Genomic DNA, 144179 nt, shown 5'->3' with positions numbered 1-144179 from the left:
TTATATTGGATTGGATTGGATTAAGCCAATATCTAGTCCATTGATATAAGATAAGAATATATGTGTCACTGGTCCAAAGTAGAAATGTATAATGACAAGAAAATCCTTCCCATAAATGACAAAATTAAAAGATCCTTCTATCAAATTTAAGTTTTGAAAAATACCAATGCCCAAATATATAGATTCTACAAATTCCAATTATCACATCTAGATCCCCATTTTCAACAGTAGCCTGTCTTCAAACAAGAATAAGGTTGAAACTCAGAAGACCAATTTGTTTTCATAAAAACTAAAATTGTATTTTTGGTTCAAACAGAAAAAAAAACAGTATTTTATTAATAATAATTGATCATTAAACTTAGCTTCCCACTATTTCTTTCTTCCTTTATTTTTCTTGTAAAAATTGATCTCTACTCCTTTTATAGACTTTTTGGACTTTCTACATTTTCTCCAAACATGATCATCCTATTTATGGACCCAAATAGCATAAAGGCATTTTGATCTTGCAAAACTCTAAAATGGTAATATCAGTGTATTTTTGGATTTATGAAAATTTCCAAAAATAATATGATGGCATTCTATTAACCCTTATGGTAATATATAATGAAAGGATGTTTATATTAAGCAAACATAAGTAATAGGAATCATCTTATTATCCTCACATTAAATAGATTTCTCAGCTACTTTTTAAGTGGCTTCTCACAAAATGGAATTAACCTGTGATCCTGATCAATGCCATTAACCTCTTGTGATCCCCAACTGCTCTCCACCGCCACCGCCCACCACCACTTTTAATCTTTCATTCCTCTCCACCAGGAAGTCAGGAACCCTCCCCGTTTTAGTTTAAAACTTTTTCAGGGCTCCAGTACAAAGTGTGTGGTTAAGTTTGGAACTTGGGTTCTAAACTTTCTAAGACTAAGACATCAACCACACCAAGTTGTCTCTGATGACAACAAGATTGCAAATATAGTACCACATATCAACATACCATGTCAAAACAACAAAATTCAAATCAAAGGAAAGTGCTCCAAATCTTACAGAATCTGGTTCGGGGGAAGATATGAGAAGCCCCAGACAAGGATTTGTTTTATAGTCATCCAACTCTTAAAGTCTTAACAACAAATCCTAATAAACACAAGTGATCATGTTATATGTTTTAATGCAGGGAAAAGATCTTCTGTATTGGCTCTTGCCTGTCTTCCACTTCATATGAGATGATGAAAGCTAACCTGGTTTATGGAGCTCTGCTACCCTATTTGCACAAGCTCGGCCAAAAACAACAATATCAAGTAGTGAATTTGCACCAAGACGATTGGCACCAGAACTGATGCACATGCTGCTTCTCCAGCAGCCATTAATCCAGGAACTACTGCATCTGTGTCATTACCTTTGGGGTCTGTGAAGAAACCCGCGAGATGGCACCAGAACTGATGCACATGCTGCTTCTCCAAACTAATTGCTCCATCATCCTGGGATTATATTCAATTAATTGATCGAATAAAAAATTTGATCAGCTTAGCCAAGGATCATGTTCCATACTTGTTTATCGCAGAAAGGTAGGGTTTGAGAACGACAAGGATGCTGGTACCTGCTGAGTCCTTCAATCCAGCCAGGAAAGGGCTCTCTACAAGTGCTCTCAATGATGCTTGGAAGGATGATGACTACTGGTACTTCTCCCCTCATGCTATTTATTGTCAGCATCAAACCCATAGCCTTGGTGAAGACACAAGTGTTTTGCCATCCATTAAGGAGAAATGGAATTTATCAGCACCTTACCTCTTTAAACCCATTTGTTTCATCTTTCTCTTCAGTACTGTATAATCTTGGCAAGCCTTCTTACTACAATCAGAAGCCAACTTTGTTTCAGCTCCAACGTCCAACAGAGGAAAGGAAGTTGAAAGGGTCTCAGCTAGAACCAATCTCTGCTTTTTCTATGCTGTCTCCCACACAAAAGGGCTTATCCAATATTCTTCCCTCTCTACAAGTGCTCTCAATGATGCTTGGAAGGATGATGACTACGGGTACTTCTCCCCTCATGCTATTTATTGTCAGCATCAAACCCATAGCCTTGGTGAAGACATAAGTGTTTTGCCATCCATTAAGGAGAAATGGAATTTATCAGCACCTTACCTCTTTAAACCCATTTGTTTCATCTTTCTCTTCAGTACTGTATAATCTTGGCAAGCCTTCTTACTACAATCAGAAGCCAATTTTGTTTCAGCTCCAACGTCCAACAGAGGAAAGGAAGTTGAAAGGGTCTCAGCTAGAACCAATCTCTCCTTTTGCTATGCTGTCTCCCACACAAAAGGGCTTCTCCAATATTCTTCCCTCTCTCTCGCTGTTAACATAATCTGTTCCAGAAGAAACACCAATCTGATTGTTTCCAACTGACTTCACAGAATGTGGTTTGAGCTTGTTTAAACATTAATTAATTACTTACCAGTTGACACATGCAGAAAGAGCTTAAGGTTATTGCATCTCTTTGCCAAGGCCATAAGTTGACAGGGTCCTTGTGTGTTTGTGTCCATAGCAACATCATACCTGAATATTTTGTTTTTAAATTATGAACCCATTTGAGGACTGAATTAGATAACTAAATATTGATTTATGAATGCCATAAAAAAAAAGACAAGCCAATTATATATATTAAAAGAAGACGAACCTTTCATCAAAGGTTGTATTAGCAGCTGAGTTCAATATTACATCGACTTCTTGTGCAATGTCTTCAGCTAACTTTGCTTTTATTCGAATTAGATTCACAGACGTTTCCCACAACAGGAACTAATTTGCTCAACATGAAAGCTTCATACGATTTTCCACGGGCTTGTTGATGGCACTTGAAAAGTTGTGTTCTTAAGATCTAAACATGTTTAATGAAGTAAAGAAAAATTTGAGACACCACGATAATTAATAATACTAGAACTGAACTTAAAATATAGAATCCTTCAATAAACATACTTCTGCCTTCAATCTGTTCATTGCAGATTCCTTGTTGATTACATCTGGAGACATCATCAAATTTCTAACTGGAGACTTCAGATTAAGCAAAGCTCGGTCAAATGGTCTATTCTGGGAAGCTGTTTGGCCCCATTTTCTAGCAAGGGGCTGGCATTCTGAGCAGCATAAGTCTTTCAAGAGAAACAGATGAGGATAGCTCTGAGGAGCCAACAGATGAGCCAGATTCTGCTGACGTGTTGTCAAATGATCAAGCAAATACCAACACTTCCATCGCAATGAAGGTTATCTTTGACAAGGGAGTGCACTCTGATTTGTCAGATTGTGTGCTTAGTGTTTTGGTGCAGGAGAAGCTAATGAATAACCCAGTTCCTATGAATTTTCCAGAGAACAATCACAAGGATCTGTCTGTCCATATGTCTAATAACAAACATCAGAGGAAGAACCAATTTAGCCGGAGAGTGAAACCTGGCCACTCAAACTATTTAGCTCCTGTCACAAAACGGCGGAGAGATTAACTGCTTGTAGTCGCAGTTTGAACAATTTCTCTGTAGCTCCAGGACAGGAGGAGCCCCATTGCCAGTCAGACTCACCTGATGGAAGTGAAAACATGGTTTCTCAAATGGGTATGTCTCTGGATAAGGCATCATCTACTAGCTCTTCTGCTAAAGACAATCCGGACAAGTGCTGCAACGGCATCTGCAAAGGCATTCCTGGTCAGAACTTTTTCGGCACAGAACTACCTCATGAGAAACCAAAACCCCGGACATTGATTGAGCTGAACCTACCCCATGTCCCACCGGATTTTGGAATTGATGAGCCCTTTTTCATGGAGGTGACAGACAGCCAGGATGACCCAAGTCAAGGGGGTCATCCATTCCATCTCAAAGACGGCACAGAACTACCAGCAACAGTATCAGCAGCAATTCCCTCCTCTGCAACAAAATCAGCAACCGGTTCCACCCTGGCACCCAGAGGTACAGAATCAATCTCGTCGGCAGAACACTCGCTCTCCCCGTCGAGGCGTGACCTCCCAAGTTCCACTTCCTTTAGGAGTCAGGTCTCGTCCCGCGGCAGGAGGGACAGACAAGTCACCCTGCCCGCTTCCCAGGGCAACATGGCGAACAGGTCAGGAGATATTCAGCCCGCCAGAGCCATTTTACCCCGGCCCTCGCATCATGAAGGTTCGCTTGCAGGGAACCGGTTCGGGGTTCTGGCCGCAGACTCAAGGCGAGGCCCTTCCATCCAAGGCAGTCAGCCACAGCAACCAGAGCCACTCCGCGCCAGAACGGTACCCGAACACAGAGAGGTCAGCAGCACCAATGCGGAGCCGATCAAGAAGCAGCAACGAAGGTGTCGCAAGGCACGACGAACTACAGTTCTTAGCCAGCTCGCCGGGCCCATCCAGCCAGAGCAGGTAAAAGGTAAAGAGGAGGCGAGCTCAGTAGCCACAAAGACCGCTCCTCTCCTCTCCGGATCATCCCCTCTGTCCTCCGAGCTCCTGGCGACCCCGATGCCGAAGGACTTCAAAATGCCTCCGCTAGACAAATACGATGGATCTTTTGATCCAAACAATCATGTGGACTCCTTCCTGTCCCAGATGCACCTAGCTGGGGCTGACGAGTCCTGCATGTGCGTGGCCTTCTCGACAACGTTCAAAGGAGTAGCTCACACATGGTACAGGAACCTCGCGCCAGGGACAATCAAAACCTGGACGCACATATTAAGTAATCAAACTTGAGTTATCTGCCCACATATTAAGTAATATTACTCACAAAAAACACTTGCATTACCAAACGGTCTTCGGGCTGTTGTGGTCTTCCAACAGTTATATGAATAATCACCCTAACCAAACGGTCTTCGAACTGCACAGATCTTAATGCAAAAACTCACTTCTGTTAGAGCTTCCATAAGATCTTTCAAAAAAGTCTTACCAAACGGCTCATAAAATTGGTGGAATGGAACTTCTGATCCAAGGGGCTGGAAGAATAAATTATGGTTTCTTCCATTTTATTCACCTCACAGATCAAAAGGATCGTCCCACCAATCCACCATGACCAAGAGAGTTAAAACAAAACAATAAATTGAATATGACTACCTATGTTAATTAATTTAATCATCCGACGAGCAGATGGTTTTGTTTGGGCCAGCAACAAAATTCTTATTGGATTCAGTTAAAACACGAAATGAAGCAAGGGATTTTCAGTTGTCAGACCTTGATTTATTCATAAGACAAATCTCAAATGCTTTCAAATTACATAGAAAACAACCGATTCTTATTAAATTGGAGAACGAGTTGCACCCTGCAGAGAGAGAGAGAGAATTTGCCGTAGACACAAATCCACTGTGCTTTTTAGTATCGACGGTTCCACGTCCTGGAAGCTGAAATGAAACACGTCTCATAATATTAGACTTGTATTCCATAAACATCGAACCAATCAGTTAAGTTGGTTAAATTTACAGTTAGAACACAAGAAGCTTACCTTCCTTCGTTAGAGTCCAGTCCTTATCATATCCAAGTGCCCAGAAGAAGTACCCACCGAGGCGGCGTGCTCGGGCGAACTCCACTTTGTATCTAATGGACGTGGCATTATCGTAGCCAAGCCAATTGGTTCCTGCATAGGAGTAAGTGGACACTGTCTTTTTATCAAACACCTCTGTTGCATTATTGGCCGCATTAAATTCCACAATCTGAAAGTACAGTAACACCCCATTATCGCCAGGACCCACGCCGACTGCTGGCGCTCCAATGCCGTGTACATTCGGGTCCTTCAGCTTCCATGTGCGACCATACAAGGGTAGACCCATGACCAGCTTCCTCGGCGGGACGCCCGCTCGGATCCACGACTGAATGCCGTAACTCGTGCTGATGTTGCTTGTCGAGTCATAGAGCAGCGCCTGCGCACCCGTGGCCGACGGCTCCCATGAGCCATGGTAATCGTAGCACATGGGGCTCACAAAGTCAACGTACCGACGTATCGCATTCACCGGGTAAGCCCGCTTTACGTCAGACAAGAAAAAGCTAGAAGCGAAGTGCACAGCGGCGGAGATAAGTAGGCGCGGCCGAAGGGAAGCACGTGCTTCCTTCTCGAAGGCAGTACGCCACTCGCGGAAGAGAACGGCGAGGTTCGACATGTCCTGGTCGTCTTCCGGAAATTCCCAGTCGAGATCAATGCCGTCGAAGCCATACTTGCGAGCAACCTGGATGGTGGAGGCGATGAAGGTGGCACGGTTAGAGGCGTTGGTAGCCATGTTGGAGAAGGTAGTCGGGCTGGCATTTCCTCCTCCGAGGGAGAGAAGGGCCTTTGAAGGTGGCTTCTTTCTGTGAACGGTGGACGTGAAGTTTCTCATCCATTGAGCGTCTGTCGACATGATGGTTAGCTTATAAGTTGTCGCATTTACTCCGACGAAGGCATAGAAGAGGTGAGTGAAGTATGCAGTTGGGATGGTAGATGGAGGGTCGGTATCTGCCCGCCATGAAGGCCAGTACCCACCCTTGATTACTGGAGGAGCAGAGGTCGCACCTGCAATGAAACAGGAGAGGACGGTGACCAGAAAGAAGTAAAACAAGATTCTGGGCAGCCATGTTTAGCAGTTTGGGAAGCAAGGAGGAGAAGCTTGGACGACTTAAGCTTGTCTTGTCTGATTATATAATGAGCGTGACGTTGACTTGGGTGATTAGTGCTTGATTAATTGTCTTTATCTTGGTGTAGCTTCGTTTGTAAACTTTGACAGAGTCATTTTTGCTGTGTGCTCAAAATTCACGGTTCAGATCAATAAATGATCGGCCCCATGAAGTTTCTGATAAAATATTATTTGTGCTGAGGGTCGATCAGTGATGCGGTACCATCCGGGCACTCTTATCTGGCTGCTAACTGTCTCCTTACTGGCAACGGACGGCACCTGAGAAGACGAAGGTGAAGGATTCCCAGGGGATTTGCCCAGCGGGAATACTCCGAAGCTTAAGTTAAACGCTGGGGAGGAAGAAAAAGAGTGTAAAAGGCTAACAGTGTAGGTCGCGCTAGATCACTATGTCTCAAGATTAGCTCGTGAGCAAGTAAGATAATTCAAGTTCAGATGAAAATCCAAGAGTCCTCTCCCCTTTGATTAAAGGGGTTGTATAGGGGCATTCTTGTCAAATCGGGCGTAACCGCCACTGGGCTCCTGTCACAGCCATTATTTGCCAGGGCTGCGTAGGTGATCGTTACAACATACTACTCGCTTGGATGAGTGACACGTCCCGAAGGGACAGGCACGCCACCATCTGTCGAGAGACGTGGGTGCAGACTGTCAAATGGGCAGGGACTACGCCGTCAGTCGAGAGACGTGGTGCAGTCTGACAGGTACGGTCTTGTCATATAGAAGCTTCTTGAGAGAGTCGTGTTGCCTAGTCGTAAGCTACTTTGTAGCGAGCTACCCTGTTGCATAGCAAGCTATCTTTGTCGCGAGCTACTTTGAAGCGAGCTCCTAGCGATACTTCGAGGTGGCCCTGATCGAGATTGTCTTTGGGGCAGTTCTTCTGCCTAAGTGTTGGAGCGAGCTGGTTACCCTAGCTCGCGAGCTGAAATAGTCTTGGAGTATTCCCTTCTCAATAGCTCGGGGGACCTGGAGCTCGCGTTGTAGCGAGCTCCCCCTACAATGGGCTATGACGTAGCGAGCTGTTCTACAGGCTCGTTACTTAGTTGCAGTCAGGCTGTGGTGCTGAGTTGTTGCTCGTGCTGAGTCAGGTCCACGTGTCATCGTCTCAATGGGTCGGGTCAAATCATCCTCCATCAATTGCCCCCCACTCCTCGGGCTAAGAGTGCTACCTTAGCGTGAGGAGTTCATGAAGTGTGACGGGTTGATTTGATCGAATTTCAAACTTGATTGACTGCTCATATTGAATGTATGCGCGGGAATCAGGGGATTTCTGACTTTTCGAATACCGAAAAACGTGCTGAAGTGCCTCTTAACACCGGATGTCGTGCAGCCGCCATTACCTCAATCATGGGAGACATGTAGCCAGTTACATTTCGGTTTCAGAAGGCGTGCGGTCAGCTTGACTGCGAACCATCAGATCTGCCTCAATCTGAGTCGTTGATTCGGAGGCATAGTGACTATAAATAGGAGGGCCCCCTAGGCCTCATTTTCTTTCATGCTATCTTACTGTCTTCGGATTCTGAGGCGACGCATCCATCAAGTCTACCCGAGCTCTTCCGTTCACACCGTTTCATTTTTTCTCGGTGAGTCTTAATCATTCTGTCAATCATGTCTAGATATTCGTACCATGTTTATTCCCGGGGCGGTAATCAGGACGACGACGCCCCCTCGAGCTCAGGGGGAGCTTGGGAGTAGGTTTCGGAGGCTCGGGAGACCTCCAGTGATGTGGCCTCTACTTCTCGGGGGAGGGAGCCCGACACCTTCGGCCCCTCCTCCATGACGATGGAGAGACTCATGTCTCTAATCCATTACTTTCACCTTCCCGGGGACCTCCTCTACAGTATCCCCACTGGTAACTTTCCCTGGGAACATGGTTCCAACGATATAGTGATTTTCCAGGAACAGCTCGAGGCTGGCCTGCGTCTTCCCCTGCACCCCCTAATAGTGGAGGTGTTAAACCATTTCAACGTCACCATCGACCAGCTCCATCCCAACGCCATCCAGAACATGGTTGGGATCATTTCTTTGTGCTATGAGTATTGTCTTCCCCTTGACCTTGATATTTTCGCTTCTATTCTCTGCATCAAGAATGCCACTCCCGGAGCTCCTCCAGAAAGGCGTTTTTAGTACCTCTCTCCCCGCCGCGGCTATAAGCTCCTGTACGAGCTACCGAACAAGATTCCTACCTGGAAGTGAGACTATTTTGTGGTCCGTAACCCCGAGGGGTGGCCCTTCCCAACTTCTTGGAGGGGCGCCATCCAGGACCCCGGGGCCGAGTTGGACCCTGAAATTCGGAAAACGATGCTATCCTGAGCATCGGTAAGCTTCCTCTGTTCGGACTACTTGACCGTTGAGAAGCTTGCACAGGCTGGCCTGAGTCCGGGTAGTTTGCCTTTGTAGGTTGCGTAGTGCCTTGTAAAAATATCATGTGTATAAATATGCTTTGTTTTTTTTCACTGGACTAATACCTTGTGGTTTTTTGGCAGCCATCATGTCTAGTGTTGACGCGCGCCGCCTTCTCTCGAGCAACCAAAAGCACAAGGTGAAGAGGTCGCATCCTGACCGGACTCCCACCTCTGGGGGCCCTGAGTTCCGAGTCTGTTGAGCCAGACTTTACTTCTCTACCGCCTGAAGTTCCGCTGCCTCCATCTGAAGGAGGTGCTAGCGGAGGTAGCCTCGAGGAGGGCGAGCTCCCGCAGCAAGGGGTGGTTCCCCCTGGTCATTCCCGTAGATTTCCCTACCCGCGGCTCCCGGTAGGGAACTGGGAGGGTGTTAATGATTACATTGTGGCCAAGCAGAAGATCCAAAGGGCGATCTGCAACGAGGAGATCACTAAGTGGGGGGAGATGGAGCCCGGGGAGCTCGCCGCGCTTGCCGCCTCTCACTGTATGGTGGTAAGTGGTCCTTCCCCTCTTCTCGTTTTTTGCTTCCTTTTGTTGTCTTCTGACCTTAGTCTCTTATTAGCAGGTTAACTCCGCCATCCACGCCATGGCCCTCCAGACGATCATCCACTCCGGCGACGCTCGCAATCAGAGGGTCATCGTTCAAAAGCTCCAGGGCGAGCTTGACCGGACCCGGGGTGAGCTCCTTCACACTCGCAAGGGGAGTGAGGCCCAGGAGCTGCTCGTCTGTGACCAGGAGGCGCAGATCGCCAGGCTTTCCGAGGAGAGCGCGCGGTACAGGGAGGAGTCGTCGAGGGTGGCAGCGGAGAGGGAGCTCCTTCGCCAACAGGTTCGGGACTTAGAGTCCACACTTCTAGACCGAACTCGGAACTTCGACACCATGGTGAAGGCCGAGCGGGAGAAGGCAGTCTGGGACTTCAATGACTCCCAGGAGTATCACAACCTCCAAGTGGAGTATGGCTCAAGCTTGTACCGCTCCGGAATCAAGCTCTGCCTCTGGTTGGTCCGGAAGAAATTCCCTGGGCTCAACCTTGACAGCATCACAATGAAGGGCCAGGCTCTTGAGACGGCGGACCAGGCAGAGAAGGAAGAGCCTGACTCCCCGGAGGATGAGGACGAGGTGGACCCCTGAGGCTGGCGGCTCTGCTTTTCTGTTCTTCTGATTACTGGTGGCTCTCGGGTGCCAAAACCTAGTCTTGAAAAGATCTTCTTGGGCGGCTGTACCCTTTTTTTATCTTTTGTTGAACTTTCTCGAGCTGTTTGGCTCGGGTTTTTTTTTTATGGCATGGCAATCAAATTTCTCTTTTCTTCTAAGTATGGTGTGCTCTTTTTATTTTTATATTTATTTATTTATTTTTTTTTTGCTAAAGCGATCTCATCACTCGAGCTATTAGAGCTACATACCCAAAGTAGGATTTTTCGGTAGTCGTTATCTCGAGCTATCCCTTAGTGTTTGGGGGCACCTTTATAGCATACCGCGAAGCGATTACTATGTATGCCCGAACTGTATGCTTGTAGGTTGTTCCTTGGTCCAATCGATGTGTTGAGGCGAGCTATGCTTCGTAGGGTTCAGACCCGAACTGGTTACGCCTCTGATATTTCATACTTTGCCTTCACCACTGAAGTGACTGTCTTTCTTGATGCCAAGGTCTTAGTTACCTCGGTGTTTTAGCCCTTAGGCTGAGGGGGTGACTTGTACTTCGGTTGGCCTTATTACCTAGCTAATATCAAGTTTACCATTATCAAGTGCCTCCTAAGGATCTTGTAACTATTGTCCCAAACCTTGAAGCAGCTGGAGTTGATCTTCAACTCTATCATGACTACTTGAAAAGGATATTGGCGAATATGTTGATATAAGTAGCGATTCATTCAGTTTGATTGTGTGAATATTAGTGCTCTCTTTTAATTCTTTTCTTGCTTCTGCAGGTTCATGACACATCGAACCATTGCTTGAGTTTGCAGTCATGGAATTGTGGTCTCTGTTGGGATTTTCATGTCTCAAAAAAATATTATTTCTGTGTAAATTAAATGGTATTCACTTTTGATAAATGCTTCAATGCCTGTATGTGTATCTTCAGGTTGTGTTTGAGTTCGTATTTCCTCCTCACACAGCACACACGTTGCAGAGTCAATGCACGGGTGCAAATGGGTACGAGCGACCATCCTTAATTTGAGGAGGAAATTCAGATAAATTCGTTGTGTTTGAACTAGACTCTCTCTCTGTCTCTCTCTCTGTTTAGGGTATATTTTTTTCCTTTTAATTCCTCCCTTAGACATAACAGTTAAAACAATATTTGATAGGAGATGGAGTTGTTAATTAATTAGTACTTTTTGAAAACAAATTAAGGAAAGGTTTTAGTATAAAGCATAAGCCTCAAGGGAGGTTTAATTAGTTTTTTCAAAAGTACTTCCTTTATTGATATTTCATTAAACCAGCAAATTAAAATGACAGCAATAACAACTAACTGAAAAGTGAAGGAACACAAACAGACTAAAGACCAAATACTAAAGCACACAGGGCAGGAGACACAGTAGCAAACTAGAGATCTAAAACACTACAACTTAAGGTGGACTGTTAAATCTGGTAGCCCTGTCTTTATTTAAAATATAAAGATCAATGATCGATCCATAGCAATCACAGCATCAATCCACGTATTGAGCAATCGCATGCAGTTTAATCATTTCCACATTACTGAGGCTGCAAAAGCAAATTAAAGCAACATTAAACAATTAATAATATAATCACTACTGCTGCATGTAAGTAATTACTAGGATTTGAGCAAGTAGTCATCTAATTTAATTTGTCTCTACTTTAATTTCTGATGCATATTAAAGTAAAGAAATGAAGAATTTGGACCGGTGGGACTTATAATACGTACCAACTCCCGAAAGGATCCACTCGTCGTCATCAGTGACGTTCCAGGCGAAAAATCCACGTAGTCCCTCCCTACTAGCATATTTAACCTTGGTTTTAATTGCCTTTACATCATCATAGCAAATCCAAGTTGATCCAGAATGACAGTAATTAGTCCCCATGTCTGCTTTGTATAATATTGCTGCTTCGTTTTTCTGAATGAAGGCATCGATTTCTTTGTAAGACATTTTACCGTCAGCGGTAAAGGGGCCAATTGCTGGTGCACCCAGACCATTTTTTGCAGGGTCAGCGAGCTTAAATGCGAAGCCATAGAAATTCAAACCCATAACTATCTTATCACGAGCCAACCCGGCCCTAATCCAGGATTGGATGCAGGAACTCGTGCAGAGTCGGCCATGCCGCTCGTATAGAGGGGCATGAGAACTAGTAACCTGAAACGAATACGGCATGTAATAGTCATAAGCCTTAACGTTGACCCAGTCCAGATTCTCCTTCATTGAATCAACTGGATAAGTTATTCTTGCACGGCCTGCAAGACGTTCTGGGGAGTGATAAACAGATGCCGTTAAGAGCAATTCCGCCGGTTGGCTAACGGAAGTTGCCTTGGCTTTCACGTTAGCTCTCCACTCCTTCAAAAGTAGACCCAGGTTAGTCATATCATCAGTTTCGGTATCGAGGAAATTCCAGTCAAGGTTGAGCCCATCGAATGAATGTTTTAGAGCAATTTCTATGGAAGAATCAATGAATTTCTTCCGAGAAGTGGCATCACTTGCCATGGAAGAAAAATAGTCAGCTGGGGTGTTTTCTCCACCAATGGAGAGAAGGGTTTTAATACTCGGGTTGCTTCGTTGCAGTGTGGTCTTGAAGGTGGACAAAGAGATTTGGTCTTGGGGAGGGATTGTAACCTGGTTCTGAGGGTCTAAGTCTACGAATGCATAGAAGAAATGTGTAAAGAAAGATGCGTCAATGTCAGACACTGGGATTCCACTGTCTGGGAGCCAGTAGCCGGCCTTAACCACTGCCATGGAATGAAGCTGAAGGAGGAGAACGAACACAAAAGAGGTCCCCTTTTTTTTTTGGAAGCCTGGAAAGGATAGTTTATCTGGATAGAATGCCTTTCAGAATGAGCATATTTATAGACAAAAAAGTCAATTCCATTCCTTAGGCCTGTTAATTAATGTTCCTTACTTCCTTAATTACCAAATGGAAAAGATATAAGACCGTAGGGGCATTCATTAATAATTGTTATGTTGTATTTTAATTCAAACTTCCATTAAGTCACATGCAAGTGTAGGATTAATTGGCAAAATAACGTTATTGAGAGGTTGTTGGCATTCATTAACCATTGTTATGTTGTATTTTACGTTTTGTGGTTGTTGGCAAAATTTAATTAATGCATGTTATTGAGAGGTTTCCATAATCGAATGGATTAATTAGGTATTAATTTATAAGATGTAAGATGTGTTATAAAAATCCTGATAACTACCTCAGATTTGTCCCCATTAGGGAGATTTTTCCTTTTCTTTTTTTTCTTTATTTTAAAAATTGAATAATTTATTTTCAGTAACTACCTCAGATTTATCCTCATTTGGATTATTAATTTTAAAAGTTTAATAACCTATTTTCAATAATAACGTCAGGCTAACATTTGGATTATTAATTTTAATGTTTGGACCGGTCCAATTAGGCATCTTACAGAATCGATGCCGTATTATTACAAAAGCAGGATAAATTACAGATGAATATCCTATACTTTAGGTCCATTTCCATCAACTCACATTACAGATTATTGTCAAGTTACTGAAATTCCCATATATTTTTTTAAATTGTTTAAATCATAAATTTTAAAAAGACCAAAATAACCATGATTAAAAGTTGGGTTCTATTCGATTTGGGCAATCGTGGGGAGAAGAAACTATTGCTGCCGCGGTTAGAAGAAATTGTTGCCGCTGCCTGAGAAGAAACTGTTGTCGCCGTGGGGAGAAGAAACCATTGCCCCCACCTGAGAAGAAACCATCCCCCTTCTCACTAGCCCTTTTACCCATTTCGACATTCCCATGAATACTACAAGCCCCAAGTAAGCTCTGCAATGCAGATAACCATGGCTTTGTTGACACCTGACACACAAACTCCTCTACCTCATCAAGCCGCCCTGTCTTGCCCAACATATCCACAACACATGAATAATGTTTAAGGGATATATTGATGAGGCCGGATTTGGACCTCCAATGATATTGTGACACATGGCACCCCGGAACAAGTAGGTGACACCCGAAACCACTTAGGCAACATCTTGCGTTAGCCAAGTTGATGGTGTCCCACTTGGCGGCCTGGCCCAGGCGCGAACTGGCGGCCTGGCACAGGCGCTGACCTAGCGACCTGCGAGACGTGCTCGCCGACAAATTCAGCATGCATTTGTCTCCCAAGTTCCAATATTTTTTCATGGCCACAAGTTGAAATGGGTAGGTTTGGGAGGGTTTCATAAATTCTAGATCTTACCCACATCCCTAAACCTTCCAACCTGTATCTGTCCCAAAACTTGTAGCGGGTTGGATTTTTAAGAATCCAAACCCTCTATTTGGGAGGGTTTCATAAATTCTAGATCTTACCCACATCCCTAAACCTTCCAACCTGTATCTGCCCCAAAACTTGTAGCGGGTTGGATTTTTAAGAATCCAAACCCTCTATACAGATATATAAATGCAAAATCCTCCCTGAACCTAACATCCCCGCATTCAAGAGTGGGGCAGGTTGGATTTAGAACCCACATCTAATTTCCAATTATTCCTTGTTATATATAAGCAATAAATAAGTCAAATAACATAAATAAACAGTAAAATTTCCAATTATTTGATTAAGACATGAAAAAAATACCTAAATTATCAATTATCCTTACATAAAATTCAAATTATTATTAAAACCAATATCTAATACATAAAGTTCATATTGCTTTCCAACAATATGTGGGTGGAAAGCATTGGATTTAGCCTAATACCATACCTTATATACTGATACCTGTACAGGTTGTAGAATCCCAAAACTCGCCTCCTCCCCAAAATCTATATCTGTCTTTCAAGCAAAAGAAAAAAAAAAAAACACCCTATCAAGGCAGGTATATGGAAATCCATTTTTAGGGTAAACATTACCATCCTAGCTCTTCTACTATTTCCTCTTTTTTTTTTTAAGTAAATCTCGTAAACAATATACTAGCTACAACTAGGGGTGATTATTTCAGTCCAGTCCAGCCCAGCCCAGAAAATTTGGTTTTGGGCCTAGGTTTTTTGTTAAGGCCCAGCCCGCATCAGGCCCACAAAATTTAGGGTTGGGTTTGGGCTTAATTATTTAGGCCCGGCCTGAATATTTATAAATAATATATATATATATATATATATATATATATCGTTATGTATATATGTTATTTAAACATATTTGATAATTGATGTTTTATATATTAAATAGAGATTTGTAGGAAATTAAAGATTTTAATCCTACAGCCTTAGATCTTACCAAATTCTAATCTAGTATTTAATGGAATATAGAAATTACTAAACCTTAATCTTCTCGGTTGTCTCTCTCTCTCTCTCACCAATTTTACAAAACCATCGCCAATTCGGGCGGAAGTGATGAACCTTATCGGTTGGCAGCGTTATCTTCCAACTAACGCGGAAACGGGTCCTATCATGACGAAGATCCCGGAACTGATCCGCGAAACCCGCGAGGACTCGACTATATAAAGGCTCCACCCCTGGAGGTTCAAGGTACGCGTGATTATTCTGCTCTCAAGCTTTCTACACTCTAAAGCTTTCTAAGCTCGCAACAGTCTACTGACTTTAGCATCGGAGCAACCTCGCCGGGCTAGCAACCCCGGGTTCTCTGATCCTTTTGCAAATCAACTTTGTTCGTCGTCCACCTGGAAGCCAGATTACTTCCAATAGGGAGCAGGTAGATCGCGCTACATCATTTGGCGCCGTCCGTGGGAATCGCTGCAAAAAAGCCTTTTTCCACCATTAATCACAGAATCAAATCCATGGAATCATCCAGCAACACTGGACAAAACAAACAAAGTGAACGTCTCCGTGGGGCAGCCTCAGTTCCCGCCTGTCTGCATCGGTCAGTTCGCCATACCGCTTACTGCGGCTGGGGTCCCAACGCTGACCATGCCTCAAGCGACTACACAGGTGAATGCGCCACTCCCCCCAGTAGTAGGCGCGACCTTCGCTGAAACGTCTGTGGTTCCCCCTGGAGTCGGGCAAGCCCAGCTTGACGACCTGGTACACTATGTTTGGGCCATTCAGGTCCAAATGCAATAGGTCCAGCAGTATCAACACTATCAACAACAAGTCCTCCATCATTTCTACCAGCAATAGTAACAGCAGCAATTCCCTCCTCTGCAACAAAATCAGCAACCAGTTCCACCCCGGCACCTAGAGGTACAGAATCAATCTAGTCGGCAGAACACTCGCTCTCCTCGTTGAGGTGAGACCTCCCAAGTTCCACTTCTTCTTAGGAGTCAGGTTTCGTCCCGCGGCAGGAGGGACAGACAAGTCACCCCGCCCGCTTCACAGGGCAACATGGCAAACAGGTCAGAAGATACTCAGCCCGCCAAAGCCATTTTACCCCGGCCCTCGCATCATGAAGGTTCGCTTGTAGGGAACCGGTTCCGGGTTCTAGCTGCAGACTCAAGGCTAGGCCATTCCATCCAAGGAAGTCAGCCACAGCAACCAGAGCCACTCCGCGCCAGAACGGTACCCGAACACATAGAGGTCAGTAGCACCAATGCAGAGCCGATCAATAAGCAGCAACGAAGGCGTCGCAAGGCTCGCCGAACTACAATTCTTAGCCAGCTCGCCGGGCCCAGCCAACCAGAGAAGGTAAAAGGTAAAGAGGAGGCGAGCTCAGTAGCCACAAAGACCGCTCCTCTCCTCTCCGGGTCATCCCCTCTGTCCTCCGAGCTCCTAGCGACCCCGATGCCGAAGGACTTCAAAATGCCTCCGTTGGACAAATACGATGGGTCTTTTGATCCAAACGATCATGTGGACTCCTTCCAGTCCCAAAAGCACCTAGCTGGGGCTGACGAGTCCTCCATGTGCGTGGCCTTCTCCACAACATTCAAAGGAGTAGCAAACACATGGTACAGGAACCTCGCACGAGGGACAATCAAATGCTGGACGCATTTCGTAGAGATGCTCCTTTTATCTATTGCTTTTATCGATTGGGGCGACCTTTTTGTCAATAAATAATTTATAATCTATTTTTATTTTATATTTAATTTGTTTTTTATTCACTTTTATCTTTTATCTATAAAAAACATAAAAAATTATAAATTGAGGCGAAAAAGTTTTTTTTTTTTTTTTTGTGAAAATAGTGGGGCAAGGCACCTTTGTCTTTGTCTCCTTCGGGGTGAATAGATTTCTAAAATTTACCCAAAATCAAAAATAGAATCATCCCAATTGGATATCGAATCACAATGTTATGGCCTCTAAAAATTTACATATATATTTAACATACAACCTATGACCTGGGCACCGGATTTAATAAGTCAACGGATCAACCAAAGGATTAGAGGTTTTTTTACCAAGCAACAGTTTTTTATTAAATTCCAGGTTTTAGGAGAATTGTACTTGGAATAATGGCCAGTGATTAAACCACCTCAAAGTTTACGATAACCATTACAAGAAAAACGGTCAAAGTCTACGATCATAGGACCGTCAGCTTAGGCCTTTAGACCACTGCCTTAGACATAAGGCAGCAGTCAAGCGTCTGCCCTCTTATCAGCTGCCACCCTAGATTAGGACCGACAGCTTAGATGCAAAAGACCGCCGCCTCAGATGGTCAGTTGAAGACGGTTTAAATTGCTCTGAAGCAGAAGTCACACCAAGCCACCAGCTTAGCATTAATCAGGCAGCGATTTTGACCGTCGGCTTAGATACTAAAAGACCGCTGCCTTAGATTTCTGTCAAACTCCCTCGTATTCTAAGGTGGCGGTCTGAACTGCCGGCTTAGGTGTTAAATGACCGCCACCTTTTAGGTGTTATTTGTGGCTAAATCGGCAGTTTCATGACCGTTGGCATAGATGTTTTTTATTTCATATTTATTTATACCAAGTTAATTCTAACATTTTTTGGTCATGTTGATTGCTTAGCCAGCGGACATGACCGCCGACATATAACTATTTTTTTTCTAAAAAAATTCATATACCCGCTTAATTGCAGCATTTTTGTGATACCTGAATTGTTTATTGATTTAGCATTTTCATACCTGTTTAATACAAAAAAAAAAAAAAAACATTTGATAAAAATCATTTTAAAATGAAATCTATTAATTCAAAGATTATATATTAAAGTATCCAAAAGACATTGTTGAAAATACAATATCCAATTGAAATATAAATAGTACAAGAACTTAAAAAAAATAATCAAATTCTATAATAATGCAGCATATCTTCCAATGCAAATCCACTTAACATATTAGTTGAACCTGCAAATCAAAACATATAAATATTAGAATTATATTCAAGTATTTTAACTATAAAGATAGAATAGTAACTAAAATTTACATGGGCCAACGCCCCTCAACGCGAAGCGAAGAAAAATTCTTATGGCGATCAAAGATGCCTCCTACGTGAAGTGGCCACCTCGGTTGAGGGGAGATCCCGCCACCAGAAACAGAAATGTATATTGTCATTTTCATAAAGACCATGGTCATAGCACCCAAAGTTGTAAATTTTTCCGCGATGAGATTAAAGAGCTCATCCGTCGCGGATATCTAAAAAATTTCATACAGAAAGGGGATAGAGATCAGGCTAATTGCCAAACAAACCAGTAGGGGGAGCAAAGAAAAAATGCTCCCGAATCCACCATCAGGTAGAGTGAACAGCCACAAAGGCAGTTAGTTACCAGAAGAAAGACCAATCCGCAAAGTAATCAACAAGATTATTGGCAGATCCATCATCGCGGAGTGCACCTCAATAGAGGGTAAAGCCTCACTTACAAATGGAGCCTTAGTTACAAAGATAAAAAAAAAAGGCTGGTAGATGCATTTACTATTATTTGTTTTGTTATATTTTAATTCAAAATTCGAATCAGTCAGAAGTCACATGCAAGTGTTTGGAACCGATATTGTCTTTAAAAAACAGCGCCATGTCAGCAATATCTCTTTGTTTTTTTCTTTTGCTAGCATCAACATGCTAATTGTTGTTGGAATTTTGAACTTGAAGGAGAAAACTCCATCTATGTCATGATTCCATTGCCTATTGAGGTTTATGTATACGCTTCGGCCAATAAACACGTTTTGTCCTTGATTATCGGCAAAACTTAAATTAATGCATGTTATTGAGAAGTTTCCATCATCCAGATGATTAATTAGGTATAATAACTTCGAAGATGTTCCTGATAACTACTCTAGATTTGTCCCCATTCGTGTAAGACTTTCTTTTTTTTTTTTTTTTAATTTTGTATGTTGTATACTTTATTGATTACATCTAACCATGATTTGTCTCTTAGTTTCTTTATGGAAAATTCATGATACCGAAAAGTAATTGTAAGGTTTCAATTTGTTCAAAGAAAAAGAAATAAATAATAACTAATTTTAAATTATCGTTTAAAGTTATTTAATATCAAAATAAGATCGAAACAAAAGATACCTATGCTTGTTAATAGTTATCATGGTGGAGAGATGCTCCTTTTATCTATTGCTTTTATCGATTGGGGTGATCCTTTTATCAATAAATAATGTATAATTTATTTTTATTTTATATTTAGTTTTTAGATGGCCGGTCGAAGACGGTTTTAATTGCTCTGAAGCAGAAGTCACACCAAGCCGCCAGCTTAGCACTAATCAGGCAGCGGTTTTCACCGCCGGCTTAGATACTAAAAGACTGTTGTCTTAGATTTCTGTCAAACTCCCTCGTATTCTTAGGTGACGGTCTGAACTGCCGGCTTAGGTGTTAAATGACCGCCACCTTTTAGGTGTTATTTGTGGCTAAACCGGCAGTTTCATGACCGCTGGCATAAATCTTTTTTATTTCATTTTTATTTATACCAGGTTAATTCTAACATTTTTTGGTGACGTTGATTGCTAAGCCAGCAGGCATGACTGCCAACATATACCTATTTTTTTTTTTTTAAAGATTCATATACCCACTCAATAGCAGCATTTTTGTGATACTTGAATTGTTTATTGACTTAGCATTTTCATACCTGTTTAATACAAAAAAGCCATTTGATAAAAATCATTTTAAAATGAAATCTATTAATTCAAACACTATATATTGAATTATCCAAAAGACATTGTTCAAAATACAATATCCAATTGAAATATAAATAGTACAAAAACTTAAAAAAAAATAATCAAATTCCATAATGATGCAGCATATCTTTCAATGCAAATCCACTTAACATATTAGTTGAACCTGCAAATCAAAACACATAAATATTAGAATTATATTCAAGTATTTTAACTTAAAGATAGGAGTAGTAACTAAAACTTACATGGGCTGAATTTTAAGCAATTAATTGAAATATCAATAGTAGTTCAAAATATTCTATAGCATCCATAAAGACACACTACAAGAAAAATGACAAAACTGTCGCAAAAGGTCATCAAAACTGCTGCTATAGTCTTTACCGGCAGTCGGCAAAGTGCCGCTAAAAGAACTGTCGCTAGACATTCTAGTGGCAGATTTTGCGGCTGCCGGTATAAATACTAAGCTGCTGCTAAAGGTTGTTTTTAATGGCAGTCACGACTGCCACTAATGCTCATCCGACTGCTGCTAAAGGTTGTTTTTACATCCGATTACCGCTAAAGATTGTTTTTAGCGGCAATTGGCAGTTGCAACTACCGCTAAAAACCAAGTTCGACTGCGGCTATATATTTGCAGCGTGCTTTTTAGGTGTAGCCAGGCGACAGTCGCGGCTGCCGCTAAAAGTATACTTTTTTTTTTTCAAATAACCTATTTTATATTTAATTTTCTTTAAATTACCTATTTTCTATATATTCATTTAAACTGAAATAAAATATAAAAGATGAAAAAACATCAATTATAAAAAAATTTAAAAAACCATTCTCCATTCAAACTATTTGAATCACAAATACATTTTAATTTCAATTTAATAATTTCTTGGTTTGTACAAGAATTTGGTAGGGTCTGAACCAAAGACTTTGTGACTGCTACACATTCCACTCTTTGGATTTTGGCTGCCCGGATTTGATCTGCAAGTGAAACTTCCCTTTGCATTTTCTCTCTTGTTATAAACTCAAGATCCATATATTCTTATGAGGGACAGAAAGTTTAATGTACTCCTGGCTGCTTAATGGCATCTTCCTGAATTTCTTCATGTCATCATTGTACTGCATTATGTCATAATTTGAGATCCCATAGGAATTGTAGCCTGTTATGCCCAGGTCTGATGCCTTCATCCATATCGGTGTGTTTTCCTGAGAGTAACAAAATTGAATTATTAGCTCAGTGAGCAGTAAAAAAATTGTAGTCACAAAAAGATCCATGAGATAAGCCCACCACGATGAGGTGAAATCTTCCCATCTAAAACCAGAAAATTCGCCATGTTATTCAAAGATGCTAAATATTCTTACAGTTCACATCTTATTGGATTGGACCAATCTAGTCCAAAATATTTATTAGATTGTGATGGTGTGTGATCTTGTCTATCTTATCTGTCGGTTATTTCGCTTCTAACGAGATCGGAGGTGCTTGAGACAAGGAAGAAAATGGAGATTTCCGGGGGGGAACCCAGTTGGAACACTCTGAAACTCAAGATAGTGTTCTTCAGAAGGCAAGGGAAATGAGGAATTCTAAGACAAGAAAACGTAAGAATCACATATACCCTCTTTTTTGTGGGATGGGGGCCTTTTATAATTACCATGTACACTCACTTCCATGCCTCTGCCAGTTCAGGCATCATTACCTCTACAAGATCGGGTCACTCCCTCTGCCAGATCGAGTCACTCCCTTTGCCAGATCGGGTCACTTCCTCTGTCAGTTGCCAGTTCGGGTGTCATAACCTCCACAACCAGTTGTCAGTTCGGGTGTCATAACCTCCACTGTCAATTGCCAGGGCCGCCTCTGTCCGTCTGTAATGGCAATGGCAGGTGGCTGTTGGATGGCGGTTGTCATGTGTCGGTCCCCTAATCAGTCAGGTGCGCCACCTTCGGGTACGGTCTCCTGGGCGTTTGGTATGGTCTGTCCAGTCAGGCGACTTGGAGCCGAAGTAGTGCGCGAGGTGGTCTTGAGTTCAGATAGAAGTATGGCCCAAACTGTCCCTGGGCGGACAGTTCGGGTTTTTTGCCTTTGGTGCTTGTAAGGCTCAGGACCTCGAAGGGAGAGCTCAGGACTCTTTAGTTTGGAGCTCAGGTTGCAGGTTCCTTTGAGGGAGCTTGGCTCTTTAGTTCGGATCTCGGGTTGTGGGCCTGCTTCCGTGCCAAGCTGGCATTTCTTCCAGGTCACCCTCGGTTGCTTCCACGTGTCGCATGGCCAAGGGGTCGGGTCAAACCTTCCTCCATCAATTGCCCCCCACTCCCCGCGCTCGGGGTCTTGACCCGGCATGGAGAGTTCACGGGATGACAGGTGGATTTGCCTCGGGACACTTTGGCCCTGATCAGGAACTTTTCTGGTCTGGTCTGCTTGTGTTCTTGGCTCAACCAGGGGTTAGTCCCAGGCTACATGTGGCTCACACGCGCCAACGATTTTCAAATTTTTAAATTTTTGAATGTGTACGCCAAACAATTTCAAATTTTCGAACGTGCGCACCAAAGTGTCTTTTCGTTAGGGAGTGCACAGCTGACTTTGCGGGGAGCCGTTGGATGGTTTCGATCTTGGCTATTGATGCGCGGGTACAGTGGCTTTAAATAGTGGGGGGACCCCCAGTCACTTTCCTCTATTATCCTTTAGTGTTTGTTCCTTGAGCTCGCATCCAAGCCAGATGGATCGTGTCACTCGTCCGTAGTTCGGGCATTCGTTCGTAGCTCGGTAGCTTTTCCTAGTGAGTCCTCGGCCTTCTTAGTTTTTGATGTCTAGTTTTAGTAGCACGGATAGCCCTCTGGGGGGGGTCAGACGCTGGTTCTACGAGCCGAGCTGTTGCCCCCGATAGCCTTAGTGAGTCTGAGGCGGGGCCCAAGGTAGAGCTCGAGGAAGAGCTCGAGTTGGAGCCCGTAGGCCGAGTCACCTTGAGTAGTTTCGCATCCACCTCTCGTCGAGGTCGGGTGCCAGACAAGTTCGCACCCTCTACTATGACGTCCGAAAATCTTTGGTCCCTCATCGTCCAATACAACCTGCCTGGGGAGTATACTTACTTTTTACCCTCGGGCGACTTTCCTTGGGAGCACGGTCCGGATGAGATCGTGATATTCCGGGAGCAGCTTGTTGCCAGGCTGCGCCTTCCCTTCCATCCCCTAATCGTCGAGGTTATGAATCACTTCGGCGTCACTATAGGTCAGCTTCACCTGAACTCTATCGGCAACCTTGTTGGGACTATCTTCCTTTGCTGTGAGCACTGCCTTCCTTTGGACCTAGAGATTTTTTCCACTATTCTCATGCTTAAGAAACAAGCGGGTCCCCTGCCCGGGCGTAGGAGGGCATACTATTTGTCATCTCGCCCGAGCTTCAAGCTCTTACACGATCTCCCAAACAAGGTCCCGGCATGGAAGCGGGACTACTTCGTGTTTCAAAGTGCTACGGGGTGGCCATTTTTTACTGTGGGGTTTGGCCGCTCCTAATCCCGGTGTTGTTTTAGATGAAGACATAGTGAAGGGCCTCCGAGACTGGGCCCAGTTTGGGCTAAAATGTAAAGCCTATATGACAGAGGATAAACTCATTCCGGCCGGTCTGAGTTCGGGTAGGTTTCTTGCTCAGATAAAGATACTTGTTTCTACTTTTATTCCCGTCTTCTGACGCCGAGCTCCTTTTTGTAGGTGTTATGGAGGCAGACAAGACTCGAGGTGCGAACTTGTTTGCTGGCATGAAACAGAAGAAGCGAGCCGCTAAGCGAGTTCGTGCCAATCCTTCCTGGGTGGCAGAACCCGAGGTACCGAGGACGGATCCTCTTGGGGAACCCGAGGTGCCCCTTTCAGTTCAGGAGGCGACAGGGGCTCCCTATGTTGGGGCTCCCTATGCTGACTTTGCCTATACCCGGGCTGTGCCTTCGGGCTCGGGGAGCCATGGTGGGATTGGGAGCGTGTTGACGTTGGGCTACGCTCTTCGAAAAAGCAAGGCCGCCACTTGTCCTGAGGAGGTTACGTAGTGGGCCAATCTTCCTACCAATCAGATAGGTTCTCGATTTGCAACTCACGCCATGGTGGTAAGTCGGAGAGCGTTTTTCTTTTTTTTTTGGGCCGAGCTGATTTGTCCTCGTTCTGGTAGGTGAACTCCTCTATCCACGCCTTAGTGATTCAAGCGAAGAGACACTTGAGACGGGTAGAAGCTGTCGAGGTGGCTTCTCGTGCTGCGTGGGCTTAGCTATCAAGGTCTCAAAGGGACAAAGAGGCCTTAGGAATGGTGGTGAGACATATGGCCAATCTGAAGTTGAACCTGGAGCACCAAGTCATGTACCTTCAGAAAGACATTAGGGAGAAGACGCAGATCTTTTCTCAAGTCGTTGAGGCAAAGGCGAAAGCCGCTGATGATTATATCGCCTCACCACACTTTGACGACATGATTATGGGCTCGTACAGATGGGGTTTCAAGTTGAGCCGATGGATGATAAGGAACACGTACCCCGACCTCAATATCAGCGCCATAACCACCTCGCACATCACTAAGGAGATGGCTGCCGCAGCTGATGACGAGGCAGATTCCGAAGACAAAGCGGGTCCTTCGGGTGTTGTCAAAGTCCCTTCTGAAGACGAGGAAGATTGACCTCTAGGCTTGTGAGCTCGTTTGTGTTTTTTATTTTTTTAAACATTGTAAAGAAAACATTTATCAATGAAGTATTTTTTTCTGTTCAAATGTGTTGTGCAAATTTTCTCCATTTGCCGAAGTGACTATACCCGAGCTGCTAGACTTGTGCCCTGAGGCGAGTTAACATAATAAGGTTGTGCCTAATCTGTTCTCCGCCTCGGGATCCATACTTGTGCAGATTGCTTTCGTTGATGAGGTGCCGAGGTCATCTTTTGCTCGGTACTGCCCCTTTTGGTGCCAAGGTCCTTGTTATCTCGACATTCAGGGACTTAGGGTGCCGAGGTTTTTGCTAGCTCGGTAGCAGCTCATGGCTTGTTTAGTTTGATAACTTATAAGTAAAACCATCTTAAGTTGACGATGTTCCATGCCCGGGGTATCTGCTTACCTTCCAGGGTCTCGAGCTTGTACGCTCCCCTAAGTACTCTCTTCACTCGGTAGGGTCCTTCCCAGTTTGGCCCGAGTTTGCCAACACCGGGTTCAGGTACCATGATTTTGCGGAGGACCAGGTCTCCAATGCAATAGTCTCATTTCTTAACTCTAGCATTGTAGTACCGAGCTACCCTTTACTGGTATGTTGCGGTTCTGATGTATGCGAGGTCCCTCACCTCGTCAAGTAGGTCGAGGTTGGTACGTAGCTCATCGTTATTAGTATTGTTGCTGTATGCTTCCAACTGAAGTGAGGAGATCTCGATTTCAACTGGGATGACTACCTCCCTGCCGTAGGTGAGGTTGAAGGGAGTTTCTCCAATGGTGGTCTTCTCTATAGTTTGGTAGGCCCATAGGACACTGGGTAGCTCATCAGCCCATAGTTCTTTAGCTCAGTCTAGCCTGGCTTTTTGTCCATGGAGGATAGCTCTATTTGTGACTTCTGCCTGACCATTTGCTTGTGGGTGCACAACCGATGTGAAGTTTTGCTGGATCCCCATGCCTTGGCACCACTCTTGGAATTTGATGTCTTCGAACTGCTTGTCGTTGTCGGAGATTAGCACCCAAGGTAGTCCGAAGCAGCACACTATGTTCTTCCAGAAGAAGTTTTGGACATTTCGAGTTGTGATGGTTACGAGAGTTTCAGCTTCAACCCACTTGGTGAAGTAGTCTACCGCCACAATAGGAACTTCCTACCTCCTATTGCTGGTGGGAATGGTCCGAGCAGGTCGATACCCCATTATGCGAAGGGCCATGGGCTGGTGAGGTACTTGAGGTCAGCGGCGGGCTGATGGTGGATATTGGCGTGCTTTTGGCACTTCTCGCATTTCCTGATTAACCTGATGGCGTCTGCTTTCATTGTTGGCCAATAGTACCCCTGTCGTAGTGCCTTCTGAGTGACAACCCTACCCCCCAAGTGTCCGCCACATAGGCCTTCATGAATGATGCGGAGTACGAGCTCAGCTTCGGGAGGTCGCAAGTAGTGCAGGTAGGGGAACGTGTAGGATCTTCGGTATAGTCGTCCGTCTATCATGACGTACTTGGCTGCCTGATGCTCTACCCTCCTGGCGGCGTTGCGTTCTTCGGGGAGGGTTCCATATAGTAGGAAGTTCGTGAGTGGATCAATCCAGTTCTCATGGTGTTGTCACTGGTGCTGGCTAGCCGGGACAGGGCATCGGCCTCAGAGTTCTACACCGGCTCTGCTGCCTTGCTGGTTTGAGGAGCCATCTACATGAAGGATCCCGGGCTCTTCATCCTAGTTCGCGCTTGGCCTAACCAAGAGAGATACCGAACTAGGTGCAACCTCACGAGGCTCGAACTCAGCCGGCCCGGGACCATCGAGCTCGCTCAAACTGAGAGCCTCGTGCTCAACCGGGCTGAGGACCTCGGAGATGAACATGCATTCTGCAACAAAATCCGCCAAGGCTTGAGCTTTGATGGTGGTTCGGGGCTTGTTTTGGAGATCGTATTCACTGAGTTCGATGGCTCACTTCGTCAATCGTCCAAAGACCTCGGGTCTGAGTAGTACTTGCCTCAAGGGTTTGTTGGTGAGGACGATGATGGTATGAGCTTGGAAATACAGGCGGAGTTTGCGGGCCGCAGTGTGTCACTCCTCTCTTGGCTGCCGCGAGCTGCACCGCGGGGTCCAGTCGTGGTATCTACAAGCATGCGTCATTGAACCGCTTTATGTTGCCCCAGATGGACTCTTCTTCTCTCTGGACTACTCTGAAAATGCTCTCCTCGGTTCTGGAGAACCGCTTGCTGGTAACGAAGTGTGCAGTGAGGACTTGCACGAACTGGGTCTAGCTTCTTATTGACCCGGGGGCCAGGTTCCTGTACCAAGTGCGGGTCAACCCCCTGAAGGTGGTAGTGAAGGCCATGTACATGCAGGATTCGCTGGCCCTTGCCAGGTGCATTTGGGACTGGAAAGCATCGACGTGGTCGTTGGGGTAGAAGGACCCATCATACTTGTCTAGAGAGAGGAGTTTGAAATCTCTGGGCATGGGGACTGCAAAGAGTTCTGATGAGAGGGGGGAAGGGATTGAGAGAATAGGGGCATCTTTTACCTCATCCGAGCTTGTCTCTCCTTTACCTTGGAGCTCAGCAGGATGTGGGTGGAAGTTCGGCGAGTTCGTTGGCATCTTCGTTGCTGCTTAGAGGGCCTGGCATTGGTGCTGCTGGCTTCGATAGTACCGAGCTCGACGGGCCCGCACTGTTGGTAGTCCGCTGACTTAAGCAGAAGATCTAACTTGGAGTGCCGAGGTGTTGACTTCGCTGGCGAGGTTCCCGATCCGTCGGTGAGCTGCGAGGCGGGGGTGACTAGTCTTTCCCTCCTGCCCGGGGATGAGGCCTGACTCTTGGAGGGGTTCTAATGTTGGAAGACTTCTCCTCGGTGAAGGCATCCACCATAAGGGGGAGGGCTTGGCCGGCTTCGGAGCAGGGTGCCGAGGTGGAAGCTGTGGTTGGTTCAGAGGCAGTTGGGGGAACTGCTGTTGATAGTAATACTGAGAGATGTGGTGCAACACTTGATACTGATGGAGCTGATGCTGCTGGAACTGCTACATTTGAGCTTGCATTGCCCACACGCACTGCATAAAGTTATCAAACTGGCTTTGGCTAGTCGCCAGGGGGACAGCAGTTGGTTCGGTGAAGGTTGTCTCAATAGGGAGAGGAAGGGGAACATTCATAGGTGCCACCATGTTTGGTGCGTTGAGGCTAGGGATTCCGTCTGTCGACAGGGTAACAGTGAACTATCCTATGCACACAGTGGCGGGGTGGGGGTGTTCCCCTACAGCATTCAAGTCAGCATTGTGCTTGTTGTTGCTGAGAGAAGCCATGGAAGCTAGGGTTTCTTTGAGAGAGAGGAGAGAGTTAAAGGTTAGGGGAGGCTTTTTGAAACTTTCTCACAGACGGCGCCAAATGATGGTGCGCGATCCAGTCTATCTTAGCTGTCGGTTACCTCGCTTCTGACGAGATCGGAGGTGCCTGAGACAAGGAAGAAAATGGAGATTTTCGGGGGGGGAGCCCGGTTGGAACACTCCGAAGCTCAAGTTAGTATTCTTCAGAAGGCATGGGAAATGAGGAATTCTAAGACCAGAAAATGCAAGAATCACATATACCCTCTTCTTTGTGGGATGGGGGCCTTTTATAATTACCCTGTACACTCACTTCCATGCCTCTGCTAGTTCGGGCATCATTACCTCTGCAAGATCGGGTCACTCCCTCTACCAGACCGGGTCACTTCCTCTACCAGTTGCCAGTTCGGGTGTCATAACCTCCACTTCCAATTGTCAGTTCGGGTGTCATAACCTCCACTGCCAATTGTCAGTTCGGGTGTCATAACCTCCACTGCTAGTTGTCAGTTCGGGTGTCATAACCTCCACTATCAGTTGCCTGGGTCGCCTCTGTCCGTCTGGGATGGCGGTGGTAGGTGTCCGTTGGATGGCGGCTATCATGTGTTGGTCCCCTAATCAGTCAGGTGCACCGCCTCCAGGTATGGTCTCCTGGGTGTTAGGTACGGTCTGTTTAGACAGGCGACATGGAGCCGAAGTGGTGCACGAAGTGGTCTTGAGTACGGATAGAAGTATGGCCCGAACTGTCCCTGGGCATACAGTTCAGGTTTTTTGCCTTTGGTGTTTGTAAAGCTCAGGACCTCGAAGGGTGAGCTCGGGACTCTTTAGTTCAGAGCTCAGGTTGCAGGTTCCTTTGAGGGAGCTCGGTTCTTTAGTTTGGAGCTCGGGTTGTGGGCCTGCTACCATGCCGAGCTGGCGTTTCTGCCAGGTCATCCTCGGTTGCTTCCGCGTGTCCCTTGGCCAAGGGGTCGGGTCAAATCTTCCTCCATCAGATTGAATTAGACCTGCTCCATCCATTACAAAATTATATTGGATTGGGTTGGATTAAGCCAATATCTAGTCCATTGATATAAGATAAGAATATATGTGTCACTGGTCCAAAGTAGAAATGTATAATGACAAGAAAATCCTTCCCATAAATGACAAAATTAAAAGATCCTTCTATCAAATTTAAGTTTTGAAAAACACCAATGCCCAAATATATAGATTCTACAAATTCTAATTATCACATCAAGATCCCCATTTTCAACTGTAGCCTCTCTTCAAACAAGAATAAGGTTGAAACTTAGAAGACCAATTTGCTTTCATAAAAAATAAAATTGTATTTTTGGTTCAAACAAAAAAAGACAGTATTTTTTTAATAATAATTGATCATTAAACTTAGCTTCCCACTATTTCTTTCTTTATTTTTCTTGTAAAAATTGATCTCTACTCCTTTTATAGATTATTTGAACTTTCTACATTTTCTCCAAACATGATTATCCTATTTATGGACCCAAATAGCATAAAGGCATTTTGATCTTGCAAAACTCTAAATTGGTAATATTAGTGTATTTTTGGATTTATGAGAATTTCCAAAAATAATATGATGGCATTCTATTAACCCTTATGATAATATATAATGAAAGGATGTTTGTATTAAGCAAACATAAGTAATAGGAATCATCTTATTATCCTCACATTAAATAGATTTCTCAGCTGCTTTTTAAGTGGCTTCTCACAAAATGCAATTAACTTGTGATCCTGATCAATGCCATTAACCTCTTGTGATCCCCAACTACTCTCCATCGCCACCGCCCACCACCACTTTTAATCTTTTATTCCTCTCCACCAAGAAGTCAGGAACCCTCCCCATTTTAGTTTAAAACTTCTTCAGGGCTCCTGTACAAAGTGTGTGGTTAAGTTTGGAACTTGGGTTCTAAACATTCTAAGACTAAGACATCAACCACACCAAGTTGTCTTTGATGACAACAAGATTGCAAATATAGTACCACATTGAAGGGATAGGAAATCCATCACATGGACGCCCAAGATTGCGGAATAAAGAGGGGTGAATTTCAAAAATTTTTCTTTCCCTTCAACTGGGACTCGGATTTCCTATTTAGAAAATCATATTTTCAATGATCATTCTTGAACAATAAACTGACCCAGATCTGAACCAAAGGGAGGAGAGAGAGATAATATTTGATACAGAGAAACAATATCTCTCAATGGAGGTGTTCACACCCAAGGTAGAAACCAAAATCTGCTCCCACTGAAGATGGCGCAGTGCAAGGTGGAGCAGAATCAGTAATGTCCTTCGTAAGAACTTGATTCTTTCTAAGAATCACCTGGACAGCTTATGAATACAACTCCTACCAATCTTTTCTCCAAAAGATTGGAATCAAGATCCAATCTTGATTTCTCCCAAGGAATGGAGATCGAACTGCAATAGGCGGTGGCTGCAGGAAGGAGGCGGTTAGAGAGTATTTGCATGGTGCAGAATTCTCTCTTATGTGATCTCAGCTCTGAAGACAAGACTTGAGTCTGTTGGATGTTGTGTCTAAAGGTTGCCGCCCCCTCTTCCTTTTAAAGACTTAAATGGATAAGCTCCTAATCCCATTAGGAGTTGCTAATCCAAACCATATCTGGATTAGAAGTCCCTTTAAGATAAGGGATAATCCTTATCTTATCTACAGATTAGATCAACCAGCTCCTAATCTAATTAGGAAGTTTTCAAATCCAAATCTCATTTAGATCTTGGACTCTCTGAGTGGATAGGGTGTGGGCTCAATCCTATCAGCTGATCTTATCTCAAAATTTGCCCCTTAAAGACTAATCAAATTAGCCCAGTTCGAAATGGGCTTAAGGCCCATTTAGGGTTATGTATTCATTTAGCCTTCCAAACTGCTGCCTAGTTGGATTTCCTTGTATGGCGTGGGACCCAAACATTGATCTACACATCAGCCGCATGGGTTCAGCCCAGCCTTTGTTACAAGGCCTAGCCGAATACACTGTTATGGACAGTGCACCCTCTGAAACCCATCAGATGGGCTCTATGGGCCCAACACTTACCCTAAGTGGTCCCTGGGCCAAGCCACCTTGTAACACCCAAAGATTGTGGGCAGATGCAAGATTAGCCCATCAGGTATTATCCTCAATGGTCTTACACTTAACCTCTCACCCCATAATGACCATACACTGCCCGACAAGAGAGGACCTCTCCCTCGGTTGCAAAGAACAGTGTTGCACTCTCTCAAATATGCATCCCGGGAATTAAAACCTTTTGCAAATCACTTCAAAACCATAATATATATACTTTTATATCTCATATAAAATATATTTTGCAAAACAAATCTCAACGATTGAAATCGGCTGCTGGTAGTCTTGGTTTCCATTAGTGAGAGTGCATCCCTGATCATTACCTTTGTCCGACAAAGGGGTTGATCCTGTCACTATGATCACCCACTCAGATGAATTTTCAGAATGTCCCAACATACCCAGGTTTTGACCCCCGTTAAGGATCTCACTGATTGGTACATCAAAGATAGCCTAATCCGACACCTAGTGTAGTATCATAATCGAGTCTAGGGGTCGGGTGTAACTTTCCAGTTTTGCCCATCAATCTCCAAGGTCCAGGGCAATACTGGAAATCTGGTCAAATTCAAATATTCAATTAATCCCACACTGTATGAGCCTAGGGTCTTACCTTGGTAGCGGAGACAAGCCACCCCAATCGTCTTGGTGGCACCACAGTGTCAGCCTTGTCAAGATAGGTCTCCCCAGACCGACCCACTGGCAATGAACATTCTAAACTAACACGAGTCTCATTAAGTGTCTAGTTTAAGGGTATTACATAGAAACATACCAAGAGAACATGAATCAAATATGCACTTTTATTCATTTACAATAAACTCATAAAGTACATCATTTTGATTGAAGCTAAGGGCATACAAAACTGTCTAACACACATATCAACATACCATGTCAAAGCAACAAAATTCAAATCAAAAGAAAGTGCTTCAAATCTTACAAAATCTGGTTCGGGGGAAGATATGAGAAGTCCCAGACAAGGATTTGTTTTATAGTCATCCAACTCTTAAAGTCTTGACAACAAATCCTAATAAACACAAGTGATAATGTTATATGTTGTAATGCAGGGAAAAGATCTTCTGTATTGGCTCTTGCTTGTCTTCAACTTCATATGAGATGGCCTCCCCTTTTTGGAATCACCGCTCACAGGCATCCAATTTGCACTTTCCGTGAGACAAAAGGGAGACCAAATGGGCTCTCCAATAACATTTGAAAGACCATTAAAACAAGGTGGAAATGATCAGAATGCATTAATTGCTTGTTCATTTTAGACAGCAAAATTTAAGGTCATAAATAAGTTAATAAAATGAAAGTAAAGACTTTAATGGAATACCTTCTTCTAGTGTTTCCTGAGTACGGAAAACAACAGCATTGTTTTGCATTATCCGTTGCATATTCAAACGGATTTTTGAAGTAGGCAATGAATCATTTGAGTTTCTTAGTTTATCCAGCCATGCAATGGTTTTTTTTCCCAGCATCATTTTCCAATGGCCTTTGTTTCTCCCTTGTGATGTTTTCAAGTAGATGACATTAATTTAGGATATAAGTCACAAGAAGAAAACTGTGTAGATGATGAAAGCTAACCTGGTTTATGATTGCATAGAGTTGCGCAGCCATGTCATAACTAAGTAGTTCTCCTAAACCCAATTGGTATACATTGGGTGCTCATTGGAAGGTTCTTTCACATCTCCCAATAAGTAGCTAAGTTTTCCCCTTCCCCCAATAGCCATCATGGCCGATTGGGCCCATTCCAAGTAATTGGATCCATCAAATCTCACAGTTATAATTTGAAACGTAGTCTCATACATATTACCAGAACTGCTGTTCCCAAAGACACCTTCCCCCTGATTTTTGAACTCCATTTTTGGTTAATAATCAGTAATTAAGAACTATTAGGGCTATTACAATGGAAAACAATACTTAAATAACTGATCATAGTCAGAAATCTGTATTAAATCAGTTCAGATCTGATCTGAAATCATCAAAATTGCCGCTATAGTCTTTACCGGTAGTCGGCAAACTGCCGCGAAAAGAAATGTCGCTAGACGTTCTAGCGGCAGTTTTTGCGGCTGCCGGTATAAATATTAAGCGGCTGCTAAAGGTTGCTTTTAGTGGCAGTCACGACTGCCACTAATGCTCATCCGACTGCCGCTAAAGGTTGTTTTTACATCCGATTACACTAAAGATTGCTTTTAGCGGCAGTTGGCAGTTGCAACTTCTGCTAAAAACCAAGTTCGACTTTCGCAATATATTCGCAGCGTGCTTTTTAGCGGCAGCCATGGCCTATTTTCTATATATATTCATTTAAACCGAAATAAAATACAAAAGATGAAAAAACATCAATTACAAGAAAATTTAAAAAACCATTCTCCATTCAAACTATTTGATAGGGTTTGAACCAAAGAGTTTGTGACTGCTACACATTCCACTCTTTCGCTTTTGGCAGCCCGGATTTGATCTGCAAGTGAAACTTTTCTTTGCATTTTCTCTCTTCTTATAAACTCAAGATCCATATATTCTTCTGAGGGACAGAAAGTCTAATGTACTCCTGGCTGCTTAATTGCATCTTCCTGAATTTCTTCATGTCCTCATTGTACTGCATTATGTCATAATTTGAGATCCCATAGGAATTGTAGCCTGCTACGCCTAGACCTTCATCCATATCGGCGTGTTTTCCTGGAGAGAATAACAAAATTTAATTATTAGCTCAGTGAGCATTAAAAAAATTGCGGTCACAAAAAGATCCATGAGATAAGCCCACCACGATGAGGTGAAATCCTCCCACCTAAAACCAGAAAATTCGCCATGTTATTCGAAGATGATAAATATGCTTACAGTTCACGTCTTATTGGATTGGACCAATCTGGTCCAAAATATTTATTAGATTGGATTGGACCTGGTCCATCCATAACAAAATTATATTGGATTGGGTTGGATTAAGCCAATATCTAGTCCATTGATATAAGATAAGAATATATGTGTCTCTGGTCCAAAGTAGAAATGTATAATGACAAGAAAATTCTTCTCATAAATGACAAAATTAAAAGATCCTTCTATCAAATTTAAGTTTCGAAAAATACCAATGCCCAAATATATAGATTCTACAAATTCCAATTATCACATCTAGATCCCCATTTTCAACTGTAGCCTCTCTTCAAACAAGAATAAGGTTGAAACTCAGAAGACCAATTTGTTTTCATAAAAAATAAAATTGTATTTTTGGTTCAAACAGAAAAAAAAAGTATTTTATTAATAATAATTGATCATTAAACTTAGCTTCCCACTATTTCTTTTTTCCTTTATTTTTCTTGTAAAAATTGATCTCTACTCCTTTTATAGACCATTTGGACTTTCTACATTTTCTCCAAACATGATCATCCTATTTATGGACCCAAATAGCATAAAGGCATTTTGATCTTGCAAAACTCTAAAATGGTAATATCAGTGTACTTTTGGATTTATGAAAATTTCCAAAAATAATATGATGGCATTCTATTAACCCTTATGGTAATATATAATGAAAGGATGTTTATATTAAGCAAACATAAGTAATAGGAATCATCTTATTATCCTCACATTAAATAGATTTCTCAGCTACTTTTTAAGTGGCTTCTCACAAAATAGAATTAACCTGTGATCCTGATCAATGCCATTAACCTCTTGTGATCCCCAACTGCTCTCCACCGCCACCGCCCACCACCACTTTTAATCTTTCATTCCTCTCCACCAGGAAGTCAGGAACCCTCCCCGTTTTAGTTTAAAACTTTTTCAGGGCTCCAGTACAAAGTGTGTGGTTAAGTTTGGAACTTGGGTTCTAAACTTTCTATGACTAAGACATCAACCACACCAAGTTGTCTCTGATGACAACAAGATTGCAAATATAGTACCACATATCAACATACCATGTCAAAACAACAAAATTCAAATCAAAGGAAAGTGCTCCAAATCTTACAGAATCTGGTTCGGGGGAAGATATGAGAAGCCCCAGACAAGGATTTGTTTTATAGTCATCCAACTCTTAAAGTCTTAACAACAAATCCTAATAAACACAAGTGATCATGTTATATGTTTTAATGCAGGGAAAAGATCTTCTGTATTGGCTCTTGCCTGTCTTCCACTTCATATGAGATGATGAAAGCTAACCTGGTTTATGGAGCTCTGCTACCCTATTTGCACAAGCTCGGCCGAAAACAACAATATCAAGTAGTGAATTTGCACCAAGACGATTGGCACCAGAACTGATGCACATGCTGCTTCTCCAGCAGCCATTAATCCAGGAACTACTGCATCTGTGTCATTACCTTTGGGGTCTGTGAAGAAACCCGCGAGATGGCACCAGAACTGATGCACATGCTGCTTCTCCAAACTAATGGCTCCATCATCCTGGGATTATATTCAATTAATTGATCGAATAAAATATTTTATCATCTTAGCCAAGGATCATGTTCCATACTTGTTTATCGCAGAAAGGTAGGGTTTGAGAACGACAAGGATGCTGGTATCTTCTGAGTCCTTCAATCCAGCCAGGAAAGGGCTCTCTACAAGTGCTCTCAATGATGCTTGGAAGGATGATGACTACTGGTACTTCTCCCCTCATGCTATTTATTGTCAGCATCTCACCCATAGCCTTGGTGAAGACATAAGTGTTTTGCCATCCATTAAGGAGAAATGGAATTTATCAGCACCTTACCTCTTTAAACCCATTTGTTTCATCTTTCTCTTTAGTACTGTATAATCTTGGCAAGCCTTCTTACTACAATCAGAACCCATTTGGATTCTAAGGCCACGCATCCATCAAGTCTACCCGAGCTCTTTCGTTCATACTGTTTCATTTTTTCTCAGTGAGTCTTAATCATTCTGTCAATCATGTCTAGGTATCCGTACCATGTTTATTCCCGGAGCGGTAACCAGGACGACGCCGCCCCCTCGAGCTCAGGGGGAGCTTGGGAGTAGGTTTCGGAGGCTCGGGAGACCTCCGGTGATGTGGCCTCTACTTCTCAGGGGAGGGAGCCCGACACCTTCGGCCCATCCTCCATGACAATGGAGAGACTCAGGTCTCTAATCCGTTACTTTCACCTTCCCGGGGACCTCCTCTACAGTATCCCCACTGGTAACTTTCCCTAGGAACATGGTTCCAACGATATAGTGATTTTACAAGAACAACTCGAGGCTGGCCTGCGTCTTCCCCTGCACCCCCTAATAGTGGAGGTGTTAAACCATTTCAACGTCACCATCGACCAACTCCATCCCAACGCCATCTAGAACATGGTTGGGATCATTTCTTTGTGCTATGAGTATTGTCTTCCCCTTGACCTTGATATTTTTGCTTCTATTCTCTGCATCAAGAATGCCACTCCTAGAGCTCCTCCAGAAAGGCGTTTTTACTACCTCTCTCCCCGCCGCGGCTATAAGCTCCTATATGAGCTACCGAACAAGATTCCTACCTGGAAGCAAGACTATTTTGTGGTCCATAACCCTGAGGGGTGTTCCTTCCCAACTTCTTGGAGGGGCGCCATCCAGGACCCCGGGGCCAAGTTGGACCCTGAAATTTTGAAAACGATGCTGTCCTGAGCATTGGTAAGTTTCCTCTGTTCGGACTACTTGACCGAGGAGAAGCTTGCACAGGCTGGCTTGAGTCCGGGTAGGTTGCCTTTTTAGGTCACGTAGTGCCTTGTAAAAATATCAAGTGTATACATATGCTTTGTTTTTTTTTTTTTACTGGACTAATACCTTGTGGTTTTTTGGCAGCCATCATGTCTAGTGTTGACGTGTGCCGCTTTCTCTCGAGCAACCAAAAGCGCAAGGTGAAGAGGTCGCGTCCTGACCGGACTCCCAACTTTAGGGGCCTTGTGTTCCGAGTCTGCTGAGCTAGACTTTACTTCTCTACCGCCTGAAGTTCCGCTGCCTCCATCTGAAGGAGATGCTGGCGGAGGTAGCCTCGAGGAGGGCGAGCTCCTGTTGCAAGGGGTGGTTCCCCTTGGTCATTCCCGTCTATTTCCCTACCCGCAGCTCCCAGTAGGGAACTGGGAGGGTGTTAATGATTACATTGTGGCCAGGCGGAAGAGCCAAAGGGCGATCTGCAATGAGGAGATTGCTAAGTGGGGGGAGATGGAGCCTGGGGAGCTTGCCGCGCTTGTCGCCTCTCACTGTATGGTGGTAAGTGGTCCTTCCCCTCTTCTCATTTTTTGCTTCCTTTTGTTGTCTTCTGACCTTAGTCTCTTATTGGCAGGTTAACTCCGCCATCCATGCCATGGCCCTCCAGACGAACATCCACTCCGGTGGCGCTTGCAATCAGAGGATCGTTGTTCAAAAGCTCCAAGGCGAGCTCGACCGGACCCGGGGTGAGCTCCTTCACATTCTCAAGGAGAGTGAGGCCTAGGAGTTGCTCGTCTGTGACCAGGTGGCGCAGATCACCAAGCTTTCCGAGGAGAGCGCGCACTATAGGGAGGAGTCGTCGAGGGTGGTAGCGGAGAGGGAGCTCCTTCACCAACAGGTTCGGGACTTGGAGTCCACACTTCTTGACCGAACTCGGAACTTCGACACCATGGTGGAGACCGAGTGGGAGAAGGCAGTTTGGGACTTCAAGGACTCCTAGGAGTATCACAACCTCCAAGTGGAGTATGGCTCAAGCTCGTACCGCTTCGGATTCAAGCTCTGCCGCTGGTTGGTCTGGAAGAAATTCTCTAGGCTCAACCTTGACAGCATCACAATGAAGGGCCAGGCTCTTGAGACGGCGGACCAGGGAGAGGAGGAAGAACCTAACTCCCTGGAGGACGAGGACAAGGTGGACCCCTGAGGCTGGCGGCTCTACTTTTCCGTTCTTCTAATTACTGGTGGCTCTCAGGTGCCAAAACCCAGTCTTGAAAAGATTTTCTTGGGCGGTTGTACCCTTTTTTATCTCTTGTTGAGCTTTCTTGAGCTATTTGGCTCGGTTTTTTTTTTATGGCATGGCAATCAAATTTCTCTTTTCTTCTAAGTATGGTGTGCTTTTTTATTTTTATTTTATTTATTTATTTTTTTTAAAGCGATCTCATCTCTCGAGCTATTAGAGCTACATACCCAAAGTAGGATTTTTCGATAGTCGTTATCTCGAGCTATCCCTTAATGTTTGTGGGAACCTTTATAGCATACAACGAAGTGATTACTATGTATGCCCAAACTGTATGCTTGTAGGTTGTTCCTTGGTCCAATCGATGTGTTAAGGCGAGCTGTGCTTCGTAGGGTTCAAACCCGAGCTGGTTACGCCTCTGATATTTCATACTTTGCCTTCACTGAAGTAACTGTCTTTATTGATGCCGAGGTCTTAGTTACCTCGGTGTTTCAGCCCTTAGGCTGAGGGGGTGATTTGTAGTCTGCCCTTGAAGTTTCCGATGCCATGGAGGCGAGTAGGTCTTATTGCACCGAGGTCGTATTAGCTCGACATTTTGGCCCTTAGGCTCTAGGAGTGACTCATGGTCTACTCAGTAGTTTGCTCATGTTGTAGATGCGACTGGGTCTTGTTGCGCCGGGCTCGTATTAACTCGGCATTCTGGCCCTTAGGCTTTGAGAGTGACTCGTGGTCTACTCAGTAGTTACTAATCTAGTATTTAATGGAATATAGAAATTACTAAACCGTAATCTTCTCGGTTGTTTCTCTCTCTCTCTCTCACCAATTTCACAAAACAATCGCCAATTCGGGCGGAAGTGATGAACCTTATCGGTTGGCAGTGTTATCTTCAAACTAAAGCAGAAACGGGTCCTATTATGACAAAGATCCCGGCTCGAGGTTCTGGCCGCAAACTCAAGGCTAGGCCATTCCATCCAAGGCAGTCAGCCACAACAACCAGAGCCACTCCACGCCGGAACAGTACCCGAACACACAGAGGTCAGCAGCACCAATGTGGAGCCGATCAAGAAGCAACAACAAAGGCGTCGCAAGGCACTCCGAACTACAATTCTTAGCCAACTCGTTGGGCCCAACCAGCCAGAGCAGGTAAAAGGTAAAGAGGAGGCGAGCTCAGTAGCCACAAAGACCACTCCTCTCCTCTCCGAGTCATCCCCTCTGTCCTCCGAACTCCTAGTGACCCCGATGCCAAAGGTCTTCCATAAGATCTTTCAAAAAAGACTTACCAAACTGCTCATAAAATTGGTGGAATGAAACTTCTGATCCAAGGGACTGGAAGAATAAATTATGGTTTCTTCCATTTTATTCACCTCACAGATCAAAAGGATCGTCCCACCAATCCACCATGACCAAGAAAGTTAAAACAAAACAATAAATTGAATATGACTACCTATGTTAATTAATTTAATCATCCGAAGAGCAGATGGTTTTGTTTGGGCATGCAACAAAATTCTTATTGGATCTCAGTTAAAACACGAAATGAAGCAAGGGATTTTCAGTTGTCAGACCTTGATTTATTCATAAGACAAATCTCAAGTGCTTTCAAATTACATAGAAAACAACCGATTCTTATTAAATTGGAGAACGAGTTGCACCCTGCAGAGGGAGAGAGAGAATTTGCCGTAGACACAAATCCACTGTGCTTTTTAGTATCGACGGTTCCACGTCGTGGAAGCTGAAATGAAACACGTCTCATAATATTAGACTTGTATTCCATAAACATCGAACCAATCAGTTAAGTTGGTTAAATTTACAGTTAGAACACAACAATCTTACCTTCCTTCGTTAGAGTCCAGTCCTTATCATATCCAAGTGCCCAGAAGAAGTACCCACCGAGGCGGCGTGCTCGGGCGAATTCCACTTTGTATCTAATGGACGTGGCATTATCGTAGCCAAGCCAATTGGTTCCTGCATAAGAGTAAGTGGACACTGTGTTTTTATCAAACACCTCTGTTGCGTTATTGGCCGCATTAAATTCCACAATCTGAAAGTACAGTAACACCCCATTATCGCCAGGACCCACGCCGACTGCTGGCGCTCCAATGCCGTGTACATTCGGGTCCTTCAGCTTCCATGTGCGACCATACAAGGGTAGACCCATGACCAGCTTCTTCGGCGGGACGCCCGCTCGGATCCACGACTGAATGCCGTAACTCGTGCTGATGTTGCTTGTCGAGTCATAGAGCAGCGCCTGCGCACCCGTGGCCGACGGCTCCCATGAGCCATGGTAATCGTAGCACATGGGGCTCACAAAGTCAACGTACCGACGTATCGCATTCACCGGGTAAGCCCGTTTTACGTCAGACAAGAAAAAGCTAGAAGCGAAGTACACAGCGGCGGAGATAAGTAGGCGCGGCCGGCGGGAAGCACGTGCTTCCTTCTCGAAGGCAGTACGCCACTCGCGGAAGAGAACGGCGAGGTTCGACATGTCCTGGTCGTCTTTCGGAAATTCCCAGTCGAGATCAATGCCGTCGAAGCCATACTTGCGAGCAACCTGGGTGGTGGAGGCGATGAAGGTGGCACGGTTAGAGGCGTTGGTAGCCATGTTGGAGAAGGTAGTCGGGCTGGCATTTCCTCCTCCGAGGGAGAGAAGAGCCTTTGAAGGCGGCTTCTTTCTGTGAACGGTGGACGTGAAGTTTCTCATCCATTGAGCGTCTGTCGACGTGATGGTTAGCTTATAAGTCGTCGCATTTACTCCGACGAAGGCATAGAAGAGGTGAGTGAAGTATGTAGTTGGGATGGTAAATGGAGGGTCGGTATCTGCCCGCCATGAAGGCCAGTACCCACCCTTGATTACTGGAGGAGCAGAGGTTGCACCTGCAATGAAACAGGAGAGGACGGTGACCAGAAAGAGTAAAACAAGATTCTGGGCAGCCATGTTTAGCAGTTTGGGAAGCAAGGAGGAGAAGCTTGGAGGACTTAAGCTTGCCTTGTCTGATCATATAATGAGCGTGAGGTTGACTTGGGTGATTAGTGCTTGATTAATTGTCTTTATCTTGGTGTAGCTTCGTTTGTAAACTTTGACAGAGTCATCTTTGCTGTGTGCTCAGAATTCACAGTTCAGATCAAATGATCGACCCCATGAAGTTTCTGATAAGATATTATTTGTGCTGAGGGCCAATGAACTTTGATCTAGAAAAATGGTGGGTTGTTTTAATTTTGACAAGTTATGATACTATAGGCTGCCATCACTGAAAAAATGATATTCAATGGTATTGGATATGAATCTGAACTCGCACTAACCATGCTGGTTATTGGGTTATTAAGGTCAAATCTCCATTAATGGCCCTATGTGAAACAAATAAAGAATGCATTTGTAATATCATTTATGCAATTTCTTTGAGCAAATTAATAGTTCAATATTAGCTGAAATAATATTACAACTAATTATTAACTTCTAGGGTTTGGTCAACAAAGGTGGCCTTCCACTTATAATATATATGGGCCAGGCTGCAAGTGGCACGGCCCGCTCAGTCATGCCATGCCGACCCGACCCGTGGACCTAAAACCCATGCTCAACATGACTCACATGATCATGTCGGGCCTAACATGGCCCGTGTATCATGTCATGCTAGGCTAATCCAAAATCAGACCAGGTCGTGCCAAGCCACGAACAGTACGGCCCAATTTACACCTCCAGTCGTATTTATTGGACCCGTCCTATTTATTGGATCCCTCTGTTTGGAGCTACTTCCAATCAAATTTGTTCTGCATAATTACAAAACTTAAAAATATGAATATCCTCTGGTCCTCCACATCTAGCGCAAAAGCCATCAATATTTAGATCATTCGTAGGAAGTAGGGATGCAAATGGACCAGATCGGATATAAATTAACGTATATCCGAATCTAATCTGACACGGTAAAGAGCCAATTCGATTTGATCAGAAGACCTGATCGGATTTCATAATTATGAATTCGAACACACAGCTTAAGTTTGAGGAATTAACAAAATCCGATATGTTTAGAAATAAATAACAAACATGGTGAACTGAACAAAAAAAATTACTTTTTGGACTAAATTGCCCTCTCTTGTTTTACTTTTCTTTATCTTCTCATTCTTCAATATTCTATTGCTCTTCTTGTGAACTTCGAACCAAGGAACCTTGCTGAGAAAAGTACTTCAGCAAGCGTTAATAAAAATAGGAGAGAAATCCCCATTATGAGAAACTCGATAAGGAACACATAGCTCAGTATATCTGAAGCTATATAGAGCTACAGATAATGAAGATCCCGGAATGCTACTTGAAGGTGTCGCCATGGCTGGACTGGTTGGTTGTATAGATTTGAGATAAAAGAGATGGTGTCGTACATGTTTTCTTAGTACTTTCTCCTCCTTGGTGCTTCTTCACTATTTGTATGGTCCACAAGAAAACGAGATCTCCTTGACACCGACGAAAGCTCAATGGATCACAGCAAACTTTGCGGGTTAGAGAGTAATGAATAGAATATTATACAACAGCTCATATTCAACACATGATTAAGCTTCGGTTGAAAGAGATGAAGAATCATTGCAAGGAACAACCATAAAGTCTTGGATCTGACGGACGAGACCCACGCATCCTTGTTGATGAATAGCTTGTTCAGTTTCCGGTCTACAGGACTCTGTTTAATGCTTCCACAGGGCCATCATCGGCGTTGAAAACTTTGAGAAGAAACTAGAAAGTGAGCAACAGTGCAAAGAGTGATTTGATGAGAGAGAGTGTGGGAGACAAGTAATGGATGTAGCTTTTAATCAGGGGCGATTTGGTTATAAGATGGATTTTTTCGTTCCCGGTTCCCGCTCACTGTTTTTACAATTTTTTTTTTTTCTAAATAAGCCTGGTTTTGTCAATTCATCAAATTTTATTATTTTTGTAAAAAAAAAACAAATATTTTTTCAACTATTTTCATCATATATATATATATATATTTATAAAAATATAATTAAAATAACAATTTTATAAAAATGCAATATAAATAATATATTTATAAATAAATAAAATATACGAAAAATTACAGACGGGCCCAAACAGAGCTATAACATTCAAAATGTCAACCTTGGGTGCAGGAATCTTTTGTGTTATAACTTACTCTGACTTAGCGTCTGTATCACCTTCTTCCCCACTTCCGTCTAACTGCATGTAAGTTAAGCGTCGACCTTGGGTCTGTTTAGCAATTGTAACATCCTTTTTTCAGCAGTAGGCTTTCCCCTAACCCTCCCCCACACCTATGCATACCTGCATTCGAACTTAAACTCCACTTCATCCTTATTCTTTCCCTCTACTACAAACCCCCTCCCCCATTTGACTTCTACTCAACATCGACCTACCCCATCTATTTGTCTTCTAGTTCAGTAAAAGATTCCCTACCTCTCTTAGTCTCCTTGTCTCCCCGTTCCGTTTCTTGAACTCAGGTCCCCACAGAGAACCCATTGAGGCGTGGATACAACCATCTTCTTCATGTGAGGATTAGCTTTTACTGGGGATGACATCAAAAGGTAAAGAAGTTGCCAGCATGCCAGTCATTGCACATGACACAGAGGACATAGAATCCTTCTTCGCACATGCAGTTAATGTAGGGGTGGATGAACAACCACCCAGCTTTGATCCTATCAAGGAGGCGGAGCAAGTTATCGGGTTGACATTAAAGTGATGCATCTTCCCGTGTCAACAAGTTAACGAAGAGACTCTGGGCAACTATGTTCGTTTATAGTGGAAAACATCAGGAGTAGTGACCGTTCGTTTCTTAGAAGGAGGTAGACTCGAGTTCTCGTTTATAAACTATAGTGACCATCTCATTGCACTAGAGGAGGGGTCCCTGGTTCTTTCATTCAAGCTGGATCCTCCTAGAAGAATGGAGTGACTCACAGACAGGAACAGTAGAAAAAGTTTGGACCTAGAGGGTCTGGCTACAAATCCACATGATTCCTAGAGGTACGGTTGAAGATGGTAGGGTTTGTTTTCTTGCTAGCACAACGGGCACCACCATCCCAAACCAAGTGAAAATCCCCATAGGCTGGCTACTGAGAGGCTTATACGTACGCAAAAAATTCATTATTGATCTACATAAACCTCTCCTCACAGGCCGCTTCATATTCTACAGCGACAAGCCAGTATGGCTTCGCTTTTGCTATGAACAACTCCCTAGAATTTGTGCTAACTGCGATCTAATAGGGCATATTTGGAGTAATTGTAAACGTTTGGGCCACTCCATATCAAACTACAAGAGTTTTCTTGAAGGTCATACTATAGATTATCCTGGAGAATGGAAGTTGTGATCTACTAGCAGTGGTTTTCGGCAGGTCATCATCGTCAATGCAACTGGATTTCGACGAAGGCCAGCAGTGAAAGAACACTAATCATTCTCAATAGACACTTGGCAAGTTAGAACTTGCTATTGCCTTGCATGATAGCCACCCCTGCAAACAAAGGATGCCGCATTCTATGCATGCATGCTCCATGCATGCACACCATCATCATGAGAATAACTTGACAAGTAAGCTACACGTGCAACAACAGCACACGATATGCCAGTATAGCGTGAAACCAGAAATTACCACCCACTATTTCACCAAAACCGGCGGTTTAGGAACCATTGATCTACTCATGGGGAAAAGGAGACGTGTCAGGACAATAAATTATCATTTGGATCTACCTACTCAATCTCTTTGGGCGGTTCGTTATGGCCAAGTTTCAGACTTTCTTACCGGATAGATTCTACCTCCTGAGATGCTATTAGCTAGGGCTATGCATTCGGTTTGTTCGATTAAAAACCGAACCGAACAAACCAAATTTTATAAAAACAATATACTATATTCTAAAACCGAACTTCACCTAAACCGATCAAACCGAACCGAATTTTTTTCGGTTATTTCGATTGATTCAGTTAGAACCGAATTTTTGCCATTACTTGATTATTTCTTCCTAGATTGTACATTTGTACTCTATTGAATCACAAACAATCGAGTCTGGAAAATGGTCGAATCGAATAGAAAGTTTTGAGGCAAGCCATACTCTTCTAAGTTCTAACAATGAAATAACCATCGTCAATTGCAGGGATTTATAGCAAGAAAAAATGGAAGAAATTGGGTCCCAATAAGGTGGGAAGATGAAATAGCCTCAAGGGTTCTAATTGTTTAGTGTTTATTTTCTTAATGAAGAATAAAAGGTGAGAAGTTCCCTGACCTTGTCTTCACGCTCTGAACCGGTCACCGTCGTCGCCTTGCCAGAGTATCATTTGCCGTTGCCGTTGGTGAGTGACTGAGTGGTGCAGCTGGTGCTAGACTGAAGAGATTAAGAGAAGACGAAGAGAAACTCAGAAATGAAGAGAAGAGAGAAGACTGAACCTTGAAGAAGTGAAGAGTAGAAGACAAAGAGAAAAGAAGAAAGAAAGTGATGACTGAGAGTAGATTGAACAGTGGGCAGAGAGAAGCACAAAGGGCAAAGCCGCATAGGGAACTGGGAAGGTCGAAGGAAGACTGGAGAAATGACACATGAGGCATCACATGTCGAGCTTGAGGGTTTTGACGTTTTGTGTTTTGGCCTAATGGCCTATAAAATTACTAATTTACCCTTAAAAGTTTGATTATTTCGGTTAACTGAACCTCTAAATATCAGAACCGAAACCAAACCCAGTAATATTAAAATTGTAATTAAGAATCGAACTGAATCATTTAAACCGAATTAACGATTTTAGCAAACCAAAACCGACATTTCGGTTCGATTATTCGGTTTCAACTGAACTATGCTCACCCCTACTATTAGCTAAAACCACAATGACATTGTTAGTTCCGCCTAAATCCCAACAACACTACTCAATGCCCATAACACCACAAAGAGATATCCAACCATTAAACCTGGGTTTACTGAATTCATCTGATGCTGGTGTATCCACGTCCCCGATGTTTCTCTGTGGCGGTGACCAGTTCATCACTAACAGCTTCATTGGTCCAACCCCAAATCACTTGTTTCATCGGGTACATCTCTTCCCCTCTCATTATTTTCACAACATTATACATAATCTTGTCCATCTCAGCCTTGTTCTTCACTACCATGAAGTTCATTTCTTGAAACATTATGGGAGCTGGTGATAATAAGAAGATCCGTGAGCTACGAAAGCTAGTTAAACAAGAAAAGCTGGACCTTTTCTTTTTAATAGAAACCAAGCTAGACTGACAAAAAGGTTCCACCCTGGCGAAGAAGCTTAAATTTAAAAGTTTTGTATTCGATGAAGCTTCAGGGTTCTCTAGTGGTCTTTTCTGCGATTGGCTGGATTCAAACTCATTTGACATTCTCCATGTCAGTACTCACCTAATTCATCTCCAAATCTCGAATTACCTGCCCAACAATCCTTGGCAATTATTACTATTCTATGGCCACCCTGCCGGGCATCTTCGCAAAGACATCTGGCTTCACCTCACACAATCACAAGAGCTCACTAACCTACCTTGGCTCCTCATAGGAGACCTCAATGATATTTACGAGATGGATGACCATAAATCCTTCAGAAATTCCAAACCTTACCTCTCTAAACATTTACAAAATTTTGTACAAAAATTTGGCCTAGTGGACTTCGATTATGTCGGACCTCCATTCACCTGGACAAAATGGCCAAAAGGGAGCGGCTAAAGTGCTTGAAAGGTTGGACCGGGCCCTAGCTAACCCCCTCTTGGTGCCAATTATTCCCAAACACCCAGTTAAACCATTCCCCAATAACCACCTCGGATCATGGGCCTATTGTCTTAAACACCTCATCTCCAACTCCTCAAAGGAAACCACATTTTCATTTTCAGCCTTTCTGGGTAGAACACCCTGCTTACAAATAAATTATTTCTGCCTCATGGAGTCAACCCGTCCATGGCTCACCTGCTCATCAAGTCATCAACAAGCTAAAAACTTGCTAGCTGGCCCTCAAGCAATGGAATAAAAGTCATTTTGGCCTAATCCAAGACCACATCCGAAGCATAGCTGAGCAAATCTCAACCTTGCAGTTGAGAACCCTACGCAATGCAGAGCAAGACCGACTTCAATCACTGTTAAAACAATATAGCTACTAGCTCTTTAAAGAAGAACAACTTCGGAGACTCAAGAGAGTTGTGGCTCAAAGAGGGTGACAGAAATACCAAGTTTTTTCATCACATGGCAAATTTCAGAAATGCCAAAAATAATATTGGCTGGCTGAAATGCAATGATGGGTCTTGGACTTCAAGTGGTACACATATAGTTAAAACATTTAAGCAGGCTCTCTTATAGGTAGGTGGGCAGCAAGAAGAATTCGACCCTGAACTATTGAACAATATCCCCTTCCCAACTCTCTCTACCCAACACCAGGATTCTCTGCTGGTGCCCCCTACTCTTGAAGAAATAACTAGTGTGGTTAAACAATTTAATCCCCACAAAGCCCCAGGACTTGATGGTTTCACCCCTCTCTTCTATCAACATTACTGGGACCTGATCGGAATAGACATTCACACAATTGTACTTAAATTATTTAATTCAGAATCCTTGCCAAAAGAAATAAATGATACCAATTTGGCTTTTGTTCCAAAAAATAACAAACCAATTGACACATCAAGTTACCGTCCTATCAGCCTGTGTAATGTCCTCTACAAGATCATAACTAAGTGGATGGTAACAAGACTACAACCTATATTACAGGAGATTTTATCTCCTTACCAATCCGAATTTCTCAAGGGTAGACAAATCTCAAACAACATTCTGTTAGTGAAGGAGATCTTGCGTAAGATGAAGTATCAACAAAGAGGCAAAAGATATATTGCCATCAAACTCGACATGTCAAAATATCATGTGCTTAAAAAATGAATTTCCCAGACAAATGGTGTAATATGTTACATCAGTGCATTTCCACTGCATCCTACTCTATCAAATTAGCAAGTGAGTCACACGATCATTTCAAGCTAAAGCGGGGGGGGGGGGGGTGGTGTAATATGTTACATCAGTGCATTTCCACTGCATCCTACTCTATCAAATTAGCAAGTGAGTCACACGATCATTTCAAGCTAAAGCGGGGGGGGGGGGGGGGGGGGGGTAAGCAAGCCTCATCAGAGGGGCAACTAGAAGGAGTGCAGATTAGTCGCAATAGCTCCCCCATTACACATCTCCTATTTGCTAATGATTGCATACTTTTCCACAAAGTTGAGGTAGAACAAGTCGAGTCTTTTACCAATCTACTGAAGTCCTTCGAGATCATGTCCGAACAGAGGATAAATCATGCCAAATCCCACCTATTCTTTAGCAGAAATGTTCCCCGCCAACACAGGAGAATTCTTTCCCACATGCTATTAGTAAATCACTGGTTGGTACCAAGGTACTTGGTACCCAAGTTGGCTCAAACTCCCACCACCTCTCATCTCACAAAGAGATAACAGACAAAATCTCCTCCAGAATCAACTCTTGGAGATCAAAACTTCTGTCCAAAGCAGGAATAACCACCCTAGTTAAATCAGTGCTTCAATCCATCCCGGTGTATTCCATGTCCATAGCAACTCTTCCTCAAGCTGTAGGCTCTCAAATTGATAAGATGACTAGAGCATTCTAGTGGGATAACTCAAATAAAAACACAAAACACAGTTTCCTGGAGCAAGATCTGTAGACCAAAGACGCAAGTTGGCCTTGGATTCAGATCCTTCAATACCATGAACAAAGCCATGTTTAGTAAGCAAGTGTGGAGACTACTAACTGACTCTAATGGGATTTGGAGCAAGCAAGTAAAAGCTAAATATTTCCCACATTCCTCTTTCTTTGTTGCCAAAAAAGGCCACCGCAATTCCCCATGGTGGCAACAAGCGCATCAACTGATCAGTAAGTTACAAACAAATTTGTTATGGACTATCAAAGACGGAAACTCCATTTTAGCAATGTCAGATCCATGGATTCCCACGCTACCAGGTCACATTCCGCACTTGAAAGAGTCAGCTAACGGGGATCAAGTACGAAACCTGAAGGTTTCTCACCTAATAAATGTTGTTACATGGGATATGTCAAAGCTTCTTCAACTTTTTCATGACCACACCATTCGACACATCCTTCACATCAGCCCGGAACCAAGTCTCTCCTCAGATTTCCTAATTTGGAAGCATAATGCCATGGGTGTCTTCTTTGTGAAATCAGCTCATCAGCACTTTAAATCATTAGAGGACTCTACTTCAAACGCCTTCTTTGAGTGGAAGCTCCTTTGGAAGCTCAAAGTTCCTCACAGATTCCAGGTATTTCTATGGAAGTTGTTGTCGGATGGTTTGCTCACTAAAAACAAGTGCGCGACATGGCTAAGGGAGACTGAGAGGTCTTGCACTTTCTGCAACCTCCATGTAGAAACAACCCACCACCTATTTTTCTAGTGTACCTTCGCTTGTGCTGTCTGGTGTGAAGCCCAAATTGGCTTAAACCCGACTCTCATACAAAATCAGCCCATGCATGTCATTATCAAGGACTGGTTCCAAAGCCTCAATACACACCATGGTAAATCACAGGTAGTTCAAAGTCAAAGCTATTTCAACATCATTGCCTATCACATGTGGAAAGCACAGAACAAACGCATATTTGATAACATCGTGCAAGACCCAAAGCAAGTGATCAGCTCATCTTTGCATTATATACTGGACGAGGCCCCAAACCCATCACAACCCCAACATAACATCAATCCATCTCATAGAAATAATGTTCCAACACTTTTTATTGATGGCTCTTTTGATCCAGATACAGGTCATGCAGGACGAGGGTTCCTCTTCCAATTTCCCAGCGAGCAACTTACCATCGCAGAAGGCACTCCCTGTTGGGCGATCAACAGTTATGATGCTGAAATCCTAGTGTTATTAGGAGGCTTAAGAGAAGCCCAGACAAATAGAGCCAAACAACTATGGGTATTTTCTCACAACAAAGCTTTGGTGGAGCTAGCAGCAAATGATAAGGTAGTTGCACAAGAACCACCTTAAAAGACTTATCTCTTCTTTTGATACTATATATATCTTGTGCATATCTATAGACAGGATAACCACATTGCCCAACTTTTTGCCTATATATCATGCAAAGGGCAATTAAAGTTACACTACAACTCTCATGTATATAATCATGTTTCTTGGTCAGTTTAATGTTAATCTTTATTTACAAAAAAAAGTCCACCGGTGAATTACCATCAATTTAGAATTGGCACCTACCCCAATAGTGCTTTGAGCTTACACATTCTAACCCTGGACTGAATCGTTATTCTCCCTAAAATATATATGTATTATATATATTTATATAAATAAATAAATAAATATTTTCGAATTGATAAGAGTGATCCAAATATCCGAATAAGTGAGATCTAAATCCAATAAAATAGGACCGAATCTCGAATTGGATGGAATCAGAACCTAATCATTTGCACCCTAGTAGGAAGTCTATTACTTAGAAACAAGAAAAAAAAAAAAAGGAAAACTTTCAATTTAAGGGGCCGATTATATTTCCAAACTTTGAAATTCCACTTAAAAGTCTCACCTGAATTGATAGTTGACTTTGCCTTTTGAATAGTATGCTGATTTTCTATAGAGGAGCGTAATCATAGTTTTTAGTTGACATCCATAAATTTGATAAGTATGGGCATTTCAGACATTTGGCTAATATTTCGTTATAACCGTATAATATAATTTTGAAAACTTCGTGAGGTTGACTGTTATTATTAAAAACTTGTTAAGCATGTACCTGCAAATGAAAAATAAACAGGTGGCTTTAAAAGTGGTCCAACTGGTAGAACCGGACAATAGAAGACAGAAACAAAATAATAAAACCCAAACATTTGACTTTATCTTTCTCATTCCAACTCTCAGCACGCTGAGACTAAGCCACCGGCGGTAAACCCCTCTGTTTTTCCCCTTTTCTTCTAACCACCTATAGTGAAGAATGGCGTATTGGATCCTGTCCTTTTGCTGCAGCGGTGAATCATCACATCTCCTTACATCAAAAGCCACTTGCTACACCGCTGCCATTGCAGAATGCCTTTTGCCATCAAAAGGCACTCACAATCCCACTGGCTTTTGCCTCTCTCTTCTAGCATTGCTTACTGCTGCTTGCATCGCTAGTTTCTTAGATAAATCTTCCATCATTTGTTCCTCTGTAATATTTGGGTTAGAGGCTTTCACCGTATACCACCTAGGTTCCTTATCTGGCTTCTGTTACAACAACTATCAAGGATTCAGTGGCAGTGATGTTTTATGCGAACTCGAACCTTCAAGTATTTTCCCCATTTGCCTTGTTTTTAACCATCTCCATCACACAGTACAGGCTCTACAATTTGTTCGGCTAGCTTGTTCCTAGTCAAGGTTGTCATGCACTCAGCCGGCAGATCAAGAGCCCGAACCCAGAGGAGTTCAATAACCACATCTTTTGGGTTAATGTCTGGGCTTCACCCTTATAGCAATAGTGGATATTCTTGTGCTCGAAAAGTCGATCCTATCAACAGAAATCCCTGATAGAAGCGAAGAAGAAGAAGTTAAGAACTTACCGCCGGTTGCCGGACACTAGTCTCCGATCCTCGGTTGATTCTTAACTCCGAATGTTGATTGCTGTAGTGCCGGTGGTTTGGTTACAGAATGCTGAGGCCTGAGAGACGGTGGGAGGGGGAGTTCGAATGAGAGAGAAAGCCCAAATGTTTTGAGTTTTATTGTTTTTCTTTTGTCATTTAGTGGAGGTTTCAACTGGTTGGCCCAGAGAAATCCGTCAAATCCCTGTGAAGTCAATAAAGCCACGTGGTGCACGCTTCCCGTGAACCAAAGGGTTCACAGGATTTGGCCTCAGGAGGTTTTCTATAATTTACTCTTTGCTGCATTTTTCGGAGACGATTGAGATTTGCGTTGGGCGCAGAAGAGGTTTCGTTGGCGCAATCAGATAACTGATAACGGTTGAGCATTTCCATCTCTGTGAATCTGTGCTTGGTTCAGAAGAGTACGGGAGGAATATTTCGAGAAGCAGAAGAAACAGATTGGATTCATGGAGGTGCCGATCTCATGGGACGCCCTGCGTAAACAGGTACTACGCCTTTCCCATTCCCGCTAAAATACAATTACATACTCAGTTTCTCTTTTTCTCGATTTTCGAATTATTCGTCTCATAGAATTTACGAATGGGTACGAGAACCGGCGCTTCCAGAAATTCGAGCTACTTGTTGCATGAAATGTGCATTTATCCTTTTTTTTTTTCCTTCGGAACTATGGTTAATTAAGTGCATTTTTAGTTTTGGGTCCACGGAGTCTTTTTGAAGTTAAAAAGATCATGTGCAAGTATTTGATTGATTTTATTGAAGAAAATATTCTAATTTAAAGGAAACAAAAGTCCCCGTTTCTGAATTTTTGACACATTTAAAAATTTTAATCCTTTTTTTCATTCTTTGGAACGGGGAGTGTATGAAATTCAAATCGAGATCCTACGTACTGTTACTTTCTGATGTTGCTTGTGCTGCTGGATGAATGTTGAGTGCATTGTGGATTCAAATGCGAACCAAAGCATGCATTTCGATGTAAAAGTCTGAGGCTGGTACTAGTCTAGAATTGGTTAGAGAATTGCTTTCATTAAAATTTAATTTTTTTCTCCTTCTACCTGTTTATAGAGTTGAATAAATGGGGACACCTTTTATTGTTTTAACTTTTAATTATACAAATGCAGGCAAGAAAGCTTGAATCTCAGTTGGATGAGCAAATGAGTTCTTATCGTAAGTTGGTTTCTGCAAAAGTTGATGATGCAGATAACAACGATCTTGAATCTGGTATAGACCGGCTACTTAAACAGCTTCAGCAAGTGGATTCACAGATGCAAGCCTGGGTATCATCTGGTGGTTCAGAAATAGTTTCTCATACATTGACTCGTCATCAAGAAATTCTACAAGATCTTACTCAGGTATTGCTGCTTTTCATTAACGGGTCAAAGCCTGTATAAATGAAACATAAAGTAAGCCTGTTCCCTTTTATTTTGTTTTCTTTTTCTTTTTTTCATAATTATGGAGCAACGGAAATGGAAACTTGTCCAATGAGTTGGTGTCTGCCAAGTGCTAACTCTGTGTCTCACATGATTGAAGTGCAGGAGTTTTATCAGCTCCACTCTAGCCTCAGAGCCAAGAGAGAACATGCTTCACTCCTTGAGGATTTTAGAGAGAGTAATCAAACAAGAGTATATTTGGAAGAAGGTGGTATTTCTGAAGAGCAGGCTCTTCTTAAAGAGCATGCATCCATCAGCAGAAGTGCAGGACAGGTACTTGTTTTTTTTTTTTTTTTCAGGTATTTGAATACAAGTAGTAACACATCTGCTGTTTTGGTTCATTATGCTTATCTTAAGCGCCCATAAGAACTACCTTATTGAAGACCTCTGTTCCAACAATCAATGATAAGCTGACAGCTGGCTTAAGAAAATGTTAAGCTTATAGGTGTATACCATGTACTGATTGATAAAAGAGGTGTGGTAACAATGTTCAACCCAGGAAAAGGATACCTAATTGGTCCAACCATCCAAGTAATTTAACCTCTTATGAAGGACTTGGACAATAGGTATAGGCTTGAATGTGAATGTGAACTCATTTCAGAGGAAACAGTGGTGGAGGTGGCCTGCATGATGCTGCGATTAAACATAAGTCACAAGGTTGAGGGTGAGAGAAATGAATGGAGACTATATGGAAACATATTTGGTTGTCTGAAAGAAATAGACTCAATATCAAATTTTATTTATTTTTGGATGGACTCCTTATCAAATTAGGAATCCAAATTCCAAAACAACTATATTTTGATTATATTGACGACATGTTAAAGAAAGGGTAGCAAAGATGTGAATGCTGAGATGGATGAGTGGAAAAACTAGAAAGGATAGGATTGGAAATGAACTTATTTCAAACGAATGTAGGAGTCGCTCCAATAAGTGATGAAATGAGAGAATGTTATTGAGATGGTTTGGTCATCTACATAGAAGACCATCTACAACACCAGTGAGAATAAATGATCTAGAAGAGCTAGGGTAGACAAAAAGGACATGGTAGTAAGAAATGATTTGAGGGCAGTTGGATGAATTCAGCACTTAAATCCTCAAGAAAAGTTAAGAATTAGGGTTTAGAAGAGGAGAATTAGGGATGGAACAAGAGATAAGAGAAGAAAGATGAGAAACAAGAAGAAGAATTGGGAGAAAGAGAGAATAGGATGTGGGGTTCTTGAGAATCCAACACCCCTTTTATATTCTGATTCAAAATAATATCAAGTTACAAACATATGGCAGCTCTAAAACACTAAATATATGAGTCCCATTGGGTCCAACGGGGCATGATATAAAAGAATATAGATAATAATAATGTAAAAGCCCAATAACTAAGGCCAGCCTGTCAATAATGGCCCATAATTTAACAATGAATAAGGCACTGAGAAGAGTGGAATGGTGGAGCAGGATCAAATAGCTGACCCCATATAGTTGGGACAAGGCTTAGTTGAGTTGAATTTAGATGGGATGTTTGAATTTATTACATCCTTAATTTCTTATCTCAATTCTCAAGTTAGGCTAAAATGCTGCCAAAAAATGTTAGGCTAAAAAGCTTTGGTCCGATGGGATTATCTACAAGCACATGGATTGTATCAAGATTGGGACCTGATAATTATATAAGAAATGGGGAGTAAATTGTGTTTATTTATTTATTTTGATTGGAAACAGCAACTTTCATTAAATTACAAACAGGCCCAAAAAAGGTTCTGCCTACCAACTCCTTGCTTTGCTAAAGTATCAGCCATTGCATTGGCTGATCTCCTAGTCCATTTAAACCCGACTTCAAGTTCCATTGTTAGTTGCATAATCTCCTTTACAGGTTGTCTAAGGGACCAGGCACCTAAGCTGTTTGTTTGCATCCAACCTATTACCAGTTTTGAATCTCCCTCCACTTCCAACTGCTGAAAACCCAGCTGTTTAGCCAGCTTGAGCCCTTGTAGGAGTGCCAGAACTTCTGCTCTAAGAGAGTCCCCAAATCCTATCGGGCCAGAATAAAGGGCCAGGACATTTCCTCCCCCATCTCTAAAGACACCCCCAATTCCAGAGGGGCCTGGATTACCTACAGAACTGCCATCAAAGTTTATCTTAACAGCCATAGATAATGGGGGCGACTAGTCCTCTTGGATATCTAAAGAGGGGCAGGAAGAAGCTGCTACTGTACTCCACCCTTTAATTAAATCATCAACAAAGGAGTAAATTGTGTTTATTTGGGGAGTATTTTTTGGGTAGTAGTCTAGAAAGGAACCTGCAGCTTGATATGGCCATCTGGTTAAGTAGCATTGTAATCTGATAAGTTCTAGACCATTTTGATCTTAATTAGTTTTACAAAATTTCCATATTTAGATAGTTAAATGGATTTTATGCGTTAGTAAAATTGTAAAAATAAACTTCAAGATATATTTGTAGTTTTAATAAATATAAGCCTTTTAACAGAGAAAAATGTATGCTTATTGAGTCAAGTAGGTAATTTCCCTGAATGACGTACCATATTTCAACCATGTAGATAGCTAAATTCAAATCATCCACTGTGTAAAGGATCCTTGATTTGTAATTGGCCATCTTTTCAATTCTCCAATCCATATAAACCCTATATCCCATCATGTTTTCAAAATAAGCCTCTTTTTAGGGTGAAATTAAGCTGTTGAGTGGCAACCAATCCCTTAAAAACATTTTTTTCCTCCCTTTACTCAAATTAAGCTGTTGAGTGGCAACCAACCTCTTAAAACCTTTATGTCTCTCTTTACTCTCTTTCTTGTTACAAGAAAGAGACGATTTCCATGCTTATTTCTTTCTCGGTTACTCCTTTGGCCTTAAACTGGGACTTTGGTTTCTAAAGAAGGTTACGTGATGGCGAATCTACTTGTGTTTCAGAACTGTTGTTATCACTTGAGTTTTCATGCTTGGATCCTCCCAAACCTGATTTAAGAATTTGGACCCCTAATCCGGAAGGAAACTTTACTTGCTCCTTTTTCAAATCCCTTTGCTCTACTCCTGCATCTCGTGGTTTCCTAGTTAAAGAAGTCTGGACTAGACCCATTTGCCCAAAGATTGTTGTTTTTTGTTGGGAAGTCTACTATGGTAAGATTAATACCTCCTAAAACCTGCAAAGGAAGAGATCAAATTGGTGTTTATCCCTTAAATTGTTGTGCCCATTGTAAAGCTTAGAATGAGAATTGTTACCACTTCCTGATCTCTTGTTCCTTTGTTGCAGCTTTATGGAATTGGATTTGTGTTGTTAGAGTGTAGATGGAACCTGCCATCCAATATTAGCTTGTTGTTTTGTCTATTTACCTTTGAGTGGCACACAAAGAGAGGGGGAATTATGTTGAAGTGTGTCAAAGCAACTATCTTGTGGACTGTTTGGGAAGAATGGAACACCAGAACTTTTTCTGAAAGGGAATGAAGGTTTTCAAAAGTTAAAGATCATTTTCTGACAAGAGCAATTCAGTGGCTGAAAACATTAAACCTGTTTGATACCTATTCCTTTGATGATCTTTGGAGGAGTTGGTTAGCAGTGGCTAATACTTCTACTAGGAAGAATAGATATTTGGTAGAATGGATGCCACCTGGGGAGGAGTTTATCAAGCTGGACTTTTATGGGAGTAGCAGAGGTAACCCTGGAACTTTGGGTATAGGAGGAGTTCTGAGAAATAAAGACAATAGTACCATCTCTTTATATTCAGGTCCAATGGGTATGGGAGACTCTATAAGGACTGAACTGCTTGCTGCTGTACAAGGAATCCAGCTTGTAAACCAGCTAGGGATAGAACATTTGTTTATTGAAGGGGGCTCACAGGTGGTGGTAGGATGGTTGCTGAATCCGGACTCTGTGATATGGGGCTATAGAGATCTCCTTAGAAAAGTCAAATGGCTAACAAGGAATATGACAGTTAGAGTCTAGTGGGTAGGCAGATTAGCAAACTCGATGGTTGACTCACTTGCTAAACAGGGGGCCTATTGGGATTCTTTATTTGGGCTACCTTGTAACTTTAACTTATCACTTGAAATTGTAATCCTGTGAGCAATCTTAAAGGAAAGGTTTCATCTCTGCCTTTCCTTGGGTTGCCTGTAACTCTTATCTGCTGGATTAATAAAATGTTTACTCATTTATATAAAATAAAAAAGAAGTTAAGCTGTTGAGTAGATCTATTAGGACTTTGTCTTCACTTATTGTTCATTTTTTTTGGATCAATAACAACCTTTCATTGAACTTTCAATTCAGAAAGAAGTACAAAGGGAGGGGTAAACTCTCTTAACCCTCTCCAAAGAAATTAATTCAATTGCAGAATAGCCCAAAACAGTTGTTCCCTTTCCACCCCTTGTTTAGTAAGGGTATCCGCAAAAGAATTAGCACACCTCTTTACCCATTGAATCTGAATCTCCACACCTTGTGCTAGCTGGTTGAACATTCTCTTTTCATTAGCAAACTTCCAAAGGCCTTTCTTTTCTTCTTACAACCATCCTATAACCAATTTTGAATCCCCTTCAATAATAAGTTTGCTGCAGCCCAGCTCCCTTGCCTTCTTCATTCCTTCCATCACTGCCAGAATCTCAGCTTGCAGAGAATCACCCACACCAATAGGACCAGAAAATAGAGCAAGGACTTTCCCATCTTCATCCCTAAAAGTTCCTCCAATTCTCGAAGGTCCCGGGTTACCTTCACTATTCCCATCAAAGTTCAGCTTGGTAAATCCAGAGAGGCCTGGGGAGACCAAATGGGGCTAACCTTGGTTTTGGCAGGTGCTGAGTTGGCCACTTCCTTCCAATTTCTTCTTATTATATCTGTGGAGGTATTGTCAAACATGTCTAGAGATTTCACCCAATGCACAACTCTAATAGTAATTGTTTCAATAATGACCTCCTTATTCCTCTCCTTTTCATTAAATATCCTTGAATTTCTTTCCTCCCACACTGTCCAACATATGGCAGCTCTAACACATCTCCATAGAAGTCTACCCCTCTTCTTTGGCCACCTAAAGAAGGAAGAGGTGAACAAGCTTTGTACATTTGGCGGGGGTGTTCTTCTGCAACCAAATAAAGAGAAAATCCATTCCCAAATATATGAGACAAGTGAGCAAGATATTAGTAAGTGATAGCAACTCTCACCATTTTCCTTACAAAGGATACACCAATTAGGGGATAGGCACCGATTAGGTCTTTTTCTCTGGAGCAAGTCACAAGTGTTACATCTTCCCAGAATGGCTTCCCAACAAAAAGCACCAATCCTTGGGGGAATCAGTTTGCTCCAAACTTCTAGAACTGGAAAGTCTATGTTGGAACTACCTGAGGGTTGTGTTAAGGCCTTAAAAAAGGAGGCACAAGAAAACTCTCCATTAGGGTCAGAGTCCAAAGTCTACTATCCCTTCTCCCTGGGTCCAAGACCACCCCACCCATGGTCTGAATTAAGGTTGAAACATGGTTGACTTCAGCATCCCTAAGGCCCCTTTTCTCCCACTTCTTCTCAACTCCACACTCTCATTTGGTATTAGGATCTGATCCATTATTTTCCTATTGCTAACGAAAGCACCTTGATTCTGAGAGATGAGGTGAGGAAGCACAATCCTAATTTTCCTTGAGAGAACCTTAGCAATGATCTTGTAAAGGCTGTTTATCAAATTGATAGGTCTGTACTCCTTAGGATGAATAGCACCACTCTTCTTTAGAACCAAAGCTATAAAGGTAAAATTCATCCTAGGTTTATCACATCCCTATCAAAGAATTCATTGAAGAATCTTTGAAGGTCGTGTTTCAAAATGTTCCAGCAATCTTGGTAAAAAGACATTGTAAAACCATCTAGTTTTGATGCTTTAGATCTATCCATTGAGAACATGACTTCCTTTATTTCCTCTAAGTAGAAGATCAAGACTGTAATTAGTCTTGAATCCTAATAGGTTTTAGGTTTACAAAACAGAAGAAAAGTGAGAGAAAGGAGAAGGAATAGAAGAGAAACAGGAGAACACAAGGGGTTGAAAGGAGGGACAGATTCTAACAGATCTGCCGCCGCCACTCTCTTATTATTTATAGGTTATATTCAGTACATAATGGAAAGGACAGATCTGCCCTTAGTACTTACATGATAAATAAAGTAAATAAATAACTGAAATAAATAACAACTGAATTAACAAACTGACACTACTATAACTGAAACAAATAACTACACATGATGTCCTACGAACACAGTGCGTGGGGCCCACATCAGTGTTCTCTACACTCCCCCTCAAGTTGGGAGTAGATATCTATCATTCCCAACTTGGATAGGTTTGTCTCTAACTTCTTCCTTGGTACAACCTTGGTGAGGATATCCGCGAGCTGCATATTAGATGTGATGTACGGAAGACACACTTCTTGTAATGTGACCCTCTCTCGCACAAAATGTCGATCAACTTCGATATGTTTAGTTCTGTCATGCTGCACTGGTTTATGGGCTATATTAATAGCTGCCTGATTATGACAATACAACATTAAGGGCTTTTCATAGTCAATACCCAACTCTTCAAGTAGTGACCTCAGCCATAAGATTTCAACCACTCCGTTAGCCATTGACCTGTATTCTGCTTCAGCACTGGAGCGGGAAACAACACTTTGCTTCTTACTCCTCCAAGAGACAAGGTTACCTCCCATAAGGGCACAATATCCAGAGGTAGACCTTTTGTCATCAACACTCCCAGCCCAATCGGCATCTGTATAAACCTCCACCTTCATGTGATTATTGTTCTTGAGCAGTATACCTCTACCCGGGCATCTCTTCAAGTATGCTAATATTCTCTCTGCCGCAAGAAGATGAGAAGTTCTAGGGGAGTGCATGTACTGGCTAACAACACTAACTGCATAATTGATATCTAGCCGAGTGAGGCAGAGATATAGGAGCTTTCCAACCAACTGTTGGAACATAACTTTGTCTTCAAGAGGCTCCCCGCCCTCTGCACTAATCTTGTGATTTTGTTCAATGGGTGTATCAACAGGCTTAACACCCAACTTTCCATTTTTCGCCAACAGATCTATAACATATTTTCTCTGAGAGATAAAAATCCCCTACTTGGATCTAGCAACCTCAATACTCAAAAAGTATCGCAGTGCACCAAGATCTTTCACCTCAAACTCTTGATGAAGGAGTTGTTTGAGGGACTCAATCTCATGGCTGTCATTTCCTGTCACCACAATATCATCAACATATACTGCAAGTAGTGTCAGAGAGGACTCCACTCTCTTGATTAATAGTGTATGATCTGACTGGGCCTGTACATAACCAAACTTTCCAAGGGCTAATCTGAACCTATCAAACCAGGCTCTAGGTGATTGCTTCAAACCATACAATGCCTTGTTCAGTCGGCAAACCTTCTTACCTGTCTCTGTATCATAGAATCCAAGAAGCAACTGCATGTAGACCTCTTCCTGTAAGTCTCCATTAAGAAAGGCATTTTTAACATCCATTTGAAACTAGGGCCAAGAATGATTTGCTGCAAGGGATAACAGAACTCGGATGGTGGTCATCTTGGCTACTGGGGCAAAGGTCTCCAAGTAGTCTATACCATAAGTCTGAGTGAAACCATTTGCGACTAGCCGAGCTTTGTACCTTTCAATAGAGTCATCAGCATTATGCTTCATAGTGAACACCCATCTGCATCCCACCGGTTTCTTTCCTTTTGGTGGGTCAACCAGTGCCCAAGTATTATTCTTCAACAGGGCATCCATTTCGATTTGCATTGCATCTTTCCATTCTGGAACTGATAAGGCTTCTTGCATTGTTCTTGGAATAGGGACATCGGCAATGGAAGTGAGGTAGGACTGGTAAGATGGAGATAGACGATCATAGGATAAGAACTGTGAGATGTTGTGAGCTGTAGAAGTGGTGCAATGTCATTTCCCTTTGCGAATGGCAATAGGGAGATCAAGGTCATCCACAAGAGGGGAAGTGGCAACAGTGGGAGGTGTCTCAGTAGGCTCTGGATCTGGAGCCGTAGAAGGAACTGGAGCTGGCCGGGACTACCGATGACTAGGATCAACATGCCTGCATCGCCTGTGATAGACTCTCAACTCCTGCTCCCTTTGACCACCCTCACCACTACAACCTTCATTACCTAATGGAATAGGTAAAGGAACAACCCCACTCAAAACAGCCCCACTTCCACTCTCACTGCTCTCTCCTTGAGGAAAGAAACTCAAAACAGCCCCACTCTCACTGCTCTCCCCCTGAGGAGAAACCCTAGGATAATAGGGTGTCTCCTCAAAGAAGGTGACATCCATGGAGACATACTTTTTCCCTAAAACCGGATCATAGCAGCAATAACCCTTTTGAGTTTGTGCATAACCGAGGAAAATGCATTTGGAGGCCTTATGTTCAAACTTGGAATGATGAGGCCCGAGAAGCTGAACGAAACAGGTACAACCAAAGGTTTTAAGGGGAACAATGAACAACTCCTCATCTGGGTATAGAAGGGAAAAAGGGGTTTTCATATCAAGAACCTGGGAAGGAACTCGATTAATGAGATAAAATGCCGTGAGGATAGCATCACCCCAGAAGCGAATAGGTACATTGGAGGTAAACATAATGCTTCTAGTCACCTCCAAGATATGCATATTCTTCCTTTCGGCAACGCCATTCTGTTGTGGTGTATAAGGGCAGTGCTCTGGTGAATAACTCCATGGCTAAGAAGGTAGGAGGTCAATGGCTGAGCAAAGTATTCCTTTGCATTATCAGATCTAAGGACTTTGATTTTGGCCTCAAACTGAGTGAGAATCATCTTATGAAAGTTTTGGGTCAGAGTAGGAACCTCATCCCGAGAACGCATAAGATAGACCCAAGAAAAGCGGATATGGTCATCAACAAACAGTAGAAAATATCTGTACCCACCCATAGAAGATATATGATATGGCCCCCAAACATCAATATGCACAATATCAAAAGAGGAATTACTCCTTTTATTACTTAAAGAATAAGAGGTTCTACAATGTTTGGCAAACTCACAACTCTCACACCTCAACTTTGATAACTCAGCAGACTCAAATAAAGCAGGAAACAGACTCTTCAAAGACTTAAAAGACAAATGACCTAATCGGTTATGCCAAAGCATAACCGGACTCACAGACTGGGAAACAAAAGATTTCTTATCCATTGACTCCTCTCGATGAGAACTCTCTCCAAGCAGATAGATCCCGTTCATCTCACAGCCAGTCCCAATCACCTTCCTCGTCTCCAAGCCTTGAAAAACACATCGGTCTGGGAAAAAGGTTACTGAACAGTTCATGTGTTTGGTAATACTACTAACTGAAAGCAGGTTAGTATCAAGCTTAGGAACATGCAAGACAGAAGATAAAGAGATAGTATCCGATAGTTTGATGTCCTCCTTGCCCGAAATAGGAACAAGAGAGCCATCAACAATGGATACTCTATCTCGGCCAGAGGACAAGTGATAAGAAGTGAACAATGATGGCAAGCTAGTCATATGGTTGGATGCACCTGAATCTATTACCCAGTAGTGGTCAGTATTACCTGGAGCTGAAGCATGGTAAGCTGAGGCTCGAGTACCTGAATGTGCAAATGCAGATGTGGCAGGAGCTGATGGTGACTGAGATGGCTGAGCTGAACTCCCAACTTCCTTTTCCAACTATATGAGGGCAGCCCGAACAGCGGCTAAAGTCTCTAGGGATGTGCCTGATGAGGATGCTGAATCAGTGTTCACGGCCACATGAGCATTACCCTTCTTATTTCTTAGTTTTGCTGGGACCAAGTGAGGATGTAGCTTCCAACAAGTATTTTTTGTGTGCTTGGGTTTCTTGCAATGTTCACATACCAGATCCCGTTTATCTTCCTTCTTCCGGTCTCTTTCTGGATCACCCTCTGGTTTAGGTTTAATAGCTGTCAGGGCTGGGAAAGGGGGCTGAGGTTGCATCATGACTTTCCTCCTGGTCTCTTCACTATGCACCAGGGAGTATGCTTGAGAAAGGGTCACACTATCTCTTGTCAATATTTGTTGTCGCACAATGTCTTATTCTAAATTCAAACCAGCTAGAAACTCAAATACCCTATTCATCTCGACTTGCTTTCTGTGAGTCTATGCATCTTTGGGACTCTCCCACTCAAGGGTTTCTAGATGGTCAATCTCATGCCACAAGGATTTCAAGGTAGAGAAGTAGACAAAAACTGGCTTCTCTCCTTGTTTAAGGTTGTTCACCTCACACTTCAGTTCATAGGCTCTGGCACCATTAAGGGGTCGGGAATATGTTTCTTTCACAACATCCCATATCTCTTTGGCTGTCTTTGCCCACAAGTAATTTCGGCTGATATGTGGCTACATAGAATTACACAGCCATGCCATAACCAAATAGTTCTCTTGAACCCACTTGGTGTATGTTGGGTCCTCCTTGGAAGGTTCTTTCACATCTCCCAAGAGGTAACCCAGTTTTCCCCTTCCTCCAATAGCCATCATGGCTGATTGAGCCCACTCCAAGTAATTTGACCCATCAAGTCTCATAGTTGTAATCTGAAACCCGGTTTCAGATACACTACCATAACTGTTGTTTCCAAAACTACTTTCTCCCTGACCCTTAAACTCCATCTTTGATCAAGAATTAGTGGCTACAAACTATTAGAGCCACTATACCAGAAAATAGAGTAAAATCAAGTAAGTCTGAAATCTGATCTGAAATCAACACAAATCTGATCTGATCTGAAATCTAATCTGAAACCAACCCAAATCTGATATGAAATCAATCGCCTATCACAGTATATGCAAGAAATCAACTCAAATCTGATCTGAAATCAATCGGCATGCACAGTACCCAGCAGCCTGTCAATCTGAGATGCTATTTTCTGAAATCACTACTGTGGGGCTCACTGCTGCGAGAACAGAATTAGGGTTTCAACTGTAGGTCTGAAATAAGTGCTCAGCTGCACTCTCCAAGCAGTCCGCACAAGTGGGACTTGTCGTAGGGTCAATATGAAACCCTAAAACTGATCACCTCTAGGAGGGGGGTTCGGCCCAACAGTCAAACCCTAGAAACAAACTTAAAACAGTTCGGCCTCTCCTTCTAGATAGGTCCAACCTATCTCGACTGATTGCAGTCTCTGAAACTAAATAAAAAAATACTTATGGATTTTGGTTTACTGCCTTCCAGGGTTACCTGAACCCTAACCTTCGCTGCTTCTTCCTGATTACCAACTCTCTGCAAGCCGCGGCAAGTAGAAGATCAAGACTGTAATCAGTCTTGAATCCTAATAGGTTTTAGGTTTACAAAACAGAAGAAAAGTGAGAGAAAGGAGAAGGAATAGAAGAGAAACAGGAGAACACAAGGGGTTGAAAGGAGGGACAGATTCTAACAGATCTCCGCCGCCACTCTCTTATTATTTATAGGTTATGTTCAGTACATAATGTAAAGGACAGATCTGCCCTTAGTACTTGCATGATAAGTAAATAAAAAACTGAAATAAATAACTGAATTAACAAACTGACCCAAACTGACACTACTATAACTGAAACAAATAACTACACATGTTGTCCTACGAACACAGTGGGGACCACTGCTGTGGGGCCCACATCAGTGTTCTCTACACTCTAATTCAAGCCTCCTTTCAAACCACACCTTTTATTCCTTGGGTACCTTAGGCCAATCCAATCCTTCTAGTGAAATTCTTCCTTTTAGGGGTCTTGTATAAATACATTTAAAAGGATCCACAGGCCCCAGCTATCTCCGATTGCTGGGTGAGTGTTACATCTTCAACTACCAATTTAGAGATTAAATTTTTATTTCTTCTGCTATTTGCCTAGCATGAAAGAACCTTGTATTCCTGTCACCTTCCTTCACCCATTTGTGTCTAGACTTTATCTCCAACTTACTTCTTCCTTATATAATAGATCTTTTAATTGCTTCCTTAAGGTCCACCTTTCCTCCTTATCCCTTTCCTCAAAAGTCCCTTCATTCTCTTTGCTGTCCAGCTCCTCAATTCCATCTATCACTTCCTGTTTTTTCTCTTCAATCCTACCAAACTGTTGAATGTTACACTCCTTGATCTTAGATTTCAGCTCCTTTAACTTCCAGTGAAATTTCATCCCTTCCCAATTCACACTCGGATCACTCTCAGCCCACCAATCCGTTTTCTTTCCAACAAAACCCGGGTGACACAACCACATGTTTTCAAATCTGAACAGTACTGGACACCAACCACCCACTCCTTCTTTGGCAATGAAAATAGGCCAATGGTCAGAGGTTACCCTAGGAAAGGCTCTAGATACAAGGTTTCCTCAATGATCCTCCCAATCCACAGTAAACAAAAATCTATCTAATATGGAGCAAATAGGGTTTGTTTGAAGGTTAGACCAGGTGAAATTGGTATGCAGCAGAGGCAATTCTTTTAGTTCACCTATTTTTCATTTCCCTAACATCTTCTAGTGTTGTTGGGAAATGTTTAGAGATAATGTCGTTAGTTGTTTCTAAGTAATGATATTAATGAAGATAGAAGGTTAGGTGATAAAGGGTTGTACCTCTTACCCTTGTTGGTAGTTTTATAGGTAACAGTTTACCCCCATCCCATAGTGCAAGGGCCAATTTGCACCTGAGGTGCACACCTTATTAAGCAAGGCACAAAACTACAAAAAAAGCTAAAAAATAAAAAAACCAGAAAATAAAAAAAAAAAGCCAAAAAATTAAAAAAAATGCAAAAAATATTAAACATAATGTTAATAAAAAATATAAACTTAAATCTTAAAATAAGTGTTTTAAAAAACCAATTATCTAAAATTAAAATACATAAGCATAACATGTAAAGCGTATTCAAATGAAAATTTAAAAATAAAAGCAAACATATAAAGCATTTTCAAGCATGTAAAACCCACAATCTCTTTTTATCCTTAATTGCATTGCTTCAAGTAGCTAATGTTATGTAAAACATATTGCAAGGCAAGCCCGAACAAGCCTATGTTAGGGTTTGAAATTCTTATTTCTCACATAAAAGATAATGATTTTATAACTTTCTTTGCCTTTTAAGAAGATATTTTATTGCAATGAATGAATGAACAACATTGGTAAAAAGCACAATTTTAAAAAGGTGCATGCCTGGTTTGAGGCGCAAGGCGCATCAGGTGCACACCTAGGTGCACCAGGTGTGTGCCTTTTGAAAGGGTGTGCCTAGGACCTGGGCGAGGCGCATACCCCAAAGTGGGCCTTGCCTGTGTGCCTAGGCACGTCTTTTAAATCACTGCCCCATACCAATGGTAAAAATGAAAGGAAGAGCAAGATCATTGAGTTGATTAGTTCCTTTAGAAAGATATGCTGAGAAGTACAGGATAGCCCCCATTCACTCTCAGTTCTTGATCTAATTTAATTAACTGTTCTGAACAATGATGCGGTTAATAATCTTTCTTTTTTATCTTTTTTTGCTCCACTCGCTGACCCCATATAATGAGATGCTCTTCTACATGAGCATTTGAAATAGTTTGGAAAGATGCAATATATCAGATGCTAAGTGCATACCTTCGGATGAACTTTGAATTGTGAAGGGAAATCAAAAGAAGTGTAAAGAGAAAATAGCACACAAGATATATGTGGTTTTGCATTTTTTGTGTCTACATCCATGTAAGATTCACTATTCTAAATTCAAAAGTTTACAACCATAGAGAAAAAGCAAGCTCATATAGAGATTTCCTAATTTATATTCAATCTATACCGGAAACATCCCTGTACAATACAAGTTAGAATTCATCAATCTCCACTTGGATTCGTAATAACCTCCCTAAAGATCTTGTAGATGCTTCCTGCTCTTGCATCCCCTTCTAGGAAATATATCCCTGCACTCTCATCTTGGAGTGCATCAACCTTCAGCAATGAGTGAGGTTGATCAAGTCTAAGCTGTGCTTGAACTTCTCTACAATGAATCTTGTTAACATGTTAACTGCATTGTTCTCTATACGAACCTTTTCAAAGATTCTCCCCTATTGCTATTAACTCTCCCTTGCTTTTCTTGTTTCCTTATCCCTTTAATACAAGAGCCTTGTATGTTTGGTTGATAATGGGATGGTGGATGATAATATTCCTTCTTCCACTCCTGGCATAAATGCTAATCTTGCCTCTAGATGAACTCTACATCCTACTTTTTATACATAACCTTATGTCGCTTGGTAAAATAGTGTCATCATTGTCATAGGTTGCATTATTTCTCCAGGTTATTGTCACACTTTAATATTTCCCCAGGTTCCAGCCTCCAAAACTTTGTATTTGTTTAAGTTTCAAAGACGAAGTGCCTTTTACATCCTCAATTTATCAAACTTGCATTGTTAATGATGAATTTCTTCTGTGAGCAAACCTGTTGATTAAATAGTTTTAATTTTGGACATATGCAGATAACAGTCTGAGTATGCAACAATATATTGGAGTTATTCTTGTTACATGGCTCACTATAAATAAAATTTTAGAAAAAGAGCATACGTTTTTATTTCTTGAGGTTGCTTCCATATATTTTAAATGAACTCTGTCCAGAAAAAGACATCAATATAAGATGTTTTGATGCCTTCAGATGGACACGTGATCTCACAAGCACAAACAATACTCGGAGGACTTTCCCTTCAGCGTACTATGTTTGGGGGATTAAATTCAAAGCTGACCAATGTTAGCAGCCGCCTCCCAACGGTATGATAACTTACTTAAAAATGCATAATTGAAGGTATTCTTGCTACCAATTGACATCGTTAGATACATCAATAACAAAAAGTTGGCATCATTAGATACTGAGTAATTGTTTCTACTATTTCATTAAACTCATTTGATATATTTGTGCAGGTAAATAACATTCTCTCAGCAATAAAAAGGAGAAAATCTATGGATACCATCATCCTTTCCCTTGTTGCGTCTGTGTGCACATTTCTCATTCTAATTTACTGGTTGACCAAGTAGGTAGGTAATGTGGTATCTCTGATGGAGTTTTGCTTCCTTATTCTTTATTTATATATTGTAAGTGAGAATACTAGTTTTCCCTTAGTGTTTTTGTTCATTGAAATTTTGATATACTTGTTATATATTTTCTCTAAATGGTGTGTGTGTGTGTGTCTGTGTGAGGAAAGGAAAGCAAGAGAGGTATAAATGAGTCATCATAATCTGTTCATATGGATTGTATGAGGCTATGAAAAGCGGTTGTGAGGGATTAATGCTGTGGCTTAGGTTTAGTTGGTTCTTAGAGATTTAGGAGCTTTTTCAGAGGGTGAGAGGTTTTCCGGGAGGTGAATTAATTCTTGCTGAAGAAACGTCTTTTTTGAGAGAATGGGGTGAAGGTTTTTGCGGTTGTTTTGGGTTGGCTTGGGTCATTATGTTGTGTTGTTGAGGTCTTGTTGGTAGTCTTTCCTGTGTTTCCAAGTAGTTTGGTGGGCCTGAGTATGTTGATCTTTGTTTTGTTAGGCTGTGGTTTTGCAAGGGGCTTTATTCTTTGTATGAGGTGATATCTTGTCATTAGAATTTATATTTTCTCTGTATTTTTCTTTTTTGTTGATTTCTTATTATAAAAAAGGCCAGGTGTGAACCACTGCTACTATTCTCCTATACTTCCTCATAGGATAGTTTTTCATTAACAATCTGTGCATTATGTTCAATCCATATTGACCACATGATCACTAAGGGTATGGATCTCCGTGCAAACTTTCCCTTCTTGTTTAAACCTTTTATATGCTAGACCAATTGCATCTCCTTCACTATTTCAGTAAAGCACCAACTTAGGTTGAAAAGTTGGTTGGAATGGTCAATGTTTTAAAACGCGGAGGCGTGACGCGAGGTGTTCCACTACCTAGAGGCGTGACGCGTAAGCCTCCCGAACACAAGGAGGTGTAAGCCTCCTTAAGAGGAGGGGGGTTAGGAGGAGGATGAAGAGGAAGGGGGGATCTCATTTTTGCTTTATTTTTAATAATTTTTTTTATATTAAGAAGAATAAAGATGCATAGCCTCCTTAAGAATAATGCATAACATTATTCTTTCCCCTTATCTTTTCTTCCCTTCCCTTCCCTTTTCTATTCTTTCCTTTTGTCTTTTTTTCTTCTCTTTCTTTTCCTTTCTTTTCTTTTCCTTTCCTTTCCTTTTTTTTTTCTTTTTTCTTTTTTTATTCTGTCTTTTTACATAAAATGTGCATGAGGCGCATGAGGTGTATGCCTCTAGCACACCTCATGAAAAAAGCGCATGAGGCGTACGCCTCAGAGGTGTGAACGCCTTTGGCATACGCCTCAGGGCGTTTTGGGAGCGCCTCGCCTGGAGGCGCGCCTCCAAGCGTATGCCTCCCATGCCTTTTAAAACATTGGGAATGGTCTCAAATTTTTGTTTTAAAGGGGGTAGTAGATAGGAGGTGGTTTGGGGATTTGATCAAATAGATACATAATGCAGCTAGTTGAAGGTAGATTTGTATCAACTTGTGTATTTTTTTATAGTAAAAATAAAATAAATTTTCATTAGAAAAGAAAAATATTACATCCTATCTAGGTGTTAAGGCAACACCCACATGACAGCTAATCTATTAGAAACATCTCAATTACAAATCCAAACTAACTATCCAAATTACACATTTGAATCCCCAGCACTTCCCCAAGGTCCTCTTTGGTTAGTTGTCTAAATTTTGGTAATACTACTATACTAGGGCCCAATTTGCAAAAATTCCACTCTCACCCCTTATTCATTTAGCTGATACACATTTGAAAGCCACTACCTCCACTCCCCTTCTGCCATTTGGAAGCAAATTGAAATTGAAAAAACTCCCTTCTTCTCCTTAGTCTTTGTAAGAACACTTGGATCCCAGATGATAAACAATCCTCCCAATGGACCCACTTGCCCACTCCCTATTATTGGACCCCCAAATTTCATTCTTCATTCACAGATCAAACGACTCCAGCTTCGTCTCTTGTGTCACATCACTACATCTGGACTGTGTTTTCTTAGAACATTCCTTACAACCATTCTTCTTCTTTCATCTGTCAAGCCCTCAACATTCCATGAGAGTAACTCCATCTTCAAATTCATACTCCAATAACCACTCCCTCTATGTTTCAGCTTTCTCTCTCTATTTTTCATCAATTATTCCTTCTTCCCTCCCCTTTCCCTCTTCCCACATCTCACTCCCTTCTCCAATGAATTTCTTTTTCTTATTGTTACAAAACAGATCTGTACTAGTTTTAGCCCTAGATTAGCAGAGAATAATAGTAAGAGAGAGAGAGAGAGAGAGAGAGAGAGAGAGAGAGAGAGAGAAGAGAAGAGAAGAGAAGAGAAGGAGAGAAGATTTGGTTCGAACTAGAGAAGGAAGATCTATCTCTCTAGTCGGCCATATGTTATTTATAGGTTTCTAATTAAAAGAACAAAGACAGTTATGCCCCTACTTAAGTATGGGGCACAACACTTAAACCAAAACATAATAGACATTACACTTTACTCTTAACATAAAACAAAATGACCAAACTACCGTTTTACAACCCTCAAGCTAGCGACTATATGTCATATAGTCCCAGCTTGTTACATATATAATCCACTCTTCCCCGACTCAAATGTATAATGAACAAGTCTGTGTATTGACTTCCCATGTTTACATATGTATTGCTTATCTCTCCACTGTAGATTGGTTTTCATAATATAGCTTCATAGGAGTATTAATCGAATACCCCATCTCTTGTAAGTTCTTTAACCATATTAATTCACATGTAATGTGTACCTTGGCCCTATATTCAACTTCAACATTGCTTCTTGCCACCACTATCTGTTTCTTACTCTTCCATGTCACCAAATTGCCCCCAAGAAAGGTACAATACCTTGTAGTAGACTTTTTGTTAGGTATTGAACCGGGCAATTGGCCCAATCAACATATATGTATCCCTCTATCTCAAGATTTCCTCCACTCTTATATAACAAGGCACGACCTGGAGCTCTCTTCAAGTATTGTACAATCCTTAAGATTGCATCCCAATGTGGAACTCGAGGATTCTGCATAAACTAATTCACCACACCAACTACAAATGATATATCTGGCCAAGTAATGGTTAGGTAATTCAACTTACCCACCAAGCTCCTGTACCTTTTAGGATCTTCTAACTTTTCACCTGCATCACAACTTAACTTGACATTTAGTTCCATGGGTGTTTCAGCTGGTTTGGCACCTAACAATCCTATCTCCTCTAACAAATCAAGAACATACTCCCTTTGGTACGGATTAATACCATGCTTAGACCTTGCTACCTCTATCCCCAAGAAATATTTTAATTTACCAAGATCCTTTGCCTGGAAGTGATCATGCAGAAAGATCTTCAGCCTGTCAATCCCCAACTTGTTACTGTCAATAATAACAATATCATCTACATATACCACCAACAAAATCTTTCCAGTATTCGAATTGTAACTAAATAATGAATGGTCAACTTGACATTGTCTCATGCCAAATTCTTTCACCACTTCACTAAATCTACCAAGCCATGCATAGGGGAACTATTTAAGTCCATAATGGCCTTCTTGAGTTTGCACACCTTGCCATCCACCCCTTGAGCAACAAACTGGGGTGGTTTCTTCATATAAACCTCCTCAAGGTCACTGTTAACAGTTGTTATTTTTCCTATGTATAGTACCACAGGGGTACTATTGTACTTTTACACTTTTTTATTTTAGTTGTTGTCGCCCTAGTATATATATTAAAAGTTGGCGCCGCCAATAGTATCTTTTGCTCTCAGTTCTCTCTTCTTCTCTCTCTCTTTTCTCTATTCTTCCATTCTTCTCTCCTGCATAACATGGTATCAAAGCGGGACTATCAGATCTGAAAGGAGAAGTCGAGTGAACAATTTTTTTTTCTTCTTCGCACCAGCTTTCCAGATTTGCCACCCTCATCTGTTGTTCGGCTGATTGAAGATCTCACACACTGAAGTAATTTTTCTCTCTCTCTCTCTCTCCTTGTTTTTTGGTCGTGTGCCAGGGCAGAACCTGTACTAGGTCTGCCAATTGGATGTGAGGTGATTAACACCTCTTTCTTTCCTTTTTTGTGGGGTCAACTGGTCCCTGTGAAACTGTAGGTCGTGAGGACCTTTTGTGTGCTGCAACAACAGCTTTTATGGTGAACTGAAGGTCAGAAAGTGACCAGTACTTGCTGTAACAGCAGTCTTGTTGATGCGTAGGTCAAGAGATGACCTGTATGCACTGTGGCAACACTTGTGTTGAGCATGTAAGTCAAGGGATGACCTGTTAGTGCTGTAACAACACCTATGTTTTTAAAAAGGAGGTGTTTCTGAAGGAAAAGTAAAAAAAAAATTCCGTACCCCCTCAGTGTTGAATTTCTTTAAGGCTGTGTACCCCATTTAAGAGTTGTTTTTGAATCTAAAAGCATGAGTGGTGAAGATTCTGCTGCATCCGGTGTTTCCTCAATGCCAAATGGAATGAGTGGGGGTGTGGACCTATCCTTTCCCATGCTGTTATTCCTCTTGATGGTTTAAATTATTTAGAGTGGTCAAGAGGGATCAAGCTGTACATCATTGCAAGGGTAAAGATAGGTTATATTAATGGGAGAATCAAAGAACCACATTCTGGGAGTGTTGAATATGACAGATGGAACTAGGAAAACAACATGGTCATGTCTTGGCTCTTAGTTTCTATGCAACCTCAAATAAGAAGGAATTTCATGTGGGCTGAAATGGCAAATGAGATCTGGGAACAAGCAAAATCAACCTATTCGGAACTACGTCACTATGCAAAAATCTACCATCTACAGCAGAAACGTCTACTTGTAAACAGGGGGAGAGGTGTCTATCTGTGTACTACTCAGACTTGACCTCTGTCTAGAAGGAGTTAGATCATTATTAGAGTGTGGACTAGAAGTGTGATGAAGATGCAAAACTGTACAAAAAACTTGTCTCCCAACAGAGAGTGTTTGCTTTCTTACATGGGTTGAACCCTACATATGAATCTATCAGAGTCCAGATCCTAGATAGCAAGGATCTTCCATTAGTTCAGGAAGTTTATGCTCTTGTACAATCAGAAGAAAATAGAAGGAATTTGATGAACAATTCTTGAAGGCATGCAGTTGTGTTGGCAGCGAAAGGGAGTGTTACTACCGGTGGGGGAAATACTTCTAAGGGGGATCTTCAGAAAAAGATGGATGACAAGGACAAATTGTGGTGTACTCATTGCCAGAAACCCCAACACACATGAGACACATGCTGGGATCTTCATGGGAAGCCGAAATGGGCTCAAGATCTGAATAAGAAGCAAGGTTCAGATATGAATAAAAAGTCGGGACAGAAAGGTACAAGAAAACACACTATGGCAAACATGGCTACACAGAAGAATCATACTGTGACTCAGACACATTCATCTGGATCTGACCCAAGGAAGGATGTTATAAATTCCTTCCGTGACCATTTAGAGCTCTATGATAGAACAATTCGTCAGATAGATGCTCCTCCCTCAACTTCATTTGCATCTACATCAGGTAGCTCTGCCACAACTTTCCATGTTGCTTTTCATACCCCTGACACTCCCTGGATCATTGATTCTAGAGCGTCAAAACACATGACTGGTACGCCCTCTTACTTTCAAACCTATCACCTTCTTTCTGGAAGAGACAAGGTGAGACTAGCTGATGGATCATACACTACCATAGCTGGTCAATGACCCATTTTTCTCCCTCTCGGCCTTACCCTCTCTGATGTTTTACATGTTCCGAAATTTTCCATTAATTTGTTCTCTGTTAGTAGTATTACTAATTCCTTAAACTGCTCAATGACCTTTTCCCCTTCTCACTGTGTGATCCAAGATTTGGCCTCGGGGAGGACGATTGGTAGAGGATGTATGGTTGATGGACTTTACATGCTGGAGAATAAGGCTGGTCTTCAAGTCACGGAGTCTAAGAGTCAGTCCTATAAGAGTCAAGTTTATTTATGGCATTGTCGTCTTGGTCATTTATCTTTTGAGTCTTCGAAAGTGGTGTTTCTAGAATTGTTTAAGTCGATGTCCGTTTCAGATTTCTCTTGTCAAACTTGTCAATTGAGTAAGTAGTGTTGAACTCATTTTCTTTCAAAAAATAATAAATCTGAATTTCCTTCTCATATTGTTCATTTTGATGTGTGGGGCCCTGTTACTTTACCATCTGAGAGTGGCTACAAGTATTTTATTACCATTATCGATGACTATTCTAGATATACATGGGTATATGCCATGCGGACTAGGGATGAAGTACCAAAAATTATCCAAAATTTTCAATGGATGGTCTTCACCCAATTTCAAACTGAAATCCAAATTTTTCAGTCAGATAATGCCAAAGAGTATTTTCATAGTGATCTCGCGGAATTTTTTGCTTCACGTGGTTCACTTCACCGTAGCTCTTGTGCCCGAACACCACAACAAAATGGTGTTGCTAAAAGAAAGAACCGACACCTCCTTGAAGTGGCTCGGGGTTTACTAGTCCATATGAATGTCCCAAAACGCTTTTGGCTTGAGGTTGTCCTTTGTGCTACCTACCTCATCAACCGTATGCCCTCTCGTTGGTTAGAGTGCAAAGCCCCACATCAACTTCTCTTTCCTAAGGGCCCCCTTCTTTCCATTCCCCCTTGTGTGTTTGGTTGTCGCTGCTTTGTCCAAAATCTATCACCCATTCGTGGAAAATTGGATTCTCGTGCTATTCCTTACATATATTCCTGGGGTATTCCTTCACTCAGAAGGGATACCGTTGTTTTGATCCTATTTCTCAGAAATTCTATGTTTCTATGGATGTCTATTTCTTTGAGAGTGAGCCTTTTTTCTCTGTTTCTCCTCAGGGGGAGAGTAGGAATGAGGAGAAACTGGTTCAGCTCCCTCCTCTTCCTGATCCTCCTTCTTTTTGTGTCTTCTTCCGTCGTCACAAAGGCCAACCAAATTCAAGAGCTGTGGAGAATCTAGAAGTTGTACCTCCAATGCCATTAAACTCTCTGGCGGCAGATCATACTCACTCAGGTATCTTGGTTCCCATTGATACCCCATTGCAATTGATACCTCTGTTGCTAATGACCTTCACCTTTCTATTGCTCACAGGAAAGGTGTTAGATCGTGCACCACTAAACACCCCATTTCCCACTTTGTTTCCTATGAAAACATTTCACCCTCTTTTCGAGCCTTTCTCACATCCATTGATAGTGTCCCTATCCCTAAGAATATGGCAGAAGCTCTTTCAGTACCTGAATGGACAGATGCTATGAAGGAAGAAATTAATGCCCTTCATAAAAATGGTACATGGGAACTTGTAGATCTTCCCAAGGGAAAGGACCCAGTTGGATGTAAATGGGTATTCACAGTCAAACATAGGGTTGATGGCACGATAGAGAGGTATAAAGCTCGTTTAGTGGCAAAGGGGTTTACACAAGTGTACGGAGTTGATTTTTTTGATGAATGATAATAAATTTATTAATTAAAAAGCAGATTTGGAGTGAGTTCATACAACATCCCAGGGAGAGGCGCGAGCTACAGCCCCTCCTTGAATCTTACAAGTAAACTAGGAAAGAAAAGCAAGAATCACAATTGAGCCCAAAACAATTCTTCCCTATTTACCTCTTGCTTAGCTAACACATCCGACAAAGTATTTGCTGATCTCCCCACCCACTGTACAGTGACCAACATATTCCTTGTCAACTAACTAAATTTCTTCATTTCATTCTTGTAACGCCACATAGCCTCTTCAGGATTTTTCAACCAACCCACCACCACTTTGGAATCCCCCTCGATTGTTAGGTGTTGTACCCCCAGCTGGTTTGCAAATTGCCCCCCTTGTACAATAGCTAAAAGTTCTGCCCTGATGGTGTCCCCAATTCCCAAGGGACCTGAGTAGAGCAACACAATCTCTCCCTTCTCATTTCTCAAAGCTCCCCCCATTCCGGATAATCCTGGATTACCCATGCTACTTCCATCAAAGTTCAACTTCAGTGTACGGAATTGATTATGCAGAGACTTTTGCACCCGTTGCCAAGATGAACTTCATTAGAGTTCTGTTCTCTCTTGCTTATAATCTTGACTGGGATCTACATCAGCTTGATATCAAGAATGCATTCTTGAATACCACCTTGAAGAGAAAGTTTACATGATACAACCCCCTGGTTTTCAGGCTCAAGGCAATGAACAAAAGGTGTGCAGGTTGAAGAAGTCTTTATACGGACTGAAACAATCACCAAGAGCTTGGTTCAGCAGACTCCATGCAGCGGTTTAGTAGAAAGGATACAAGCAATGTCAATCTGATCGCACATTGTTTGTGAAAAGAGGAGAAGGAAAAATTGCTGCTTTGATAGTATATGTCGATGATATAATTATCATTGGCGATTGGAAGGATGAAATCTAAAAGTTGAAGAGTTTTCTTTCCACAGTCTAAAGTAAAGGATCTAGGTTCTCTAAGATACTTCCTAGGAATTGAAGTTGCCCGCTCAAAAAGGGGTATCTTCATTTCTCAAAGAAGTATGTCCTAGATTTACTCCAGGATACAGGAAAAATGGGAGTGAAGCCAGTCAGTTCCCTTATTGATCCTAACCATAAATTAGGTGACAACCAAGGTGAACCTATCAAGGATGTGAAACAGTTTCAGAGACTTGTAGGGAGATTGTTATATCTTTCTATGACCCGCCCAGACATTGCTTATGCAGTTGGTGTCCTTAGCCAGTTCATGCATGCCCCTATGACCACTCATCTTGAAGTAGCAGAAAGAATTCTCCGATATCTTAAATGGTTTCCAAGTGTTGGCTTGTTGTTTGAAAGGCACAAACATTTGAAAGTTGAAGTGTATACTGATGCAAATTAGGCAGGATCCCTAAATGACAGAAAGTCAACTAGTGGCTACTGTACCTTCATAGGAGGAAATCTAGTTACCTGGAGAAGCAAAAAACAAAGTGTGGTAGCTAGATCCAGTGTTGAAGCTGAATATCGAGCAATGGCTCATGGAGTGGCTGAAATTATGTGGATAAAGAATCTGTTGAGTGAGTTGGGTTTTCCAGTGGACAGACCTATGACCTATACTGTGATAACAGAGCAGTCATAAACATTGCTGCTAACCCTGTGCTACATGATAGAACTAAACACATCAAAGTTGACAAGCATTTTATCAAAGAGAAGGTTATCACATGGGGAAGTGTGTACTCCCTATGCCAGCTCTGAGGATCAACTTGCAAACATCTTTACAAAAGGACTACACCATTCACGACATCATGATTTATGTGACAAGTTGGGCATGACTGACATCTATGTCCCAACTTGAGGGGGAGTGTTAACAACTGTTATTTTAGTACTGTAGGGGTACTATTGTACTTTTATGCTTTTTTTATTTTAGTTGTTGTCGCCCTAGTATATATATTAAAATGTTGGCGCCACCAGTAGTATCTTTTGCTCTCAGTTCTCTCTTCTCTCTTCTCTCTTTTTTTTCTCTCTTCTTCCATTCTTCTCTCCTGCATAACAGTCACCATGTAAAAAAGCATTCTTGATGTCAAGCTGAAATAAAGGCCAATCATACATACTAGCTAGGGAGTTCAAAATACAGAATGAGCAAATCTTAGCAACAAGAGAAAATTTGTGTCATCAATGACATATAACTGTGAATGTCCTTTTGCAACGGAATGAACCTTCAACTGCTCTACTCTACCATCTGGTAAATACTTGACACTGTATACCCACTTACAACCTACAACATGCTTACTAAGAGTAAGAGTGGTGAAAGCTCACGTATGATTATGAGCTAAAGCAGAGAGTTCTTCTTTCATTGCTTGGCGCCACCCTAGAGAGGTAAGGGATTCCTGGACATTCTTAGGAATAATAACAAAAGATAGTAGAGAAACAAACTATTGATGGTAGGCAGAAAGGTGAGATGCAAAAACATAATTGGAAATGGGATGAAGAGTGCAATTACGTTTATCTTTCCACAAAGTGATGGGAAGGTCAAGGTCAGAGAGAGGGGGTGGAACTGGTGCCAAAACAATTGTTGGATTTGTCTACGTTTACCCTTCGAAGCATATACACTTTCCTGATAGGTGGTTGTTTAGTAGGAAGTTGCACCAAAGACAATGGTTGAGACACAATTAGAATAAGAGTGGGGTCCTCAAACGTTACTGAAAGTGAAGGTGGAGGAGGAGAGACATCTGATCCAGAGTAGAATGGAACAAACTCAAAGAACACAACATCGAAACAAACAAAAGAGTGTTGGGAACTGGGATTATAACAGTTATACACTTTTTGGGTTCTAGAATAGCCAAGAAAAATACACTTAGTAGATTGTGCATCTAATTTGTCCATTCCAAGCACAAGATACGAACAAAACACACATCCAAAAATCCTTGGAATGAGAGGGAAAGGAGACAAGGTAGGAAACAAGACAGAGAAGGGGGAATGACCTTCAAGGATAGACATGGGCATCCGATTAATGAGGAAATAAGATGTAAGTACAGCATTACTCCAAAAATGTTTGGGTACATTCATGATTAGTTTCTAAGAGGTGGCGGTTCTTTTTTTTAGCTACCCCATTTTTCCGAGGCGTGTAAGCACATGAGGTTTGATGAATAATACCATCTTGTTCTAAATATTGCTGAAAAGGTGTATAAAAATATTCTCGACCATTATCAGCATGAAACTTTTGGAAAATAGAAAACAATTCATTCCTTTCTTTCATAAGATAAAGCCATGTCATCATTGAATAATCGTCAACAAAAATTACAAAGTATTTGTAACCATTGTATGACTCTATTTTATTGGGACTCCAAATGTCTGAATGGGCTAAAGAAAAAGGATTCCACACATGACTATCAACCCTAGATCTAAAGGGAACACGATGAAATAGAGTCATACAATGGTTACAAATAACGTAACAAGTAACTAAAATGCCTTAAGAGACGGATGACCAAGCCTACAATGCCACTGGAGAGGAGAAAGAGACAACTAACTATTTTCTGACGAACCACTACCATCAAGGTAATACAATCCACTAGCTTCATGCCCTCCACCAATCTTCATCCCTGTCTTGAGTTCCTGAGAAAGGTGATGGAGCAATTAAAAGACTTGGTTAATTTACTAATAGACATAAGATTAAAAGGAAATTTGGGAACATACAAAACTAAGGACAAGGGTAAGGAATTTAGGTTAACATTACCAACACCACTGATAAAAGGTGTGGAGTCATTAGCAAGAGTAACTGTGTGTGATGTAAGGATTGGGAAAGAGAAGAAAGCACACCAGGAATCCCAGTCATATGATCAGAAGCTCTAGAATCAATAATCCAATGGGAAGGTTTGGATGCCAAACAATTCTACCTAAATGGGCAACGGTAGCTGTATTCTGTTGTGATGTAGCCTAAAGAAACTGCTCATACTCATCACATGGGACACTCATCGTCTCTTTCTCGAAAATATCTGTAGATGTAGGTGGATGATCAACTTGTTGAATCTCATCTCTCTTACCACCACCACTAGCCATTGCATGATTGGCCTAGGTGGAGGGTGGCCCATGTAAATCATAGAAAAAATTGATAGTATGTCCCTCGATTTCATAGTGCATACACCTCCTTACACTCATTACCACATCCTCTACCATGTGCTCCCCTTGAATCTCGACCTTCAATACGTCTACCACCATGACGGAATATGGGACCATTACTACCACCACAACCTGGATGACTTCCACATGCTCCATCTCTAGCAACACGACCTCCACCTCTAGTTATTGCAAAAGCAGACCTATCACACACATTAGGATGCTCTAGAGCTCCAACAGAAATCCTCTGGAGACGAGCAAACATTTCCTCTAGAGAGGGAAGGGCAGATCCACCTAGTAGTTGTGCTCTTACCAGTTCATATTCAGCTTTCAATCCAACTAGAAATCTGGTTACATCAAGCTATGCTCTTTATTGTTGCTGAGTTTTGACATCAGATGTAAGGGGATGATAAACAATAATTCATTCCGAAGATTCCTCATGCTAGCATAATACTCCTCAGGACTTTGATTACCTTGTTGCAGATTCAAATACTCCCAGTAAAGCTGATATATTCTGGTAGTATTATCTTGTTCAAAGTAAAGCTTCTTTTTATGGCCCCAAATCTCCTTTATCTAAAAACATAAAATTCACACTGATCTTAGGTTCCATACTATTCCACAACCATGTTATAATCTGTGCATCTTCTTGTTCCTACTCATTGTAGCTCTGAGAATCAGCTAAGGGTTTTTCTTCTTTCACATGCTTTACCTTCTTCTTAGCTCTAAGAAAGACACACAGATTTTGCCCAAGGTACATAATTCTCACCATTCAATTTAATAGAGGTCATCTACGCATTAAGGTAATCAGGGGGAATCATAACACTAGATTTATGTTCACTGCTGTTTCTCATTGTTGCCATAAAGAAAACTCCACTCACTAGTACTCCACATCACTTCACTTGCCAGCCACCACATTGCACATATGTTTTCAGTCCTAACTGTCACTGCAGTTCTGTTGCTTCAGCACCATAAAAGACACCTGAATACACCAAAAACACATATCACTAGGTCTGCAACTGATCACTACTTCACACTATATCACCCATATAACCTACTTATTTAAACTTCACAAATCAGTCCTGCACTAATCTGTTTACCACACCACCCGAAACAGCCCTCTTTGATCCATCGATTAGAGGGTTTCTACAAACCACATGAAACAAGCACTACACAACCAACTGGAGGCATGAAAAACTTCCAAAAAGGAAAAGTGATAACTCCTTTTCAGCCTTTCTGTGAAACTCCAAGGGATCGATGAGATCTCTACAGAGATCTAGGGCAAAGGGTGAACCAAAAAAAATTGGGTTGAATTGAACTGTTTATAGTGGCCTTGATACCATGTCACAGAACAGATCTGTACTGGTTTCAACCCTAGATTAGCAGAGAATAATAGTAGAAGAGAGAGAGAGAGAGAGAAGAACTGGTTCAAACTTGAGAAGGAAGATCTATCTTTCTAGTCGGCCAGATGTTATTTATAGATTTATAATTAAAAGAACTAAGTTATGCCCCCTACTTGAGTATGGGACTCAACACTTCAACCAAAACATAACAGACATTACACCCCACTATTAACATAAAACAAAAGGACCAAACTACCCCTCTACAACCGACTAAGACTTATGTTCTTCTCTTCTACTTTTCTCAAATTGTTCAATTGCCTTACTCACTACCCCTTCACCTCCCAGAAAGAAGACCCAGAGACTTCCAACCTCCAATTGTCTATCCACCAATCGATCAGTACTCACACTTTCCTTCTCAGTGTTATCTTCCTCAATATCCTTTTTAGTTTTGGCCCCCACTCTCTCCTCTTCTCCCTTACTTGTAACTCCTCCGCTCTCCCTTGGTCCTCTATTTCTCTCCTTTCAACCCCATCCCCTAAGACTCCTTGCCCCTTCGTCCTACTCTATTTGTTGTATACCCTATTGTTGATCCACCCATATTTTTCCCTCTTAAAATTGCTTCCCCCTTTGTCCATTCCTTCAAAACCATCTCCCCTAGTATCCCTTTCCCTCACAGTAATTTCCAATCCTGAAGGATAAGAAGGAGAAAAAGGAGAGGATGTGGAAGAGAAATAGCTTGAACCTACCTCATTGTTCAGATAAGTTATGATTTCCAAAGTTTTCACTCCAGACGACACTTCATTTGAGGATGTGGAAGAGAAATAGCTCCAACCTACCTCATTGTTAAAATAAGTTATGATTTCCAAAGTTTTCACTCCAGACGACGCTTCATTTATCCCCCTTCCCCTATTTACGTTATCACCAACATCACCTTCACCTTCCTCTTGAAATCTCTTACCTTCCTCAACTATGGTATTAATCTATTGAACCATAGTTGTCAAGGCGACTAGGTGCCTTTCAAAGAGCGCCTTGCCCAAATGCCAGGAAAAAATGTTAGGTACATGCTTAGGGGACTGAAACATATATATAATATATAATTTTTATTAAATAAAATAAATATAAAATACATAATATTTTATTGGTTGGTTTTAGTTTTTATAATAGAATCTGTTGCATGTTATCACTTTTTTGTTGTAAGGAAAGTGAAAACAAACTTAATCTTTGAGGGTCAGTTTGACAAAAGAATCGAACCAAGGAAGAGGAGGGAACAACAGCCCTCCATCGTTCCCACACAGTCTTCTAAGTCATAGTGAATTAATCGTTCCCACACAATCTTCTTCTTCTTCTTCTTTTCCTTCTCTGTTTGCTTTCTTTTTGTTGGTGTAAAACAGTGCTTACACCCCATTTTCTCCTTTTCCTTTTTGTATCTTTTCCCCAAGATTTTTGAAACAGGGGCAGAAGAGAGGTGGAAGGGGGGCATTTTTTTCTCATGGTTTCAGCTTTTCCCCAAGCTTTTTTCTTGCATGGTTTCAGATTTTTTTTTCTCATTATTGGTGTCTGAAACAGGAGCGGAAGAGGGGTTCTGCCCCTTCTTTTCTTCATATTCTTCTTTTATTTTAGTATTTTATTCACCATTTTTTCTGGGTCTAGAATAGGGGCTCTGCCCCCTTCTTGTGTTCTTAAATTTCTTGCATTTTTTCAGCTGTTTTTCTTCACCATTGGTGTATGAAACAGGGGTACCACCCCTTCTTTTCGTCTTCATATTTCTTCTTTTATTTTAATATTTTTCACCAACTTTTCTGGGTCTAGAACAGGGGCTCCGTCCCCTACTTTTATTCTTCATTTTCTTCTTCTATTTTAGTATTTGTTCCCTATGTTTTGTTGGTCTAAAATAGGGGCTCCACCCCTTCAGTTCTTTTAAGTCCCAACTTCTAACTTGCAAGTTGTAAGGGATAAACTGTGGGTAAAGATAGTGGCTGGCATTCATGGGTTAGAGGACAATGGCTAGGATCCTGGAATCATGGCAAGGACTACAAGTACTTCTCCTTGGAAAGCCATCCTTAACTTTCTTCTAGTCTTCTCCCAATGGACCAGGTATGACTTGAATTCAGGTAACCTTATAAAATTCTGGGAACAAACTTGGGTAGGGGATTCTCCTTTGGTGAACTAGTTCCCCTCCTTGTATAATGAGTCCATTTCATCATTTCTAGTCCCCTCAGATGCTACCTCTAGTTTTGGGTGGAATTTGAGTTTGAGAAGGGTTGGTAGGGATATAGATTTAGGAAGCACTATGTTCCTTTTGGCAATCCTAGAAAATGTGTTTTTGAACTCTCTAAAGGAAGACTGTAGAATTTGGACCCCTTCCCCCTCAGATTCTGTCTCTTGTACCTCATTTTTTAAAACTTCAACTTGGCAACCTTTTCCCCTTGGGATGTCTTTCCCTGTTAAAGAGATATGGTGCAAACCTATTTCTCCTAGGGTTGGGAATTTTTGCTGGGAAACCTTGGAAAAAATCAACACTAGTGATCTACTTCAAAAAAAAGACCCAAGACTTGTTTATCCCTACATAGGTGTATTCTTTGCAAAGCTGATGGGGAGACTGGGTACCACCTGTTAATGTCTTGCCATTATGTAAAAGCTGTTTGGGAATGGGATTTATCCCTTTTTGGGTGTATTTGGAACACCCCCCCCCCAACTGAATGTACAGAGTTTGTTTTCTCCATCCTTTTTCAGCTGGCCAGTGAAAAGAGGATCATATGGAGGTGTATTAGGGCTGCTGTATGTTGATCCTCGTAGGAAGAAAGATACTCGAGGACATTTTTAGAAGGGGAGAGGAGTGCGGAGAATTTAGTAGAACTGGTAAGGGTAGCGGATTGGTTGAAATCCCTGGACCTATTCACAAACTTTACTTTGGATGATCTGTTGAGAAGCTGGAAAGAAATAGCAAATTCTGCCTAGGTTAAAAGGTTCACAAATCCTTCTTGAATCCCCCTTCCTGTTGGTTATATAAAGTTGAATTTTGATGGTAGTAGCATTGGGAATCCAGGGAAATAAGGTATTGGGGGAATTTTCAGAAATGAGGAAGGAAATGCTTTAGCCCTTTTGTCTAGCCCAATTGTAGAGGGTGACTCTCTCTTCGGGCTGAGGTTAAGGGATTCAAAGAGCAAGAGACCTGAATATTAGGAGGCTGATTATTGAAGGTGATTCGGAGGTGGTGGTAAGTTGGTTAAAGGAAGATAAGCCTGGAATGTGGAAATACAAAAATAAGAGGAAAAAGTTCAACTGGTTGGCGAAGGATATTGTGATAAAGTACAGTTGGGTGAAAAGAACTGCAAATTCCTCTACTGACGGGCTAGCTAAGCAAGGGGTGAATAGGGGTTCTTTGTTTTGGGCTTATTTCTAACTTTGTTTTTTTTTTTTTTTGTCTTCTCTTCTTGTGGGGGAGTTAAGACAGTTTAGCTCCCTCTGCTTGTACGTAATCCTTTCTTAATTGAATTGAATGAAGCTTTTTGTTATTGATAAAAAAAGGGTTATTTGGGCTTGAAACTCCCCAGTGTAACTAGCTAGCTCCATTACAACTACTAGAAGGGTTTCTCTTGGATCCTCTCAAGGTTGGTTGGATTCCAACCCATGATCCTTTGTCAGTTGATAACATTGTTTCAATTGATGAAACCAATAAAGGATTGAATGTAAAATTACGTTTATGAACCTTAGAAACAAGAGCTTTTAAAATAAGTAGGACTAGAATAGAATATATGATACGTAAATTTAATAATGATAATAGGAGTGCAAATCAGGGTCCTCTTAGGCATGGTTCAAAGTATCAATATGTCTCTGTGTATCGGCAGAGGTGTATTGATACTTAGAAACACACAGAAACATATTTTTTTAAGTTTTTTTTTTTTCAAAATTTAGTTTTTTGGGAGTTAAAAACATGTTTTTTTATTAAAAAAGAGTAGGGTTGTGAAACACCTGTAAACAGGTGTATCAGGACCCAAAAGATTCAATATGATACACCCGATGCAGGGCATATCGTATCAAAATTTTGAACCTTGCTCTTAGGATTGGAGACCCAGAGATAACTCAATGTGACCCTTTCTGGGTACCTTGGTTGGTTCGAGAATTCATAACAGGGGAGAGATTGAGAAGGATGTTGCAAATAGAATAAGAGCAAGATGAGCAAAATAGAGGGGTGCATCTGAAATCTTATGTAATAGGTGAATACCGCTTAGATTAAAAGGAGATTTCTATAAAACAGTTGTAACACCAGCTATGTTGTATGAAGCAGAGAGCTGGGAAATGTGTGTGACAGGAATGTGTATGCTAAGATGGATGAGTGGAAAAACTAGAGCAAACAGGGTTAGAAATGAAGTCATTTGAAGGAACCTAGGAATAGGTCCAATACATGATAAAATGAGAGAGAGATTAAGATGGCTTGGTCACTTGCATAAAAGACCTTTAACAGCACCCATAAAAGGAAGTGATTTGTTGCAAGTTGAAGGGGCTAGGAGTAGAGGTAGACCAGAAAGGACATGAATTTAAGTAGTAAGAAATGATTTAAGTGCTAATAATTTAACAATGGATATGACATTGCTAATAATTTAACAATGGAAAGTTATGCTGGACTTCCATGCCTATGACAATTCTGTGGGCTGTTTGGTCAGAAAGGAACAATAGGAATTTTGAAAAAAAAAAATCTTCTACTGAAGCAGAGGTCACTAACTTGGCAATAGAGGTGTTGAAAAGTTGGATATCTATACATTTTGAGTTTCAAGATAGTATTTCTGATTATACTCTTTTGAGGATGGCCTTCTTTTGAGGCCCTTCAATTTTTACAGTTTCTCAATGTACACAGGACCTTTTATTAATACAATCATTACTTTACCTTTTCTCAAAAAAAAAAAAAAAATGGATATGACATTAGACAGAATGGAATAGTGAAATACAATTTATGCAACCGACGCCATATTGTTGTGATAAGGCTTGGATGATGATGATGATGATCCTTTGGATTCCTTCTCTTGTGATTTATTTTTTAGAGCAAATCTTCTTCTCCCCATCCTGAAGACCTTTTTGGTAAAAGAGGTTTGGACTCTGGAGTAATTCTATCCTTTCCAAAATAGGTGTTTTTTGTTGAAATGTTTTCCATGAAAAATTAATACACTTGATATGCTTTATCTTATAAAAAATGCTTCCCAAATTGTATTCCTTTCTTAATATCACTTACAACTCTCCTATAGATTTGTTGCATGTATTTGGGAATGGTTCTTCACTTTGTTTAGGTGCAAGTGGATTCATCCATTTTGCACATTTAGCATCTTTTCATATAAACATTTGCATGGCACAAGAAAATGGGAAGAATTTTGTCAAGATGTACAAGAGTAGTACTCAATTGGACAATTTTTTAAGAAAGGAATAGAAGAATCTCTAATGAGCTGGAGACAAGCAAAAAGGCAATCATAGAATGCATAACAAGTAGGAGTGGCAACGGGTAGGGTACCCGTGCAAATTGCCCTACCCATTCTCTAACCCGCCTATGTTCCCTTGACCCCAAAACTTCTTCTAAAAAAAGTTTATTAATTCTTAAAGCGTGATTTGAACCCAGGTCAATTAATGATGGGCCGAAACTCTTAACACTATTTTAAGCCACTAAGCTATCTCACCTTTTGTGACATTAAATGAAATAAAATAATTTTTATTAACTTTTTGTTCATCCAAACAAACAATACATATTTATGGTTAGCAATAACCACTAAAATAAATAATATTTAAAATTAGCATTTTATAAATAAATAGAATAAATAATCTATCAAATCCAAATTTACATTAAAAGATGATTTTAATCCCAAGGATTTATACAAATAAAATATTAATAATAGAATAATTATCTTAGTACTTAAAATTTATAAATTTGTGCATGACATATATCTTACAATTTTTATATATTTTTATAATTACTAGTTAATATTTTAATTTATATTAAATAACAATATATTTATCATTTACAAAAAACAAAAAAAACTGTGTACAAAATATTCAAGAATATAATATTAAATTGAATCTACCAAATCCACTAATTTACATTTATATGAAAAAAAAATGATTTTTAGTTTCGAAAAAAATAATAGATGTTCAAATTTTAATAATGACATAATTATTCCAGTAATTAAAAATTAATAATTTGCATATGATATATATCTTAGAAAATTTAACAGATTTGATATATTTTGAGTAAAAATTATATATTTTTATAGATTTTTAAATGATAATTTAACTTATATTTGAGAATTTAATATTTAGTTGGCCTTTTTGTTAATATTAAAAGGTAAAAATAATAAAATAGAAAATAATTGATATAATAATTAGAATAAATATGATAGGTTCAAATCTTTTGTGTCTTGGACTCTTAATTAATGTATTGTTTGATATCCATATTCATATCCAATTTCATTATTGAGTACAAAAAAAATGTTCTTCAAAGTTCATTATCAACCATAATTACATAAAATCCTCCATACAAAAGAGCAAAACAATATGGTATAAGTCAAAATAAATAAATAAATAAAACTAAGTGACATAAGAGAATGGATAAACAAATAAGTTTTTAATTTCAAAGAACCAAAAATCCAAAAAAAACCCAAAAGTTACCTGTTAATAGGTCTTGGACTCTTGTTCATAACTGTTAAACCTTATGGGTAAATGGGTAAACAAATAAACATGAAGGTTGAAGGATTGGAGCTTCACTTAGAAAAAAAAATCCTCTTAATATATTATATATTATAAATTATTTTATACTATGTATTATACCATACCACATATATATATATATATATATATATATTAGCCAGGTTTATAATCGGGGTATCAAGAATGGGTACCCATGTCAAATAAAACTGGGTATCAGGTACCGGATACCCTAAAGTCAAAACCCAAACCCTGTAGGGTTTTAATATAAAATCCCAACCCTATAGGGTTTTGATAAACGGGTCCTATTAGGGTCGGGACGGGTCGGATACCCGAAAATTCCCACGAAATTTCCATCCCTAATAACAATTAGGATGGCTTGCTAGGCTAAGTCATTGGAGGACTTCTCATCTTTCTCAACAGATGACATGATTAGAAGTGGATGGAAGTTGTGGCTACATCTTCAAAAAGGCAGTGACTTGTAAGAATTGAGTGCCACCAGAAAAGGGCTTTATTGAGCTCAGCTTTGATGGTAGTAGCAAGGGAAATCTAGGGCCTTCAGGAGTGGAAGGAGTTTTCAGAAATGATGAAGGTTACATTGTTGAAATGTTCTAGGGCTTGACTATAGTAAGGCATTCTTAAAGGGCAAAGATTTTGGTAATTTTATAGAGTATTGCAGGCAAGAGACTTTAACATAAATAGGTTGATCATTGAAGGAGACTCAAAGGTGGTGATTAGTTGGTTTTTGAGTGATAAAACAGCTTTGTGGTCCTCATCATCATCGAAGCCTTATCCCATCCAGTGTTTTAAAGGGCAAGGAAGGCATATGCCTAGAGGTGTCCTCAAAATGCCCCGAGGTGCATCTGAAAGTGTTCATGCTTTTGAGGAGTACACCTCAGGTGTATGACGCATACCAGAGGCATTTGCTTCATGCACACCTCAGGCATACCAAAGGTGTACAGCTCATGCATGCTGCCTTTTCCTTTTCCTCTTCCTCTTCCTCCCCCCCATCCCGTCCTCGTGACTCCAGGTAGTTTAATGCCTTATGCCTTGCCTCCACATTTTAAAACATTGATCTCAACAACTATATGGGATCAGCTTTACATGCCCCCATGTTTTTCCATTCTGATCTGTTTAATGTCATGTCTGTTAAATTGTGGCAGCCCAAAGATTCTAATCCACATTGACCTTGCTTCTGTTTGGTTTTCCCCTTATTTATTTCACATACATGTCATATTGGCACTCCAATTTAGTTGCAGCTGGGTACCTTCTGCTGCCCAAGGCACCTTATTCATCACCTCTATGGATTTTTTAGGAGATTGGTTACCAAACTTTCTGGTCCCATTTGTTTACCCTCTCTTCATTGGAGACTTCTCCTTAAAAATGACCAACCAGGCACCTATGGAAGAAAACTATTCTTGCTGCAACTCCTTTTGATTCTGTCTCCATGAAGAAACCATCACAGCCCCCCATGATTGGGTTGCAAATCAATGGGATTTCTTTTGGCATGAGAAAGTCATCTAACAACCTCTCCATTTAAACCTTGCCCTTTTAGTAACCTTTTTGATCAACTAGGTTAGCTTGAACATGCTTTGTTGCAGCGGGTAACATGGCATTGTTCGTGGGCTAGTGGTTATCTTCAGGACTTTGTAGGAATGGCAATGGGGCAGGGAAGGGGCAGGGATCCACTCCCCAACCCCATCCCTGCGAAAATCCCCAACCCCATGGAGATCTGGGATTCCCACTCCCTGCAATTTTTTATGAACACAAATATATATAAGCAGGGATCCCCACAGAGTGGGGACAATGGAGATGGAAATTTCTGCATCCCTGTACCTGCGGAGGGAAAGTCATCCCCATCCCCATCTCATCTGGGGCGGTCTCCACTCTCCACGATGATCGGGGAAATGGGGAAATTTTCCATCCCTAGGACTCTGCAATTGAAATTGTATCCTCATTGTCCTGACTATATGGTTTTCTTGACCCATTGAAATCCCTTGAATGACAGTTGATTACAATTACTGGGGTTGAACTTGTGGGTGATCTCCCGCATCACCCGCAGTGATGACCTACTAGGAGATGTAATCTTGGATGTGGGATGCCATTCCCCAATTTCACAAAGTCATTTAAGGTAAAAGATGAGGACTTAAGTAGGGGATCTAGAGCTCTGAGAAGGCCCTGAGAGGCTTCTTTATATGGTCATCATGGCCTCTTATATCCGACTGTTTAAGGAAGAAGCCAGAGGGCTCTGATCATAGGCCAGTTGTGAGTGAGGAAGCAATCCAAGCCTAAAACAAATGTTTGGCTACTCTTCAAGGACTTCTGGATATTCAATTCAACAGAGTAGTTACAGTGATCACGGGTCAAGACAACTATATCATATGTTCTTCCTTTCTATCCCATTGGCCATGTAACTCAAAAAACTGTAAGATCAATATGGATAACATGTATCGTATACATGCAAGGCCTATGTGACAAGGGCATATACCTATCAGTAAATTTGAAATCGACTTCTGAAACATATGGTCAGGATCCCTGAATATTTAGGTAACCTTCAAACTCGATTTTTTTCACTGTTGGATAACTAGCATCACTGAAATATTGGTGAATGGATTCCCATATTAGTTTTAACATTTATTGCTTGGACGATAGAATAAAAAACTAGCCAACTCAACTCACCTTTAATCCCAACTGTTCGAGTTTGGCTACGCAAATCCTGTCTTGCCGTTCTGTTCTAACAGGAGTTGTTTTCTATGATAGCTTAAAAAAGGAGCCATGTTTTCTGTCAAACTGTAAATCCTTCAATCATCTATTGCCACTTCAGAGCTCAGATTTAACTTCTTTAAACCTAACACTTTTCAGAATCATACAGTAACATCACTATAAACATTTGACGTTATTAATTTGATTCAATTAGTAATATGCAACATACCGGTGACCCTGAAAATTGACACATATCGTCTGATACGCACAGATATGGTTGCAATATTTTGAACCTTGATTTCTCCTTTGTGCTCTGTGCACTATTTCTTTCTGGGCAACCATCGTTTGAAAAGGCGTGGTATATTAATGAGGATGCCTTGGGTTTCCGTAGGAATTTTTCAAGTGTAGAACCACAACTCGTTGAATGTTTCATTGTGATGCTAGAGAAACCCTCTTGGTGCCTTGGAAATGTTTAGGAGACATCAGCTTCTGCTGCAAGCCTGGCATTGGGGAGATCCAACTCAGAAGTGATTCAAATTGCTGGGGTAGGCCATGAAGAAATTGTACATGTGAATATGCAATGGACCCGACAAAGTAATATTCCAGTCAGGATCTGCCACATTTCACTGGTGACATCGCTTTTTCTCCAATCAACAAATTGTAGCTGACCAGAGCAGACTTTCACATGGAGGGGACTGGCACGTGCTAGAGTCATGACACAAGTCTGGGACAGCTTCCATTCGCTGATTTTAGAAGCAACGATATTAACAGCAGATACTTATTACCGGGCCCGCCCCCTCCCAAAAAAAAAAAAAAAAAGGAAAAAGGAAAAATTGTGGCCTTACAATTAACCAAGTCACAGGAAGTAACTTCCAACTTTTCGCCATCCGAAAGAAATAAATGGATTTGATCCCCTTTTTCTTTTCTTCTCTTAATAAATAAAGATAAGAGAGAGCTTTCTGGGCTGCATTTCCATCATGGATTGATCCCTTGAACCTTGCATCGATATTTCAGTTATAACCGATGATGGATAGTACTGTGTTCCCAAATACCTATAAGCCTAAGCTGCTGGTACTATTTCCCCCATCATATGGTCTCTTCTGGAATTTTCTCTTTGGAATTGGAACTCCTAACAAACCTCCCTGCCCACTTCATTCTCGCTTCCAGCTAGCTCATGCAGTTTTTGTTGTTCAAGTGAATATATACATGGCATTGACACGACAATCTCAACACAAATTGATGTGCTACTACTTCTCAACTCAAGACCAATCGATCAACCATGTACCCTACCAACCTGGCACTATTTATGAAGAATCCAGTTAACCTACCTTGTCCCGAGAGTCGCTTTGCAATTTTCGACCCAAAGTAAACAGGCCAGGTTATGGTTGAGAAGTCCTGGCCCCAGGCCATCATTTCCACCACCACACCAATCATCTCATGTAGGACTGAAAGTCGGTTTGTCCGATTTGAAGAGTCTAACTACACTGGGCTCGACTTAGGGTTCGGTCCCATTCACAATTTAATAAATTCCAAACCCAATCTGATCCAAGTTGCAGCCATAATTTAATGGACGGAATGGTGGGACACCATCCACATCCCCTGAAAGTGGCACAAATTTGGCGTCATAGGCCATACTGCCATAGCATGTAGACATTGTTAGATCACCTAATGACAAGCGAAATGGAGCTAACAGTTATGTGGACTAGATTGGTTGTCAATAAATTGTTAGACAAAAATGAAGCTTTCAGCATCTGACTTGTGAGTATGACCTGGGAGCCTGAGACTTTCCAGCATGTGAGAAATTCATGTCCCCTTCTTCAGTCTTTTTCTTTCTTTTATTTCCTCGTAGATGTATTTGTTTCAGCATTATTTGGTTGCACGAAAGAAAAAGAATAATTTCCTTAACATTTCTATTTTCTCTTGTTTTCTGAATAGCCTTGAGAAATATTTTTAAAGAGTGAGCAGTTGATGTAAGAAAATGGCATTCCTTCCAATTTTCTGTACGTCATTGTCTATTACAATGTCGCAACGCCCAGATATTTCTCAATCAATCAAGTTTTTTTTTTCAGTTAAACCAAACAGCAGCAAAACTAACAAAATTATTCATGTTCCCGTTAATTATCGCTTTCAAGGAAATCACTCGTTTTGTTTTGCGTGCAACAGGCAAGTCGGTTGTAAAACTGGGGATATGTTTGTTTTGCAAGAATCAAGGTTTTAAAGGGTAGCTGAGGTGTAATGGCCCCAAAAAGATGAGATATAAGCCTCAAGCCTTAAGAATAAAATTAATTAAAGTTTATAAATTAATAAAGATAACATATAATATACCAAATTAGAATGGTAGAAGGTATGAATTTCCATAAAATAAAAGTTCATAAGCTTCAGTGGTTAAACATTAAATAAAATAATAATGAATCAACTAACAATTAACTATATTTACATTTTATGCTTCAAAGTACAAAGTTCTCAAATAATCCAAATGACCAGTTTGTGGTCATTCAATAGTTTAGAAGGAAGAAAATAACTTATTAATTTGATCTATACAAAAAACAATAAAATAAAGATAAATCTATTAGAAAAAGAAATGAGAAAAATAACAAACTTAGAATGTTAGATTTAGAATAATAAGAAAAAACACTTGATATATCCAATAGAAATTAAGAACTCGATTGGCCCTTTTTGCATTGAATTCTCCAAAAATAGAGAAACTAATAGAACTTTTTTTTTTCGCTTCATGGGGCGACACAAACAGGGGGTAGCCCATCCCCTTTCAGAGGGGTCGGTTTAAGTCCCAGATACCCTCTGAGCCAGGCCATGACCCGATACAACCTCTATAGGGGCATATCAGGAAGGCCCTCTGAACCTTGTTGAGAACATATCTCGGAGTGTTAGCAATGTTTTTCCTTTGAGGAGATATGGGTTCTCCCAAAATTTAGATGTGCCCACTTGTGATGACCCTTGGGCCCAGTTGGTTCACAGGAATAGGGGTCTGGAATGGTCGTTCCAATTCCAACTGTTTGGTTTACCGGAATCGGAATCTCATTCCCATTCCACTGGAATGACATTCCTTCATTTGAAGGAATGGTCAGTCCCATTTCCCGTTGGGAGTAAATTCCCATTTCATCTGATTCTAATTCCCATTCTGATTCCTGTCTAAACCAAACAGACTATGGGAATAGAGCATTCTGATTCAGATTCCAACTGTAAAGTATATGTCATCAGAAACAAGATTTCAATGAGAAACATCCCACACCCTAATGTTCCTTTCGTTTGTCAGATTGCAGTCAACTTAACTAAATCACGCACCATCAATTTGAAGAGATCCTTGTGTGATAGCGACAACCCTTTGGAACAATGTGATCAAAGCGTTCAAAGAAAGGAATGATTCGATTTATGAACCGAATTATTTGTCAATTATGATACATCCAGTAGGGATAAGTTTGGTTCTTCCAACAAACAGAATGGGCTAATTTGAAGCTTCATGTGCATGACACGTTAGCATGGATGTGGGATAAAAGAGTAATTGCAATTAATATTCTTTCAAGGAAAAAGACAAATAAAGAATTAAACGAATAACGTGTCATATGCAAGGAAACTTCGAAACAGCCTAGGCTGTTTTTTTTTTTTTTTTTGTTCTCCAAATTGCCCAACCTTCTTCCATCTAATGGGCCACGTTGGTTTTCATTTTCCAATTCCTAGGAGCTGTTTGGAAATGGCAAGAATAGGACCAACAGGATAAGGCCGGTGACTCGGTTCCAGTCATCATGGTTGAGTTTGGCAGCCAGGATTACCATGTTCTGGGTCCTCCATTCTCCTCTTTGTGTCTGTGATTGTGTGCGTGCGGTTGTACAAAGGCATTTTGTCAGTGGTGTTAGTAGGGGACCAACACAGCCAGTTGCTGCAACTGGTTGCTTGGTGTTATCTAAGCCACGTTATCAAATCAAAACAAAAAAGAAAAGGAAAAAAACTCTTCCTCAGCTTCTTACCAAATCTCTCAAAACAAATATCAGTACGTAGGTGGAAACAAATATCTTTTTGCTGAGGGAAATACTCCTCCTACACAGTCCTACTTACAGTGGATACATAACATATATAGCCACGTGGCCCATGTCGCCAATGTTTGAGAATTTAGAGAATCTTAAGCTTAATTTGCATGGAAAGAACGTAATTCTTCTTCCATTAGGGCATTGAGATTAAGAAGTGAACACATTGTCAACCCAAAAAGAACTCTACTCAGTGGATTGTTTGGATTGTCTGCACAGTCCTTAATTTATGGAGCAGGAACACTTAGGCTTGTCTAAACAAGAAGCCTAGCTAATAGGCAATTTCCATTATTAATTAGTCAAGCTTCAGTATACAAGGCTCTGATGATACAAAGTGGGATTTAGGGAAGAAAACGTGAACCATGAGAATGAACAAATGGTGACCAAGAGGATCCACTAGATGACATTCTTCACCCATTGGATTGGCCACAGGATTTCTCCATTCTTCATCCAATGTCCACCAAACACTGGTTTCAACATTGAACTTTTCAAAGCCAATTCCTCTGATATTTGAAATGGATTGTATCCTTTGTAGTAACATATTTGCTTATACCAGTCAACTAAAATACAAACTTAGTATATTCTGAAAAGAGAAACATATACTTGAAAGTTTCAGGAGAATATGCAAAATACTTGGAATAAAAAGGTTTAAAAATAGATTTTTATATATTCAATTTTATTTGCAAAGAGCAGGTTTGCTGGTGGAGTCATTAGGCTGTGTTTGGTTTGAAGGAAAGAATAGGGAAAGGAAGAGAAAGGAAGGGAAAGGTAGGAAAACCTTTACATACCTTGTATAGGTTTTCCTACCTTTCTCTTCCTTTTTCTACTTTTTTTTCTTCAAACCAAACATAGCCTTAGTGAAGAAGTCTGACAAAGACATTGCCTAGTGAAACTTTCAGCCTAAAATATCTTGGCATGTGGCCAAAATAGTTCTTTAGTACATCTATTAATTGAAATGAAATGTTGGGATTTTGCAGAGTGGTGATCCAATGCCGACTGCTCACTGTTTGAGCAAATAACAAGCCACCCCAGTGTTTTTCTTACTCATTGGCTCAGGGAAATAAGTTACAATTTCTGTCCTGCAGGCTTTGTTTGTTTCTTCTAAAATGGATGTAAAGGTTTTCAGAGTGAAATTCATGTATTAGTTATTATATCTGTCCTTCTTATGATGAATACTTTTTTGGTCTGTCCCTTCTAATTTGTTTTTGATGTAAATGACAAAGTCTTCATTGTAGAAAAAGGAAGAGTATATATAACCCATATAATATTTCATCTTACTTTACTTTGGAGCAAATACAGCCTTAGAAAAAATGCATACACTAGAGAAAATGCCCCACCCTCTCTCCAATTAATAGAAAATTTCTCTAATCTACAAAAAATAAATAAATTTCTTGATCATTGTGAGCATTATGGATCAAAGGAAAGCATCATGGTTTCATTTTTTCTCAATTATGTAGACCTTAAGGCGGTTTTTGGAGCCATGTAAATCTTGTGGATGGACCATTTCGGTCCTATTCACAGGATTTGGTCGCATTTGGCTGAGTGTGGATGGGACCAGTCCTGTTCACACCCCAATATAAAATGGACAAGTTATGTCCACACCTCAATTTCTCATCCATGGCAAAATCTCGTGGTTAGGGACCGTCCACACTTGATTTTTGATCCCCTACTTCACACTTTCCCTAAAAGTTTACCTTATTGTTTGTTTCACATTTTAATATTTTTTTCAAAAAATATTAATTATTCTACTTATTTTTTATTTTTTTTATTTTAATGTTTTATCAATAAAATTATATTTTAAATATTTAAAATATATTTTTTAAATTTTAATTATTTCACTATTGTTTTTATAAAAAAATTAATATTTATTAGTTAATATTAATTCATTGATGTATTTTTCAATATATTTATCATATAAAATGCAAAAATTAGATATTTATGATTAACTATGTAGGTTGAGGTTTTCAAACCGTCAGTGATTCGGATGGTCGGATTATTTAACCCGGGAATCATTCGGACAAGTGGTTCCGTTTTACCCCAAACCCGATTTTGGCCAAAAAGCGTTGAAAAAGCCAACTAATTAACCCGAGTGGTCAAACCGTTGACCCGTTCAACAGTTTTTTTTATTTGTTTGTCAGAACGGGCCGATGGTTCGAATCAGACCGTTGACCCAAAAATCGGTAACCAGAACAGTTCTATTTCCCAATCGTTTTTTAAAATGTTAGTGTAGATCATTCATAAATGTATAAGAGATATATGGAATCAAAAAGTGTGGTACACCATGCCTATAGAACGCCATTGTGGGATCTCTTCACACAATTTGTCCACAATTCAAAACAGCTATGGACTATGGTGTGGTGTGGTGTGGTGTGGTATAGATTGACCCCTACCATAGGGTGTGATGTGGATTAGTCTACACCCACCAATTTTTCGTCTATACTACAAAACACCCCCTAATTAACCCCATAATCTTCTTTTAACTGCACAAAAATGAAATCCATTTTTTTTAATAAGACTGTAATCGATAAGTAGGAATAAATATTCGATTTATTCAGTTAAAAGCCAAATCAAAACTGAACTATATATGTATATATGTGTGATCTATAATAAAATTCGGTTAATTAAATTTTTAAATTTAAGAATCAAAAACCAAAATAACCCAATCGAAAATTTTAATTCGACTTTGCTCACCCCTGCGACCAGTCCCACGATGGTATTAGCATTGGAGAGAAACAAATTAAATAGTTGGAGCTATGTTGTCTGGATTCACTTTTAATGTTGTTCCATCCCTATCTCACTCTACTCTCCATTTGCATTTTATGATAAGACGTGTCCCAAACTAGCTGGTTGATGCAGTTCACTGAATAACATTCCAAATGAGGTATCTTTTCCTTACAAGTTTGTCGGTACTGGATTCAGTATTTGGGTTGCTCAATCTTGGGTGCACAACAGGTGTTTGTGCTTTTGGCTGAGCCATTACCTCTCATCTGAAGATTTTCAATTTGTCGATTTTCTGTGGCTCTCTCTCCGTCCCCCACTCCCTTCCATTCAGGTTTTTACTTGTTAGGGCCCGCTCGGAACCTCTCTGCATGCTGAAGAAGCCACTCAACTCAAACCCATGAACAAGGCAAATGCATACACCAGAACCAGAACCAGATGGGCATAGTCAGGGCTGGCCCATGGTGTCAAGACCCCTTTTACAGGCCGTCACCTCATCTACATCAGCTATGTTGGTTAAGCTGGCTCTTTCTTAAGTGGGTCCCTGCCATTCTTTCTGAAAATCTTGCTATCTATGTCAGTTCTTCTTTCAAGCACCCATTACGTAGTACCTGTACTATCCAGTGCCCACCTTTCTATACCGTGTTAATATAAAGAACACCAACTAAAACTAATCCAAATTGTTCAATTTAGAGAAATGTTTTCGAATCACCATTGATTCGGATGGTCAGACTGTTTGGCCTGGGAACCGTTTAGGCAATCGGTTTTGTTTTACCCAAATTCGATTAATGCCTGATCAAAAAAAACGTTGAATTGAACAATGATCTGTTGATCTGGGCGATTGAACTGTCGATTCGTTTAACGATTTTTAGATTTTTTATTTAAATTATTTTAAGTTTTTATCAGAACAACTGCCCATTCAAACCAGATGGTCAAACTGTTGACTTAAAAACCAGTGGCCAGAACGGTTTTTAAAACATTGATTTAGAAAAAAGATCAGGAAGTTGGTTCAAAGAAAATTTGTTGTTTGCATCGTTGGCGTTGCTCAGTTCACCAATTGTTGTACTGAAGGGGGATTTGGACTGTTGAAGTGCCCAATGACAAACAGGAAAGAGCTAAGCAAGTGGAATTCAAGTTGGCAAGTGGTAACTCCCACTTGTAAAGGGAGGAGAATCAAGTAGCCGATTATGTCGCCAGCAGATGTCCAAACACTAACAGGGTCAGAGTTGGACGGATTAGATTCTCCTTGATTTGATTTGATCGGAAACAAAGAAGTATGCAAGAAAACTGAGATGGGATCGGATTTGCAACTGATTTTGATGTCATCATCTTAGTGAAATTAAATTAAGATGTCATTGATCTTGTATGAACCTTAAGCCTTGACACAAACTACATCTATAATTAATGAAAGAGGTTAATTCTTTAGTGAATCCAAGTGGTGAGCTTCTCTACAAAGCCTCCTATTTTTTATGCCACATGTATGCTGATGTGGCAAATTCAAACCATCTGCCAAGTAGAGCATCCTTTGGATGTCTTTAATTGTTTCTTTATGACAAAATATTTATGCTGAGACATTTTATCTATATTTGTAGCTTTTTTACAATGGGGAGTTTTGTTTTCTTTATTATACACCAAAACAAATTAGAAGGGGTAGAGAATAAAGTTTTTACTGTAAAAGAGATAGATATAATAGCTAAAATATTTTAAAATGAAAATCTTTCTCTCCATTTTACCAAAAAAAAAAAAAAAAAAGGAAGAAAAGCTACCTTAGGAAATTCACTAAGGCTATGTTTGGTTTAAAGGAAAAAGTAGGGAAGGGAACCCCTTCCTTCCCCTCCTTTCCCTACCTTTTCCATCAAACCAAATACAACCTAAATGACCCAACTAACTAGAAAAAGCCTGTTTTGATTACCTACAAGGAAGTTGGGTGGCATATAATTAACTTTCCCATTACATGAGGGTGGATGGAATTAGGGCTCTTGGGAAATGGATGTTTGGGTAACTAATACTATTATTTAATGCCCTAGAGTTAGACCTCTTCAAGGTTTCAAATTGAAAAAGAAAAAGGTTCCTATTAGGAATTGTTCCTTAGTCAATCCCTCCTACTTTATATATAAATACTTAAATTATACACACATATATATATTTTAATTTTGAATATTTATGATCCGGTAAAAGCTTCTTTTGGTGCCACAAGACCCATAAACTGGTTTATCCTCCATACTGCTATTTGTCCTTTTCAGAGATTTGAGAATCCCATCCATATTTTTAGTTTGGGGGTATTTTGGTTTCTTTGGTGAAATTCCAATTTCAGACTCAAGGGCCTTTGTTCCAAAACAAAAATCAAGTATTTTGCTTGTATTTATTCCGGGCATAACCTTTGTCTTTCCCAAAATTTAGTGATTTTTATATTTATTTCACCTAAAATTTTGATTTAAAATTAAAATTAGTAACAGTAATAATAAATCACAAAAAGATGAAAAATATGACGCCCAAATTAAAATTAATGAAATGGCCATGCAAAACATTTTGGATCTAAAAACATGTTCAGATCAATGATATCAGCTAAGGCAAAAATCAGTTTGAAATATTATAGCAACTCTGTGTTTTATAAGACACAGTGATTGCTAAAAGTATTTATTAGCCATAGTAGTCTTGTTTTTTCCATCATCCAAACAAATTCAATAAAAGTGCAAATAGATCATCTTAAATTTTTTCAGCTTTTACCTTTTGGTTAAGGAATCTTTCAGCTGTGAAGGAATGACATAGGGAAAGCAAGTGAAACTGATAGAAGAGACTGACATATCATCATGACTTCGGGGGAAGTTTCTGAAATTTGCCCTTAAAAGATCACCTCATCAATTGATGCCTTTCTAAGTTGTTTACAAATCTGCTGAGACATTTCAATTATGGCCCACTACTAGTTGAAAGAAAGGAGCATGGATCAAGTTGAATGTCACTTTTGCAACACACAAAAATGGGTCCTAATTGATGAGAGAGAGAGGGAGAGGGAGAGAGAGAGAGAGAGAGAGAGAGGGAAGGGTAGGTGACATGTTGAAGTAAAAGATAGACATAATGGGTCTGAGTGCGACTTAAAGAAGTGGAGGGACTAAGTTGTCCTGTTTTGAGTAGTTGATCTTTTTCATATATTATGTGTAGGAGAGATGGAAGCCTGTGCCACTTTTAGCTTTTCAAAACATGTTTTATTAGATAGACATTGAGATCTCCCAGGAGATTTGGTCGAATTTGATTAAACAAGCAAGGATTCTTACTTATTCAAATGGGGTTCTTGTATTGGACAAGCAAATGAGAATAAAAGAGCAACAGAACCCTAGTAACCAATTATTCCTTCTTTACATGAAACCCTCTTTTCAACTGTCTTCAAGTGGGAGTTGGGAATAGATGGGGGGGGGGGGGGGGGGGGGGGGGATGAAAGAGTGTGTCTGAGTGGACCTATTTAGGTTTTGTGATAACCATATTTACTGCAAAAAGTTAACTAAACACTTGCCTCAAAGGGCTTTACTTTAGGGTTCTGATCATGTTATATATACACTAATAATTCATAAAGTTTACATAGAATAAGACAGCAGCACTAAAGGAGCAGGAGGGTCCCTCCACATCAGCTTCTCCATCTACCTGTCGGCCATATGTCCTTGTCATCTAACCCTTCCCCATGTATGGCAGACTGTCTCTCAAGGACACGTGGGTTATTGGTATTGGCTTTTATGCTACTGTTTATTCTGCCAAGTCTCCACATTGATGTCTAAACGAAACACATGAATATTTTGCATTCTGTGTACACCTACTTCCTATACATATATAAGGTTCTTTTCTTGCTCCCAAAAGTTCCCCCGTGTGAAGATATGGGTCCATTGGTACCTAAGAAACTTCTTCCTCTTTCACCCCACCCATTATTCATGGACAGTTATATGGGCACATCTAAATTTTGATAAACAGGTAAACCCTAAGTAATAGCCAAGCAAGTACCGACAAAACTGCCCAGATGTGTAACTTTAGGGTACTTTTTGTATTTTCACTAGGGATCTGCATGCCCTAATGATGTGCCTAACATAACATGATTTCTACTTTTGATGAAATTATATTTTTGTGTTTGGATATGGTAAAACTTACCAAGATATTACAAATTCAATATTGAATTTACTTTGGGCAAGATCTCACAATCATTTTTTTTTTTTTAATTTGGAATTTTGTCACTTATGATCCATCTGAAGTTTTGGTTCCCCTTCATATCAAAATTATTAAAAAAATATTTGAACCTTTGCCACGTTATCAGAATGAAGCTCTCTGTTTATGGGCAAGGGTAATATTAAAATATTGATATACATACATTCAAGAGTACATATTATTTATGGGAAACACTAATAGAAGGTAGGATGCAAGGCTGACATGGACTGTAGTAGGGTGGAATAGAATAGAGAGGTCCCCTATTTGGTGGATACCCCACTTTAGATTGGCTACATCATTCCTATTTGATCCAACTAATGAATCATTTACCTGCAGAGAAGGATTGCTAGTCAGCTCATTTAGTGAGCTTCTTCCCTGCCTTGAATTGGCCAAGCAGTCTCCAAGCTCCTCTCCACATCCTTTAATACATGGAGAGGGAGAGAGAGAGTAGAACACCTTACAGCTTATCCAATGCCATGTGGGATACATGAATGGCTGATATGGACTATGATACTGTACATGTGGCCAATCCAATGGAACTCCTCCTAGATTACTGGTCTGGATAGGCCACAGGATCCTTCCATGTGGCACAAATACACCTTTCCATGTAGGAAAGCCTCTTAGGTGGCCTGATCAGAATCTTATAAGCCTTGGGGTTGGCTACATGAATCCTGTTTTGCCATTCCTTTCTGTCAAGTGTTGTGTTTTGCGGTATGAAATTGCATCCCGTGTTTGTGTTTGCAGGATCAACAACCAAATCTATGGTGGTCTCCAGATTTACAGTAATAGTAAACAAGATTCACAGCCTCACAAAGCATCGGTACCACAACACATGTTTCTGTACGGGAATTTTTATGGTACCCAGTATCATGAATTAAGTTGGACTGAGCTGTAAATTTTGCATTTCATGTTTTAGTGGAAGTGAGAACCACATTGATCCAGCAATTCAGCAACAGAAAACCACTGGTTTCAGTGTTGGGATGCAACATCACTTCCAGCTTTGTACAGAATCTCACAGTTCTATGGTAGTTCACGGATGTGGGACCTAAAATCACTGTTTTATCAACTGTAGAAATTCTGACATATGTTATGTAATAAAATTTCTGTGATTTCTCTCTCTCTCTCTCTCTCTCTCTCTCTCTCTCTCTGAGGCTTGAGAACTTTTGTATGTTTGCAGAATTCTTTGTCAGAAAAAGAAATAACAAATATATTTGAACTCAAAATTGGTATTGCTTCTGTTGCTACAGAGATAGAACTACGTTGCAAAATATTGACCTTAAATAATACTTGAGGTCACCAAGCCTTTTAGCCGTCAATCTGCTGTTCTTGCTTTCTTTCTGTGAATCATTATTTGGAGCAAAAACCAGCATGATTTAATTGATGATCTCAACTATCTATTCTTACCCTCTTTATCTGAACCCTATGTTCGCATACGTCCACAACACTTTTGAAAAAGTTCATACAAAATGCTAGACACCCATTCATCTGATCAGTGTTGGTTTTCATTGCAAGTATCTTCCAGGTGGGACCCATCTATTGATCTACAGATTCCAGGGCATGAACAAGAAGAGATGAATGAGTGGATGGCATGACTCAAAAAATTACTTCATGAGTTAAAGAAATTACTTAATTTATTCCAATTTAATCTCCTCTTTTTGTCCTTTCAATGAGGAGATAAGATAGATAGACGCCACACAATTACAAAGAAATAAAGGAATTAGAAGCTAGAATGGGCAAAGCACCTTTGATGAGTCTTGAGATGTGAATCACAGAGGCGGTGTTTGTTGGCTATTTATGTTAAGAAAACTATAGAACGACACTTCACTTCAATTACCATGTCTTTTCAAAGCGAAGGCTCGCCTAACTTTCACAATAGCAAATTCAACCTTATCTCATTATCAACTTGTTGACACTGTATATAGGATGCTGCTCTATGAGCCAAGAATAGAATTCCTAGGAGCTATTGATTTTAGGGAGAAATTAATATCTAAATTCGTAGAAGGGGATAAGTTCAGAATCAAAATGGGTTTGGACACTAGCACAGAAATTTGAGATATGCTTACATAATGAAGACGGCTTTACAATTACGGAGTTGTTTGATGGTTGAGTGTTTTCCTTAAATAGAATTGAAAGAAAATGCATGTCTAACGAATCAAATCATTTCAAACACCAATCAGATGATTCTATCCCTCCAATCAGCAGTTTCTACTTTATTTTTCATTGATTTTTAATATTTTGAGATACCGGTTTCATGTATGTATTCATACAGATTGTGTAAATGGGAGCTGAGATTGAAGTGAGCCACTGATCGATCATAGCTCAAATAGGGCCTATTAAGCAAAAGAAGCTAAATTTAGTGTTGAGTTTGGTTTGAAATTGAAGGGAAAGGTAGGGAAACCGGCCAATACAATTGTTGTATAGGTTTCCCTACCTTTTCCTTGAGACCAAACACAACCTAAGAGCCTGCCCCTGCTAGCAATTAATAGGGACCTCCAGGCTCGGCTCATTGACACTTTTCTAGGCTAAAGTACGTTCTTGGAACACCCCAATAATCCAAGCAACCAAACACCCTAAAAGGAAAACTTTATTTTGGAGATCTCAATAACAAGAAATCTTGGAAACAAAAATAGTAATACTGTGGAATATACACAGCTACCACTTTAGAGAGCTTTGTGAGAAGCCAGACAGAGAGGGGGGGACTTGGTCCATTTCTTTTGATGGAGATATACTTGTATAAGTTAGATAAGATAATAGGATAAAGTAGAAAAGAGGAAGGGGTCTGGTTCACCTTTCTTTGTCCTTTCTGCATACAAGTTTCCAAATTCTAAACCAGACCCTCTCTAGGTTTTACCATTATAAGACCTTGTTGTAACTGTACAACTGAACATCATTTCCATACATAGCAGATATCATTAAATTCCTTGTCACTAAGTATTTGTTTTTATCATCCTCCTATCAAACCACCCAATTTTATAACCACCGAGGGGAAGAAGAGTCTCACATCATCTCCTCATCCCATGGAGCCACACAAAGCAGAGCCATGCCTCTCTGAGAGCTCAAGCATCATTTCAGTATCAGAGGCTCAACTAAGTATAGATGGCTCAGATAATAAGAAGCAGAAAGAGGAGAGGCAGCACCACTCAGAAGGAGAAGATAACCTGCGAGAGGAGACTAGCCTTGATCTCTTGTTGGATCTTAGCCTCTCTCATAAGGATTCGAGTCATGGGTCCAAGTCTGAACTCAATCTTATCGATTGTTTGAACGTGGGTGCACCGGAGACTTCGCCGGGAATTCCTCAGCGCACCGACGCCGAGCCCCGAGTCTTCTCCTGCAACTACTGCCAGAGGAAATTTTATAGCTCTCAAGCACTCGGTGGCCACCAGAACGCTCACAAGCGAGAGCGAACTCTTGCCAAACGAGGACACCGGATGGGAGTGGCTGCAGCGGCCTTCGGCCATTCCCAGACACCCTTCCACCGCTTCTCGAGCTTGGCCTCTCTGCCTCTCCATGGTTCTCTCAATAGGTCGCTTGGAATTCAGGTGCACTCTATGATCCATAAGTCATCTCTCCAACCATCCTCCGGCTCAGCTCATCTCTACAGCCATCATGGGTGGTCGAGGCCGCCCATCAATCAGCAACCGGCAATTGGGAAGCTAGCAATGGAGGACTATTATCATGTGGGACTGCCTGCCGGGTCGTCCCCAAAAGGTGGCGCCGCTCGTTTTGATACCAGCCGGAGCTTAAATTCTCCCTCCGATGGGGCAATTGGTGGTTGTTGGTGGCCGGGTAGTGGTCGTTGCAAGAGTAATCAAGAAGAGTTGCAGAAGCTTGACTTGTCCCTCAAGCTCTAAGCAGTTTTTTCTTCTCTCTTTTTTTTCTTAATTGTTTCTTATTGTTGATACTTCTGTGTTTGATTTTGCTATTTTTAGTAAGAATATCGTGTACATTTTAATAATGAAAGACTCTAGGATTTCGTTTTTTCCCATTTTTGAATCTTGGGGAAGTCTTCCAATTATAGATAGATAGGTAGATGGTTTTTCTGTGTATTTCCTTTTTTCTCTTTTTTGGCTGTCTGTGTATCTGTGTGAGTGTCAGAAAGATATTGTGTAGAACATAGAACTTAATTGAAATAACTTTGCTACAGTGATGTAGCTAAGTGAGAATGAGATATTTCTGTCCATGTGAAACTGGGTTAGTCTCAGTTTCTCTGTATTTGGAGAATTTGGAACCAAATTTAGTGGAGATTTAAGAATTGTCTCTACATTAAGGGAAACTTATTAGCTTCATAAATCACAATAAAATCACATTGACGTCTCATTCATGCCCAGTTCTTGTAGAAAGTTTTCTTTTTAAGAGTCAGCTGCATGCGTTAGACAGGACTCTATTCTCAAAACTTTCTGTTTTTATGACTTCCATTAATGCATAATTTACCCTTTTAATTATCTAAATAATATCACATTAATTCTCAACAGAACAGATAAAGAGAAGAGGAAAGTCCATCTGTTACAGTATTACAAAGGTGATACTAGTCCAGTCTCGTCTGTTTGCAGTGCAGCTTCATTTACACCGGTGCAAAACTTGCAAAAGTATGTGAGTGCTTTTGTTTTAGCTTTTGCCTGATTTTATTTGTTTGCATTCTAGAAGTGAAACCCAAACCAAAAGTACACCAGAATTTGTGCTTTTGTCGTTTGCTAGTGCAAATAAAAATGCATTGCAAACAAATAGAGCCTTAGGACTGGTCCTGGGTATCTTTAGATCCCGAGGCACCAATTTGTACTGTTTAGATGCCTATGATCAGCATCATCAATTCATCATCATCATCAACATCGGCCTATCCTAATATCCTATATCACCACTTGGTCTTAAACGTAAGAGTTGACATGATGTCCCTACCCCACGCATAGAATAAAAGGTAGCCATCTGGACTGTCCGATCAAGGACCCAGTTTTTGGATCACTCTGACTGGACATCCATGGGCATCGCTTCAGTTGGATGGCTAGGATTGTCCAGTCAATGGGCAAATTTGGCCCACTAAATTGCCAAATAAGTAAATCAGGCTTCTATTATACAGACTGGATGGATGTGGACCATTGAGTAGGTACAAGACATGGAAAGCGGGGTACATGATGACCTATCACATCATTTTGTCACGTCTACATGGAAAAATATCTAGATCATTTAGATTTTTGAAACTAGGAGATATCTTAGATGGGAACCACCAAATGGAGGGTCCCCATCCACTTGATCCACTTGGTTTTGCACATTGCAACCACCCATCATGCTGATTATTATACCGTATAAGTTCACTTTTTTATCTTTTATTTTTCCAAATCAGCCAGTTGATGATTTTAGAAACCCTGAATTTTTCTTTTCTTTTTTTTTTATCTCTATCCCTCTCTGAGAAGGAAGCTTTAAGTTTGAGACAAAGACATCTCACATTAAGAAAGGGAAACCTTTGATTTCTCTCTTCATTAATAATTATTGAACAAGGAAGTTGAGATTGAGAGGAAGATGACAAAGAAAACAAGGAGATGTCACTTTTGCTAGGTTTAGGAGAAAAAAAAAAAGAAAAGGAGGTGTTGGGTTTGTCTTCTCCTTCCTTAATTAATAAAATATAATAAAATAGTTGGTTGTCTTCATGTGTTTTTTTGTTATAAAAGCAATCGTTTTCTCTAACTATTTCTTTCAAACAAGAGGCAAGGCTGCTTGTGAATTTTTTTTTTTTTTAATCTCAGCAAGTAATGAAATTGGAGATTACATTTGTCTTCTTTAATAAAGTGTGTGGTGTGTCACTTTTATTCAAAGTCACTAAATCTATTAAGATGGATTCGGTTGAATCTTCCAAACTATTCAACTATTAAAGTATTAAGTTATTACGATCTCCCCCTTCTTATAAATTTAAATTATAGACAACCTCCCTGTATTTACGCTAGTGATACTTATCTCCCTGAATTTGGTTCCGTTAGCAATTTGTCAATTAATTTTAAGAAATATTCATTTTAAATACTTTTAAAAGCCCAAAGTATACTTGTGTTATTTTATGAGACCATTTTGTTCATTTAACTTAGTTTTTCTAAAATCCTAACTCAAGTTGGTTAATTTCTTTCAAATTCTTTTGAATAAAAGTTCATCTTGAGAATGGTTGGTTACCTTCATCATTTTGATATTTGTTGCTAACAGCCCATAGAATTGGAGATGTCAACAGACAAAAAATCCAATACCCGATTCAATAGTTATTTACATTTAGATGTTAGAACCTGCATCTGTTTGGTAATAGGATCTAAGGTTTTTAAAATCGAACCAAACAATGGATCGGTCAGGAGTCCGGTTCCCGGGTCGGTCCATTCTGACAAAAAGATAAAAAAAAAAATTTTAAAAAAAGTGGCCAAACCGTTGAACAGTTCGACCGCCTGGGTCAGCGGTTTACTGACCAAATCAACGGTTTTTTGTGTAATAACGGTTCTGACATACCCAATTTTACTGTTCAACCGTTCCAGTTTTGAAAACCATGATAGGATCAATGTGGATCTGACCGCATCTGATCCGATAAATATCTGAATCTAATTATATGTAATATAACAATGTATATACATAGATATTATACAAAATATTCTACATTTATATATATTTTTATATATTTATATGTTAAAAATAATTATTTTTTCTTTATTTTAATAACAATAGAGTGGAGTCTTCGGATTAAATCTAAATCAAATCTGAAATCTGAAATATAGGACTCGAATCAAATTCGGATTTGAAATTTCAATAGGTGTTTGTTAAGAAACAAAATTCAGGGGGCCAAGTGTTAGCACCCGAAGTATAGGGTGGCTATCTGAAATTTACTCATTTAAAACGTTAGTTAACAATTATAGAAGACACTTTGATGGTATATCTTCCTGTAGAATTTGTAGGGTAGCTTAGAGGATCTTGTTGAAGTCACAATGGATTGGATACCTCAAGTGCATGTGAATAAAGACAAGTGACTTGGGTCAAGCCCATAGTCTCTATACATGGCCCATGATTTGATCATCATGATTGTCCTAGATGTTAAGTCAACCCTTGGATTGTCTATCTTTGAGAATCTTGAACCTATGGGTGAGAGCCACGTGGCAAATTTGGCTGTCTTCCATAAAGCTGAAACTGTGATCAGGAAGCCCAAATGGACAGGACTCAATAATTGACAAAGAAATCCACTTCTAAGAGTATCAGACAACATACTTAATTACTGGGGTAGATATTGTACAAAATAAATTGATAAATGGATTGAATATGAGTTGGGACTTGGGATTAGGACCTTTCTGTATTTTATGAAATTAAAAAAGCCAAGCCGACAAGCATTATAATACATGGAAGGAAAAGTAATTGGAGAAAGAGAATACGGAGAAGTTAGATAGAGTATGGACTTCAATTCATCAACAATGACAATCTTTTTCCCCAAATTCACCTACATGCCTTCTCCACCAGAAACAAATTGACTTTCAACATCTATTTAGTTATTTATTTCAAGTTTCCCATTTACGCCATTATTTTTCAACAACTTTGTATTTATTTTTCTATATCTTGCCATATATTTAGGGAAATTGCCCAAAATTCATCATGAATTTTTATCATTTTTCTTAAACTCGTTGTAACTTTTCAAAATGTATAAAACTTACCATATCACTAACTTAATGTTAAACAGATTAGTGGGTGTTAATATATTACCATTTTAATCTTTATAGAAAAACATAAAATATATACAAAATAAATTAGCGGGTATTAATATATTACCTTCTTAACATTTAGAGTCTTAGACATGAAAAAAAAGGAAAAAGTTCAAAAAATATTTTCATATATAAAATACATAAAAAAATAGAAACTACAAAAAATATAAAAAATTATAGAAATTGCAAACAAAATTAAAAATATATTTTCAAATTATAGAAACTATAGAAATTGAAAAACAAAATAAAAAATAAAAATTGTAGAAAAAACACAAAAAAAAATATAGAAAAACACAGAAATTACAAATAAATAACAAAAATACAGGAAAATTTTAAATTGTGGAAAATAAAAAAACTAAAAAAAAGAAATTATAACAAAACACTAAAAATAAAAAAAAAAACAAGAAAATTGAAAACTAAAAAAGACCAACTTTCCTCTAACTCTCCATTCAAAGGTAATTTGGTTATGAAAATTGTTATTTATGCTGACATGGTCACCTCTGTTAAGAAGCATTAATGGTGCACTAACAGAAGGTGAGTTTTTGAAAATAACAACTTAATGACATAGTGAGTTTTAGACATTCTGAAAAGTTGTGGTGAGTTTAAGGAAAAAATTGAAAATTCATGATGAATTTTAAACAATTTCCTTTGTATTTATCATTCATGGGTAGATGTTCCTAAACCAGGGTGGGATGTGGCTATGAGGTCAGGGTGAGGCGTGCCTTTGTGAGGAGCATATCCCATTTCTCAAATAATCTGAGATGAGAGGAGCTAGAGTTGGGAAAACCCGATTGCAAAACTATGGTAATAGGCTTCTGTTGTAACAACCAATCACAAGCCAACAATCTATACTTAGGGCTGAGAAAAAATTAAAAAAATATATATATCAGTGGTTCGGAGTCTTCTGATATAACTGATGAACAGTCTATGTATTTTACGGAAAGAAAAACAAAACCGAAAAAAAAAAAAAAAGCTTACTATAAAAAATTTAAGACTAAAAATGGAGAAAATAACATCAGTTATTTCATTTATGCTACTATATGTAGACCTGGCAAAAAGTTGATCCAACCCGCGAACCCAACCCAACCGAACCCAAAAAAACAGGGTTAGGGTCTCATATTTAGTTACCCGAATGTGAAAATGACCCAATCTAAAATTAACTGGGTTGGGTTGGGTTGGGTTGGGTCATGGGTCAACCTGCTGACCTGATTGTCAAGTCTAATTATACATTGTTAGAAATTTTCACTCTTTAATTTTTTATATTTAGTCTTTATTATTTACTCATTAATTTTTTCTATTTAATCTTTATTATTTATTCTTTAAATTGTTAAATTTTCAAATTTTTTATTTTATATTTGGAATTTTAAGATTAATTCTTTTAATTTTGACATTTTTTATGTAAATTTTCTTTTTTTTTTAATTTCAATTATTTTTTTAAATAACCCGAATTGACCCATAGGTCAACCCTAACCCAAAATATGTTGACCCAACCCAACCCAATTGCCAGGTCAAACTGTAAGGGGTACGAAACTACGAATCTACTTACTTTTATTGAAAGAATTTCCACCGCATTGGGCCCGGACCTTGAGTTGGGTCCCTTTGAATTTAATAAATGCTAATATGTTAAACTCAGGCCTGCCCAACGTGCAAAACGTTAAAACATCAGAACAAAATAAGTGCCAATTCGCGAGGGCAAAAGTGCAGCAGCCTTGGATTTTCTGAGGTGGGATATCAACAGTATTGATAATTCGACTTCAAATTTGAAATTTGGCATAATCGAATCGAATCCGAATAATTTGAATATCATAATCAGTCGAATTCATGTATGATTTGATTTGATTCAATAGATATTCAAATTCGACTTACTATTTAATTCTTATATATATTATATAGAGTATTTAACTATTTTATAATTTATATGTATAATAATTAAATTATATGAATAAGTTATTTATTTTATATATTTATTAATTACCTAAAAAATTAATTGGCTGAATTCGTATGAAATCAAATCAAACATTCAAATATTAATTTAATCAAATTCGAATTAAACATTGATTTTGAATATCCATCAAATGTCAAAATTTTTAATCAGAATCAAATTTTGAAGGGCTGTCTGCTTCAACCTCTTTGAATAGATTAAAAACTTAATCCTCCCAAATGGATCCTAAGATAAAAATCTGTTATCTTTGTTTGATTGTTTGTTTGTTATTAGGAATTTAAAACTTTGCTCCCCTGAATAAATAGATCAGTCTAAACCCCAAACAGAAGTTTCTGATAGGCCACTTAATTCTAAGTAAAGGATAGCCCTGGTTGAGCTTAATTTCTCAGTAGGACCAAGTCCTGATGACTTTCAACCTCTTCAAAGGACATCACAGGATAAACTTCAATGGAAAACTTGGACACCTGTAATAGCTTGTAAATTACAACATCATTTTTCCTTCTTGTCACATGTTAAAATAATTACTATTTGAACATTATATTATTTTAGATTTGTATTAATCGAATGGCGTGGCATCCACGTAAGAAATGCATGTGGATGCACTCTTTCATTTAATTACATTAATACCACAAAAATTCAAATATGCAAGAGGGAACAAAAAAAAAAAAACTGATAATAGTAATAAAATTGAGAAAAAAAATTAAACTTGTTTCAAGAAAATACATAAATTGAACTATTCCAACTACTGAAACTCTATATATATAAAATACTAGAAATTATACCTATTTAGGGGTTAGGGGTTGTTTGATAATGGCCGAAATGGCTGAACCGAAGACCGACCCAACATTCCATTCAGCCATTAATGAGCTAAGAACCTCCTCAATGACAGGAAATTAAGTGGAAAGAACAATGCAATAAGTGATTTAGTTCAGCCACTTCAGCCGTTAGAAAAGCATGAGCTTTTTATATTAAAAGCGCATATATGATCTATCAATACCTTCTTCAACATTTAAATATAGTGAGAATGGATTTTGATGTAATCACCTGATCTAGCTTCGTTTCCTTCCTATCTGTCATTGCTTTTTTCAGTGTTAAAAAAATAAGCACCGTACTGGGGTTGATGGAAGAAAAAAAAGAAGACTTTATAATAAACAAGTTGTCCATTTTTCAAATTTCTGTTCCATCGAAGTCCTCCTGTTCAGACCATGAGAAAGGGATGGCGTGGTCAACCTAAACCATTCATGAGGAGACCCGATCCAGTAGATACACTTTTACGAGCACCTCTTAGTGTTAAACAGCTAAATTAACCAACATGCATCTAGCCCAGTAGGTTCAAGGACCTCACCTAACATCTTATTAAGCTTTTGAGTTCAATAGGGTCTTGTTTGATCATCATCGCTGTTTGAATTTAATAAAGTCAAACATAAATTCGAAATCAAAGATCCGATCCGATCTCACAAACACAGGCATGCCATTCATCCAATCCATTTGCAACTTTAACAAACCACAAGGTATGAATGGGTCTATGTTTGTTCACACTTCAGACCCAATAGCATAACAAAGCCAAACTATCCATATTTGAAAATCTTTCATATGATAATATGAGCTATGGGACGGTATTATCTTCGCCGAACCAATGATCTTCCAGCCAAGAAACTGTGGGTTTCACCATGATACTAATATGGTGAGAAAGTCTATTAAATCTTTAAAAAATACAGTTAATTATGAAAATTTTGGCAAATTTTATTCAAAATGAAAATCTATGGGCAAGGAATTGTCTAAGTTAACTCTGATTGTGCAATTATCCATCAAATGGTAGAAGACAAGAAAATGTATAATTAAGATCAGTAAGTATAAGTAGCGAGTCCAGATCTCCTGTCCACGAGAACCCTGTTCATATTTATCACAGCCAAAACATGGAAAACATCTCATCTTCTGCATAGTATTATGCAGGGGGAGATGTTCCCAATTCACGGGGTAGTGTGTTGTGGGTAGACGTGAACAGGGTTCTCGTGGAGAGGAGATCTGAACTCACAAGTAAGTAGTAGTGCAGAATTAAATGTTTCAACTGTCATGTGCCATAAAGATGCTAATCTCCAAGATGTGTTATTAAGAATCATCATCTGCAGACAAATGGGCCAGACCCATCATTCCCAACAAATTACACATTATAGACATCAATGGCCCGAACAATTCCTGATTTAGGGACTCCAAATTTTAAACCAATTAAAAATTTTAGATGTTTACCAAAAAAAAAAAAAATTAAAGAATTAGATGTGAACAATTTAATTAACAGAAAAGTAGAGCAAGTCCAATGCAATAATACAGATTTCTGAATTCCACTATAGATCTATAAATATTCAAAATGTTAAATACCCTCACTCTATACATTAATATACCCACTGGTGAATTAAAATCAATTCTGAGTTGCCACCTACCGTAACTGTATTCTGAGCCTAAAAATTTTAATCCTGGACTGAACCGTCATTCCCCCTTAATTAATGGAGCTGGAAAGAGGAAACTTCTTGCATAGATGTAGAGAATATATGCAGTACGTCCGGAATGCTTGACCCAAAAGAAATGACAAATTAATTTATTTCAGCAAACAATGAAAAATTGGGTGTATGAAGTGAAAACACGTAATAAAGTGAAAATTTTGGACCAACTGAATTAAGTGAAAACACATTCTGCCATGGTACTGAAAAGGTATATATACATGGTACGTGGTACCTATAAAGCTATAACTCAATCTCATTGACAGAACCTTGGGCGCCCTAACGTGTGCTATGCTCATTGGCACTTGTATACTTTGTCCATTTTGGGTCCAATGAGTATAACACACGTTAGGGAGCTCATGAGCTGCTCAATGAGAGCGTGGTCATCAGATGACCACTATTATTTCAGGATGAAACTTCACTTGTTTATGTTTCACAGCTGAAAGCGACCAACAAACAGGGGACTTTTTATCCATTCTCTAGCTTGCTTTATATCCAATAAACACCTACTTGGGACAGATCTTGATCGAAGATCGAACAGTACATTTTATGTTTTCGTTGCATTCAATCAAGGTGTAGGAACATTCGACAGTTCAGCAAATCATCAATAATTCTGACCACCGAATTTCCTTCTGTATGGCCATTTCTGTTGCACGAATTTGCCACGTCAGCTTGTTGCAGAATATAAGCAAAATAGACAAAACAAAACATTAGTGTCTACCGATTTTGTTTGTAATCATAATCATATAAGGTTTATAGGATAAACATAAATGTTTTAATTATGCATCTTTTATTTATATAATACCACAAAGAAACTTATATTTGTATCATTTTAATTATTTTTTATTGAAATTAGGTATTTGTAAATAACGATTATAATGCTAGCTTCATGCAGGAGCACCAATTAAACAAATTAGATCGATTCTGAGGGGTAAAATTATAAAATACATATTTCTGAAAGGTCACAACATTCAAACCACTGTACAACTTCACTACATGCAGAGATTTGGAAAGTAGAAAAAACAAGTTTTTCAAGGTTTGTTTATTACAAATGCTTAATTGCTTCAAATGCTTCAAAAACATTTCCGCTAAAGATAAAATACAAATCTTGTATTATTATAAAAATTGGCCAAACTTTGAAATTTAAGGTAATCGGACTGGACTGGACGGTCAGATCGGAAAAACTGTGAATCGGTCCATTTTACCTTAAAACCGCTGATCCGGGAAGTTGAACCGTTGAGAATGGTTTTTGACCATTTTTTATGTTTTTAGTTATTTATTTATTTATTTTTTTTTATGAGACTGGGTCATTCATTTGGACTGACGATCGGACCGTTTGACCCAACAACTGAACCCAGAATGATTTCCTGTCCGGTCCAATTTTAAAAACCTTGTTATAGATTATTATTTGCATGACTTTATTGATGCCGCCTCTTCAGAAATTACAGAAATAAGTAACTCGAATATCATACCATACATGTATTTACCAAGTTCCATACCAAACCGAATATATACATTACTGGTGGAGCAAAGCTTATTCCATTTCCCCAATGAGAAAATCCAGCATTTTTTTTGCTGTAAAATATAATTTAATCTATTAGATCACTACAAATACAAGCAAGAGGATGTTCTTCCCAAACTCCATAAGTCTTAGTCACCCAAAGAATAATGATTGAATAAAAGAAACCACATCTTGTTCAATAATCTTGGAAAAATGATGCAGACATACCATCAGGTTCGGGAGCCTTTAACTCACCAATTTGAAATGCAACATCCCGTGTATCTCCTCTATTGTAGGGACCCTAGTGCCTCATTATCTTCCATAGAATGTTCTCTAATTGTAGGAGACATAACAAGTTGTGAAGAATAGAACAATTCTGAGACGATAAATCTTTGTATTGCAATCACCAATAGAACAATTCTGAGACATAACCCGTAACTTCTGTAATTGTGTAAAAATATTACCAAACCTTGTCTTGTTTGTCTTGTTCCATTGAAAAAGCACTTTTGGGTTCGCTGAATAAGCACTTCTATCTTCATGTTTAGTCCACATCGCTTCAAATTTGAATCCCTTTCTCCTACCCTTTTTGTCTAGTCCCCATTGTTTATATGTAATCACAATGGGAAATGGTCCGACGTTGTCGCAGTAAGAAGTTCCACTATTGTTTATAATGTAATATCAATTACTTTTTGAAAGGTACTCACACAATCAAATTTCCAACACGAAAAGCTACCTCAGGCCAAGTTCTCCGAAGTGGATTAGGTAGCATTTGGAAAATCTAAAATTTTAAATTAAAAAAAAAAAAAACTTTGAAAAAGATCTAAAAGTATTCAGTGGAGAATTTACTTTCCTATTTTTACAGGCATCCAAATATGGTGGAGTTGTTCGGTGATTTGAATGTTGTGATTTGTATTTTATAAATTTACCCCTCAAGTTATTATTTAAATAAAAGTGAATAAAAATGATATTGTAAAATTTGTACAAATATAATAAAAATGTATAAAAAGAAAATAATAACGGTAATAAAAAATTAAATATATAAAAATCGTTTTTCGGTGTTCAATGGCTCTGTTAAGAGGTACAACCGAATGACCACTGAACACCACTATTTTCAAAATCGGACCGGACCGGACCGGAAAAATTGGGAACCCGTCACTTGACCGGTTCCGTTTTTTCCCTCAAAACCGTTGGTTTTGGTCAATAAATCGCTAAACCGGTTGGTTAACCATTCAAACGGTTTTGACCGTTTTTCATTTTTTTTATTTTTTTTGTTAGAACGGGCTGACCGTTCGGATCGAACTATCAGACTATTCGAACCGGTAACCCTGACCGGTTCATTTTTAAAAACCATGTCGAACACTAAAAAACCAATTTAACATTACCAAACACCACCATAGTCAACTAATTTAATTAATGCAAAAACCCTCTCAAATGGGGCATTATTTTATGTTTGTTAAAAATTTTCCAGTCTCGTTACAACATGGACTAATGAGCTCTAATGTGTTGCTAATCAATATTTAGTTTGGAACCCCAGGCTCACCATAATAATCCATTCCACGCCTCCTCTTACGCGTTTAGACCTGGCCTTAGATTAGGGTATGTTTGATTTGAAAGAAAAGATAGTAAAACCGTGAACACGGGATGTCCCGTATATAATCTCTCACCAAGTAAGATAGGAGAAAGGCCTCGGGCAAGAATGTAAACATGCGAGTGTATGTTTGTATGTATTATGCAAGCACACATGTATATACATGAGCCAATTTTAAGTCAAAATTCTAGGATTTCAATGTAGCATAAGCATAGTACTCTTAGAGCATCTATTACCACTCACCATTTGTATATTGACACTGTATCTAGTTAGTCTTAATTGTCAACTTTGAGGGATAAAAATGGATCGATATATTCAAATCAGAGTATATCCAAATTTGATCTGATATTATGAATAATAAATCTGATTGAATCTTACAGACATTGATTTGAATTCAAATCAAATGAGGAATCAGATATTCAGATCTGATCTGATGCGATTTAATTTAAAAATCCAAGAAAATAGGATTGGACTTCACATCAGATCGGATCATGCTCCGATCCATTTGCACCCCTAAATTCCGATGGACTCTTCACATACCACGCCCCCACCGCTCCCTGAGTCCACCCCCGTACGTGTATTGGGAACATCTCTCATACTTTGTCATGAGGAGATGTTACCAAATGCCAATGCATGGAGGCAATGTTGGGGGGTCCATCCGATTTCCTAATTGGTTAGTCCAGAAGAGTCCAAGAAGTGTGAAAACAAAATTTGGCCAACCCAAATTGAGTTGGGGTTGGGAGTTTCAACAACTCAAGTTAGGTTAGAACCTAACCTGACCTCAGACTTATAGCACCTTATCTCACTGAGCGAACTTTTGAGCGCCCTAACGTGTGTTATGCTCGTTGGCACTTGTGTACTTTTGTCTAGTTTGGATCCAATGAGTGTTTGACACGGTAGGGGGTTGCTTAAGGAGAGCGCGCTCTTCAGATGACTACGATTTGAGGAGGATGAAACTTGACTGACGTGTAAGTGATTGAGAAAGGAAAAGTTAGAATCCATTGTCCTCCATTCCTTAAGTGGCTTAGACATCTTGGAGAGAAATCGACCGATAAAAACGGGACATTTTATGCGATGATTCTCTTGTTTCACATCCACTAGACACCTACTTGGGACAGATCTTGGGTGGAGTATAATTTATGTTCAAAGTGCTACTACATTCTATCAACATGTAGAACCATTTATTTGACAGTTCAACAATACAATAATTCAAACGACTATATAATATTTGCCACGTCAGCTGTCGGCATGCATGTTGAAGAACATAGGAAAAATAGACAAAAACAAAACATATTTGTTAATTAATGCCTATTTTGCATCACATAGCGATGCAATGCCTAGAAATTTGTGCTGAAATTGTTGAAGAAAACACCCTCTTAAGGATTCAGAGGACATTTGGAGCAATGTCTTTTTGACAAGACAGATCGAAAATGAACCATTGTAACATTTCCATGAGTTCTACAAGGGTGCAGAACACAAAAAAAAAATCACCATGGGTCTTCTTAGGGCAAAATTAAAACCGAGAATTATGGCTTTAGATATTTTGCTTGAGTCCTGTGACCCCATCAAGGAAGTCAATTCATTTAATTCAAGGTGGGGTCATAAGAAGTAGATGACTTGTCAGAAATGGTTTGTCAAAAGTTTTAGCATTGTGTAACAAAAGTGGTTTGTCATAGATAACAAGTAGATGACTTGTCAAATTCACTATACATTCAATTTCTTTTATGCACTTTAACGTTTGCCTTATTTTAGTGGTATTACATTGATTCTGGCAAATAATTGTAGAAATGGAAGTTGTTTGCACAAAGTGGTGATCAACCCCCAAACAGCAGTGTTTTATATTTCACTAAGGATGGCAATTTTTACCCCTACCCATCCTGATAAGGCAGGTTTTTTTCTTGAACGATGTGTTTTGGGGTATGTCAAGACCCAACTTTTGTTCATTCTTTTCACCCTATCTTTTTATGCCCTCTTTTTAGGTTCCAAACCTTGAAAACATAACTAAATCTACTAGGGACTTATAAGAACAAAAAATTCTTCTTTTTAGTGCAATCCACATATCAATCACCCGACTAATAAACCGAATCCTTGATTAATGAGGACATTGAGATCAATATTTTATACTATGTACGCTTTATTACTCCGGTCAAACATGATTCCTAGACTTAGGAGACTAAAACTTAATTGTACATCGAATTTCGTGACCAAACCCCAAAAATCCATCATTCATCACACTAACTTCTTTTCCAAGTGTCACCCAATGTTCAAATCTTGACTCCACAATCAAATCCAACACATTCATTGCCTTAAGGATGCTAAGATACAATCAACCCCCAAATCCTACCTCAAATCTATGCCGATCAACCTTAAAAATTCTAAGATTCCATTTCAATGGTCTTGAACAAATAGAGCTAGACAACTAAGATCAACCAATTCTTCCTCAAATCGGAACCATCCACTTGACTCTTCACATTAATTCGTGGCCATATGCCAAAAATTTAATGCAAAATTCTCTTACTTAGCCATCTGATCAACAAAGATTCCAATTTGATGTTTACGATTAAACCACACAAAAATTCATATCCCATGTCCAAAATCCTCAAAATAAACCACTCATAAGAATCATAGTTAATTCTTTCATTTCCTCCCAAAACAAGCAAGATTATGTTTAAGCCTCCTTATTAATTGATAAACCATAAGCTAAAATCTATGAGGTTTGAACCAAATCTTTCTATTCACACTTCTAATCAAATATCCATCAATTCCATCAAACTCGGGATGCTAAAAAAATGTTTACCTACCAAATTTCATCCTAAAATCCCCTTATTTGATCCTCCATCAAGCTAAGATTCTTTTTCAACAAATCTCGTTGATTAGAGAACACCGGTTGTAGATCTCTATCATCTGAGCTTCATCGGTCAATCAAACCATGCCACCTTGTTAGGAGATCCAAAAATACCTTGTACCACAAATCCCACAACCTAATTCATTCGTTTGACCACTAAACTATAAAAATATCATTTCAACATGCTAGATCAAATTGCCACTTCATTTGTCTCAACCTAGGACCTCAAGAGGAACTCGCATTTGTAGCAACTGCCATCTCTACACGGGTGGAACTCATATAAACGTTAAAAAAAACACTTTAGCGTGTTTTTGATTTCCACTACTCCAACACTCCCAAATCACCTCATTGTTTCTCGTTCTTTCCCCTGCCTTCTCTAAGCTACAAACCTCACCCCCAATTTCACTCTGTGTTTTCGTTCTTTCCCCCCTTCTCTGAGCTACAAAACCTTACCCCTATTCCCATTCTATATTCTCATCATTATAGATCGCATGCATGGACCCACCCCATTTGTCTTCTTTATCTCCTTTTTTAATACTATCCTATTGCAATGACACCTACCAGAGCAATTTCCTATCTCCACTTCACAAATTTTGGTTTGAATCCCTTCAAACAGCTACTATACAATGATGAATTTACTTCTTTGCATCTTTCTAATCGATACATCTGTGCCATACTCGGTGTTATCTAATGAAGGGATTTGCAAACCAGTTGCATTTATGAGACAGATTCTAAGGGTTGTATGAACAAAATTATGGTGATCTTGTTTTCATTGTCAGCATTGGTGTGATCGACAAAGTGGAGAATAAGGTGGGGTTTGTATCTCAGAGAAGGGAAAAGAAGGGGAAGAGAACACGAATGGAGTGGGGTTGATTCGGGACACAGGGGAAAAGTGTTTTGACATTTAGCACCCATTAACTTACCATTAAAAGTGAAAAAGATAAATACCAACGTGTTCGCTTTTGATTGGCAGTCGTCGTGAGTTGCGGAGATATCCTCACTTGAAGCCAAGAGATGACAAAATAGTATTTATGAATCAAATTTATGTTTTATGCCACTAATAGCCTCAAATACGAGATTGCAATGATAGGTACACCCCGAAACGTCATTGGACATACAAAACCCATAGAATCCATCCTAAATTGAGGAAAAATCTTGCACCAAATAGGAAAATTTGATTATAAACCTTTTTCTTTAAAAAATCTTTGCCTTTTTCATGATAATACTCCCTTAAATCCCAAGCTTTGTGATTAGTCAAATTTCAAACATGTTCCCCTTATTTTTTCTATAAATAGAGACCCAACTCAAACTCTAAGTGGGGATCTAGAAAGGGAAGACATAGAAGAGAGGCCTAAGCATTCCCAACCTCTATAAATCTCTCATTTGTGAAAAAACTCCAAGTATTTCATCCTTAGACTTCAAATCCATCCATTGTGTTTTAGTTCTGAGATTCCTACAAAATCTCCAATCCCTTGATAGTTTCATACCCATCTTTAGCTCATTCAAGCACTCTTTTCATCCAGTTTAACTACTAGAATCTTATCACAAGGCTACATACGAGAGATAAGCCTCTCACTCCATCTTTCAACCCAAATTTGTAATTGGAAGTTCTAGGATCTTGGATAACTTGTGATCTTAATTTCTCTTAGACTGAGAAAAAGTGGTAGAAAAGGCAAGGGTCTTAGGAAAATTTTCAAAAATTCTAACAATTATTTTTGTTGTTGTTGTTTTTTTTTTTTTTTTTTTTTGCCTAAATAACTCCTGAATTGGATTGCTACAATAGATTAGAAGAGGGGTGTCTAACACCTTACTTCTCCTAATCCTTTGGAACCTAAAATCCCTTGGTTAAGTGCCTTTCTTGGTGGAAAATGGAGTCATTATATAGAAAATCAATCAAATTTTCAAAGCTCAAACGAGAGTCCATTTCCTCTAAAAGAATGGGTGACGGCTCCTTTTGTTTGATCCTATCATGAGCTTCCCAATGCTCATAGGGAAAAAATGGGCTTTGGGATTCTGCAACCCATATAGATACGGGTAAGGTACGGTATTAGGTTCCCTGACCCACATATTGTTGGAAAGAATATAAAATTATGTATTAAGTATTGGAATTAATAATAATTTGAATTTTATGTCAAGGATAATTGAAAGTATGTGTTTTTTACATGTTTTAATCAAATAATTGGAAACTTTATTATTTGTTTGTGTTATTTTACATATTTAGTGTTTATATATAATAAGAAGTAATAGGAAATTAGATACATATAGGATTTTGCATTTTTATGTGCAAGGAGTGTTTCAAATGTCAAAATCCAACCCACTATGAATTTTGGGCAGGTAAAGGTTGGGAGGTTTAAAGAAGTGGATGAAGTCTAGAATTTACAAAATCCTCTCCGAACCCACCCCATTGTCATCCCTATATATCATTAGCCAATATAACAAATGACAATATAATAAAAGTTCAAAACGTTAACCTACATAATAAATGCTTATGTTGGTAAAACAAATGTTTTAACCAATAGGGTCATTTACTTAGACAATCCCTATAACTCCAACAATTTATTAACAATTGCCCTTTAGTTTACATTTACTAAAGTGGTGTTTGGCATCGCCATATAGGTGCCATATCAGAAAAAAACGGTGCTTCACAAAATAGTCTGAAGAAATGCCAACTTCAATATTTTCTTAAAAACAACCCATTAGTCTAGATCACACAGTCATGCCGTGCCGTATCAACCCATGAACCTAGAACCCCAGGCCCAACATGGCCCAGACCATCATGCCAAGCCTGGCACAGCCCGCATGCCATCATGCCGGGCCAAGCCGGCCCAAATTCGGGTGGAGGCCGACCCGATTTACACCTCTATATAAAAGGAGCAAAGTACTGAAATATAAAAATTTGAAGGACTTTGTCACAAAAGAAAAGTTTAGGGCCTTAAGTATTGCCACCCCTAAGTAAAGGGTGGCTATCTGTAATTTGCCCATTTAAAACATTAATTAAAGGAGGACACATGATGGTTGTCTTCGTGGAGAATCTGTAGGGTAGCGTAGAGGATCTTGTTGAAGTCACAACGGATTGGATATCTCATGTGCATGTGAAGAAAGATAAGTGACTTGGGTCAAGCCCATAGGCTCTATATGGCCCATAATTTGATCATCAAGATTTTCAGATGGGTCAACCCTTGGATTATTAATCATTGAGAATATTGAACCTATGGATGAGAGCCATGTGGCAAACTTGGCTGTCTTGCATAAAGGTGAAGCTGTGGATCAGTAAGCCCAAATAGGACATGACACAATAATTGACACAGAAATCCACCTATAAACAGTACCAGACAACATAATTAATTACTGGGGTATATATTGTATAAAAAATTGATAAATGAATTCAATATGAGTTGGGATTAAGACCCTTCTCTATTATATGAAATTAGAAAATCAAAACGACAAGTATTTTAATACCTTGGAGAAAAAGAACATGGAGGAGTTGGATAAAGTACAGACTTCAAGTCATCAACAATCACTATACTCTCGATCTCAAGCATCAGTCCTTTTTTTTATTTTATTTAACTTATCTATATTATTTATTTTTATTTATTTTCTTGCTTCTTTGAAAACAAAATCCTTCTCCCCAAACTCAACTACATGCCTTATCCACCAGAAACAAATTTACTCAGAAGATTTATTTAGTTATTTATAAGAATTTTTGCATTTACACCATTATTTTTCAACAATCTTGTATTTATCTTCCCATATTTTCAAATGACCTGAGACGGGAGCAGCTAGAGTAGGGGGAACTGGATTGCAAACTTATGGTAATAGGCTTCTTTTATAACAATTAATCAACCACAAACCAACAATCTACTTTGAGTTTAGGTATTATTAGGGCTGAAGAAAAAAAAAAATCAATGGTACAGAAATTTTATGAAAAGAAAAATAAAATTGCTTTCATAGCTTTATCCTTTAAGGGAGAAAGTATCATCAGTTATTTCATCTAAATCAAAATTACGACTACTTATTATTAAGGGTGCAAATCCAGCACACCAAATTTGATTGGAAGAATTTCCACATTGGGCCCTTAATTAATAAATGTTAAACTCAGGGGCCAGCCCAAGTTGCATACCTACTTGCTAAAGATAATAATAAAAAAAAAAACTGGTGTTTTTTTTAACAAAATATAAGATTTAAAAAAAAAAAACATTTTCTCCTTTTGTTTTTTTTTTATTATTATGAATTTAAAATCTTGCTTTTCTCTCCTAAATAAATAGATCAATCTAAACCCCAAAAAAAATTCTGATTGGACCACTTTGTGCTAAGGAACTAGGATAACTGTGGCTGAGCTTTCTCAGTGGGACTAAGTCCTGATGGAACTGAACCATTACTTTCAATCTCTCCAAAGGACATCACAGTATAAAGTATAAACTTCCATAGAAAACTTGGACCTGTAATAAATTTTGTAAATTACAATATCTTTTTTCCTTCTTCTCACATGTTAAAATAATGACTATTTTAACATTATATTATTTTAGACTTGTGTTAATTGAATGGCGTGGCATCCACGTAAGAAATACATGTGGGTGCACTCTTTCTTTTAATTAATACCAGAAAAATTCAATGGGCATGAGGGGAAAACACATAAAAGAAAATGGAAAAAAATTATATAGTACTAGACTACTATTATTGATAAAAAATAAATTAAACTAGTTTCTCGAAAAAAATAAATAAATTGAATTATTCGAACTACTTAAATATATAAAATGGTAGGAAAAAATTGTACTTAAAGCGCTCAGAACCTGCTCGATGCCAGGAAAGGACAATGCATTAAGTCATTTAGTTTCAGCCATTCCAACCATTAAGTATGTATTTGGTACTGTTTATGTTTATTGAATAAACGTTTGTACTTTATTTGTTGGTAAAATCGAGATATGCAATAATTTTAACCGTTTATAACAACTGAGCACCACCAGGCGCCACTTCGTGTAACAGTGAATAAATGTCTGGCCAAGTTTCAAAAAATAATTTCTACAAACGGCTGGCATGCACATAAACCAAAGTTTATTTTTTACAATATTTTTTATGTATGCAGAAGAACAGGAGAGAGAAAATGTTAGATGCCACTTATGTGGCACTATCAATAAACGTTTACTGAATAAACATAAACCATACCAAACATCACCCAAAAGCATGAACTTTTATGATCTTTATGAAGTACCTTAACACTAAATATCTTAATAGATTTTGATGAAATCACCTGATCTAGTTTCCTTTCCTTCCTTTCTGTCATTGCTTATTTCACTGTTTCAGTGTTTAATAAATAAGCACCGCACTGAGGTTGTTAGTATGGTTGTTTTCGTTTTGATAGAAGAAGAAGAAGAATATTTTCTTAACAAGTTCTCCATAATTCAAATATCTGTCTCAAACTCCTCCTGTTCAGACTTCAGACCTCGCTAGAGGGATGGCGTGGTCAACCTAAACCATCCAGACCACGCCAGGGTCAGAGAGACACCTCTTGGTGTTCTACAGCTAAATTAACCAACAGGCCGCCCCTTTAGGTTCAGAATCCAAATCAATGAAAGAACACGGGTGGGCCATGGTTTTTCTCTAGCTAGTGCTGCTTGCAGAGACATCTTACATTTGATCATTGAGCATGATTTTGAAAATTGAACCGGTTGATCCGGGAATCTATCAGGTAATTGGTTCTGTTTTACTTTAAAACAGTTTTTTGACCAAAAACCATTGATTTATTCGTCAGCGGCTCACTGACCTAGGTGGTTAAACCACCGACCCATTAATTCGGATAATGGTTTTTGGCCATTTCTTAAGTCAGAACGGACATTTGACATGGGAACCAGTCCCTAGAACAATTTCCTATCTGGTCCGATTTTTAAAACCTTGTTATTGAGAAAGGATTCAGTTCTGCTCAATAAGACATATTCTCCAGAGGGTTTCTTCTAGTTTTTGCTTTAGGCAGAAAGAATTTCATCAATCCAAACTCCAAACCATAAATCAAATAGAGAAACTTCAAAGCTAACAAATCCAGACCACACCCATGTTTGAATCTGCTTCGTTATGGTGAGAAGTCTATTAAAAATTTCAAACAAATCAGTCATGAAAATTTTGTAAAACAGTAAAATTCCTTGAGTAGTACTCAAAATGAAAATCTATGGCAGTAAAGTGATTATGCAATCAGAACAGTAGAAAGGCTGTACTGATGGATCATATGAGTGAAAATTGTGTTATTTAACCATCAAATGGTAGAAGAAAGTAAGAAAAATGTATAATCATCTGCATAATATAAAACTAAGAAGGACAGGATTAAACGTCTCAACTGTCATGTGCTACAAAGATGCTAGACATCAAGGTTTCCAAGATGTCTTGTTAGGAACCATCATTTGAAGATCACATGATCATGGACCAGACCCAATCATGCATTCCCAACAAATTATTCAGTAGAGCACTTACAGACCCATGAATTTCTGATTTTGAGACTCCACACCAAGGAATTTAGATTTGACATTGGAGCTGAAAACCTCATAAAGTCATGGATGCAGTATGTCCAAAATGCTTGACCCAAAGAGATTGTGCATTCCCGGATTTGGAGGTTAAACTCAGAAGTTCCTCCAGAAATTTGGAAACTATTGAGTTAGAAACAATTATACAACATCTTAATGGGCATATAGAAATCTTGTTCTCTTCCATTTTCTCCTCTTAGCCATCTAAAATCAACCCTTAACAGCTGTGTTTGGTTTGAAGGAAAAAATAGGTAAAAGAAGGGAAAAGTAGCCATCTAAAATCTACCCTTTTGAACACGGGATGTCGCATAGTCTCCCTTAACCCTAATCGGCTAGTCCAGAGTCTAACAAGTGAAAAATATTTTAAAACAAAATAAAATGATGAAATTGGACCCACCAACATTAAGTTAGGATTATACAAGAGTTCAACAACTCAAGTTGGGTTAGGATTAACCTCAACATAACCAACCTGACTAAACTTGTACCCCAATCACATGCCAATGTCTTGCTATGGTACTGAAAACTGAAAAAGGTACGTTACCAAATAAGCTCATAACTGATCAATGTTATACTTTCTATTTATGTAAATCTAAGGTTCTAAGCAACCCAACCTCATTGAGAGATGAAGCCTGAGCACCCTAACGTGTGTTATGCTCATTGGAAATTATGTACTTTGTCTCTTTTGGATCCAATGAGTGTAACACACGGTGGGGAGTTCATGAGCTGCTTAATGAGATGGGGTACGGTACGTTCATTAGATGGCCCACCATTTTAGGGTGAGGACTGAGAGGGGGAAAAGGTAGAACCCATTGTCCTGCATGATGAAAAGTTCTTATCTCCTCTAGATTTCCTCCAAGAAATCGACCAACAAATTAACAGGTAACATTCTTTTTTTTTATCCAATTGGGATAGATGTTGGATGGAGTACAATTTATGTTTAAGATCTACTACTTTCAAGTTTCAATCAATCAAGATGTAGAACAGAACATCTGAACATTTGACAGTAATCCAACATAACAATAATTCCAATCACCAAATTACATTTGGTGGATTGTATATGAAGTTATTTCTGCCTCTTTTGCATCACACAAACACAGTGATGTAATGACAATAATTTTGTGCTGAAGGGGTTAAAGGAAACACCCTCATAGTGTTTTGAGAAGTCAGAGGGCATTTGGAGCGATATCCCTTCTGACAAGACTGATTGAAAGTAAACCATTTCAACAATATTTCAATGAATTGTCATGTCCTTCAAGACTTTAACAAGCCCTGGTGTTAACTTTTCCAAACCATATATTAAAAGCTTTAGACCCTGAAGCATGACCATTTTTACAAAAAATATAAAAATAAAAAAACAAGGCTCTCAGATTTTGCTTTAAGGATTAAGCCCCATAACTTTGGCTATTTAAGGCCAGGGTATTTGATGGTCTAAAACATATGATTGATCATTTGAACAATTTGAAAAACTTGGATTTTGAAACTTGAAATATAAAATGTTTATGGTCGTTAGTTGATTAGTTACTATTTTGTTGAATGCTAAAATGCTAAAGTGTGTTAATTATAGACTTCTATTTTATGAATGCTTCTAAGTTCTACTAGTCTATCTTAGGGCCCATTTGGTCCAGAGCAGGAATTGAAATTAGAATCAGAATCAAAATTCATTGGAATTGGAATTGGAATGGTCTATTCCTTCCACCTATTTGGTCCAGATAGGAATCAGAATTAGATCAAATGGATTTTCATTCTCAAGGGAGAGGGAGAGAATGGCCATTCCCTCAAATGAATAAATGTCTTTTCACCAGGAATAGAAATTAAATAGGATTCCAATTCCACCCAACCAAACAGTTGGACCATTCCAATTTCAACTCCACACCCCTATTCAAGAGAACTAAATGGACCCTTAGTTTATCATATATTCTTTATTACTTACAAACTTGAATTGCTGTTCTATTTCTTTTTTTTTATTATTATTTTTATTTTGAGGCTTACACCTCACCTTTTTGAGCCGTTACACCTCAATTATGCCTCAGACTTGTAAAACCTTGTACCAAACAAGTTCTTATAGAAAACTTTGCAATAATCTGTCCACCAGGGTATAGGCAATATATATATATATACATCTTTAATAAGGGTGGGGCATAGCTGTATTATTTCATGCATGGTTTTCAAAACCGGACCGGACTGGATGGTCAGATAGGAAAAACCGGGAACCAATCAAGTGATTGGTTCCATTTTCCCCAAAACCGTTGATTTTGGTCAATGAACTACTAAACCGGGCGGTTAACCGTTTGAATGGTTTTGATTGTTTTCTTTTTTTTTTTTTGAATTTTTTTATATTTTTTTATTTTCTTGTTAGAACGGGCCGAGTATTCTATTCAAACGACCGGACTGTTTCACCCAGTAACCGGACCCCTGAACGGTTCGATCACCAGGTCGGTTTTAAAAACCATGATTTCATGCTATCGTAGATAACAAGCAAGCAACTTGCCAAATTCACTGGTCGTGATTGGCCATATGGCTTTGGCTTTGCCATACAGCCAATTTCTTTTTGCACTCTAACATGTAAGTAAGGCTGCGCTTGGAAACGATGCAAATAAGTGTGAATGCAAACATGAAGAGTGTAAAACGGTTCATATAAATTGCAAAGCTGGGTTAGTTTTACGTTCACAAATTTACCTTCTTGCCAACAGACTTTTAGCTGTAATGGAAGCAAACATGAATTTTAATAAAGTATATGCCTTTTTTTTATCAAAAGCCCACTTGAATGCAAATTTACTTCTTTTTTATTGATGTACTTTTGCATCTTATTATCAATGCAAATATGCATTAGTCTGTCATTTGTCAATGCATAAATTTAATATTACCAAACACAAGCAAAAGTGAACCAGAGTACAAATTTGCCCTGAACCGAGATTTACACCCTATTTGCATCTTTTCCAAACGCTGCCTAAGGCTCAGTTTGAAAGCAGTAAAAATACAAATATATACAGTGCAAATACAGGTTTAGAAATACAAAATACAAGGCTATGCACTGTACATATTTATATTTACACTCTTTCCAAACTGAGCCTAATGTTTGTAGTATTGCATTGGTTGAGGCAACAAAAAGTAGAAATTGCATTGGTGCAAACACTACCAATTTTGATTTCCAGGCAACCAAAACTAAAACAGCAAGGTGGTATTTGAGAGAATGCACCTCTAACCACAGAAAAAAGTTGCATTTTCTGCAGTTGGAGTTCAGTGCAACCTTTGATCTCCGCCTTCGAATGCCAAAAAATTCTCCAATCCATTGTGTGGCTTTATAGCAAAACATAGCTCCTTTCTTGCTTTTTTTTTTTTTTTATCAAATGACTTCTGTTTATATTTTCTTTGTGAAATTATAATCTAACTTATGTTGTTCTTCTATTCACTATAATTCTGCGATTTAAAATGTAGTATTTTCATTTTTATATTATATATAATATCATAAAGAAACTGATAGTTGTATTATTTTAATTATTTTTGTTTTTAATTATTCTCGTTTTCTATTAAAATTTATAATGTTCAATGGTTGCAACATCAAGAAGTACCAAACTCATTCTAAGAGGTAAAATTGTAAAATAGACATTTCTAAAATGTCGCAACATTCGAATTACCAAATAACCTCACTGCATTCAGAGATTTAGAACGAAAAAAAAAACAAGGTTTGAAGTCTGAGCTCAAATGTTCCAAACACCACCTAATTCACTCTAAGTGCTATGGAAACATTTCCACTAAAAATATCCGAGGCAAACCTTATATATACCATTTACATGATTTTGCTAATGAGACGAGACCTCTTCAGTAATTGCAGAAATATTGCAATATCATATCATAGTACGGTTTTTCATACCAAACCGAATACATTAGTGGTGGAGCAAAGTTAATTCCATTTCCAGGTGCTCTGCTTCCTACTGAGAAAAAAAATTAAAAAAAAAAAAAAAAGCATTCTTGGTGTGCCAAATTTATTTTTAAGTTTTCTGTAAAATTTTGGATTTCATCAAAATTTGGGCTAAGGAGCTCTTGTCTGATACTGGTCAATATTTAGTTTTCAGCCACTGGGCTCACCATAAACCCATTCTAGGCCTTCATTATTAGAGCCTGCTTTTGCTTTTGGGCTAGAACTTCTTATTCCCCAAGAACACCTAACCAGACTATGCCAAGGGTGGGATACTTCTGACAAAAAGCACCTCCATTCTTAAGCATTGATTTAGCATTCCAAAATCAACTTCGAAAATTTAGATTTTAAAAAAAAAATCGGAAAATGCTTGCCTTGGTTGGAGCCAATTCCATCGTATTACTGCAGAGTCAGGTATATTTCAAGGTATGCAAATGAATCACTTGAACCGATGTTTTAAAAATTATTCAGAACTGGAGTTGTTTTAGTCACTGGTTTTTGGGTTGATGGTTCAATCATTTGGTTTGAATGGATGGTTCATTCAGACAAAAAAATTTAAAATAAAAAATTAATTAAAATAAAAAATGGTCAAAACCATTAAACGGATTGAATGGGTCAACAATTCAACCACTCAAATCAATGATCATTTACCAATTCAATAATTTTTTGCCAATGACCAAATTTAGAATAAAACAAAACCAGTCAAGAAACTAAAATAAAACTATGTTGGTACAGATAATTAGTGGTAATGCAAGTAAGGAGAGGTCGGACAATAAAAAAATTGAGTGACCATGCAAAGCCGAATCGAACTTTTGGTGTTGCTAAGGCTTGGTTTGTAACTTGTTTGCAGTTCTATTTGCACTCATTCTTAAATGTGGGAGTACAATTGAGTTGAAAGCAACTGAATTGGCTTCTCAAGGGATCCAACAGAAACTTTCCAAGGTTGATTGTTAAGTGAATCTTTCGGATGGAGGACAACCTCTGTTTGACTTTCCTCCATGTGATGTGGCAAGTGACAACACATATCCCCTCACCCAATTTGTATTGATGGAACCAAAACATTTCAGGTAAAAACAGTAATGGTTCCAAACGCATCCTTATTCATTAGTAGTTTTAATGTAATTCTTAAATATGAGGAATGGGAGATAAAATAAGAAAAAGAGGCAGGGTGCAATTGAGCCGAGCCAAGCCAAACGTTGGCATGTCTTGGTCTCTTGGTTCGGCCCGACTAAAGTACTATTGGGTTCACGTTCAAGCTTGAGTTCGACTCTAACTATATTTTTAAGCTCGAGTTTGATTCCATTAAATATTCAATGAATTTAAGTTTGGCTCCAAAGCTTAAAATAAATATATTTATGTGTTTTGTGTTTTATTATTTGATATTTTTTAGTATTTCTAGCAAATAAGGGCAACTTTTTGTATCTAATATCAATAAAAAATAATATTTTTATAAAATAATTAAAATAGGCTAACTTTTTAAAAAAATATATAAAAAAAGAACAGTAATACTGTTCATCGTCTTCAATATCCCGAAGCTTACCACTCCCGTGAAGTCACTACTGCAATCTAAGTGCGTCTGCAAATCATCGTTCGCCTTAATCAGCGACCCTCGATTCGTCAAACAATATCTGAACCGAGTACTTGAAAGCATCACCACCCCCAACGACGATGGCGGATCCTCTAATTTCATTGTTGTCTCTTCCGGAACTGTCTATCACGTAGATGATGGTTCTGAGACAGCAATGCATGATGGGTCGTCGAGAAAATTCGATTTGCCGTTTCAGGATTCTTTCAGATGGCCATGGGTAGCGGGTTCCTGTAATGGGTTGGTATGCTTGGCCAACGAGACATACGATGACACCCTAGAAGACTTGTTTGTATGGAACCCATCTACCGGAGATTACATTAAGTTGCCGGAAGCCCCTTTTGAGCTTCCTCCATCCTCCCTACTAATGTTTTGGCCTTCGGCTACATATCCGCCCTTGACGAATACAAAGTAGTAAAAATTGTTCATACTCTTGATACTTCAAGAAGACCAGGCGTCAATGGATCCATAATTCTGGTGCATACACTCGGCACTGATTTGTGGAGAAAGATTGAGGAAGACGTCTCTTTCCAATATCATTCCATCGTCTTTCTCTTGAGAAACAGGCAGAGGAACACGATGAACAATATTATGTCTTATTTTTCTAAAAAAGTTAAGATAATATATACGTACATATGTATATATGTATGTATGTATGTATATATATGCATGTGTTAATCCTTGCAAGCTTTCAAGCCAAACTTTTTAAGTTCCAATAAGTAATCAAGCTTATAAGGCCATGTTTGGTTGTAATACAAATGCAAATATATACACTACATATTTACCTGCTTTTTGGTTCATGAATGCAAACAAAGTTCACATTTTAAACCATTTTTGCATTTATTTTGTTTGTTTGAAAACGGTGCAAAAATGTGGATCCATCATTAAATGCTCCAACTATCTTATGCTCTAATGCATCTACTTTGTTCAAAAAGTTAATTATCAAAAAAACACAAAAGTGTATCCAAAAAATAGGTACCATAATGCAGGGTGGGGACGAGGAGCCTCTCCCCATCCCCGTCCCCATCCTCATCCCTGCTAACAAGGACAAGGTTATCCCCATCCCTAGCCCCGCGAGAATCCCCATTCCCTGTAATTTTTTATAATATTAATAATTTTGTTTTTGTTTTTTTTATTTAAAAAATAAAAATAAAACAATTAAAACTTGCAATCTACTAAAAAAGATTCAAACATATTTAACCATATTTTTAAAACATTAATATATAGATGTATGTGTACATATATAATGTATACATTCATATATATTAGTGGGGATCCCACGAGCGGGGATCAAGGTCCCCACGGGGCGAGAAGTGCTTTCCCCGTCCCCTACTAACGGGGATGAAAATTTCCCCATCCCCATGGGGGGAATCATCCTCATCCCCGCCCCATTCAAGACGGATCCCCACGGGGATCGGGGAAATGAGGAAAATTGCCACCCTTATACAAAAGTATCGAAAAATATATTTTTTCTCTAATAATCATTACTTTTTTACGCTTCAAACAAATGCTCACAAATGCAAACCGGGCTACATAAATACCCCGGTTCAGCATTTGTATCGCAAACAAACGGAGCCTAAGGTTGGAACTCAACTTGAAATCGATTAGAATCGAACTCGAATCAAGCTTAATCGAATTTGAGCTCGAGCTATTCGATAAGGGCTTGACTCAATTGCAGCCCTAAAAAGTAGTGGAAACACTAGAGAAATCCATATGAATAAATTTCAGGAAATGGTTATAATACATGACCTAGTAGATTTTGGCTTAGAAGAAACAAATTTACTCGAATAAATAAAGGCACTATCACTCTATCAGCACTCTATGAGAAAGGTAGGCAAGCACTTGAAAATGCTGATTGACACTGTTGGTCCAATATTCCATGAATTCTTAAGAACACTTCTACGTAACATTTCCTTTCTTATCCCCTGGCTTATCTGACATAATCAACAGCTAATGAACAAAATGAATGTCATTTTCACATAAAACATTACTTGGAAAGAAAGGAGACATTTTACACCTCTTTTTGCAGGTATATAATGTTAGAATTCCAAAATTAGAAACTATTTTAATGGCTACTTTTTCCATAGAGGTGTCTGCAGGTCCATGTTATCTCATATTGCGGAGTCAGACTCTTGGACAAACATCAGATTCCAACTCCTGTGTCTATGTCCAAGCAAAACTGCTGATTGAAGAGTGATATGATGCAACAATCAATCTGATATCTGAAACATCATCAGAAACATGAAATACAATTTCAAGTTCTAATTCTGGTTCTAGACCTGATGAGGAAATTAACACAAAAAGAACAAATTGATCATTGTTATCCATCACAACATACATCGTAATTGACAACCCTTATCATCAACCCTGGATTCTTCAGGCCTCCAAGAAAAAGAGACCACCTGCAACCAAATTATTCATGGAATGTAAGCACTTGGAAATCTTTTTATAAAACATAGGCTCCTATCAATTATGAACTTAAATATTAGTTTTTTTTCTTTTGTAATAGATTATATGGTTGATATATTACAACTATTTCCATTTTCTATGAGTTTAAATTTTGCTTGAACTCATACTATCACACAGTTTTGAAGCTTAAGGTTTACAGGACAACTTCAAAATGTATTCTTTTGTTTATAACCTTGGTTTCTTAGCTTTGTTTAATGATTAGGAACACGATAATAATTCAAAAAGGTGTTCCTGTGAAGTGGGCTCAAGATAAAAAAAATTCCCAAAAAAATAATCTGGTGACAGGTGAAACCTCTGGTAATGAAGTGGGATCAAATGCAATTGATAAAGCAGTACGGAAGGATAAGAGTGTGGTGAATGCAAACCAGGTGTTTGACATGGCAAATTGCTCTTCGAGGCCAAACAAAGGTTTCAACCTTTGATATAGTTATAGTTAGTAGATTTTTGGTTTGCAAAAATCTAAAAACTTTGGAATGTGCAATCTTTTCATCAATTAAATTGTATGCACGAATAGCAACTTAAGCACAAAAGGGCAGGAAATACAATGTTTCTGCATCTTTTGCACCTACTGAGCTTCTATTCTTCAATTCTATTTCTTGATAGAAAGTGCTTCTTCATATTATTTTATGATTTCTTTCTTCAAGCATGATCTACAGTATGCACAAACTCTATTTGCCCTCTCCTGCAATAGGAAAGTTCTGCTCTAATGATGGCTTCAAATGAATTAGCCACGTCTTTGATTTTTTTTAATTGTTGTCTAATTAACATGTTTTTTCCAAATCTTATATGGGTTCTGGTTAGCATAATTTCCATGCTATGGTTTCACAGTAACCGAAATGCGTGGAGAATGAGATGTTTTGGTCGTCAAGGATCTTAAGGTCAGAATGTTATGGGTGATAGCAGATGGTTTGTTTTATTTTTATGCTTGCTTAGATTGATTCTTTTCATGTCATTTGTTCTGCTGGATGTCGATTCTTTGATCTGTATTTCTTCGTGTTCTGCTTATCGAATTGATCCTTCTACCAAAAATTATGGATGTCTCAATATATACAGAACGATAATGGAGAAGGATTAACGAATGGACTTTTACTTTACACAAGTACCAAATAAGTCATGTGTTACAGATAATAAGTATCTGGTTGTATTAGGTGCTATTTAACTAACACAATGTTACTAGCTGATCTGGACTGTCTTCAAAGATAAGCGTCCGAAAATGAAGAGGCACATAATTGGGATAACCATAAGGACCTATGACAAGTTCCAGTGGTGAAAATAACATTGCAGTATGACAACATATACCTGCCACTTCCCACATGTGCTTTAAACTATTGTTCCTCCAATCTCCACTAAGTTTCAATACACCATGTAGCCTAGGTGCTATGACAAGTTCCGGTGGTGAAAATAACATATGACAAATACCTACCACTTCCCACATGTGCTTTGAACTATTGTTGCTCCAATCTCCACTAAGTTTCAATACACCATGTGGCCTAAGACTATGATGTTTAGATACATTTACATGCCTAGTGTTCCATAGTTGGACATAATACATACCCAATCCAACACAGGATACTGCATGGACACTTCTAGAGTATACTTTACATCCACATAAAAACAGTTAACCATAGGATACCAGACAAAAGCAGATTGACATGGCAATGGAACTCGGGCAAAATCTTATCCATCTTTTTTTTTTTTTTTCATTAGTTGTAGTGATGCTGATTGCATCAAGGCTTACGATCTTTGGTAATGGCCTCCAAGGTTTTGTCAAATTAGTATCTTCTATATATGGACCGATGCTTAACACCTTAGAGATGCATACTACCAAGTCCATGTAGCAACTCCTCATTTTAATCAATGTGGAAAGATAGCTTTTACTACATAAAATTTTTCTCTTCTACTCGTCTTGATCATGATACTAACTTCTCATCTTGATCAGTGCTTAACACCTTAAATATGCACAATACCTAATTCACTGTAACTCCTCATCTTGATCAATGGAGAAACATGATTCTTACTACACAAAACTTCTCTCTTCTACTCATCTTGATCATTCTATGGCTCCATTGAATATTACAGAATTACACTATTACAGTACAATTAAACTTCTCTGTTCAGCTTACACTAGCAGGCCTCAGCTGGACAACTATTAGGAATATGTTTATTAGGCACTGTATGGTAAGGGGAAAGAATATCAACAACACCATTCGGGAAAGGGAAAAAATAATCAGTTAAAGCTTGCATCATTGAGTTAAGTCTATTATCTGAAATTGTGACTTATGAAGAATGTCAAGAAGCACAAAAAAATGGGACTATGTAAGTATAACTGCAGTACCCCTTTTAACAAACTGCACCTTCCAGACTAAAGGAGAAAATATTTGATAACACCATGAAGTACCAATGAGATGTGCAGTGATTACATCATGATGGAAAATGGAGTAAATATCTAAGAACAAAACTCTTTGCTCCAAGAGACTATCACTTTCACCAGTAAGTTTTTAATGCTAATGGTTATAGAAGTGGATATCTCAAGACCAATGATGATGGAAACACAATCATTCTAGAGTTGAAAGCACCTACAAAATGCGCATGAATGAGTTTAAGGTTCTCTCATTCACTATTAATTTCAATTTTCAATATCACCTAAAATTTGCTACTTTCTAACACTACAGAGTAAAGACAGTTATTTTGGGAAATGAGACAAAAATACGCATAATAATAAAAGACAACTAGCAAACTTTCAATGATGATATCTGAGAGCCAATCTATGGAAGTGGTAAAAAGAAGAAAGATTGAAGACCTTATTAAGAAGAAAATTCATCTATTTCTCAATAAAAGATTTGACAGTTCCCATCCACCGGATAAACTCAGTCTTATCTTTGTTCATCATATACTCATGTAAGAAAACAGCAAGTTCATCAGTTACCCCCCTCGCCTCCAAGAATTCCTGGAGTGAATCCTGAAGATCATCGCTCAAATCCCTGAATAAAAGAAAATTCAAATATGTAAACTAATTAGAATGTCGAACCAATACCAAACACGCTAAAATCATGACCAGGAAATTAAGAAAAAAAAAAGAATCAAACAATTTCATACTTAAAATCAGGTCCTGTATAAGGCGCCGCAGGCATTCCGTCACGCTTAAGCAAAAAAACTTTCTGAATCTCCAAGCAGTCCGGCCATGCAGAGCATATGAATTCCAAAACATCGCAACCCTCCACCTTGGAAACATCGACAATCAAGCTGATGTGAAGCTTCATGTCTTCCCCTTGGGCATCATCACCGGATTTAGGAACAGGAATGGATCCATCGAACATCGTAACCTCAATTTTAATCTCTTCTTCGTCTCCACATTTCCTTCTCAATCTAATCCATTGCTCTCCTGGCCTATCCTCCACCCTAAACGAATTGAATTCTGTAACAGGCTTTACTCCAAGAAAGAAATTCAGAGGTGTGGAGAGAAGAAAATGAACTAATTAATCAATGAACCCAATTTAGCGAGAGAGATTATACCTCTTTGGAAGGGGCGTATTCCGACTCGTATTGAATCTCGGTGCGAAGGATTCTCAGTATGTTCCCTTCAAAGGCAGATTTACGCATCTCAGAGATGTAATTTCGCGTCTGGAAGACTAGGTTGAGAGAGTTGCGGAAGGGTTTCTCGATTTGAAGAGGAGATTGCTGTAGTCTAGAAATTAGGGTTTTGGGTGACGAAGGCAAAGAAGAAGACGGATATGCTCTTCGCGCCATCTGAATTAGACGGGCCATGATGGAGAGACGGTGCGTGTTCCTGTGCTTCTGGCTGTGTGCAGTTTTGAACTATGGAGGTAAGGGTTAAGGAGGGTTTAGGTTCCAAGGCAATAGAAATTAGAAAATCTTGGCAGACAATGTATAATCGAGCCGAGCCGAGAGTTTTGGGAGGTTCAATCTCGAGATCAAGCTCGACTAAAAACTCAGACTACTCAGTGGTCGATTGAATTTTTCAGTTTCATATTCGATAATTCTTTTTCTTTTTTTTTTTTTTTTTTTTTTTTTTTTGCAAATTTCTTAAACCCTATGGTGTAAGCTAATCGACCACTCATCTTTTCTGTTTACAGTACCCCTAAGTTTTTTTATAATTGTTTAAAGCCTTTCTTGTGGTTAAGTTTTCATCACACTCTATTCACATGTGACATTACAACATGGCTATTTTTTTAAATTCCTAATATACTCTTTTATGGTTCCACCTAAGATTCAAAAAATCGATACAATACGCCTCATATCGGACATATCTTATCATATCTTTTGGGTTCTGATACACCTATTTATAAGTGTTTCGAGACCCCACTATTTTCTAATGAAAAATATAGGTATTAAAGTCCCCAAAAACCAAATTTTGAAAAAAAAAATAAAAAAAGAAATCATATTTCCATGTGGAAAAGGCGTATTCACATAGGCATATCAATACTTCGAACCATGGTTCCACCCCATCCCAGTCTTCATCTCCAGTTCCATCTCTATCTCTGACTCCGATTCCGTTTTCTGTCTCCACCTCCATCTTCATCTTTGTATTTGTCTCCGTCTTCATCTCCGATTTTCCATTTCCATCTCCCCATCTCCTTCTTTGACTCCATTTCTCCAACCTTGATCTTTATTTGTAAGAAAAAAGTGTTTAGAACACTGCTCGATCCGTTGACACCTTCAACATCATTGCATTGCCGACTGATGGAAGAGGGGACGAAGAGGAACTAACCAAGGAAAACATTAAGGATCCTTCATTCTCCATTGGAACCATAAGCCTTGGTGTGACAAATAGAAAATCAAACAGTCATGAGGTGATTGGGGTATTTGAGAGTGATGAGCAAACTGACTTGGGAGCAAAGACTCCTAAAGATGTGAAGATACGCATGAAATTATCAACCCAGTTTGGACCCTTGATGCTTCAAGCAGTTGTCTAGTTTTTTAAGGATAAAATTTGTTCTCTTTCTGATACCCATCTACTAAAGGTTGCGTTTTGGTGAATGCCCATCTATTGGAAAATGAAATATTTTATTTTCTAATAACCCGTCTATAGGCATCTAAATCAATGAAAGAAATGGTTTTGGGTGTCTTGGAAACCCGAAGGAGTCATTGTGTGCAAGCTTCATATCCAACTCACCCATCAATCCTTATCAACTCCTCTTAGTCTACAATTCCTTGTCAACAATAAAATTTAGACGAACCAAAGTTTCATTCCCACCTAAGAAACTGTGATTTTGATCTCTCTCATGAATTTCCTTCAGGTTGGTGGAGACATTTTAGATGGGAATGGAGGAACTAAACGAGAAGAGTGAGAACAAGGGGTTGGGAGAAGGAGAGAGGCAGAAATGGTGGAACTGTAGTGGTGGAGATTGGTGACTGCTCTCGTTCAATTTCAACGATGATTGTGGAGAAAGAAAAGGGGCTGTGAAGATTGAAAGAGTGCATTGAATTAATCATACAAAAACCCATCTTTATCAAATGGGTTTTATTTTTGAAAATTTGAGGAATAATGGAGGGTAAATTTGACATTTCATTGTTTTTTGTTAGTGATTAATGACAATGTCAATTGTCAGAAGCAATAGGGGTACTTTAAGACAATATGTAAACAATAAGGGTAGAGTTAGTTAATTAGTTAAACCATAAGGGTAGTTTAAGAAATTTGCCATTTTCTTACTCACCTTTGCCCCCGTAGCCTAGGGGCCGTAATTCAATTCTCCCTAGCATCTTATAGCATTTTTTCTAACAATATTAACAATTCTTCTCAAAGGTGGTGAGAGCCGATAACAGGGCTCAAAACAGAGATCGATTTCAGTCAATGTAAGACCCATTGAACACCATTCAAACAACCTTTATAGCCTTACATTGGGAATATTTCCATACTTATGTGCTTTATTTCATGAGGAGATATTCCCAATGCAAGGCTATAAAGGTTGTTCGAATGGGCCTTGAACTAACTAAATCTAGTTTCCTCAAAACCGCATCTGGTCTAGGGCTATTCAGTTTATGTGTCGTCCGAGTTACCACTTAGCTTATGTGCCAACTCGATTCAACACTTGTAAGTTATTCGAGTTTAATTTGGCCCATATCAATTATAAATAAATTAATATTATGAAATATTATAAATAAAAATGTATTATGAAACTTAATTATAAATTTATCTCTTTATATTATAAATAAAAATATATTAAAAATAATACTTTACTAGCATCTCAATTAGGCTCATGAGTTGCTCAAGATTGGGTGTTATGAAGCTCAAATTCAGCTCGACTCAATAATCTTCGAGCTAAAACCAAGTATTTAGTGAGGCAAGCCCGAACAACTCACGAATTGGCTTGACTCACTTACGCCTCTAAATCAAACTATCCTCCAACACGCACTAACTGTGTAGTACACCAAATAACATACATGTTACACTAGGGAAAAAATGGAGTGGTATATCTCTAGTGTAGGGTTTTTTCTCTTTGGAGGTATTCCCCTCTCCAAATTTCTCTTATCCTACTAGTGTGCTTAGCTCTACTAGTGTATGTCTATCCTAGCTTTGGTTAGCATTAAGTTTTCACTGATGTTCTGATCTAATCCTCCTAGTGGATGAAGAGATTCCAAAGGTTCCTATGGAGTTTGAGGGAGAAGAGATTCCAAAATTAACTAGTGCAAAAGATGAAACAAACAGAGTTTGGAATAGATTGTTTGTTTGTAAGATATTAACAAAGAAATAACTAAGTTTCAAAGAGGTATGCAACATGTTCAAGCAGTTGTGGAGAGAATGCAGGTTTCTAAAGGTTGATGACCTAGGTTAAGATGGATGGTTTCTCTTAATCTTCAAAACTGAGGTTGGTCTGCATCGGATTTTGATGTATGGCCCTTGGTCATTTACAAACAACATCATCTTGCACTATAATTACTAGAAAGGCTTAGCAATTTTTAAAGCTCCCCTATTTCATTTTGTCATCTAATTGCAAATTCATAGGCTTTTATTGGACTAGATGTCAAAGTCCATGGGAAGCAATTTTGGAGTAGTAGGAGAAGTTTTGGAAGTCGCAAAGACTAAACAAAGTAAAGTGGTGGTGAACTTTCTAAGGGCGAGAGTTAGAATACCCATTTCCTCACCATTAAAATAAGGGTATCCTCTTCAAAGAGAAAATAAGGACCCTTTAAGGGTTGAGTTAAATATGAGATATTACCTAACTTTTGCTTCACTTATGGAAGTATTGATCTTATAAATCACTAATGCCTAAAGGGTACTTCAAAATGGGGTGTGAATAAATTAGTTAAAAGTTGGCCGATGAAATGTGCCTGTAGAGTCGTAGGCCCATGGATAAGGGTGGATTTTCATAGTGGTAGGTTAAATTGAGTGAACATGGTTTGATTTGGAAGAGTTATAGGTCTCTATGGGGAAGAGATGAGTTAAAAGTTCAATTGCAAAGAAGTGACAAAGTCGAGGAAGGAGGTCAAAGAGGGGCATGGAAAGAGAATTGTATCCTAATATCATGTCTTGGAGAGATTTGATGATTTAGGTATCAATAGAGAAGGTTCACATCAAGGGGAGTGAAGGGCAAAAACTATAATTGAATCATCTAATGATTGCACACTACCCCATGATCAAGGTAAGGCAGTGCTAATTGGATTGTTCCCAAAAATGACGTAGAGAAGGAGATTACCTAAGGCAGAGGGGTCTATAGCAGGGGGAATGATGGATGGCTATATTTCGAAATTGACAGATACCTTAGGAAACACTCTTTAATCATTAAAGTTGGGCTTGGTCTAGATTAGTCCCATAGTCCAAATAATTGCTAGCTCCCTTTATTTAACCCCATATTACACCTAGTCCTAGGACCAAAAGAGAATTGAGAAAATGCATCTAACCCCTATCTTATATGAGGTGACTAAGAAGCCCATAATTCTTGATGAGCTTGAAAGAAATGAGAAAGCAAGTGATGTTTGTGAGAATCTATCCCAAACAATAGAACTTATCCAATCTCGATACCCATGTATTTACTCATCAGCACCCTTGGGTGTTGTCGACAATTGTGAATCTAATTGCTTAGAACTACTATGGCCTAGGGTAAGGCCTTTGCAGTTCATGCTCTAAGGGAGGTCTTGCCTCACTTTAAACCAAGAATAGTGTTCTTGTTGGAAACAAAAGTCCAATCTAAAAAAGGTGATAAGGAGGATTAGGTGGTGGGGTTTTGATCGATTTCATTTAGTGGTGCCAAAGGAGATATCAAGTGATTTGTTATTAGTTTGGAATGATGGAATAAAATTTGAAGTATTATTTTGTTTTAGGACCTAGGATTTCATTGGTGAGCTACCTTTATATATGAGGAGCCTATATGAAATCATTAGCACTTAGTGTGGGATTCCCTCTGTTTCATCAATTCCACAATTAGGGATCCTTGTATTGTTGGCGATTTTAATGAGATTGTAAGCTTTCTAAAGAAGTTTGGAGGTGAATTGATAAAGTATAAGGATATTTAGAGAATGAATTGAGGAAGCTGGTCTATTAGACCTAAAAAGGTAAGGATATCCATTTACATGGCCAAATTGAAGGGAAGGCACATAGAATATCCTTGGCTAAACAAGCAACTAGTTTTCCCTACATGGAGAGAGCTACATCTAGAAGCTATAATAACTCTAAAGGTGCACAAGTGCTTGGACCATTGCCTAGTGGAGTTAAGTGTTAACATTTTTCATAGCAAGGACAACAACCGTTTTTATTTGAAACAGTATAGGCTTCTCACCTAAATTGCAAGGAAGTAATTTAGTCTACTTGGAGAGTAGATTCAAGTCTTATAGGATCTTATAATGCAGTTGGTTGAAAAAATGAGTACATGTCAAAGGAGGTTGAGGTTAAGGAAGTGTAATGGTGTCATTTGGGAAAATTAGGAAGAGGATTATGGATATTAAACACTAATAGGAGGCTATTCAACAATAAGTGAAGAGTGGCTAGGATTGTCATTAGGAATTGCAACTTTATAACCAACCCAAACAGGAGTTATCTAAGGAGGAGATTTGCTAATATCAAAAGTGAAGAGTAAAATGCTTAGTGAAGGGTAACAAAAACACTTGTTTCTTTTATCCCTCAACCCTACATCAATGGGCTATGAATATAATTTACAAAGTGCAAATGGAAAATGGGTCATGAGTCTCAAAGGAGGGTGAAATCGGATAAGTTGTTCTTTAACACTTTCAAGAGATTGGTGGATGGAACCTGAGTGACTTGAATGTTTGTTTTAAAAAATCCTTATCAAATGACATGAATGTTGCTTAATAACCCCTGCTACTTGAAGAGGTAAAATCTACAACTTTTAGTATTGACCTTTTCAAGGCTCGGTGACCTGATGACTTTCCTAACCTATTTTATTAAAAATTCCAGGATACATTTGGCTCCCAAGTGACTAAAGTTGTATAAAAGTGTTTTATGGATGCTACATTCCCCATAATATTAACAAAACTTATATTATCATGATACCCCAAACATTATAAACCCTAAAGACTTAATGATTACAGGAAAATTATCTTAGCCAATGTAATTTATAGGACCATATCGAAGTGCTTAGTGAATTAACTTAAATTATTGATTGACAATCTTGTCAATAATTCTCAAAGTGTATTTATACAAGATAGGTTGACCATAAACAACATTATGATATCTCATGAAGACTTATGATTGCTTTGATTGGGATTTCCTTTTGTAGTTTTTATAGCAAGGAATTTAAATTAACATTGGTGAAACATTACCAAAGGTTGTTTGTCAACAATGGAAGTCTTTCTCCTTTGTTGATCAGAGTTATTTGTGATTCATTAAAGCCCAAGTAGGGGGTTGCAACAAGGGGATCCATTATCCCCCTATTTATTCATTTTAGAAACTTAAGCACTCTCATTTCTCTCTTGTGAGCAAAGTTGTAAATGGTGGTAGAATTAAGGGGTTTTAGTTCAAAAGGGGAGGTTAAACTTTAAGCCACTTACTATTCTTTGTTGACTATTTTTTTTTTCTTTTTTTGCTCAAAGCAAATTAGAAGACTGCTTATAATTTCAAAGAGCTTCTAAATTCCTTCTTAGTAGTTGTTGGTGATGATTAATATTCGTAAGTCTTTAGTGAATTTTAGGCTCTCGTGATCCATTAGAGTTAGAAAGAATGATGTTTTTTATTTTTTGGAGGACAAAGTGAGGCAAAAGCTTTTAAGGTGAAAGAAATCTACTTATCATTGTTGGAAGGGAGATTAGCATAAAGCAAGTTCTTAGTTCATTGCCCACTTTCTCAATGAATTATTTTCAAATTTTAGCATTTCTTACCAACAACCTTAATCAGATGTTGCAACTTTCTTTTGGGGTGATGGCAAAGCAAAGAAAAATTCATCGGGATCAGGTGGTTTGCTTTATGTAAATCAAAGTTAGTAGGAGGAGTAGGATTTAGGGAATTATTTGCGTTTAACAGTGCTTTACCTACTAAGCTAGATTGGAGGCTTTTTGAAGAAAGAGTGGAATCCTTTGTCTTTGATTATGAAGGAAAT

General features: G+C 39.3%; 4 protein-coding genes, 1 long non-coding RNA gene and 2 pseudogenes across 8 annotated transcripts; 2 read left to right on the top strand and 5 right to left on the bottom strand.

The window, feature by feature from the left end:
• Nucleotides 1–2440: 2440 nt before the first annotated feature.
• Nucleotides 2441–6537, bottom strand: LOC148843230 (class V chitinase CHIT5a pseudogene; annotated as a pseudogene). Its single transcript, XR_016103696.1, has 5 exons — nucleotides 5439–6537; nucleotides 4749–5337; nucleotides 2959–4665; nucleotides 2663–2860; nucleotides 2441–2541 (listed from the first exon to the last, which is right to left on the bottom strand). The product of XR_016103696.1 is annotated as a class V chitinase CHIT5a pseudogene (transcript).
• A 5001-nt stretch (nucleotides 6538–11538) lies between these two features.
• LOC148843229 (class V chitinase-like) lies at nucleotides 11539–12933 on the bottom strand. The gene is made up of 2 exons (XM_088956980.1): nucleotides 11876–12933; nucleotides 11539–11694 (listed from the first exon to the last, which is right to left on the bottom strand). Exons 1-2 carry the CDS (start codon nucleotides 12894–12896, stop codon nucleotides 11675–11677), a joined length of 1041 nt encoding a protein of 346 aa, XP_088813106.1. The 5' UTR covers nucleotides 12897–12933; the 3' UTR covers nucleotides 11539–11674.
• Nucleotides 12934–39506: 26573 nt separating this feature from the next.
• Nucleotides 39507–41366, bottom strand: LOC148843228 (class V chitinase CHIT5a-like). The gene is made up of 2 exons (XM_088957052.1): nucleotides 39791–41366; nucleotides 39507–39689 (listed from the first exon to the last, which is right to left on the bottom strand). The coding sequence occupies exons 1-2, from the start codon at nucleotides 40890–40892 to the stop codon at nucleotides 39661–39663; spliced, it is 1131 nt and encodes a 376-aa protein (XP_088813178.1). The 5' UTR covers nucleotides 40893–41366; the 3' UTR covers nucleotides 39507–39660.
• A 549-nt stretch (nucleotides 41367–41915) lies between these two features.
• LOC148843227 (uncharacterized) lies at nucleotides 41916–45486 on the bottom strand. Its single transcript, XR_016103063.1, has 2 exons — nucleotides 45180–45486; nucleotides 41916–42671 (listed from the first exon to the last, which is right to left on the bottom strand). It is a non-coding gene; the product is annotated as an uncharacterized LOC148843227 (long non-coding RNA).
• A 5301-nt stretch (nucleotides 45487–50787) lies between these two features.
• LOC148843226 (Golgi SNAP receptor complex member 1-1-like) lies at nucleotides 50788–91148 on the top strand. Its single transcript, XM_088959382.1, has 7 exons — nucleotides 50788–52016; nucleotides 52650–52880; nucleotides 53064–53231; nucleotides 56446–56608; nucleotides 67486–67616; nucleotides 67767–67880; nucleotides 90567–91148. The coding sequence occupies exons 1-6, from the start codon at nucleotides 51978–51980 to the stop codon at nucleotides 67878–67880; spliced, it is 846 nt and encodes a 281-aa protein (XP_088815508.1). The 5' UTR covers nucleotides 50788–51977; the 3' UTR covers nucleotides 90567–91148.
• A 12775-nt stretch (nucleotides 91149–103923) lies between these two features.
• LOC148843225 (zinc finger protein 1 pseudogene) lies at nucleotides 103924–105103 on the top strand (annotated as a pseudogene). Its single transcript, XR_016103026.1, has one exon. The product of XR_016103026.1 is annotated as a zinc finger protein 1 pseudogene (transcript).
• A 27928-nt stretch (nucleotides 105104–133031) lies between these two features.
• On the bottom strand, nucleotides 133032–137804 carry LOC148843224 (uncharacterized protein At2g39795, mitochondrial-like). Of its 2 annotated transcripts, XR_016103228.1 has the most exons (5): nucleotides 137185–137804; nucleotides 136768–137096; nucleotides 136472–136652; nucleotides 133541–133604; nucleotides 133032–133424 (listed from the first exon to the last, which is right to left on the bottom strand). XR_016103228.1 is itself a non-coding variant. In XM_088957561.1 (4 exons), exons 1-3 carry the CDS (start codon nucleotides 137434–137436, stop codon nucleotides 136493–136495), a joined length of 741 nt encoding a protein of 246 aa, XP_088813687.1. In that variant the 5' UTR covers nucleotides 137437–137628; the 3' UTR covers nucleotides 133402–133604; nucleotides 136472–136492. The 2 variants fall into 2 exon arrangements, 1 of the variants encoding a protein (XP_088813687.1); XM_088957561.1 differs by having other exon boundaries at nucleotides 133402–133604; nucleotides 137185–137628.
• Between the last annotated feature and the right edge of the window lie 6375 nt (nucleotides 137805–144179).

This window comes from Nelumbo lutea, chromosome 8 (genome assembly GCF_056320005.1).
Source record: "Nelumbo lutea isolate HS-2025 chromosome 8, American lotus-T2T, whole genome shotgun sequence".
Lineage (NCBI taxonomy): Eukaryota > Viridiplantae > Streptophyta > Magnoliopsida > Proteales > Nelumbonaceae > Nelumbo > Nelumbo lutea.
Note: the sequence above shows the minus strand (reverse complement) of the source record. Positions and strands in the feature narration are given on the sequence as shown.

Excerpts from the sequence above, each read along its gene's own strand:
- LOC148843226 (XM_088959382.1), top strand. The coding sequence starts at position 51,978 with ATGGAGGTGCCGATCTCATGGGACGCCCTGCGTAAACAG. Across the intron at positions 52,017-52,649 it reads GGGACGCCCTGCGTAAACAG|GCAAGAAAGCTTGAATCTCA; the intron begins GTACTACGCCTT and ends ATACAAATGCAG. Across the intron at positions 67,617-67,766 it reads TTAGCAGCCGCCTCCCAACG|GTAAATAACATTCTCTCAGC; the intron begins GTATGATAACTT and ends ATATTTGTGCAG.
- LOC148843228 (XM_088957052.1), bottom strand. The coding sequence starts at position 40,892 with ATGGCTGCCCAGAATCTTGTTTTACTCTTTCTGGTCACCGTCCTCTCC. Across the intron at positions 39,690-39,790 it reads CTGGACTCTAACGAAGGAAG|CTTCCACGACGTGGAACCGT; the intron begins GTAAGATTGTTG and ends GTTTCATTTCAG.
- LOC148843224 (XM_088957561.1), bottom strand. The coding sequence starts at position 137,436 with ATGGCCCGTCTAATTCAGATGGCGCGAAGAGCATATCCGTCTTCTTCT. Across the intron at positions 137,097-137,184 it reads AATACGCCCCTTCCAAAGAG|CCTGTTACAGAATTCAATTC; the intron begins GTATAATCTCTC and ends CTTGGAGTAAAG. Across the intron at positions 136,653-136,767 it reads TATACAGGACCTGATTTTAA|GGATTTGAGCGATGATCTTC; the intron begins GTATGAAATTGT and ends TCTTTTATTCAG.
- LOC148843229 (XM_088956980.1), bottom strand. The coding sequence starts at position 12,896 with ATGGCAGTGGTTAAGGCCGGCTACTGGCTCCCAGACAGTGGAATCCCA. Across the intron at positions 11,695-11,875 it reads GTGGATCCTTTCGGGAGTTG|CCTCAGTAATGTGGAAATGA; the intron begins GTACGTATTATA and ends TTGCTTTTGCAG.